Raw genomic sequence first — 110826 nt, forward strand, 5'->3', positions numbered from 1 at the left:
TTTAATCCCCCCTTCGTCTAAGGTTTCCAGACTCTTAACTATAGTGGGTTTGGAGGAAGAAGTTGAAGCAGCAGTGGTGAAAGCAAGTAAGGAGTACATCCCCCGAGGACAGTTGGGGTCGGGGGAGACAGGCAGGGCTGGGGGCACGGTGGTCGGTGGGGAATGTGGAAGAGAGAAATGACGGAGCCACGGGGCAGCGGGTGCAGGCTGGGAAAGTATTCCTAATTGAAAAGAGAGTTGTAGTCTTGTGGGCCACATTTTTCGGAGGGACCCAGTCTACTGGGGGTCTCTTTCTGCATGTGGAAGAAGATGAGGGGCTACCGTGTGTGTTCCTGTACAGGTGAAATCGTAGAGGGGAGTACTGGGGGGCGTTCCCAAGAAGGGAAGCCTGTGGGGGCCTGCGGAGGGGATTTTCCTGGGCAGAGGAGAACTAGGAGCTCTACTGGTGGAGCAGGAGGAAGTGAGTCAAGGGGATTCTATATGATGGGAGAGAAGTTGGGGGGAATGCTTCCTGGTACGTTGAAGAGAGCGTGGGGTTCCAAGTGAGTTGAGGGGGATCTCGAGTTGGGGGAAACTGTGTGCTGAAGACCCTGTGTGATGGTGAAGGGCTACCAGGAGGGGATGTGGAGGCAGTGGGAACTGCTGTGATTGGAGAGGGGCAGGTGGGTGGATGCTGGGCAGAGTGGAGGTACACTGTGCTCCCTGCTATGGGAGCACAGGGCAGAGATTGCAATGCTCCTGAATGGAGGGACATTTGGGGTCTAGAGCAAGCCATTCTTGTGAGTAGAAAATGCCGGGAAACTCATGGAGGAAATTTTTCTTAATGGAGGAGAAAACGACGGGTATGACATGAGTTCGTTTAAGTTGTAGGGGGGAGGGTGGCGGGGGGGAAGATTTGGAAGACTCTTCTAAAGCAAAAGAGAGAGTGGGGGTTTTCCTGGAGTAAAGGCATAGTATGGGGTGGGGGGTGAGTGGCTTGTGGGGAAACAGTGGGGGCTGTGAGAGGAAATGGGTTGGAGATGGGGGGGCCTCTTGCAAACCAGTGGGTCTAACGTTGGGTGCATTAGAATTTCCCAGGGAGCTTTTAAAAACTTAGACGCCCAGGCCACACTGCAGACCAATCATGTCGGACTTTCTCAGGTGGGACTCAAGCATCCGAATTTTTAAGGTCCTCGAGGGATTTCGAGGTGTGCTGGAGGCTGCTGGAGTCAGGAAGGGGGTTTCCAGTGAGAGGAGACTGGCTGAGGGTGGCTGGTTATTCTGAGTTGCACAAACTGTGAGGGTCAGCTGGGATTTTCTTTTTTCTTCTTCTCCTTTAAATGTTTCCTTTTCGGTTGAAGACAGATTGAGAGATTTCTTTTTCCTAAGGAGAGGAAATTGTGGGGGACCATTTGGAGTGATGGAATGACAAAAGTCAGACCGGAGGGGCTTGCGGAGGTTATTGCCAAGGAAGTGGTGCTACTCGGGCTTCTTAAGTTGTGGAGACGTTCAGGGAAAAGTTGGGGAGACAGGGAAGGGTTCTAGCAGGTGGAGACGTGGGGCTTGCAGGGGAAGAGTGGGGAGAACTGGTGGGAACCGAATGGTGATGGGGCGGGGGTCTCTAAGGAAGGAGGAACGAGACAGGGGCTCCTGGGGAGGACGAGAGGTGGGGCTTGGCATCACGGGGGGCAGGTGGCTTCCCATGCGAAGAGGCCCGTGGAGCCCACTGGGGCGGAGCCAACGGGGGCTGGGGGCGAGGCCTGCGAGTGTGAGCGGTGGTGGGGATTCCTCTGAGTGGGGTTAGTGGGATGGTGGGATGACTTTCTTGGGCAGAAGACAAGAGTAGAGAGAGTTTTTTGTTTTTTTGTTTTTTTGTTTTTTTTTTTTTTGAGAAAGGGGAGCAGTGGAGACCCGAGTGGAAGGAAGGAGTTTCTGGAGCTGAGGCAGGGATTTTAGGGGGGGGCGGGGACTGGGGGAGGTACCTGTGCCTTCTCCTCTAATCCGAGATCTCGCTCCTTGCCCTCCACCAGCCGCCGACCATGGCCGCGCTCTGACCCCCTCCCCGGCCGCAGCCTCCTCCTCGCCGCCCCCTCCCCAGCCCCGCCGGCCCCGGGCCCCCCGCTTCTGCCTGCGCTGTGACCTCCCCCAGCCGCCGGCACGGCCCCGCCCCCGCTGCCCCGGTGGTGGCCCACGGCCCCCCGGCTGCCCGTGGTCAAACTGGAGTCACTGAAGCGCTGGAACGAAGAGCGGGGCCTCTGGTGCGAGAAAGGGGTGCAGGTGCTGCTGACGACGGTGGGCGCCTTCGCCGCCTTCGGCCTGATGACCATCGCCATCAGCACCGACTACTGGCTCTACACGCGCGCCCTCATCTGCAACACCACCAACCTCACGGCCGGCGACGACGGGACCCCCCACCGCGGGGGCGGCGGCGCCTCGGAGAAGAAGGACCCCGGCGGCCTCACGCACTCGGGCCTCTGGAGGATCTGCTGCCTGGAAGGTAGGGTGCGGGCGGCCCTCCCTGCAGCCCCCGCCGCTCCCCTCCGAGAGACCCTGAGCCTCCTGGGGTTGCCTCTCCCTGATCCTGGGGCCCCCATGGGCACCCCTCCTCCTCTGCCAGAGGGGCTTCTGGGGCTTCCCACTCGCGCCCCTGACCTCCTCTCCCTTCCTTCCCACTCCTCCCTGCGTCCTGGCACCCTGCGGAATTCCTCTGCCCGGTCCCTCTGCAGCCCCTCTGCCTCTACACTGAACCCGCTTACCCTATCTTCCCGTCGTCCGTGTCTCCTGCCCTGCCCCATCACACCCCTCCCTCTTCCCTCTCTCAAGCACTTGGGCTTCTCCTGTTTCATTTCTTCCACACTCTGCCCTGTGCCTTTTTTTTCTTTTTTTTTTTTTTTTTGACAAGGTCTCACTCTGTCGCCCAGGCTGGAGTACAGTGTACAATCACAGCTCATTGCAGCCTCGACTCCCTGGGCTCAAGCCATCCTCCCACCTCTGCCTCCTGAGTAGCTGGTACCACAGGCATGAGCCACTGTGCCCAGCTAAGTTTTTTCATTATTTGTAGAGATAAGGTCCTCCTTGTTGTTCAGGCTGGTCTCAAGCTCCTGAGCTCAAGAGATCCTCCTGCCTCAACCTCCAAAGTGCTGGGATGACAGGCGTGAGCCTCTGCACCCAGCAGCCTCTTTCTCCCTCTTTCTCCTCAGTTCATCTTGACCCTGCTCCTCCTCTCCACCTGCCCCTTCATTTCCTCTCTCTCGTGCCCCGTGGCATCTTCTCTCTCCCACCATTCCCCCCACGTCATCTGCATTCCCTTGCCTCTCCCGCCCCCACTCATGGCCCAAGTTTCCGGTCTCCATCTCTTTCCCCTTCTCTTTGGCTGCTGCTCCCCTGAAACTTCTGCCTTAACTCGCCCTCACTCATGACCTTCTCTCTTTTCTGCCTTGTGCTTCTCCTCCTGTACATCTTTCCCCATCAGTGCCCCCTCCCACGTCTCTCCCACCAGGATGCCCTCCAGCCTCCCATCCTGGTCCTTTCCTCCTTTTTCCTTTAGTGGTCTCCACTTCCTCTTCCTCCACTCATGCCTTCTTTGACGTCTTCCTGACTCGACGCCTCATGCCTTCACGTTAAGGTTGCTCGCTCCTGCCCCTGTTACCTCCTCAGATCTTTGTCTTGGTTCTTTTCCTCTGTCCTGTTCTCCCTCTCACAGCTTCTCTCCTAGCTCGACTCCCTGGCTCTCGACTCCCCCTACTTCTCCAAGACTCCTGACCTCTGCTGCGCCAACCCCTTCTCTCTCCCACTTTTAGCATCAGTATGTCTTTCCTGAGTATCACGGAGCTGTGGGACTGGGAAGCAGGAGTCCTGGGTGCCAGTCCTGCTGCGTATCTGCCCCGCTGTGTGACCACTGTCTTCCCCCGGTACCCCAGCCTCACAGCCCTTGTCTGCAATGTGAAGGAGTGGAACCAGCCATTCTGATGCCCCCTTCCACCAAAAGATTGAAATCTCTTGCTTCTCTTTTTCATCCTCCTCTATTTCTTCTGCCCCTTCTTCCTCTGTTTTGCTGAGTGCTCACGACAAGCCAGGAACGTTATCTTGTTTAATCCTATGAGGTGGGTACCACCTCCCTTTTGGGGAAGGGTAAACTGAGGCTCAGAGAGGTGAAGTCACTTGCCCAAGGTCACCCAGCTGAGAAAGGGGCAGAGCCAAGCGCAGAACTCGAATCCCTTGGATAGGATGCGCAGATGCGCTCTGTCTAGTGTACAAAGTGTTTAAAACTGAAAGCAAAATCTGAATCCATTGCCAACAGTTAAAAATAGGGAGGCTTCCCATTGTAGTTCTGATTTCCGGCTTCTTCTGAGCTAGCGGAAGATCTGACACAAGCCTGTGTTCTACTCTGACCATGATGGGCCAGATCTGAGCAGCAGCTGGGGGGGGAGTCTCCATTTCCCCACAGTCACCTCCATCCGCCCCATATCACCTCCCATTCCTCCCACGGTTCTCGTGATGTTCTTCTCCTCTCTTGTATAAGTTTGAGTTCATGTCCATTTACCGGTCTGACCAAGTACCAGGCATAGAGCCAAGTGTGAGGGCTCACATCACGAAACCCCTAGGACAGCACGTGGCATCTAGTAAGGATGTCATTCATTCATTCATTCATTCATTCAACATCCCATTTTTATTGAGTTTATGTTATGCGCCAGGCATTGTTCTGGATTCTGAGGCTGCAGCAGTGGAAAACAGACAAAACCTCCTCTCATTGTATATCTCATATTCTAAGGTAGAGACAGATAATGATGGAGGTAAATAAAGTCAACATTTAGGGTGTTAGACAGAACTGAGTGCTAAGGAGGACAAGGAGTTGGGGGCGGGGGATAGGAGGTGTCAGGGATCCCTGTGGGAAGTAGATAAGGAATCTAGGGAAAGCTTCCCCCAGCAGGTGACATTTGAGTGCAGGTCTGAAGGAAGTAAGAGATGGAGGAGAGTGCTTCAGACTGTAGGAACAGCAGGCGCAGAGGCCCTGAGGTGGGAGCGTGGCTGTGTGTTGATCAAACCAGTAAGAGGTCAGCGTGGCCGGGGCAGAGTGAGTGGTGGGGAACGGGGCAGAGTGAGTGGCGGGGAACCGGGCAGAGTGAGTGGTGGGGAATGGGGCAGAGTGAGTGGCGGGGAATGTAGTAGAAGGAGGTGCAGTCGTAGGGATATCAGGGTCCCCATCCCACAGGTTCTGTTTTTTTTTTTAATTATTATTTTATTTATTTACTTTATTTTTTATTTTTTATTTTTTTGAGATGGAGTCTCCCTCTGTCAGCCAGGCTGGAGTGCAGTGGCACAATCTCACTGCAAGCTCCGCCTGCCGGTTTCATGCCATTCTCCTGCCTCAGCCTCCGGAGTAGCTGGGACTACAGGTGCCCACCACCATACCCAGCTAATTTTTTTTGTATTTTTTAGTAGATACAGGGGGTTTCACCATGTTAGCCAAGATGGTCTCGATCTCCTGACCTGATTCGCCCACTTCGGCCTCCCAAAGTGCTGGGATTACAGGCGTGAGCCACCACACCCGGCCTTATTTATTTATTTATTGAAACACAGTCTTGCTTTGTCACCCAAGCTGTAGTGCAGTGGCGTGATCTCGGCTTACTGCAACTTTGGCCTCCTGGGTTCAAGCGATTCTCATACCTCAGACTCCCAAGTAGATGGAATCACAGGTGTGTGCCACCACGCCTGGCTAATTTTTGTATTTTTAGTAGAGATGGGGTTTCACTATGTTGGCCAGGCTGGTCTCGAACTTCTGACCTCAAGTGATTGGTCTGCCTAGGCCTCCCAAAGTGCTGGGATTAGAGATGTGAGCCACCATGTCTATGTCTGGCCAGGTTCTGTTTTTTTTTGTTTTTTTTTTTAAGCAGGGTTTTGCTCTGTCACCCAGGCTGGCATGCAGTGGTAAGACCATAGCTCACTGAAACCTTGAACTCCTGAACCCAAGCCGTCCTCTTGCCTCAGCCTCCCAAATAGCTAGAACTCAGGCACATGCCACCATTTTTTGTAGACACAGGGTCTCACTATATTGCCAAGGCTGGTCTCAAACTCCTGAGCTCAAGCAGTCCTCCTGCCTCAGCTTCCTGATGTGTTGGGATTACAGGTGTGAGCCACTGCACCCAGCCTCACAGCTTCTTATACATCCCAGAAAGCACTTTGCTTTAGATTTGGAGACGGGAGCCGTTGAAGGTTCTTGAGCAGAGGAGTCACGTGAGCTGACTGACATTTCTGCAGTATGGCTCTTGCTGCTGTGTTGACAAATGACCAAAGGGAAGGCGAATGAGACAACAAGAGACTCATCTAGGGTGAGGGCCGTAGCATTTGGGAAGTTGTTTGAATTCTTAGTATATTCTGGAGCTACCGTGGGCAGGAATTGCTGATGGAGCAGTTGTAGGATATGAGAGAAGAGCCAGGGGCGCCTCCAAAGCAGGGTTTTTCCACCGCAGCACGGTTGATATTTTGGGGTGGATAATTCAGTGTGGAGGGGGCCGTCCTGTACGTTGTAGGATGCTGAGCAACAGCCTTGATCTCTCCCACTAGATGCCAGCAGCACCCTTCCCAGTCGTGACAACCAAAATTGTAAATTGTGTCTAAACATTGTCGACTGTCTCCTGGGGGATAAAAATCGCCCTGAGTTGAGAATCACCACTCTAAGGCTTTGGCCTGAGCTCCTGAGAATGGGGAGCCATTCCTAAGATGAAACAGCAGCTGTTTTATTTATTTTCTCTTATCGAATGTATTATGAAGGAGAGGGATAGGGGGCTCAGTTCTGGGCATGTTAAATTTACGATGCCCATTCACAGATAACGTCTGGACAGAGGCCAGCACAGTAAAGGTCCCATAAAGTGCCACACAGGAAAGATTTCAGGCTTTGTGGAACAGTCTCTATCACAACTACTTGTGAAAATGACCGAGACAGTCTATAAGTGAGTGTGGCTGTGTTCCAATGAGACTTCATTTATGGACACTAAAATTTGAATTTCGCCGGGGGCAGTGGCTCACGCCTGTAATCCCAGCACTTTGGGAGGCCGAGGTGGGTGGATCACCTGAGGTCGGGAGTTCGAAACCAGCCTGGCCAACATGGTGAAAACCTGTCTCTACTAAAAATACAAAAATTAGCCAGGCGTGGTGGCATGTGCCTGTAGTCCCAGCTACTTGGTAGGCCAAGGCAGGAGAATCACTTGAACCTGGGAGGCAGAGGTTGCAGTGAGCCGAGATCACGTCACCATACTCCAGCCTGGGCGACAGAGAGAGATTCTGAGAAAAAAAAAAAAAATTTTTTTTTTGAATTCCATGTCATTTTCACATGCCACAAAATCATCTTCTTCTTTGATATTTTCTCAATCATTAAAAACACATAAAACCCGTTCTTAGCTGGATTTGGCCTGTGAGCCGTAGTTTGCTGACCACTGATTTAAGTTGTTAAAGATACGGTATATGAGGCCAGAGACTGGGCTGGAGATATCAGTTTGAGGGGCATCATCATATAGATGAATTAGATGGATGGAGTCACTTAGAGAAGAGACAGCTAGGTGTAGTGGCTCACACCTATAATCCAGCACTTTGGGAGGCCAAGGCAGGAAGATCACTTGAGCCCAGGAGTTCGAGACCAGCCTGGGGAAAATAGCGAGACCTCGTCTCTACAAACAATTTAAAAATTAGCTGAAAGTGCTGGTGTGTGCCTGTGGTCCCAGCTACTCAGGAGACTTAAGTGGGAGGATTGCTTACGCCCAGGAAGTCGAGGCTAAAGTGAGCCGTGATTGTACCACTGCATTCCAGTCTGGGCGACGGCAAGACCTCATCTCAAAAAAAAAAAAAAAAAAAAGAGAAGAGATCAGAACAAATTATAAAATTCCATTAAAGGCTTAAGCCTTCAGCCAGTCCACTATTAAAATGTGAGGGAGATGGTCGGGCATGGTGGCTTACGCCTGTAATCCCAGCACTTTGGGAGGCTGAGACAGGCGGATCACAAGGTCAGGAGTTCAAGACCAGCCTGACCAACATGGGGAAACCCTGTCTCTACTAAAAATACAAAAATTAGCTGGGCTTGGTGGTGTGTACCTGTAATCCCAGCTACTCAGGAGGCTGAGGCAGGAGAAGCCCTTGAACCCGGGTGGTGGAAGTTGCAGTGAGCTGAGATCATGCCACTGCACTCCGGCTTGGGCAACAGAGTGAGACTCCGTCTCAAAAAAAAAAAAAAAAAAAGGGACGGAGATGAGAAGTCAATCAAAGGAGTGGAGAAAGGAGAGGCTACAGGTTTGGGGCAAAACAGGTCCTTGGATGTCCTGGAAGCCAAAGGAAGTTAGTGTTTCAAGGAGAGGAGGAATAAAGGCTGACTCCGTTGTTTTTGTAATTGTCATTCATTTGTCACTGGATGCACACAATAACCCTGCTAAGTAGGTACTTATTTATTTACTTTTATTAATTTTTTTTTGAGACAGATTCTTACTCTGTTGCTCAGGCTAGAGTGCAAAGGCACAATCTCAACCCACTGCAGCCTCCACCTCCCGGGTTCAAGCAATTCTCCCGCCTCAGTCTCCTGAGTAGCTGGGATTACAGGTGCCCATCATCACACCCAGCTAATTTTTGTACTTTTAGTAGAGACGGGGTTTCACCATGTTGACCAGGCTGATCTCGAACTCCGGCCTCAGGTGATCTGCCCGCCTTGGTCTCCCAAAGTGCTGGGATTACAGGTGTGAGCCACTGCGCCCGGCTGGTACTTTTATTATTCCCATTCTGAAAGAAGAAGTGAAGGCTCAGAGAGGTGAAGTGAGTTGCCCAAGGTCACACAGTTAATATGCAGTAGGGTCTGGATTTGTTTTTGTTTCTGATTTGTTTGCTTGCTTTGTTTTTAGAGATGGGGTCTCACCACATTGCCCAGCCTGGTCTAGAACTCCTGGGCTCAAGCAATCCTCTCACCCCCGGCCTCTCAAAGTATTGGGATTACAGGCGTGAGCCACCATGCCTGGCCCAGCATCTGGATTTGAATCCAGGTGTGTCTGGTTTTGTAGGAGAACAAAGCAACAAATCCACTTGCTTTCAGCCCACCAGGGCTGTAGAAACTGGGTCCCCCTTGAGTCACTGCCTCCTGCAGTCCCTGTGCCCTGGGAACTCTTGGGCTCAATCCCCATGTCCCTTTGGAGTATGTCTGAGAGATGCAGTAGACTGTAATGATTAAAACAAGCTCAGAGGCTGCTCTGCTCTCTTTATTCCTTTACTGTCTTTAATAAACTTGATTTCAGCTGGGTGTGGTGGCTTACACCTGTTGTCCCAGCACTTTGTGAAGCCCAGGCAGGTGGACCACCTAAGGCCAGGAGTTCAAGACCAGCCTGGCCAACATGGTGAAACCCCCGTCTCTACTCAATATACAAAAAAGTTAGCCGGGGGTGGTGGCAAGCGCCTGTAACCCCAGCTACTCGGGAGGCTGAGGCATGAGAATTGCTTGAACCTAGGCAGCAGAGGTTGCAGTGAGCCGAGATCGTGACACTGTACTCTAGCCTGGGCGACAGAGCAAGACTCCATCTCAATTGAAAAAACAAACAAACAAACAAATTTGCTTTCACTTTCTCTCTCTCTCTCTTTTTTTTTTGAGATGGAGTCTCTCTCTATCGCCCAACCTGGAGTGCAATGGCATGATCTTGGCTGACTGCAGCCTCCGCCTCCCAGGTTCAAGCGATTCTCCTGCCTCAGCCTCCTGAGTAGCTGGGGTTACAGGTGCCCACAATCATGCCTGGCTAATTTGTGTGTTTTTGGCAGAGACAGGGTTTCACCAGGTTGGCCAGGCTGGTCTCAAACTCCTGACCTCGAATGATCTGCCTGCCTTGGCCCACTTTACTGTTTTTTTTTTTAATTTCTTTTTGAGACCAAGTCTTGTTCTGTTGCCCAGGCTGGAGTGCAGTGGGACGATCTCAGCTCACTGAAACCTCCGCCTCCCAGGTTCAAGCAATTCTCATGCCTCCAGCCTCCTGAGCAGCTGGTACTACAGGCATGTGCCACCACACCCGGTTAATTTTTTGTATTTTTAGTAGAGACGGGGTTTCGCCATGTTGGCCAGGCTGGTCTTGAACTCCTGACCTCAAATGATCTGCCCGCTTCAGCCTCCTAAAGTGCTGGGATGACAGGCATAAGCCACCATGCCCAGCCCATGCCCAACTTTACTCTTAAAGAAAAAGAACAAGAAACAAACTCTGAGAAATAAGACGGATTGGGTTTATCTCCTGTCTGCCACGTCCAGCCTCGTGACCTTGGCTGTATATTTAACCTTGCTGTGCCTCCATTCCATCATCGGGGAAATGAGAATCCTAATAGTCCCTAACTCACAGGGCCAAGGAGGGATTCAATGAGCTAATACAGGAAAAGCATTTCAAAGACTAGCAGGCACAGAGGAAGAACTAGATTATAGCGTTGCATTTTGTTGTTGTTGCTTGGTTGTTCTTCTCACTATTATTAGGAATTCTAATGTGACCAAGCCCTGATCCCCTCCACCCTGATAACCCAGGAATTCTAGCACTTTCCAATAGGAAGCACCTCCCAATAGACCAGTGGCTCATGCCTTGTAATCCCAGTACTTTGGGAGGCCGAGGTGGACAGATCACTTGAGGTCAGGAGTTCGAGTCCAGCCTGGCCTATATGGTGAAACCCTGTCTCTACTAAAACTACAAAAATTAGTCAGGCGTAGTAGTGGGTGCCTGTAGTCCCAGTTACTTGGGAGGCTGAGGCAGGAGAATCACTTGAACCCAGGAGGCAGAGGTTGCAGTGAGCTGAGATGGCGCCATTGCACTATAGCCTGGGCAACAGAGTGAGACTCCATCTCAAATAAATAAATAAATAAATTAATTAATTAATTAAAAAAAAAGAAAGGAAAAAGAAATATAACAAAAGAATGGGCCAGTGGCTCACCCCTGTAATCCCAGCATTTTGGGAGGCCAAGGTGAGAGGATCGCTTGAGTCCAGGAGTTCAAGACCAGCCTGGGTAATATAGGGAGACCCCACCTCCATAAAAAATTAAAAATTAGTTGGGCATGGTGGTACATGCCTCTAGTCCTCACTACTAGGGAGGCTGAGGTAGAAGGATTGCTTGAGTCCAGGAGGTCGAGGCTGCAGTGAGCTGTGATTGTGCCACTGCACTCCAACCTGGGTGATAGAGCAAGACTCTATTAAAAAAAAAAAAAAAAAAGCAAGCAAGAAAGAAATATAACACGGGTGACCATATATAGTTAAAATTTTTAGGCTGGGCACGGTGGCTCACGCCTGTAATCCCAGCACTTTGGGAGGCCGAGGCCGGTGGATCACCTGAGGTCGGGAGTTGGAGACCAGCCTGGCCAACATGGCGAAACCCCATCTCTACTGAAAAAGCAAAATTTAGCCAGGTGTGGTGGTGGGCAACCATAATTCTAGCTACTCGGGAGGCTGAGTCAGGAGAATTGCTTGAACTCGGGAGGTAGAGGTTGCAGTGAGCCGAGATTGTGCCACTGCACTCCAGTCTAAGCAACAGAGCGAAGCCCTGTCAAAAAAAAAAGAAAAGAAAATTAAAATAGCTACATTAAAATAAATAAAAAGGAACAGGTACCCAGCATAGCCAAGACATTATCACTCAAATATGTAATCAACATAAAAATTATTAATGAAATATTATGTATTCTCTCTCTCTCTCTTTTTTCCCCACGCTGAGTCTGAAACCCAGTACATATTTTACCCTCACAGAACCTCTCCATTGCCACATTTCAAGTGTTGGGAGCTGGAGGAGTCTGCATGGGACAGCCCAGATTGTGCCCCCTCCTCAGGGATTTCAGTCACACCCCCAAGTCTTCTCTCAGGACTCAAGAGTCTGGGCCCATAGCCCTATTTATTAGTGCTGACCACACAAAGGCCCTGTGCTAAAACTTTGCCTGACTTATTATCTTATTGAGCTCTCGCCATTTTGCCAGGGGAATGTATTATTAGTAGGAATCTGATGGCCAGAAAGGGGAAGTGACTCAGCCTGGACCACCCAGTATGAGGGGTAGAGCAGGTTGGATCCCAGTTCTCCACGTGTCCGCACTGCAAGAAAGCTGCCTCTTAACCCTCACATGCCCCTGGGAGGAGACTCAGGGCCACGACATCACGACATCATGATCCATGCACAAGAAAAACTCCTAGCTTGATCGGTGGCATTAGGCGTAACTACTGTGTATTCTGTGCCTAGCTTTCTTTTTTTTCAGACGGAGTCTTGCTCTATCCCCCAGGCTGGAGTGACCCGGCGTGATCTCCGTTCACTGCAAACTCCACTGCCTGGGTTCAAGCAATTCTCCTGCCTCAGCCTCCTGAGTAGCTGGGATTACAGGCGCCCATCACCACGCTGGGCCACTTTTTGTATTTTTTAGTAGAGACAGGGTTTCACCATGTTGGCCAGGGTGGTCTTGAACTCCTGACCTCAGGTGATCCACCCACCTCAGCCTGGCAAAGTGCTAGGATTACAGCTGTGAGCCACTGCACCTGGTCTTCTGTGCCTGTCTGTCTTTCTTCTTTCCTTCCCTCCTTCCTTCCTTCCTTCCTTCCTTCCTTCCTTCCTTCCTTCCTTCCTCCTTTCCTTTCCTTTTCTTTTTCTTTCTTTTTTCTTTTTTTGAGACAGAGTTTTGCTCTTGTACAGGCTGGAGTGCAGTGGTGTGATCTCTGCTCATTGCAACCTCCGCCACCTGTGTTCAAGCGATTATCCTGCCTCAGCCTCCCGAGTAGTTGGGATTATAGGCACCTGCCACCATGCCTGGCTAATTTTTGTATTTTTAGTAGAGACGGGGTTTCACCACGTTGGCCACGCTGGTCTCGAACTCCTGACCTCGTGATCCACCCACTTTGGCCTCTCAGCGTGCTGGGATTACAGGCGTGAGCCACCGCGCCCGGCCTTCTGTGTCTAACTTTCATTGAAATCTCGCTGAAGCCCTCTAAAGTCACACTACCGTCCTCAATTTCCCTGTGAGAGAGCAGAGGCCCAGGGATGATCAGGTTGCAAAACCACGCAGCTGGGAAGTGGTGCGTTGGGATGTGTGTCCGGAGAGTTGGATTCTAGAGCCCACGATCAATAACCCCCGTAGCCACCAGACTCTACTGTCTTAAATATGCCGACCTCCCAAACTGAGCTGTGCTGGAAGGAAACTCCTCCCCATCACTCACCCGCAAAGGGACTTTGGGGGAACTTCTTCAACTCCCTATGCCTCCGTTTCCTCATTTGTAAAGCAAGGATGCTGTCGCCGCCTACCTCCGAGGGTTTGTCTGAGGGACTGAGCGAGTTATTAACCACCTGTCAAACGCTTGGAGCAGTACCTGGTGCATGGTTAGTGCTCAGTCAGAGCTAGTTATTATTACTGTCACCACTAACCTGTTCAGCGATTCGGTGTGCCCTATGGTTTACGTGCTCAGTCTCATTTAATCGTCACGAATGTTTTGAGAGAATTACTATGATCCCATTCAAGAAAGGAGGAACCAGGCCGGGCGCGGTGGCTCACACCTGTAATCCCAGCACTTTGGGAAGCTGAAATGGGTGGATCACCTGAGGCCAGGAGTTCGAGACCAGACTGGCCAATATGGTGAAACCCCATCTCTACTAAACATACGAAAATTAGCCAGGTGTGGTGGCAGGTGCCCGTAATCCCAGGTACTTGGGAGGCTGAGGCAGGAGAATCATTTGAACCTGGGAGGGGGAGGTTGCAGTGAGCCGAGATGGTGCCACTGCACTCCAGCCTGAGCAGCAGAGCAAGACTCCATCTCTAAAAAACAAAAAAGGAAAAGTGGGCTGGGCGCGGTGGCTCAAGCCTGTAATCCCAGCACTTTGGGAGGCCGAGACGGGCAGATCACGAGGTCAGGAGATCGAGACCATCCTGGCTAACCCGGTGAAACCCCATCTCTACTAAAAAAATATAAAAAACTAGCCGGGCGAGGTCCCAGCTGCTTGGGAGGCTGAGGCAGGAGAATGGCGTGTACCCGGCAGGCGGAGCTTGCAGTGAGCTGAGATCCGGCCACTGCACTCCATCCAGCCTGGGCGACAGAGCAAGATTCTGTCTCAAAAAAAAGAAAAGAAAAAGAAAGAAAGAAAAAAGGAAAAAAAAGCTGGACAAGGTGGCTGACCCCTGTACTTCTAGCACTTTGGAAGTCCAAGGCAGGAGGATCACCTGAGGTCGGGAGATCGAGACCATCCTGGCTAACACAGTGAAACCCCGTCTCTACCAAAAAATACCAAAATTAGCTGGGCGTGGTGGCACACTCCTGTAATCCCAGCTACTCAGGAGGCTGAGGCAAGAGAATGGCTTGAAACCAGGAGGTGGAAGTTGCAGTGAGCCGAGATCAAGCCATTGCACTCCAACCTGGGCGACAGAATGAGACTCCGTCTCAAAAAAAATAAAAGAAAGAGAGAGAGAGAGAGAGAAGAGAGAGAAAGGGAGGGAGGGAGGGAGGAAGGAAGGAACATTGAGCTTGTCATCTTACCTACCACACCATGGTGGAGGTGCTGGTGGGTAAGAGTTTGTACGTGGGAGTTGTATATTCATTCACTCACTCACTCATTCTTTCATTCATTCATTTTGAAAATTGTAGTAAATGATATATAACATAAATGTACCATTTTCATCATTTGTAAGTATGCATTTCAGTAGTGGCAAGTGCACCCACATTGTTGTGCAACCAATCTCCAGAACTCTTTTCATCTTGCAAAACGGAAACTCAGTACCTGTTAAATAACTCCACTTCCTCCCACCCTCCAGCCCTGGCAACCACCATGATACTTTGTCTCTATGAATTTGATTATTCCAGGTATTTCATATAAGTGGAATAGTACAGTATTTGTCTTTTTGTTACTGGCTTATTTCACTGAGTATAATGTCTTCACGGTTTATCTATGTTTATAGCATGTATCATAATTGGCTTCCTTTTAAAGGCTGAATAATATTCCATTGTATGTATAGAGCACATGTTTCTCCGTTCATCTGTCAACGGGCACTGGGGTGTTTCCACTTTTTGGCTATTGTGAACAATGCTACTATGAACGCGAGTGTATGAATATCTATTTGAGTCCCTGCTTTTAATTCTTTTGGGTCTATCTCCAGTACTGGCATTGCTGGATCATATCATGATTCTATTTTTAGTTTTTGAGGAACCCTGATAGTGTTTTCCATAGCCACTGCACCATTTTACATTTCCACCAGCAGTGCACAAGGGTTCCAGTTTCGCCACATCTTTCACAACAGGTGTTATTTATTTATTTAATTAATTAATGTATTTTTGAGACAGAGTCTCGCTCTGTCACCCAGACTGGAGTGCAGTGGCACGATCTCGGCTCACTGCAACCTCCACCTCCTGGGTTCAAGCGATTCTCCTGCCTCAGCCTCCCAAGTAGCTGGGACTACAGGCATACACCATCATGCCCAGCTAATTTTTGTATTTTTAGCAGAGACAGGGTTTCAACATGTTGACCAGGATGGTCTTGATCTCTTGACCTCGTGGTCCACCCGCCTTGGTCTCCAAAAGTGCTGGGATTACAGACGTGAATTACCGTGCCCAGCCCTTTATTTATTTATTTAGAGATGAAGTCTTGCTCTGTCGCCAGGCTGGAGTGCAGTGGTGTGATCTCGGCTCACTGCAACCTCTGCCTCCCGGGTTCAAGAGATTCTCCTGCCTCAGCCTCCCGAGTAGCTGGGACTATAGGTGCACACCACCATGCCCAGCTAATTTTTGTGTTTTTAGTAGGGACGGGGCTTCACCATGTTGGCCAGGATGGTCTCGATCTTTTGACCTTGTGATCCACCCACCTTGGCCTCCCAAAGTGCTGGGATTACAGGTGTGAGCTACTGCACCCAGCCTATTTTATTTATTTTTAATAGTAGCCATACTAAAGGATATGAGATGGTATCTCATTGTGGTTTTGATTGCATTTCCCCAATGATTAGTGAAATTGAGCATCTTTTCATGTGCTTGTGGACCCATTCAATCATTCTTTTTTTTTTCTTTTTCGAGACTGAGTCTTGCTCTCACCCAGGCTGGAGTGCAATGGCACAATCTCAGCTCGCTGCGACCTCTGCTTCCCAGATTCAAGCAATTCACCTGCCTCAGCCTCCCAAGTAGCTGGGACTACAAGCGTATGCCACCACACCGGCTAACTTTTGTATTTTCAATAGTGATGGAGTTTTACCATGCTGGCCAGGCTGGTCTCAAATTCCTGACCTCAGATGATCCACCCACCTTGGTCTCCCAAATTGCTAGGATTATAGACGTGAGCCACCACACTTGGCCCATTCAATCATTCTTCCATTAAAAATACTTATTAAGCACTCAGTATGCACTAGGCACTGTTCTAGATGCTGGTAATACAGTGTGAACAGCCCAGATGCTCACATACATGATGTGTGTTTGACTTTTGTTGCCACCATCAGCTGTGAAATGATGACCCCTTTCTGTGCCTCAGTTTCCACGTTTGGGTAATGGGTGCCATATATCAGCTGCTATCAACTGAGCACTTAATTGTGTTCAAGGCAAAGTGCTAAATCTCCACCTAGACCCAATCCCTCATATCAGTCCCATGAGGTAGGTCCTGTTCTCTTCATTTTATAGCTGGGGAAACTGAAGCAAGCTGGCCTATGTAACACCAGCAAGGACACAGAATAAGGAAGTGGTGGAGGCCAGCGCAGTGGCTCACACCTGTAGTCCCAGCACTTTTGGAGGCTGAGGCAGGTAGATCACTTGAAATCAGGAGTTCAAGACCAGCCTGGGCAAAATGGGCAACATGGAGAAACTCCGTCTCTACAAAAAATGCAAGAATTACCTGGGCATGGTGGCACAAGCCTGTAGTCCCAGCTACTCAGGAGGCTGAGGCAGGAGGATCACTTGAGTCCAGGAGGCAGAGGTTGCAGTGAGCTGAGATTGTGCCACTGCACTCCAAACTTGGGCAAGAGAGGGAGACCCTGTCTCAAAAAATAAAAAATGAAAAATGAAAAAAATGGAGACACTCCAATACCTAACATTTGGCCACTGCAGGACACAAACCACATGATCTATTTCACAGGACTCTTAGGACCATCAAATGAGTTGGCCCACCTAGGAAGCACCCAACGCACATTAGCTCTTGGCAATATTACTCACTCCCTTATATTAATTCTTTCCAGTTCCTCCTTTGTCCCTATTCTTTCCCCCACTTTCCTTTGCTGGTCATGGTCTGCCTCTGATCTCACCTTCTGCTATGCTTATATTCGTTCATTCATTCATTCGTCCATTCTTCATTCAACCCTCAATTCTTTCACTTTTTTTTTTTCTTTTTCGAGACTGAGTCTTGCTCTCACCCAGGCTGGAGTGCAATGGCACAATCTCAGCTCGCTGCGACCTCTGCTTCCCAGATTCAAGCAATTCACCTGCCTCAGCCTCCCAAGTAGCTGGGACTACAAGCGTATGCCACCACACCCGGCTAACTTTTGTATTTTCAATAGTGATGGAGTTTTACCATGCTGGCCAGGCTGGTCTCAAATTCCTGACCTCAGATGATCCACCCACCTTGGTCTCCCAAATTGCTAGGATTATAGACGTGAGCCACCACACTTGGCCCATTCAATCATTCTTCCATTAAAAATACTTATTAAGCACTCAGTATGCACTAGGCACTGTTCTAGATGCTGGTAATACAGTGTTGAACAGCCCAGATGCTCACATACATGATGTGTGTTTGACTTTTGTTGCCACCATCAGCTGTGAAATGATGACCCCTTTCTGTGCCTCAGTTTCCACGTTTGGGTAATGGGTGCCATATATCAGCTGCTATCAACTGAGCACTTAATTGTGTTCAAGGCAAAGTGCTAAATCTCCACCTAGACCCAATCCCTCATATCAGTCCCATGAGGTAGGTCCTGTTCTCTTCATTTTATAGCTGGGGAAACTGAAGCAAGCTGGCCTATGTAACACCAGCAAGGACACAGAATAAGGAAGTGGTGGAGGCCAGCGCAGTGGCTCACACCTGTAGTCCCAGCACTTTTGGAGGCTGAGGCAGGTAGATCACTTGAAATCAGGAGTTCAAGACCAGCCTGGGCAAAATGGGCAACATGGAGAAACTCCGTCTCTACAAAAAATGCAAGAATTACCTGGGCATGGTGGCACAAGCCTGTAGTCCCAGCTACTCAGGAGGCTGAGGCAGGAGGATCACTTGAGTCCAGGAGGCAGAGGTTGCAGTGAGCTGAGATTGTGCCACTGCACTCCAAACTTGGGCAAGAGAGGGAGACCCTGTCTCAAAAAATAAAAAATGAAAAATGAAAAAAATGGAGACACTCCAATACCTAACATTTGGCCACTGCAGGACACAAACCACATGATCTATTTCACAGGACTCTTAGGACCATCAAATGAGTTGGCCCACCTAGGAAGCACCCAACGCACATTAGCTCTTGGCAATATTACTCACTCCCTTATATTAATTCTTTCCAGTTCCTCCTTTGTCCCTATTCTTTCCCCCACTTTCCTTTGCTGGTCATGGTCTGCCTCTGATCTCACCTTCTGCTATGCTTATATTCGTTCATTCATTCATTCGTCCATTCTTCATTCAACCCTCAATTCTTTCACTTTTTTTTTTTCTTTTGAGACAGAGTCTTACTCTGTCACCCAGGCTGGAGTGTAATGGCACGGCCTTGGCTCACTGCAACCTCCACCTCCTGAGTTCAAGCGATTCTCCTGCCTCAGCCTCCCGAGTAGCTGCGATTACAGGCACCCGCCAACAAGCCCAGCTAATTTTTGTATTTTTAGTAGAGACAGGTTTTCACCATGTTGGCCAGGCTGGTCTTGAACTCCCAATCTCAAGTGATCCACCCCCCCTTGGCCTCCCAAAATGCAAGGATTACAGGTGTGAGTCACCGTGCCTGGCCTCAACCCTCATTTCTTGAGGTCTCCCGTGTTCCAGGCCTAGTGCCAAGAAATGCTGGGATACACAGAGGAATCGGACTCCCATGCCCTATCCCCTCCAGGAACTCCCAGCTTGCCGAGGACGAAGAAGATCATCTATCAACTAATGCATGTCCTGCGGGGCACCTCAGAGCAGGAAACTGACCCAAGTTTGGTGGGAGGAATGAGTGTGCATATGTGTCTGTGTCTAGGGAAAGCTTCCTCAAGAAGGTGCCTCCTGAGCTGCCCGCTGCAGGTAAAGTACTACATCAGCAAAGAATGTGAGCAGAATGTTCCACAGCATGGGCACAGGCCTGCAGAACTGGACAGAACTGCGCAGTTGAGGAAACTACATTATTTATATTTATATTTTTAGTTTTTTCTCCAGCTATGTGCTAGAGGTAGTAAAACATTAGCTGTTCCCAAGGACGAGAAACTAGCTGAGGATGGGCATCTTAGGAGGGGAAGGAGATGAGGATACATGACCCCTAGAGGCATACTCCACCCCTCACACACCTCTGCTTGCTTCAACCACTCCATTTCTCTCCAGAAGGTTCCAGGTTCCCTGCAGAAAGAGATTGGAAGCTCTCTCCCGCTCTCTCCCCTCCACCCCTACAGGACTGGAGACTACAACTCCCATGATCCACTGCGACTGCTCTTCTCACAACTGGACTCCAGACTTCACGGGGTCTCGTGGGAAATGTAGTCCTCACCGGCTTCCGCATCCCTTTCCTTGTTTTTTTTTTTTTTTCCCACGCATTTCCAGACTTTTCAACCAATTGAGAGGTGGGAAGCGCCCTGCTATTATTGAAGCCAACAACACCCTCTTTCTTACAGAGCTGGGAGCAGGAAATCCAGAGTGCTGGAGCAACTTAGCCCAGCTTACAGGGCCAAGGTCCTGTGGCCTTCCAGTGAGTGCTGGATGTTAGACTTTGGGTTTTTTTCTTGCTTTTCTTCTTTTCTTTAACAGGCGGGGAAACGGAGACCACAGAAGTTCAAAGTTTGTCCCATATCACGAGTCGGGCTCAGGAGCCGGGACTTGCTGTCTCCCAAGCTGCCCAGAGAGAGAAGGGATTTGGGGAAGGGCAGGGTCGGTTGTCAGTGGGGTTGCCCCGCCCCCAACCCTGAAGTATCCACCCCCACCACTGCCCTCCCCGCTCCTCCAGGGTTGAAAAGAGGCGTCTGCGTGAAGATCAATCATTTCCCGGAGGACACGGACTACGACCACGACAGCGCGGAGTATCTACTCCGTACGTGGGGGTCCGGGATAGAAGTGGGGAGTGGGTCAAATCGCGGGGTCTGAGGGCGTCGGGGTGGGCGCCGGGAGAAGGCACTTGGATCGACACGCCGAGGTTAGCCTCCCAGCCAATCCGAGTCCAGATAGTGAGATCCTCTGGTCCCCGATTGGCTGAGTGATCTCGCTCCCGCCCCCTCCTCTCACCTTGGGGCGGGCAGAGGGAGGATCCTGAGCGCTCATTGGCCGCCTTGCTCTCTCTGGCCCTCGCGGCGACTCTGCGCCGTGACTGGTTGTGGAATCCTGGGCTGGGATTGGCCACAGCGCAGCAGGGCTATGGGGCAATCTGCGGTGGGGACGGGCCACTCCCTGGAGCCGGTTGGGAAAGCCTGTGTTTCCATTGGTAGCTACCCCGAGAACGCGGCAAATCCTAAATGATGATTGGCTGTGGCCTCAGCCAGGCTCCGAAATCGCAAAATCTGGTTGCCTGGGGTTTTAGGAGTGGGTGGAAAGGAAGGACTGCAGGAAAGAGAGAAGGGGGGCGGAACGGGGCGAGGGGTTGGGGGGGGAAGAGAGATAAGGGGAAGAAGGGAGGGAGGAAAAGAGAAAGATAGATGAAGTCAGGCCTAAAAGGGGGTGGGGAGGGAGGGAGGGAGGAAGGGAGAGGAAGGGAGTGGAGAGAAAAAGAAATCTGGAAGATTGAGGAAGCCAGGCATTAAAGGAGGGGAGAGATCCTGGAAGATAGAGGAGGCCAGGCCAAAAACGGGGCGGGGTGAAGTGGGGAGAGACCTAGGAAGACAGATGAGGTCAGGCAGAAAAAAAAGACGGAGGAGAGACCTAGGAAGATAGGCGAAGCCAGACAGAAAAAATTAGGGGCGGGGGGCTAGGAAGACAGATGAGGCCAGGAGAAAAAGTGGGGGAGAGACCTAGGAAGACAGATGAGGCCAGGCAGAAAAACTGGGGTGTTGGGGGGGGAACCTATGAAGACATATGAGGCCCAGGAGATAAGAGGAGAGAGGGGAGACAGACCCAGAAAGATAGATGAAGCCAGGCAATAAAACAAGGGGGGTGGGGCGGGAGGAGAAGAAGGGAAGAGAAACTCAGAAGTAGATTCAGCCTGGCAGAAAAGGGAGGAGGAGGAGGAGGGAGGAAGGAATGTAGAGAGAGAGAGAAACTCAGATAGATGAAGCGAGGCAGAAAATGGGAGGGGTGTGGAGAGAGGTAGTAAGTGATTTGCGGAATATGGAGAAAGAAATTCGCAGACGAGAGGAAGGGAGGGAAGAGAAAGAGAGAAAGAGAGAGGATCCGTGGAGAAGTTGGGAGAAAAACAGGGAGAGTGATTTCGATAAACAAAGAGGGGGAAAGATATTCCAGGAGAGAGAGAAATAGTCCGAGGAAGAAAGAAAAAGACAAAGAAAAAGAGGGAGAGGGAATCGGACCGAGATATAGAGAAATGTTAAAAACAGGAGAGAGAATGAGGCAACAGTAAAATAAACCAGAACACAGCCGGAGAGGAAGAATCACGTAACTGGTGGGAGGCGCCGCGAGATGGGGGGCCGGGAAGGGGGCGCAGGGGGCCGCGTCTGACCCCCTCGCTCTCCCTCCTTTTCCTTTCCTTCCTCCCCCGCAGGAGTTGTCCGGGCCTCCAGCATCTTCCCCATCCTTAGCGCCATCCTGCTGCTGCTTGGGGGCGTGTGCGTGGCGGCCTCCCGGGTCTACAAGTCCAAGAGAAACATCATTCTGGGCGCAGGGATCCTGTTCGTGGCAGCAGGTGAGAGGCAGAGGGAGGGGGCGACCGGGGCGGCCCACCTGCGCGCGCACGTGTGTGTGTGCGCGCGCGTGTGTGTGAGTGCACGTGCGCGTGTGTGTGTCTGCAAAGCCACCTTGCCCCGAGCACCCCCGGGGGTCCCGAGCCTTCCTAGGCGGTCCCCAAAGCTTCATCGCCACCCGCTGGGTAAGGTGGGTGTAGTCTTCGCGACGCCTTCGGAGGAGTGAAGCGACAGAGACAGGTGTCTAGCGCGTAAGACGCCGGGCGCTTAGGATCCTTAGCCCGCCGTCCTGGAGACGGAAGGGGAGGAGCTGGGGGAGGGGGTGGGATCTTGAGACACAACTGGGCTCTTGAGGATAGAGAGGCGGGGCTGGGCCTTGGAGGGCGGGCCCAGGAGAGGTAGAAAGTGATCTGGGCGCGGATGAGGAGCCTGCTTTGAGGGGCTGGCCTTTGGAGACCTTGGTGGATCCAAGAGGGGGCTGGTCCTGGGAAACCGTCCAGGGCCGGGAAGTGGAAACTAAAGGGGCTGGGCAAGGGAGACTGAATCGGCCCTTGCCGTTACCATTTGGAGAAGGAGAGGCTAGAAAAGACAGGGTGATGCCTGGAAAAGCCAAAGGGGGAGGGGTTATGTCCTTAAGGACACAAAGAGTCAACCTGGCTGATTGAAGCAAGAGGCCGACCAAAGCCAGTCAGTACCTGGGATTGGCCGTCTCAAGAGCTAGGACCTAGAGGAGCAGAGAGCTAGGACAGGAACACTTAAGAGGCACGTAATTAAGGGGTAAGACCCCTTTTCTACCCCGTATGAGTAGCACTGGGAAATTCCAGGGGGCAGAGCTTTTTTGGAGGAGTAGAATACAGAGAAGAGGGAGGGCTTTGCATATTGGAAGAGCAGGGTGTGCTTTGGGGGTGGGTCTAGATCTGCAAAGGGTGGGGCTTGGAGGACCTGAAAATCCGGAGTAGCTGGACCTGGGACCCGGGAGGACCCTGGCCAAGATCCGTACGGGGCGGGGTTTGGTAAGCTGGAGGTGGGGCCTAGAGTAGAAGGCGGGCCCTGCTTTATTAAGGGCAAATTTTTGACCAGCAGGGGAGGGCCTAGAATGGATACTCCGCCAGGAATTATTTGACGAAGAGAGGGTTTAGATAAGTGATAGGCAGGGCCTGGTCACAGCAGGATGACATCATTAACAGAGTTCAAAGGAGCAGAGGGATGGGGCTTGGGAAAAACCCAGGTTTATAACATTAAGGGTGGAGTTAGACTAACCAGGGCAGGGGCTGTAAACTCATCAAAGGTGGGTATTAGACCAGTCAGGGCAGGGCCTGGACTAGCTAGGGGTGGGGCTTAGGCCACCTAGGGGTGGGGCCTGGAGCACTTGGGGTGGAGTTAACCACTAGAGAGATTGGGGTTTAGACCACCAGAGGTGGGACCTTAGCTAGAGGAGTGGGGTTTATGCCATGTGGGGGCAGCCCAGACCATCTGGGAGTGGGTCTTAGACTACGTAGGGCCGAGTTGAGACCAGCCAGGGCTGGATTAGACCAGCAGAGGTGGAGCTTGGGTTATCCTGGGGCAGAACCTGGACCATCCAGGGCCCTGTCTTGTACATTCAGGGCAGGGCCTGGACCACCTGGGGGTGAGGTTTAGACCATCTGAGATGGGACTTGAACCAGCCAGGGCCAGGACCATCTAGGGTGTTGCCTGGACCAGTTGGGGTCCTAGACCACCTGGGGGTGGAGTTTAGCCAGGGCTGGGTTAGACCAGCAGAGGTGGGCCCTGGGCTATCTGGGGGCAGGGCCTGGACCATCCAGGGCCATGTCTGGACCATTCAGGGCAGGGCCTGGCCCACCTTGGGGTGGAGTTTAGACCGTCTGAGGGGGTACTTGAGCCTGCGGGGCCAGGACCACGCATGATGCAGTTGGACCATTGGCGGCCCTACACCACCGGGGGATGGAGTTTGGGTCAGCCGGGACTGGGTTAGACCAGCAGAGATGAGGCCTGGGCTAGCTAGGAGTGGGCCTGAGCCCTCTGGGTTGGAGCTTAGACCAGCAGGGCAGCGCCTAGAGTATCCGGCGGGGAGTTGTGTTCACTTCCGGCAGGACTTGGGTCAGCCAGATCCAGGATGGGGGTCTAGCCCACTCGGGGGTCTAGCCTGGGGGTGGCGCCTAGGCCCGCTGGCGCAGAGGGGCCGGGGCCGGGGACCGGGGAGGGGCCGGGGGTGGCCTCGAGGCTCCCGTCTGACCGTCCCCGCCCAGGCCTGAGCAACATCATCGGCGTGATCGTGTACATCTCGGCCAACGCGGGCGAGCCGGGCCCGAAGCGGGACGAGGAGAAGAAAAACCACTACTCGTACGGCTGGTCCTTCTACTTCGGCGGGCTGTCGTTCATCCTGGCCGAGGTGATCGGCGTGCTGGCCGTCAACATCTACATCGAGCGCAGCCGCGAGGCGCACTGCCAGTCTCGCTCGGACCTGCTCAAGGCCGGCGGGGGCGCGGGCGGCAGTGGCGGGAGCGGCCCCTCGGCCATCCTCCGTCTGCCCAGTTACCGCTTCCGCTACCGCCGCCGCTCCCGCTCTAGCTCCCGCTCCAGCGAGCCGTCGCCGTCGCGGGACGCGTCTCCCGGCGGCCCCGGGGGCCCGGGCTTCGCCTCCACGGACATCTCCATGTACACGCTCAGCCGCGACCCCTCCAAGGGCAGCGTGGCCGCGGGCTGGCGGGGGCCGGCGGCGGCGGCGGCGCCGTGGGGGCGTTCGGCGGCGCGGCCGGGGGCGGCGGCGGAGGAGGCGGCGGCGGGGCAGGCGCCGAGCGGGACCGCGGGGGGGCGTCCGGCTTCCTCACGCTGCACAACGCCTTCCCCAAGGAGGCGGGCGGCGGCGTCACGGTCACAGTCACCGGGCCGCCCGCCGCGCCCGCGCCCGCGCCACCCGCGCCCGCTGCGCCCGCCCCCGGGACCCTGGCCAAGGAGGCCGCCGCCTCCAACACCAACACGCTCAACAGGAAAACCACGCCTGTGTAGGGCGCGGCGGGGAAGCCGAGGGGTGTGTCCGGGGCGCGTGCGCGGGCGCGCGTGCATCGAGGCTGCCGGGGTCCGGGGCGCCCCCGCTTTCCCCTGTGAGCGCGCTGGAGACTGCTGGGCCCGCCCCCCGCCCACCCTCCCCGCCCTCCTCCCCCTCCGAAGCAGGGACCCCGAGGGAGGGGGTAGGGGAGGGAGGGGGGCTGCTGTGAGGGAGCGTCGTGTTTTATTTTTTTGTGGGATCTATGGGGAGGGGGGAGGGCCATGGTGTTTTTTGCAGTTTCGAGATGTTTTCTTTTTCACGTTTTGCTGTGTGCATGGGGTGGCGGGGCGCGGGGAGGGGAGGGAGGGACTCCCAGCCCAGCCTAGCCCAACTCCTGGAGAGGAGCCCATAATACACAAATACATAGTTACACCCACAAACTATATATATGCCCTATATAAAGAGACACAGCTAAGGGACGCAGAAAGGCAGAAAGAAGGGTTGGACGCGGGCATTCATTCATTTTTTTCATTCATTATTCCACAAAGGCTTATTAAGCACCTACTGTGTACCAGGCACGGGTACATAAGAAGGCATTGGAGCAGGGGACACGAACGAGGCACAGAAAGGGCCTCTTCTCTCATTCATTACCGGCAATTTATTTGTGCGCCTTAAAAAGCTACGCATTGTGCTCCGTGCTCAGCGTGCAGGAGGCAGGAAAACAGCCAGGGTTCCCGACATCTCATAGAGTAAACATCTTGTGCATGAGACAGGCATTAATCGATCATGTACATACACAATAAATTACAGTTAGGCTATAGGAGAAATGAGATGCTATGAAATGCTCCATCAAGGGAGCCTAACCCAGTTGTGAGGAAGAGATTTCAGTGGACAGTGAAAGGTTAAGAAGAAGCCAGCAGGGCGGAGCTGGGATGGAGTGTGGCAGGCGGAGCAGCACTTGCAAAGGCTAGGGGGCAGGAAGGAGCTTGCAGCGAGGCCTGAAGGGTAGTGAGGCAGGTGAGCGGGGACCAAGGTGAGGCTGGAGACGCAGACAGGGCCAGATTGTTCAGGGACTCATAGGCCAGGAGTTTAGATTTTATTCTAGGGATGGTGAGGGCTGTGGAATGGGTTTAAGCAGGACCCTAACGTAAATGGTGTACAAAGGGAAGACAGGAACTCGGAGGCAAGAGTAAGAGGTGGAGATATGCTGAAATACAGCATAAAACATGGGCACTGGCCCTTGGAGCTCACACTCTTGTGGGAGGAAGCACATAATTACACAAATACTGAAGCACAGACATGGTGTCTGGTGTGCAGGAGAAGCCCTGGGGCTTACAGACTCATGTGTCTGTCATTCATTCAGCCACTCGCCCGTTGACATTTTTGGCCATCTGCAAAGGTACCAGGAAGTGTTAGGATCCAGATACCCAGGGGTGAAACAGACTCTAGACCTGCTCTCAAGCAGTTTATTGTCATCAAACACTGCCATCCAGGCAGGGCAATCGGTGCTGGAACGGGGACCACAGTGGGTACCGTGGCACACAATGGACAGAGTGACCAACTGCCAGGAGTGGGCAGCACTCGGAGGAGGCTTTCTGGAAAATATGATGCCCATTCTGGGTCTTTTTTTTTTTTTTTTTTTTTGAGAGGGAGTCTGGCTCTGTCGCCCAGGCTGGAGTGCAGTGGCCGGATCTCAGCTCACTGCAAGCTCCGCCTCCCAGGTTCACGCCATTCTCCTGCCTCCGCCTCCCAAGTAGCTGGGACTACAGGCGCCCGCCTCGTCGCCCGGCTAGTTTTTTGTATTATTTAGTAAAGACGGGATTTCACCGTATTAGCCAGGATGGTCTCGATCTCCTGACCTTGTGATCCGCCCGTCTCGGCCTCCCAAAGTGCTGGGATTACAGGCTTGAGCCACCGCGCCTGGCTGTTCCATTCTGGGTCTTGAAGAGATGAGTGGGCATCTGCTGGGTGATGAAGGGCGTAAGAAAGGCTTGTGGGGCCAAAGAACAACTTGGGTAAAAACCAGGGGAAGCGAACAAGCATGATGTATTGGGGTCAGTGCTGATAGTTCTGGGATGCTGATGTACAAGGTGGGGCTGGGAGATGAGGCCGGGAAAGTAGCCACAAGCCAGAGTGTAAAGGTACCAGTGTGGCCGGGTACGGTGGCTCATGCCAAAATCCCAGCACTTTGGGAGGCTGAGGCTGGAGTATCACTTGAGCCCAGGAGTTTGAGACCAGCCTGGGCAACATTGCAAAACTTTGTCTCTACAAAACATAAAAAAAAAAAAAAAAAAAAAAAAAAAAGCCGGGCGTGGTGGAGCACACCTGAGGTCACAGCTACTCAGGAGGCTGAGGGAAGAGGATCACTTGAATCCAAGAGTTCGAGGCTGCCGTGAGCTAGGATCGCGGCACTGCACTCCAGCCTGAGCAACAGAGTGAGACCCTGTCTCAGAACAAAAGAGAAAAAGGTGCCTGAGTTCCAGGCAGAGGGATTGAGGCTTTATTCTAAGGATGGTGAGAGAGGATGATAGTTGAGCTGGGGCAAGGATTGGAGAGTGGAGAGGAGGGGATGAGTTTGAAGTTCACTGAGAAGGCAGAGGGGACAGTGCTCAGTGGGCTTCCCTTCCATAGTTGCTCAGCAAGTATTTCCTGAGGACTCCCCTGAGGCCTTGTGCTGGACGGTGCTGGGAGTGTAGAGGTGATTTTTATCTTGCCCTGCTCTCAAGGGACTCCCAGTCTGGTGGGAAAACAGGAACAGACGCAGCATGAGGAGGGCATGGCAGCAGTGGTGCCATGCTGCCACGGGCTCTGCGTGCCCTTATCTTGAGCATATGGGGCTGCAGAAGGGTACAGATCAGAGCTGAGTGTTCAGAATTTCTCTGGCCTGTGTGGAAGGACCAGGAAGAGAAAGACTGAAGGTCAAGTTCTCTAGGAAGCATTCTGCCAAGGTGGTTTCAGGAAGAGATGCTGGGAAACATAGGAAAAGGAATACAAATTAGTGAGACGGAGAAGTGCTGAGTGAGAGAGAAGGATAGGTGGAGAGAAGAGGGATGCCAGAGCGGGTGTTAAAAGTGACAGATCTGGCCGGGTGCAGTGGCTCCTAATCCCAGCACTTTGGGAGGCTGAGGCAGGCGGATGAGGCAGGCGGATTGAGCTCAGGAGTTCCAGACCAGCCAACATATTGAAATCTTGTCTCCACAAAAATTAGCCGAGTGTAGTGGTGCACGCCTGTAGTCCCGGTTACTCAGGAGGCTGAGGCGAAAGGATCTCGCTTGGGCCTGGGAGGGTGAGACTGCAGTGACCCGTGATGGCACCACTGTACTCCAGCCTGGGCGAAAGAGCAAGACTCTGTCACAAAAAAAAAGAAAAGAAAAAAGAGAGACAGCAAATATTTGCTGGAAGAGGGAGAGAGAATTGGTTAGGAGAGAGTGGGTTCTAGAGTCCGAAGGCCAAACAGAACGAGAGAGAGAGAGAGAGAGAGAGAGAGAGAGAGAGAATGAGTGGTGGGTGGGCACAAGGAAGAGCAAGATGGGGAGGGAGGGGGAGGGAAGGAGAGACCAAAACTAGTAGAGTCACAGACAGAGAAAAAGTCAAAGCCAGGAAGGTGATACAGAGAAGAGAGAAGAGGAGAGAGACTGACAGGTGCACAAATCAGAGAAGTCCCAGAGGTGACAAAAACACGACCATAGAGATGGTGATGGAGATGGAGATGGAGAGGTAAGCCGGAGACAGACTCAGAGATTTGCACAAAAAGCAATGTGGAGACTCAGAAGCAAGCACAGCGTCAAGGGATGCTCCATTTCTGGTGTGTTGTTTTCCCAGTATTCAAGAAATATTTGAGTGCCAACCTGTTCTAGACCCAATCTAGGCCCAGGGGATGTGGTGACAAACAGACGGACAAGGGCTTGCTCTCCTGAAACTCACCGGAGAGATAAACAATAAATAATATCATTTCAGTAACCAAAAAGTGCTTTAAAAATCAAGCAGAAGGCCGGGTGCAGCGGCTCATGCCTGTAATCCCAGCACTTTGGGAGGCTGAGGCTGGTGGATCACTTGAGATCAGGAGTTCAAGACCAGCCTGGTCGACATGGTGAAACTCCATCTCTACTAGAAAATAAATAAATAAATAAATTAGCTGGGTGTGGTGGTGTGCCTGTGGTCCCAGCTACTTGGGAGGCTGAGAAAGAAGAATCACTTGAACCCGGGAGGCAGAGGTTTCCGTAAGCCGAGATCGCGCCACTGCACTCCAGCCTGGGCGACAGTGAGTGGTAACAGAATGACAGAGCAAGGATGACTTTAGATGAGGTACTTGGAGAAGACCTTGTGGCAGAGGTCACAGGGGTGGATTGTGAGAAGGAAAGACAGGTGAGAAAGTCTGGGGTCCAGGCATTCCGCCCACCAGAGGCAGCCCCAGAGCCCGGAAGAGTAGCAGGTCTTTAAGGGGGCCGGTGCGGTGAGCAGATCCAGACAGGACAGAGGCCCAGGGTAGGGGCTGATCAGTTAGGGCCTTGGATGCCTGGAAAGAAATCTGAATTTTATTCTAGAGCTGATGGGAAGTCCTTGGAGGGTGTTGAGCACAGACATGCCATGATCATATTTTTATTTATTTATTTGTATTTATTTTGAAAAAGAGTCTTGCTCTGTCTCAGGCTGGAGTCCAGTGGGCCGATCTCGGCTCACTGCCAACCTCCGCCTCCCGAGTTCAAGTGATTCTCCTGCCTCAGCCTCCTGAGTAGCTGGGATTACAGGCATGTGCCACCACGCCCGGCTAATTTTTTTGTATTTTTAGTAGAGACGGATTTCACCATGTTGGCCAGGCCAATCTCAAATTTCTGGCTTCAAACGATCCACCTGCCTCGGCTTCCCAAAGTGCTGGGATTATAGGCGTGAGCCACTGCGCCCGGCCTCATATTTTTATTGAAACAAGAACAGAAGAATTACATTGCTATGCTGAGCATACGTAGACTTCAGGAGTCAAAGTGGAAGGAAGGAGGTAGCCGGCTGTTGCTTTCCTCTGGTTGAGGCCGCTGGAGGCCTGGACCGAGGGGGAGTTAGTGGGATAGAGGAAGTGGAAGAAGGCAGGGGATTTTGGAGGCAGAGCCTGCAGTGGTGGTGAACTGGATGTCACAGAGGAGGGAAGGAAAAGGAACCAGGAAGAGAGGAACTCTTGGAATTGGGCACGCACACCCTGACGGGTGCCGATGAGGACTGTTACCAGGAACGGGGAGACTGGGATCAGGAAAGCGGCTTTGGGAGGGAGAAACCAAGGCTTCTTTTTTGAATGTGTCAAGATAGAGATGCCTTTGAGAAATCCGAGTTGGGGTATCAAATAGCTGGTTGGATATGTGAGACTGGAGTTTGGGGGAAAGAGAGGCCATGGCTCAAATATGTAAGTTTTGGAAACGTCGACATATAGGGGACATTTAAAGCCACAGGACTGGGTGATGTGGCCTAGCAGATGGGTGGGGACAGAGAAATGACCCTGGCCAGAGCCTTGGGGACATCTACATCTTGAGGAGAAGGGGATGTAGCAAAGCAAGCTTAGGAGTGATCTCGAGGTAGGCTGAAACCAGGAGGGTTACAGAGAGCAAATGCACCTTTGTGTTTCAAGAAGGGAAGGAGACAGCTGGCTGTGTCAAGGGCTGCTGAGAATTGGAGAAGAAGCTAGAAAGCAGAGTGACCATTAGGTTTGATGACATGGACGGGGTTGGTGATCTTGACAAGATGTCAGTTCAGTGCAGTGGTGGGGACAGAAGCCCTGCTGGAGTAGAGGGGAGAGAGAATTTGGGGGGAAGACAGAAGGAATGGGAATTCAGGCAATTTTGTGTGTGTGTGTGTTTGTGTGTGTGTGTAACTGACACAAAGGCCAGGTGAGATGGCTCACGTGTGTAATCCCAGCACTTTGGGAGGCCGAAGTGGGTGGATCACTTGAGATCAGCAGTTCGAGACCACCCTGGTCAATATGGTGAAACCCCGTCTCTACTAAAAATACAGAAATTAGCCAGGTGCGGTGGAGCACGCCTGTAATTCCAGCTACTTGAGAGGCTGAAGCAGGAGAATCGCTTGGGCCTGGGAGGCAGAGGTTACAGTGAGCCAAGATCACACCACTGCACTGTAGCCTGGGTGACAGAGTGAGACTCTGTCTCAAAAAAAGAAAAAGAGGAAAAAAAAAAAATGACCCTGAAAGGAAATAGGGAGACATGCAGATAGGGAGATGGGAGGCAGAAAAATGCACCCTGCAATTAGCTGTCATAGCAGGCAGGAGCAAGAGAGATGGGGAGGCCCAGGGTCAGGAGAAGAAGATGAATTCGGGGGGCAGGGAAGAGGGGATGCTGTCAGCCAGGCTCTGGCAGATTCCCTAGCTAGGGCTGCTCTGCCTGGCTCCTGTCTCTTGCTGCTGTCAGCGCCGGGCACACTCTGGGATTCCCCCTGTAGACCCGGTCAAGACCTAGAGAGCTGAAGGGGAAGAACAGGCTTTCATCATTCATTTTCAGAAATAAACATTCATTCAGTTCTTGGAAATACTTCCTGGCCAGGCATGGTGGCTCATGCCTGTAATCCCAGCACTTTGGGAGGCCAAGACAGGAGGATTGCTTGAGGCTTGGCATTTGAGACCAGCCTAGGCAATATAGTGAGGCCCCATCTCTACAAAAATAAAAAATTAGCTGCAGTGTGGTGGCTCACGCCTGTAGTCCTAGATACTCGGGGGGCTGAGGCGGGAGGATTGCTTGAGCCCAGGAGTTTAAGGTTGCAGTGAGCTATGATTGCACTATTGCACTTCAGGCTGGACTACAGAGCAAGACCCTGTCTCAGAAAAAAAAAAAAGAGGAAGGAAGGAAGAAGGAGTCAAAGAAATAAAGTCAAAGACGAGAAAGTGATACAGAGAAGAGAGAAAAGGAGGAGGAGAGAGACTGACAGGTACACAAATCAGAGAAGTGCCAGAGGTAACAAAACACAATCACAGAGATAGGGAGAGGTAAGCTGGAGAAAGACTCAGATTCGCACAAAAAGCAACATGGAGACTCAGAAGCATACACAGTGTCAAGGAATGATCAATAAAAAGAAAAAAGAAAAAAATATTTCCTGAGGACTTCCAAGTAGCAGGCCCTGCAATCTCAGAGCCACTTCTGTCCCATCTCTGCCCTTGGAGGGGGAACACGTAGTCCAGACAATTAGAGGACAGAGGGGGCTGTGTTCTGATGGGGCCACGCAGGCATTGAGGAAACACAGCAGGCCCCTCCCCTGGCTGGGATGGGGATGTCTGTGTGCCATCATCTCACTCCATCTGCTCATTCCTTTGCTCATTCATTCGAGTCACCTCATGCACATTTTCCAAGGCTGCCTGCGACCTGGCCCTGTGCCGGGTAGAGCTGAGGATGCCAAGGTGAAGGTGAATTCCTCCTGTGCCTGGCCCCGGCCCCAGTCTGCTGGAAGAACCAGACACAATCACATTGCGGGGAAACGCGTGCTCCATCGGAAACGTCCAGAGCAGGGGGTGGGCAGAGAGGCCCAGCGTGCACCAGAGCCTTGCTCAGGTCGGCACCAGGCCTGCCTGGAGCAGCCAACTGTGGGAGAAGGAGTTGGTGAAAGGTGGGCCCCACCTGGGCCATCCACAGAAGGGCTGAGGGGTAGGGGGCGAGGGGTTGAAGATCAGGCCCTGCCGCCATGCCACACGGCTGTCCTCTGTCCCTGCCCCTGGGGGAGCTGAAACTGCATGGAAGGTCCTCCAGGGGTGCCCCGTCTAATAAACTCGATGAAGAGGAGTGCCGCCGTCATTCTGTGTCCCTGACAGCCGGCCCCCGCTGAGGCCTGTGCTTTCTCCAACATGGGAATCAGTCCTTCCATCCTTCAAGACCCAGGGTTCTGGCCCCAGTCTCCTCCCCCAGGCCCAGGAGTCTGGGTCTGCCAACCCCTTGACCAGGAGTCCAGGCTCCCAGCCTCCTCCTCCCTCAGACCCAGGAGTCTAGGCCCCAGCCCCTCCTCCCTCAGACTCATGAATCCAGGCCCCCAGACCCTCCTCCCTCTGACCCAGGAGTCCAGGCCCAGCTCCTCCTCCCTCTGACCCAGGAGCCCAGGCCCCCAACCTCTCCTCCCTCAGATCCAGGCGTCCAGGCCCCCAGCTCCTCCTCCCTCAGACCCAGGCGTCCAGGCCCCAGCCCCTCCACCCTCAGACCCAGGAGCCCAGGCCCCCAACCTCTCCTCCCTCAGACCCAGGAGCCCAGGCCCCCAACCTCTCCTCCCTCAGACCCAGGAGCCCAGGCCCCCAACCTCTCCTCCCTCAGACCCAGGAGCCCAGGCCCCCAACCTCTCCTCCCTCAGACCCAGGCGTCCAGGCCCCCAGCCCCTCCTCCCTCAGACCCAGGAGTCCAGGACCCAGGAGACCAGGTTCCTCTCGTCTCAGATCCAGGATTCTGGGTGCTCAGGCCCCCTTCCTCTACCACTCAGAAGTTAGAGTACCGAGGCTTCTTCTCCCTCAGAGACCCAAGCAAGACTCCTGGCCTCAGTCCCTCCTCCCTGAGACCCGGGGTCCTGCCTCCGCCTCTCCTCCCCCTAACCCCAGTCAGGCTTGCTGCCCCGCCCGTCTCCTGCTGCCCGGGAGATTGGGGAGCTGGGACTGAGCGCCGCTCTTGCCCCTTAGTGAAATGAAAGTCCCATCAGGCTCGTCCCCTTCCTCCCCGGGCGGCTTCCCTCCCCCCTTCCTCGTCCCCTTAAAATACCCGGGATCCCTATGGCAACAGGCGCCGGGCGACAGGTGCGGGTGTTATTTACGGGTCAAGCCAGAAATAGCCCCGCGGGTGGAGGGTAGAGGGTGCAGAGTGGGGGGTGGGCGGGTGAGGACGAGGCTGGGCGCGGGCGGAGGCCAGGCCGGTGGCGGTGGCGGGCACAGTCGGACGCTTCGGAGGCAGCGCGGAGCTGGGGTCGGCGCGGGGCCGAGGCAGGAGAGCGACAGGGGACCCTGCCCGGGAGTCGGGGGTGGGAGCCCCGAGGGGGGGCCCTGGCCTGGAGCTGAGCCTGGCGCGGACCCGACCGGGAAGGCCGTGGGAGCCCGGGGGAGGGAGGCGGACTGATCCCGGAGGGGCGCAGCGTCTCTTTCGGGTCACGGTTGGCCTTTGGACCCTGCGGGGACACAGTCCTGGTTTTCTGAGCCGCGGTGCGGACCACAGCCCCTTAGTGTGAACCCCAGGGGGGACCCCTGGTCCCCTCCGCCCCAGCCCTCGGGGAGGCCCCGCAGCCTCCCTCTCTGGACTCCACTCTTCCAGCCACCGGCCCCTTTCCCAGGCTCAGTAGAGACCTCTAATCTTTTCTGAATGGCAGGGGAGACCCCCATCCCCTTTTCCTGAATTCCAGCAGGACCCAGTCCTCCTCTGAGCTCCAGCCAGGGCTCTGCTCTTCTCCTTCTGTGGATGCCGGGGTCCCACCGCCTCTCTGAGACCCGGAGGGAATTCCCACCTCCCCTTAGGAGCTTCTCGGGACCCCAGGTCTTCCTTTTCCGAATCCCAGAGGGGTCCCCAAGTCCTCTCTTCTCAAACTCTGAGCCCAAGGGTACCCCGGCCACATCTCCAAACAGACAGAGGACTCCAGGTCCTTTCCTGCGTACCCCAAACTCTTAGCCCTACTGGGGTGCTCAGACCTCTCAGGAAAACCAGTTTCCCTTTTGTCAGCCCCCCAGCGGGGACTCCAAAGCAGCCCCTTGCAGCTGCAGGGAGCTTCAGCGGACACCAGTTCTCATTCCTCTGGAGTTCTTGGGGGGGGACCCCGTCCTAGGAACCCAGATTCTATCTCTAAGCCTCGGGGTGGGGGCCTTGCTTTTCCTCTGGGCTCCATCTTCTTTGCCAAGTTCTTGAGGGTAACCTAGACCCTCCTCTGAACCCCAGAGGCTTCCCCAGCCCCGGGGATCTTTTTTTCTGTTCTGAACCCCAGAAGCAATCTCGACTTGCCCATTTGAGGTTCCAGAGAGGACTCCCTCTTTCATACCCAGGGGAAACTGAGTCCCTCACCCCCTTCAAGACCCCAGGCCGCTCCTCGCTTCCGCCCCTCGAGGCCCCTCGTCGGCTCTGCCTCCTCCCTCTTCTCCACCCCACCGGCCATAAGATGATGATGTGGTCCAACTTCTTCCTGCAAGAGGAGAACCGGCGGCGGGAGGCCGCGGGCCGGCGGCGGGCGCACGGGCGGTACAGATCGGGGCTGACGCCTGAGCGCGAGGGGAAGGTGAAGCTGGCGCTGCTGCTGGCCGCCGTGGGCGCCACGCTGGCGGTGCTGTCCGTGGGCACCGAGTTCTGGGTGGAGCTCAACACCTACAAGGCCAACGGCAGCGCCGTGTGCGAAGCGGCCCACCTGGGGCTGTGGAAGGTGTGCACCAAGCGGCTGTGGCAGGCGGACGTGCCCGCGGACAGGGACACCTGCGGCCCCGCGGAGCTGCCCGGAGGTGAGCAGCTGCCGCCCCGAGCCTAGGGCTTGCGTCCCATGGACAGGGAGGGAGAGGGGCCTGTGTCCATGGAGAAAACCCGCCCCAGGGACGAAAGCCTGAGCCCAGAGGAGAGAGCTTGTATCCCGGTAAGCGCCAGTGCCCACATCATCCTCTGCTCTCGGAAACTGCTGAGGGAGATCCCCCAGGCCTAGGTCCCTCACTGGCCTACCCCCAGAGAACCTGTGCCTTAGAGCTTACTTTCCTGCTACAGACTATACCTCCAAGTACAAGACCAGAATGTACCTCCAAGGAGTCTATGCCCCCAGGCTATCCTGTACCCCCAGACCAGACTGTGACCTGAGACCCCCCAGATGAGACTGTACCTCTATTCTACGCCTCTAAAGAGAGCCCATGTCCCCACCTACAGCCTGTGCCCCAAGACCATCCTGTACCCTGACTATCCTATACCCCCAGATCAGCCTGGGTCTCCAGCTACAGTTTCCACCCCCAGACTAACATGCACCCCTAGACCAGTCTATACCCCGAGACCGACCTGCATCCTTACACCAGCCTGTGCCCTCAGATCAGCCTGCACCTCCACACCAGGCTATGATCCCAGATCATTCTGTGACCCCCAAAGCCCCTGACCCCACACAGCCAATGTTCCTAGGCATCGCTGGGTCCCCCCTCACCAGCCTATAGCTCCAGAGAAAGCCTGTGTCCCTAGAAAAACCTTGCCTGTGTCCCCAGACCCAGCCTGTGATTCCAGACACAGCTGGTGTCCTCAAACAGCCTGTGCCCACCCCAGACAGCCTGCACCCTCTGCAAATGCCTGCGCCCTGGAGACAGCCTGTGCCCACTCTGCATTGCCCACAGACAGCCTGTGCCCATGGAGAGACAGCCTGGGTTTCTGGTGTCAGCTTCCTCTTCCCAGCTTGGAGACAGCTTGCACTCCCATCCTATGAGCCCTGGGGAGACAGACGCCCACCCCAAAGCAGGATCTATGCCTGTTCCCCACCTACTGCTTCCACCAAACAAAGCTCTCACCAGATACCTCCCAACACCCAAGGGCAGACCTTGTTCCTTCCCTGCAATGTTCTTCACTTCCTGTCCTCTCGCCTCCAAATACCCAGACTGGACATTTCAGCGTTTCTCATTTTCTCTGAGAGACACTCCCATACTCCCTCCTTTCCCAAATCATGGCTGTTTTATCCCTGGACATGGCAGAGAGTTGTCCCATACCCTCCTGACACGACAGGCCACGACTTGTACTTATACCAGGGGGACATTCTATACCCCTGGGGAACTGGATGAAATCTCGTTCTACCTCCACTGACCCGTGGAAAATACCTGGCGCTCCTCAGAGTCTATTTGGGCTGTCATATATTTGATCACCCATATGAGATCTCCAACACTCTTCAGTCTCCAAAGAAGGTGCTATCATCCCAGTGCCCCTCAAAGAATATGGCCTATTTTTCTGGGCTCCATTTGAGATTTCCCTTGTCCCTTACTTCTCCAGATGTGATACCTTATATGTGTAGAGTGCAAAATAGGATGTCCCAAGCCCTCGATAGGACATTGGGATGCCTGTCTGAGCTACCCACGTGGTGTCCAGATGGGCTACCCTTAATCATTTTATCCCTGGCCCCTCGGGGTCTCATCAAGGATGATCCCAAACTTTTGCAAAATGGGAGGCCCCAGTAATAAGAATGTTAGATGCTGATGTAATGCCTGGTTCTGATCTCAGTGTTTTATGTACATTAACTCATTAAGCATCATAACTAGCCTATGAGTCGTTATTAGCACTTCCATTCTAGGGAAGAGAAAAAGGAGGAGCAAGAAATCTCGGTGGCTCGGTCTATGCACCCACGCTAGTTAGATGGAATTTGAAGCTCGGTTGCCTCTCTTCTCAACAACTGCATTATATCACATCTCACTAGTCCAGCAAGAGATCCCAGAGGTCGTGGAGCAATGGAGGGGGTGACCCATCCCTTCTCACCACACTGTCTGGGGTTCCTCACATCCCTTGCTGTCCCCTCCATTGATCAGAAAGGACGTCAGTCTTCTAACAGGGCCATTAACATCATCTCACAAACCCAACCCCTCAGAGGACATCTCACAATCTTCATTATCTCAGAGAAATATCTCACACTCATCACTGCCCATCACAATCCATCCCCAGCTCCGTTGGCTGCAAGTGCAGAATGTGGGGGCGACCCTTCCCCTGTACTTTTCCAGATGGGATATGTCATAGTTTGGGGTAGTCAAGAGTCAGGATGTTCTAAACTATTCGTAGCCAAAAGAGGATGCCAGGCACCCTACATTGTCCCAGGAGGGCCATCACACTTCCCTTGTGGATGTAGACCACCGTGTTCCCTGCAATGACTGCTTCAAAGAGCACCTGCACCCTTCGCTCAGTGACGTGAAGCATCCTTTACTTTTTTTTTTTTTTTTGAGATGGAGTTTTGCTCTTGTTGCCCTGGCTGGAGTGCAATGGCGCAATCTCAGCTCACTGCAACCTCTGCCTCCCAGGTTCAAGCAATTCTCCTGCCTCCGTCTCCCAAGTAGCTGAGATTACAGACATGCACCACAACATCCGGCTAATTTTTGTATTTTTAGTAGAGACGGGGTTTCACCATGTTGACCAGGCTGGTCTTGAACTCCTGACCTCAGGTGATCCGCCCGCCTCGGCCTCCCAGAGTGCTGGGATTACAGGCGTGAGCCACCACGCCCAGCCCAGCATCCTTTACCTCGTGCTGCTGCATAAGAACTCACACATCCCACTCCTCCTAGCCGGACATCTCACCCCTTCTCCTCCCCTCAGGGTACTTGGGGAGCTCCCACACCACCTCACCTGATGCAGGAATTGATTTCTTGTCCTTTCATATCCTTGTTCAAACTGAAAAGTTCATTTTTTCTCGTTCATGGACTGCCTGGTCCCTCTTCTATGGCCTTTACTCCTGTTATTCTCGACTTCTCTTCTCCCTTTCTGTGCCTCAGTTTCCCCATCTATAGGATAAGAGAATAGGCCAGGCTAGGTGAATTCTGAGGGAATTTCTAGGTCTAAAATGCACTTTAGAAAGTGCTCCCCTCCGTTCCTTTCTTCATTTCTCCTTTCTTCTCTCCCTTTCTTCCTTTTTCTGTCTTTTTTAACTTAAAAGTTCTCTCTTTTTTTTTGAAGATGTAGTCTTGCTCTGTCACCCACGCTGGATTGCAGTGGTGCCATCTCAGCTCACTACAACCTCCGCCTCCCGGGTTCAAGCGATTCTTCTGCCTCAACCTCCTGAGTAGCTGGGATTACAGGTGCACGCCACCATGCCCGGCTAATTTTTGTACTTTTAGTAGAGATGGGGTTTCACCATGTTGACCAGGCTGGTCTCGAACTCCTGACCTCAAGAGATTTCTGCCTGTCTTGGCCTCCCAATGTGTTGGGATTGCAGGCATGAGCCATCACGCCCAGCCCTGTGCTTTGTTTTATATATTTTTTTTCTCATTGTTTTCCAGCTCGTCTCTTTAATGTGTGTGATATACACTCGTGGGTATGTATTTTGACTTGGGAAATATATAGTATTAGTTTATATGTGTGTTTTACATAAATGAGATCATGCTATTGATTTTGTCTGATATTTGGCATTTTTTTTTTTTTAGATGGGATCTCACTCTATCACCCAGACTGGAGTGCAGTGGTACAATCTTGGCTCACTGCAACCTCTGCCTCCCAGGCTGAAGAGATCCTCCTACCTCAGCCTCCCGAGTAGCTGGGATTACAGGTGTGTGCTGCCACACCGAGCCAATTTTTTTTATTTTTGGTACTGACGGGGTTTCACCGTGTTGGCCAGGCTGGTCTCGAACTCCTGAGCTCAAGTGATTCTCCTGCCTCGGCCTCCCAAAGTCCAGGGATTACAGGTGTGAGCCACCTCGCCTGGCCTCAATTTTTGGATTTTTAAATTAAATTATTCGTATTAATTATTATTGTTTATTTGGTCAACACTGTGTTTCTCAAATCTCCCCATCTTGCTTTAGGTTATTCTAGTTCATGGCTATGTGTACTGGAGAGATTTTCACAAGGACTGTCTGTGTCATTTACTTGTCTGTTCCCCTATTCGATGGACACCTGGCTTGATTCTGACTCCATGTTACTTATAAACAGTGCTGCTGTAAACATCTGCATATATGTTCCTGTCTGTTTTTTTTTTTTTTCCTGGAGGTATATCCTGCAATGAGATTGTTGAGACACAGGCTATGAACATTCATTTCATAAAGTACCCCAGAGTGCCTTCCCAAAAGACTAGGGGTACCCGTTCATACACGGTGTTTCCTCTTATCTTTTCAAATGCTTGAAATGACCCTTTCAATGTTGGCCAATCTAATTGACGGAAAGTGGTGGCTCCCTGCTGATTCCAGCTGCCTCTCTCTGATCCCTGGTGAAGTGGGGCATCTCTTCGTGGACTTGTGAGTTACCCAGGCTTCCTCTTCTGTGAATGACTATTCATCCCCTTGGCCCGTTGGTCAATTGGGTTCTCTCTCTCTCTTCTTGCTGATCCGCGGGAGCCCTTTGTGTGCTCTAGGTAGGAATCCTTCCTGAAACAGGAATCCTTTCTGAGTCTGTTAGCCTTCTGCTACTTGCATCTCGGTAGCCTTTGTTGAATTAAGTAATTATTCATATGTAATCCCACTTGACCCTCAAGAAATCCACACGAAGGGCCAGGAAAGAGATTATTATCTCGTTTTAAAGAGGAAGAACTAGAGGCCCAGAGAGGCTAATGGCGCCCTCGGGGCCACAGGTCTGGGGCTCAGAGCCCTGGGTAGGAGTCCCAGCTCCTGGATGGCGCTGTGGTCGCAGGTGGCTTGCACACCTCTGGGAGGCATTTTTCTCCTCTGTGTATCAGGGATACTGATGTCCAAGTTTTAGGCTCCTGTGGGCTGTGTGAAGTGTCCAGCCCTGAGTTTATACAAAGGACCTCACGTCCTCATGTCTTTTTTCTCTCTCCTGCTTCCACAGAAGCAAACTGTACCTATTTTAAATTCTTCACCACGGGGGAGAATGCATGCATCTTTCAGAGAACCACAAAGAAAGGTGAGAACTTTTCACCCCCGGGTGGGTGACAGGTGGGGGAAACGCTGAGTATGCTGGAGGAGGTCTAGATAGAATTATCCCCTCCTCTGCTTTACTGCAGGGCGGGCCTTGTATCTATCATCTGTGGCTGTCTCCTGGGGAGTACTGGTGGGAGAGTTAATAATGGGGACATGGTGCTCTAAAGAATCTAGAGAACTCTTTTTGTGTGTGTGTGTGAGATGATGTCTTGCTCTGTTGCCCAGACTGGAGTGCAGTGGCACAATCTCGGCTCACTGCAACCTCCACCTCCCAGGTTCAAGTGATTCTCCTACCTCAGCCTCCCAAGTAACTGGGACTACAGGCGCACGCCACCACGCCAGGCTAATTTTTGTATTTTTAGTAGAGACGGGGTTTAACCATGTTGACCAGGCTGGTCTCGAACTCCTGACCTCAGGTGATCCCTCTCCTCGGCCTCCCAAAGTCCTGGGATTACAGGTGTGAGCCACTGCACCCGGCCATGCCTAGAGCTCTTATCCCATCTCTGCCTATGTCACATTTTGTGTTACTGTGGGCAAGTCGCAGCCCCTCTCTGTGGGTAGCACTTGGACATCTCACAAACGTGCATGCATCACGTGCTAACCACAGTGCTGGGCACTCCATCTGTAAGATCTCCAGTCCTCGCAGTAGCCCTGCAGGGCAAGGGGCTTTATCATCCATCCTCCAGAAGTCCAGGAACATTCCGCTGTAGCACCTGCCTTTGCCATCGTCTCCCACACACCCCACTACCTCAGCTTCCTCACCTGTAAACCCGTGGTAACCAGATCCTCAGTAATAATTGGTAATTCTCAACTCTTTCGAATCCTGGCCCTCTCCTCCCCTTGCTTGGTGACTTGAGAGAACTAACTGACTCTTTCTGAGTCTTAATTCCTTCAACAGTGTAAGTAAAATGTTGGGCTGGATGATATTCTACTTGAAAATTCTTCTCTTGTCCTGAATCTTACATCTTCCTGGTTCTGGGTTCCTACAGGTGAATCCTCCTCATTCCCTACATCCCATGTTCTCTGCTTCTTTCCTCTCTCCTCCTGGCAGAGGTGAATCTGGCAGCTGCGGTGATAGCAGTGCTGGGCCTGGTAGTCATGGCCTTGGGGTGCCTCTGTATCATCATGGTGCTCACTAAAGGTGCAGAGTTCCTGCTCCGAGTTGGAGCTGTCTGCTTTGGCCTCTCAGGTGAGGGTTCAGAGCCTGGAGGTTGACGACATTGCATGCTGGGAGGATCTCCAGGCACTGTTGCATGCTGGGAGATGGGCTCTCTATGCACTGTTGCATGCTGGGAGATGGGATCTCTATGCACTATGGCATGCTGAGAGTAGGGTCTCCACACACTGTTGCATGCTGGGAGGTGGGATCTCCAAGCCCTGTTGCACGCCTGGAGTTGAGGGGAAGCCCAAGGGCTACAGTAGGTTCAAAGATGGGAGAATCCAACAGCCGGGCTAAGGATTGGCGAGTGTCCAAACATTGTTTTAGATTTGGACCTGGGATCTCCAAGAATTGTTGCATGCTGGGAGATGGGATTTCCAATCACTGTTGCATGCTAGGAGTTGGAGAAAGCTCAAGGACTATAGAAGTCTCAAAAATTGGAGAGTTCTAAGCCCTGTTGTTGGCTGGAAATTGGAAGCTATCCAAATACTTTTTAAGGTTTGGACATGGCGTTCCTAAACACTGTTTCATGCTGAGATGTTTTGAGCGTTATAGCCTGTTGAAAGGTCAGGGAACCCCAGGGGCTGTAGTAGGCTCAAAGGTGGAAGAGTTCCAAATCCTGTTGTTGGCTCAGAATTTGATGGTCTCTAAATGCTCTTTTAGATTTGAGATGTGAGGTCTGCAAGGACTGTTGCATTCTTAGAGCTGAAGGTCTAAATAAAATGCTGCATCTTATGAAATGTAGCCCTCAGTAATGAACAACAATTCAGTTTATTGTACTTCCAGTTCAAATCCTTACAGCAGCTCTATTAGGCAGGGCTTACTATCCCCCATTTTATTTATTTATTTATTTTTGAGACAGAGTCTCCCTCTGTCGCCCAGGCTGGAGTGCAATGGCATGATCTTGGCTCACTGCAACGTCCGCCTGCTGGGTTCAAGTGATTCTTCTGCCTCAGTTTCCCGAGTAGCTGGGATTACAAGCAGGCACCACCACACCTGGCTAATTTTTGTATTTTTCAGTAGAGACGGGGTTTCGCCATATCAGCCAGGCTGGTCTCGAACTCCTGACCTCAAGTGATCTGCCCATCTTGGCCTCCCAAAGTGCTGGGATTATAGGCATGAGCCACCACACCCAGCCTCCCCCATTTTATAGATGGGGAAATTGAGGCTCAGAGAAGTCAGATGAATTACTCATGGCCACACAATCAATGATGGCATGATGGCAGAGGTGGCATTTTAAACTTGGTTTTCTTTCTTTCTTTTTTGAGATGGTCTCACTCTGTTGCCCAGGCTGGAGTGCAGTGGCATGATTTCAGCTCACTGCAACCTCTGCCTCTAGGTTCTGGCCCAAGTTGTGCCCTGAATCACTGTGTGACCTTAGAAGGTTCATTTTATTTTCTGGGCCTTGGTTTTCTTATTGGATCAAATGTTTTCTTTCTTTCTTTCTTCTTTTTTTTTTTTTTTTTTTTTTTTGAGACAGTTTCGCTCTTGTGCCCAGGCTGGAGTGCAGTGGTGCAATCTCAGCTCACTGCAACCTCCACCCCTCAGGTTCAAGCGATTCTCCTGCCTCAACCTCCCAAGTAGCTAGGATTACAGGTGTGTGCCACCACGCCTGGCTAATTTTTGTATTTTTAGTAGAGATGGGGTTTCACCATGTTGGCCAAGCTGGTCTCGAACTCCTGACCTCAAGTGATCTGCCCGCCTCAGCCTCCCAAAATGCTGGGATTACAGGTGTGAGCCACCACGCCCGGCTAAGACTTTCATAAAACACTTTTATGTCAGCACCTTCCCGTGCACCCCCACGGGTAATGTAGGTGTGAGTTTGATCATAACACCAGCACCAAATTCCTACCAAGCTATGAATTCCATGAAAACAGGCATCATCTTTATCTTTTTCATCGTTCAGTCCTCAGGGAGTTAGAGATGGCCTCTCTGGGGAGGTGACACTGACGATGTCAAAGGATGGACAGACAAGCTGGGAGAGTTTGCTGTATTGTAGATCTTGAAAGAGAGCTAGTGTGACAGGAGTGTGGAGAGAGATAGGGAGACTGGTGCAAAAGGTGTCACTGCATTAATGTGAGATAAATGTCACTGGCCCTGTGACATTAACAGGGAATCAAAAAGGTCTAGATTGGAGTCCCAACTTCTTAACAGCTGTGTCATTGGGGCAAACCTTTTTCTATCTCTGAGCTTAAATGTCCTTATAGCCACGAACTCACTCATCCAGGTATCTGTTGATATTGTGTCCATCCTATCCATCCATCCATTTATCCTTCCATTGATGGATCAGTTTCCTCCCTGTCTCCCCTTCCTTCCTCTCTCTCTCTTTCCCTCTCTCTCTCTCTTCTTTTTTTTTTGTTTGTTTTTTGTTTTTGAGACTGGGTCTCGCTCTCTCATCCAGGCTGGGGTGCAGTGGCACGATCTCATCTCACTGCAACCTCAGCCTCCAGGGCTCAGGTGATTGTCTTCCTACCTTTCAGCCTCCTGAGTAGCTGGGAATACAGGCACATGCTGCCATGCCTGGCTAATTTTTTTTTTTTTTTGTAGAGATAGGGTTTCACTGTGTTGCCCAGGCTGGTCTCCAACTCGTGAGCTCAAGTGATCCGCCCGCCTCAGCCTCTCAAAAGTGCTGGGATTATAGGTGTGAGCCACCACGCCCGGCCCCTCTCTCTTTTCTTTCTTTTCCACCCACTTTCCCTTCCTGTCTCCCTTCAGTCATCTATTTCTCCATTTTTTTTTACTTGTCCATTCATTTAACAAGTATTTCTTTAATATCCAGTGAGTCCTAGATGCTGTGCTAGGAGCCGCTGAGGATGCAATGATGAATAAGATAAAGATGATGTTTGGGCCGGGCGTGGTAGATCACTCCTGTAATCCCAGCACTCTGGGAGGCTGAGGCGGGCGTATCACGAGGTCAGGAGATCAAGACTATCCTGGCTAACAGGTGGAACTCTGTCTCTACTAAAAATACAGAAAAATTTAGCCGGGCATGGTGGTGAGTGCCTGTAGTCCCAGCTGCTCGGGAGGCTGAGGCAGGAGAACGGCAGGAACCCGGAAGACGGAGCTTGCAGTGAGCCGAGATCGCACCACTGCACTCCAGCCTGGGTGTCAGAGTGAGACTCCGTCTCAAAAAACAAAACAAAACAAAAGATGATGTTTGTTCTCATGGAATTTGTAGCTTGGTAGGAATTCGGTGCTGGCGTTATTATTGGACTCACACCTGCATTACTCCTGGGGGTGCACAGGAAGCTGTGGATATAAAAGTGTTTTATGAAAGTCTTGGGCACAAAAGTGTTCTGCAAATTGTACCACCAACTGAAAGTGAAGGAGGATTTGATGTGGTAATGACTGTGGTTAGATTGGGTGTCAGGGACTGGGGTGGGTTGAGATTTTGAGGTCTCCCTAGATAAAGGGACATGTTCAGGTTGTCTTATTTCTTTGATATATATATATATATCAGCTGTTGTTCTATGTTTTAGAGGTATGAGACAGAGAAGTCTGCGGCCCTCGTGGATTTATAGTGCAGTGGGAGAAACAGAAATGAGAGAAAGAGACATTGCTCATATAAATCAATATATATTCATAACTACCAACTGTGATGAATGCTATAGATAAAAAGTACAGAGTATGAGAAAAATGTACAACAAGAGACCCACTGTAGATTTAGGTGGCAGTGGTTAGTGAAGGCGTCCCTTCAAAACATGTAATTCATACAGAGATGTGAAGAATAAGGACGTCTAAGGCAGCAGGCTCAGGGAGGGGGAAGCGGAAAATTACTCCAAGCAGTATAAAGGTCTTCAAGCCTGAACAAATCTGGTGCATTGAAAGTCCTGCTCCAAGCTGCGAGAGTGTAGGAGGAGCAGCTTGAGAGGAGGCTGGAGAAGCCGCAGGAGCCAGACCCGTGTGCCTCTTTATTTAATGTATTTTTTATTTTTGAGACAGAGTTGTGCTCTGTTGCCCAGGCTGGAGTGCAGCAGTATGATCTCGGCTCACTGCAACCTCGGTCTCCTGGGTTCCAGCAATTCTCTTGCCTCAGCCTCTGGAGTAGCTGGGATTACAGGCGTCCACTGCCACACCCGGCTAATCTTTGTATTTTTAGTAGAGACAGGGTTTCCCCATGTTGGCCAGGCTGGTCTCAAACTCCTGACCTCAGGTGATCCGACCACCTCGGCCTCCCAAAGTGCTGGTATTGCAGGCGTGAGCCACCGTGCCTGGCCATCCACCAGCAAATTCTATTGGCACTGCCTCCAAAACATATTTTGAATGCAAACTCATACCTCCATTTCACTGTGACACTAACCCAAGCCATGGCTATATGCCCCCGAGATAATTTCTATGGCCTCCTCATTGTTCTGTATGCTTCTCCTTTTAATCTCCTCAAGCCCATTCTCCACGGAGCAGCTAGAGTGATACTTCTACTTTTTAATTTTTAATTTTTTAAAGACAGGGTCTGGCTCTGTCGCCCAGGCTGAAGTACAGTGGCACAATCACAGCTCACTGCAGCCTCAACCTCCTGGGCTCAAGCAATCCTCCCACCTCAGTCTCCCGAGTAGCTGGGACCACAGGCGCACACACCACGCTGGGTTAATTTTTTAACATTATTTGTAGGAGACAAGGTCTCACTACGTTGCCCAGACTGATCTTGAATTCCTGGGCTCAAGCAATCCTCTCCCTTCAGCATCCCAAAGTGTTGGGATGACAGGCGTAAGCCAAATGATAGTTTTTTCTTTCTTTCTTTCTTTCGATGGAGTTTTGCTCTTGTTGCCCAGGCTGGAGTGCAGTGGCACGATCTGGGCTCACCGCAACCTCTGACTCCCAGGTTCAAGCGATTCTCCTGCCTCAGCCTCCTGAGTAGCTGGGATTACAGGCGTGCGCCACCATGCCTGGTTAGTTTTCTATGTCTAGTAGAAACGGGGTTTCTCCATGTTGGCCAGGCTGTTCTTGAACTCCCGACCTCAGGTGATCTGCCCACCTCGGCCCCCCAAAGTGCTGGGATTACAGGTGTGAGCCACCACGCCCGGCCTCCAAGTGATACTTTTGTATCAGAAGTCAGATCATGGATCCTCCCCAGAATAAAAGCCACCTAAATTCCTACTACCAGAATAACACGGTGGCAAGGCCTCGTGTGGGCTGACTCCTGGCGCCCTGTGACTCCATCTCCTGCCGTCTGCTCTCCCTGCTCCGGCCACGCCGGCCTCTGCTGTTCCCCAGACGCTCTAAGTTCATTCCTCCCTCAGTGTGTTTTGCCCGGCTGCCTCCTCAGCCTGGAACATTCTTCCGCCGGCGCTTCAAATGTCTCATTTCCTCATATTATTTAAGTCTCTGGTCCAATATCACCATCTCAGAGAGAACAGCACTGACCATCGTGTCTAAAGGGGACTCATTGGGTATCCAAGAAAATGTTAAAAATAATAATAGTAATAATAAAAGAGCTGGGTGCAGTGGCTCACGCCTGTAATCCCAGCATTTTGGGAGGCCGAGGCAGGTGGATCTCAAGGTTAGGAGTTTGAGACCAGGCTGGCCAACTTGGTGAAACCCCGACTCTACTAAAAATACGAAAATTAGCCGGGGATGGTGGCGGGTGTCTGCAGTCACAGCTACGCAGGAGTCTGAGGCAGGAGAATCGCTTGAACCCAGGAAGCGGAGGTTGCAGTGAGCCAGTTCTCGCCACTGCACTCCAGCCTGGGCAACAGAGCGAGACTGTGTCTCAAAATAAATAAATAAATAAATAAATAAATAAATAAATAAATAAAATAATAATAAAAGATAAAGAGGGCGTGTAAGAGAAACTGGGTGTGGTGGCTCACACCTGTAATCTCAGCACTTTGGGAGGCCAAGGTGGGCGATGTCTTGAGCCCAGGAGTTTGAGACCAGCCTGGGCAACATAGTGAAACCCCATCTCTATCAAAAATACAAAAACTAGCTAGTCTCATAACCTGATTTCAAAAAAACAATAGATAAAAATTTAAAAATAAAATAAACTGGCCAGGTGCAGCAGCTCACGCCTGTAATCCCAGCACTTTGGGAGGCCGAGGTGGGCAGATCATAAGGTCAGGAGTTCGAGACCAGCCTGGCCAACATGGTAAAACCACATCTTTACTAAAATATAAAAAAATTAGCCGGGCATGGTGGTACGTGCCTGTAGTCCCAGCTACTCGGGAGGCTGAGGCAGGGAAATTGCTTGAACCTAAGAGGTGGTGATTGCAGTGAGCCAAGATCACGCCATTGCACTCCAGCCTGGGCGACAGAGTGAGACTCCATCTTAAAATAAAATTAAATTAAATTAAAAACTAGTCGCGGTAGCTGTAATCCCAGAACTTTGGGAGCCGAGGCTGATAGATCACTTAAGACCAGGAGTTCAAGACCAGCCTGACCAACATGGTAAAACCCTGTCTCTACTCAAAATACAAAAATTAGCCGGGCGTGGTGGCACGAGCCTGTAGTCCCAGCTACTTGGGAGGCTGAGGCAGGAGAATCTCTTGAACCCGGGAGACAGAGGCTGCAGTGAGCCGAGATTGCACCATTGCACTCCAGCCTGGATGACAGAGTGAGATTCCGTCTCAAAACAAAACCAAAAGCAGTAAACAAACAAACAGAAAATAAACCACCAGAGTGGGGCTGGGGTGCAGGGAGGAAGCAGGGTCAGGAACTGGGGTTGGGGCAGGACTCCAGGGTCTGGAGAGAAGGCGACTGGGATCCATGACTCATGCGTGACTCTCAGACGGTCCTGCATGACCCGGCCCCTGCCTGCCTCTGCAATTCCATTAACACCTCTCTCCCCCACCCCAACTCTCCTTGCTCCGACCACACTCAGCTTTTCTCTTTTCTCCAAACACTGTGCTGCGTCCTACACAGGGCCTTCGCGTCAACCCCTCCTTCTGCTCAAAACAGCCGTTATTTCGTTTTGAGCATGACTGACTTCTTTTCATGCTTCAGGTCCCGGCTCAAATGGCTTTTCTCGACATCATCCAACGTCCCTGCTCCACCCCTGGGTGCCACTCTCTCTGTTTCTATTTCCTTCCTCTCCTGCATCACCCTCTGAGATTATCTTGTCTCCTCATTTGTTTATTTTGGACATTGCAACCTGGCAGCCTGCAAGCCCTCAACGGCAGGGGATGTGCTTTGTTTGCCAGGCAGTGTGTAAAGATTTCTCAGAGTTGACGTTTAAAGGTTGGAAGAATTCCCATAAAAATAATAATCATTTAAGCAATTATAGGCCTGGTGCGGTGGTTCACCCTGGTAATCCCAGCACTATGGGAGGCCAAGGTGAGTGGATCACTTGAGGTCAGGAGTTCTAGACCAGCCTGGCCAACATGGTGAAACCATGACTGCTAAAAATACAAAAATTGCCGGGTGCGGTGGCTCACGCCTGTAATCCCAGCACTTTGGGAGGCCGAGGCAGGTGGATCACAAGGTCAGGAGTTCGAGACCAGCCTGACCAACATGGTGAAACCCCCGTCTCTACTAAAAACACAAAAATTAGCCAAGCGTGGTGGCGTGTGCCTGTAATCCCAGCTACTCAGAAGGCTGAGGCACAAGAATCACTTGAATCAGGCAGGTAGAGGTTGCAGTGAGCCGAGATCACGTCACTGCACTCTAGGCTGGGCGACAGAGCGAGACTCCATCTCAAAAAAAAAAAAAAAAAAAAATTAGCCAGGCGTAGTGGAGCATGCCTGTAGTCCCAGGCACTCAGGAGGCTGAGGCATGAGAATCGCTTGAACCTGGGAGGCGGCAGCTGCAGTGAGCTGAGATCATGCTGTTGAAGGGCTGCAGCTGGCTTCTGCCATCATTTCCACCGTACTTTCTGCCCTGTGTGCTTACACTTTCTCATGCCCCCTGCGGGCATTTGAGTTTTGCAAACTTTGGTTTATTTGCTTGCTGTCTATCTCCAAGTAATATATAAGCTCCACAAAGGTAGGGTCTTTCTCTATCATGTTCTTTTTCACTCTTTTTTTTTTTAAAAAAAATCAGCCTGCAATCCCACCTACTCGGGAGACTGAGGCGGGAGAATTGCTTGAAACTGGAAGGGGGAGGCTGCAGTGAGCCGAGATTGCCACTGCACTCCAGCCTGGGTGTAAGAGCGAAACTGCATCTCAAAAAAAAAAAAAAAAAAAAATGCATTGCAATATGACTTTATCTTTATTTTGTGACCCCTCCCCCTCTATTACTCCTTGTTTTTTTGAGGTGGAGTCTCACTCTGTTGCCCAGACTGCAGTGCAATGGAGCGATCTCTCAGCTCACTGCAACCTCTGCCTCCAGGGTTCCAGCGACTCTCCTGCCTCAGCCTCCCAAGTAGCTGGTATTACAGGTATGTGCCACCATGCCTGGCTAATTTTTGTATTTTTAGTAGAGACAGGGTTTCACCATGTTGGCCAAGCTGGTCTCGAACTCCTGACCTCATGTGATCCGCCTGCCTCGGCCTCCTGAAGTGCTGAGATTACAGGCGTGAGCCACCATGCCCAATCTATTTTTCAAATTAATGGTTTATGTTATTAGTATTATTTGAGAAAAGGTCTCACTCTGTCCCTCAGGCTGTAGTGCAGTGGTGAGATCTTGGCTCACTGCAACCTCCATCTCCCAGGTTCAAGCAATGCTCCCGCCTCAGCCTCCTGAGCAGCTGGGACCACAGGCATGTGCCACCACACCCTATTTTTTTTTTTTTTTTTTTTGAGATGGAGTTTTGCTCTTGTTGCCCAGGCTGGAGTGCAATGGCATGATCTGGGCTCACGGCAACCTCCGCCTCCCGGGTTCAAGCAATTCTCCTGCCTCAGCCTCCCGAGTAGCTGGGATTACAGTCATGCACCACCACACCTGGCTAATTTTGTATTTTTAGTAGAGACGGGGTTTCTCCATGTTGGTCAGGCTGATCTTGAACTCCTGACCTCAGGTGATCCGCCCACCTCGGCCTCCCAAAGTGCTGGGATTATAGGCATGAGTCACTGTGCCCGGCTCAATTTTTGTATTTTTAGAAGAGATGGGATTTCACCTTGTTGGCCAGGCCAGTCTCAAACTCCTGGCCTCAAGTGATCCAACCGCTTTGGTCTCCCAGAGTGCTGGGATTATAGGCGTGCCTGGCCCCTAATGGAGTGTTAATTTGAATTTTGTGTTTTCGGATTCCTGTATTTGCTTTAAGAAAAAAAAATTGTGGGAAAATGTGCTAAACATAAAATGTATAATTTTAACCATTTCCCCCTTTTATTTTTAATTTTTATTTATTTATATATTTTTTAAGAATTGGGGTCTTGCTCTGTTGTCCAGGCTGCAGTGTGGTGGTGTGATCACAGTTCACTGCAACCTCAACCTCCTGGGCTCAAGCAATCCTCCCACCTCAGCCTCCTGAGTAGCTGGGACTACAGGCACACACCACCACACCCAGGGCACTGTGGCCAGGGTTCACATTGGCCAAGTTATGTTCATCCGCACCAAGCTGCAGAACAAGGAGCATGTGATGGAGGCCCTGTGCAGGGCCAAGTTCAAGCTCCCCAGCCGCCAGAAGATCCACATCTCAAAGAAGTGGGGCTTCACCAAGTTCAATGCCAATGAATTTGAAGACATGGTGGCTGAGAAGCGGCTCATCCCAGATGGGTCAAGTACGTTCCCAATCGTGTGTGGCGCTCTGGACAAGTGGCAGGCCCTGCACTCATGAGGGCTTCCACTGTGCTGCCCCCTCTTAATACTCACCAATAAATTATACTTCCTGTCCACCTAAAAAAATAAAATAAATAAAATAAATAAAAATTATTTTTTTGTAGAGATGGAGTCTTGCTATGTTGCCCAGGCTGGTCTCAAACTGCTGGCCTCAGGCAATGCTCCCTCCTCGGCCTCCCAAAGTGCTGGGATTACATGTGTGAGCCACAGCATCCAGCCTCCCCTTTTATTTTTAGTTGACAGGTAGTACTTGTACATATCTGTGTGAAACAGAAGGATGGTTTGATGCATGTGAACAATGCACAGTGATCAAATCAGGGTAATTAGCTCATCCCTCACTTCAAACTTGATCATTTCTCCATGTTGTGACCATTTCAAAATCCTCTCCTCTAGCTTTTTGAAAATACACAGCCAGGTGTGGTGGCTCTCGCCTGTAATCTCAGCACTTTGGGAGGCCGAGGTGGGTGGACTGCTTGAGGTCAGGAGTTCAAGACTAGCCTGGTCAACGTGGTGAAACCCCGTCTCTACTAAATATATATATATATATATGTGTGTGTGTATATATGTGTATATATATATGTGTGTGTATACACACACACACACACACACACATTAGCCTGGCATGGTAGCACACGTCTGTAATCCCAGCTACTTGGGAGACTGAGGCAAGAGAATCGGGAGGCGGAATTTGCAATGAGCTGAGATTGCACCACTGCACTCCAGCCTGGGCAACAGAGCAAGACTCCGTCTCAAAAAAAAAAAAAAAATCTAATGAACCATATTCACCCTACAGTGCTGCGAACACCAGAATGCCTTTCTCCCATCTAGCTGTGATTCTATATCCGCCTTTTAATCATTTTCCAGCATACAGTTCTGTGGCATCAATTCCGTTCACGTTGTTATGCAACCATCACCCCCATCCACCTTCAGAACGATTTTCATCTTCCCCGGCTGAAATTCTATACCCGTTAAACACCAACTCCCCTTTTTCCTCTTCCCTCTGGCCCTTGGCAACCACCCGTCTACTTTCTGTCTCTACGACTTTGTGTCTTTTTTTTTTCTTCTTTATCTCCAGCTTCCCAAATGCTGCCTGCTATGTAGTAGGTGTTTAGTAAGTATTTGTTGAGTGCGTGTGTGGGAAGGTGCCAGGGTTGGCGGGAGGGCTGGGAGAGGATGGCGGAGATGTTCAGGCACAGCTGGGGTCCCGGGGGCCTGATGGCGCGCTGTCCTCTCTCCCGCAGGCCTGCTGCTCTTGGTGAGTCTGGAGGTGTTCCGGCATTCCGTGAGGGCCCTGCTGCAGGGAGTCAGCCCGGAGCCTCCCCCGGCCCCACGCCTCACCTATGAGTACTCCTGGTCCTTGGGCTGCGGCCTGGGGGCCGGCCTCATCCTGCTGTTGGGGGCCGGCTGCTTTCTGCTGCTCACACTGCCTTCCTGGCCCTGGGGGTCCTTCTGTCCCAAGCGAGGGCACCGGGCCACCTAGAGCCACGCCTGAGACTTCTCTAAGCAACCACCAAGCCCTTTGACCTTCTCCATTGTACCCCCAAGATCTTTTTGCCCCATCTCCTGGAGAAACTGTGTTCTCCCTGCGCGGGGGCCCATGTTTTTTTACACGCCTGCCTCCTGTCCCCTTACCCTTTCTCTGTTAATACGCTTCTCTCGGTGGCTGTATGTGGTTTGCTTGGGGTTGGGACGGGAAGAGGCTCTTTGCAAACGAGGGTCCCCAGGGAAGACTGGCGGGGACCTGATGGGGTAGCTGGGGTGTGGGGTGGGGGGATGAGGTCAGGGGTCTTGGATGGGAATTGGGGGCCCCTTCATTTCCCAGATGTGGATCTATTCACTTGCCGGGAGAGACTTTTTACAACTCATCTGCAGCTCAGGGTGGGGGTGGGGGGAGATGGGGAAGGGTCTGACCTGGCTGTGATCTGATTTGGGAATAAAGGTTTGGAAATTTAACAACTTTGGTTTGGAGTCTATTTGTGACATGATTGTGCATTAGGGGGTAAAGAAAAGAGACCCCATATACCCTCCAGAAACATGCCACTTATGAGCCCAGAAGTCACGTGGAAATGAACCCATATACAATGGTGGAGAGTGTGGCAAGCACAATATATTTTTTATTTTTATTTTTATTTTGAGACGGAGTCTTGCTGTGTCTCCCAGTTTGGAGTGTAGTGGCACAATCTTGGCTCACCGAAACCTCTGCCTCCTGGGTTCAAGTGATTCTCCTGCCTCAGCCTCCAAAGTAGCTGAGATTACAGGCACGAGCCACCATGCCCAACTAACTTTTGTATTTCTTTTTTTTTTTTTTTGAAGAGACAGAGTTTTACCATGTTAACCAGGCTGGTCTTGAACTCTTGATCTCAAGTGATCCACCCGCCTCAGCCTCCCAAAGTGCTGGAATTACAGGTGTGAGTCATCGCACCCCGCCCAGCTTTCCCCTTTACACATGACTCCTGTTATACTTGATTAGGATTCACCCCAGTGATCTCATTTTAACTTGATGACGTCTGTAACGACCCGATCTCCAAATGAGGTCACATTCTGAGGTACTGGAGGTTGGGGCCAACACACACACACACATATATATATATTTTGTGGGGGAGAACATTCAACCTTTAACAATGCATATATTTAAATTATGTTTTCTGGTCAGGTGTGGTGGCTCACGCCTGTAATCCCAGCACTTTGGGAAATGCCTGTTCTAATTTAGGTCCATGGGCACAGGCCCTAGGGTAGAGCCCTCACCAGAGACCCAGCCCTTCTCTACCCAGCAGTCCTCTGCCCCCCTCCCCTATCAAAATGCTTTTTCTGCATCTATTGAGATGATCATGTGATTTTATTTTCATTTGTTATTTTACAGTCTCACTCTGTTGCCCAGGCTGGAGTACAGCCGTACGATCTCGGCTCACTGCAACCTCCGCCTCCCGAGTTCAAGCAATTCTTGTGCCTCAGCCTCCCCAGTACTTGGGATTACAGGTGTGCGCCACCAGATCCAGCTAATAGTTGTATTTTTAGTAGAGATGGGGTGTCACCATGTTGGCCAGGCTGGTCTTGAACGCCTGACCTCAAGTGATCCACCCACCTCGGCCTCCCAAAAGTGCTGGGGTTACAGGCGTGAGCCACCGCACCTGGCTGACTGTGCGATTTTTGTTTCTAATTCTGTATTCCTCCATTCAACAAGTAGAAGTGTCCTGCAGTGCCTGGCCTCCTGGGAGCCAGGCTGGTGTGAAACCCCAGCTCCCCGACTTACAGCTGGAGCAATAGCTTCACCTCTTTCTGTCTTGGTTTCTTCATCCCTAAAGACAGTGCATGAGCTCAACCCTGCACCTGCTCCCAGGAGTCACCATCGGGAGTAAACGCCATCATAAGCCCTGCAAAGCTCCCAAGAGACCGCCTGGCATGTGGTCACAGCTTGATCTGCTTTTGCTGTCATTTTTCATCAAGTGGCACTTAGAGAGTAAACAGGGACCCCTGACGAGCTGACAGTCTGCTGCTGGAAACAGATACTAATCACATCACTGAAGTAACGAGCGTGCAATTATAAACCGAGGTAAGCGCCAGGAGACAAGATAGTCCGCAATTTTTTTTTGTTGTTGTTGTTTGACTTTGTGCCCAGCCAGGTCAGGGAAACCTCAAGACATGTCTGCCGTGGGGGTGGTGGGGATGGCTGGTCTTGGGGGAATGGCTCTTTTCTTTCTTCCCTCCTTCCCTCCCTCTCTCCCTCCCTCCCTCTCCCTCTTTCTTTCTTCCTTGAGATGGAGTCTCACTCGGTCCCCCAGGCTGGAGTGCAATGGCACAATCACGGCTCACTGCAGCCTCGATTTCCCAGGTTCAAGTGTTTCTCGTGCCTCAGCCCCCAAAATACCTGGGACCACCGGCACACACAGCCACACTCGGCTAACTTTTTGTATTTTTTGTAGAGATGGGGATCTCCCAATGTTGCCCAGGTTGGTCTTGAACTTCTGGTCTCAAGCAATCCACTCACCCTGGCCTCCCAAAATGCTGGGATTACAGGCATGAGCTACCATACCTGGCCACTCTTCATTAAAAAAAAAATAAATAAATAGAGACGGGGTCTCACTGTGTTGCCCAAGCTGGTTTCAAACACCAGGGCTCATATGATCCTCCTGCCTCGGGTTCCCAGGTGCATGAACCACCGCACCTGGCAGGAATGGCTCTTTGTCCAGTGCGGTCTTCGTTCTCAAAACTCTTACCTGGGGTCAGGGCAGGGAAGGTTCAAAGTCAGAGACTCAAAAGAAAAGGGAGCTGGCAATTTTCCCCTAAACCCTCCCTGACCACACTCCGAGTGGTCCCCCCACAGCCAGTTCCGGCTTCAGTTCTGGGTGGGGAGAGACCGGAGAGAGGAGAAGGCAGAGATATAACATAGACTTATCAGAAGTGGGAGAAGGAAGTACAGACCCTGCAAAGACAGATGACTGGAATCACATCATCCTATGAAACAATGGATTGTTGGGGCTCAGAAAACAATACTCCCGAAATAAGTATGACGTTTGTCAGGTGGAGTATTTGAACTAAAGGAGATTAGAAGGTCTCAGAGGAGGCCGGGCATGGTGGCTGACGCCCGTAATCCCAGCACTTTGGGAGGCCAAGGAGGGTGGATCACATGAGGTCTGGAGTTCAAGACCAGCCTGGCCATCGTCTCTACAAAAAATACAAAAAACTAGCTGGGTATGGTGGTATGTGCCTGTAATCCCAGTTGCTTGGGAGGTTGAGGCAGGAGAATCACTTGAACCCAGGACGTGGAGTTTGCAGTGAGCCAAGATCATGCCACTGCACTCCAGCCTGGGTGACAGAATGAGACCCTGTCTCAAAAAAAAAAAAAAAAAAAAAATTAGCTGCTGCTTATTCTGATGCACAGTGCTAAGTATGAGTGTTCAAACAGCAAGCTATTTTAATTAAATTAATTAACTTTTTTGAGACAGGGTCTCACTCTTTCACCCAGGCTGGAGTGCAGTGGCATGATCTCGTCTCACTGCAAACTCCACCTCCCGGGTTCAAGTGATTCTCTTGCCTCAGCCTCCTGAGTAACTGGGATTACAGGCACCTACCACCACACCAGGCTAATTTTAAATTTTTTTATAGAGATGAAATTATGCCCAAGCTGGTCTTGAACTCCCGAGCTCAAGCGATCTACCCACCTCCTAGACCTCCCAAAATGCTGCAATTACAGACATGAGCCACCACATCCAGCCTGTTTTAATTTTATAACCTCTCATGACATCTCTCCTTCCTCAATTTGTCTTCTGAGGGTTCTGACTTTAGCCAGAATTGGAAAGAGGCCCAATGCTTCATGAAGGTTGACAGCTGGAGAAGTGGTAGAAGGTTGCCTGGCAACAGTGGTGTTAGGGCAGACAGGAGCAAGTCCCTGGGTGGTTTCCTAGCAGAAGGAATGTGGGCAGGGCTGAGCCCAGGAGGCAAGATAGGAGATGACAAGGGTGCCCAGATTGTCGGCTTCTGAGGAATTTCTCATCCCTGCTCCCCAGAGCCTCTGGACACAGCCCATCTCTCTCTCTCTCTCTTTCTCTCTCTCTCTTTTTCTCCCCTCCCTTCTGCTTCTCATCTTTTCCTCCTCTTTTTTCTTTTTTAGTTTTCCCTCTCATCCTTCCCTCCTCCTTCTTTTACTTCTCATTCTTCCTTTTCTTCTTCCTCTTCCTCCTTCTCCTATTACTGTTACTACTGATAATAACAACAGCTAACATTTGTTAAACGCCTCATCTGAGAGATTTTCTTGTGGAGTGATTAAAAATTTCTGACACTAGGCAAAGTGCGGTGGCTCACGCTGTAATCCCAGCACTTTGGGAGGCCGAGGTAGGCGGATCACTTGAGCTCTGTAGTTCAGGATCAGCCTGGGTAGTTCAGGATCAGCCTGGGTAGTTCAGGATCAGCCTGGGCAACATGGTGAAAGCCAGTTCCCTAAAAAAAAAAAAATTAACTAGGCATGGTGGTGCATGCCTGTGGTCTCAGCTACTTGGGAGGCTGAGGTGGGAGGATCACTTGAGCCCAGAAGGTCAAGGCTGCAGTGAGCTGTGATTGCAGTCCAGCCTGGGAGACGGAGTGAGACCCTGTCTCAAAAAAAAAAAAAAAAAAAAAAAGAAAAAGAAAAAAGCCAGGCGAGGTGGCTCACACCTGTAATCCCAGCACTTTGGGAGGCCAAGGTAGGCAGATCACAAGGTCAGGAGATCGAGACCATCCTGGCTAACATGGTGAAACTCCGTCTCTACTAAAAAAAAGTACAAAAAATTAGCCGGGCATGGTGGTGGGCGCCTGTAGTCCCAGCTGCTCGGGAGGCTGAGGCAGGAGAATGGCGTGAAGCCAGGAGGCGGAGGTTGCAGTGAGCTGAGATCATGCCCCTGCACTCCAGCCAGGGAAACAGTGCAAGACTCCATCTCAAAAAATTTTTTTTCTTTTCTAATACTAGATAGTGAGTGGCAATGCTTACACAACATTGTGGATGTATTTATGTACTTAGTATCAGCAAGTATTGTACATTTTAAAAATAGTTAGAATGGTAAAATTTTGCTTTATGTAATGATAAAATTTTACCACAGTAAAAATAAAGTCTAGGCATGGGTAAAGAATAGTTTAGGGCCACTACAAAATGAAGAGAAGTCAGCATGAGGAGGTTCTGAAATGGGTATCACTCTCTGATAAGAAGATTGAAGGAGGCCAGGTGCAGTGGCTCACGCCTGTAGCCCCAGTACTTTGGGAAGCTGAAGTGAGTGGATCACGAGGTCAGGAGTTCAAGACCAGCCTGGCTAATATGGTGAAACCCCATCTCTACTAAAAATACAAAAATTAGCTGGGCATGTTGGCAGGTGCCTGTAAGTTCAGCTACTTGGGAGGCTGAGGCAGGAGAATCGCTTGAACCTGGGAGGCAGAGCGAGATTGCACCACTGCACTCCAGCCTGGGTAACAGAGAGAGACCCCGTCTTCAAAAACAAAACAAGGAAGATAGAAGGGGAGAAGGGAGTTGTTGAGCTGTTGCCTCATCCTTGAGCATTGTCTGGACAGGACAAGATGAGTGGAGCTGCCCCGGGTCATGGGTGACCAGGAGGCAACAGGCCAGACATGGAAGACACGAGTGGTAAAACAGAAAGCGCTTGGCTCTTAACAACATGCTCGAGTTTTTGCACGAAATCTTCCTGTTACACAAGGTAACTAAATAACTTTTTTGTTTAGGTAATCAGTTCTTCAAAACTGAGCCCATCTTGATAAGTTACTCCACCAAGGGGTGGAGTGCAGTAAAGAACTGACGCTTGTGGTTATAGATGAAGCAATGTCTTTGAGAAAGGCCCTTCTTTGCCACAGTCACTTTTTTCTTTTTCTTTTGAGACAGAGTCTCGCTCTGTCGCCCAGGCTGGAGCGCAGTGGCGTGATCTCAGCTCACTGCAACCTCTGCCTCCCTGGTTCAAGCGATTCTCCTGCCTCAGCCTCCTGAGAAGCTGTGATCACAGGCACCCACCACCATGCCCAGCTAATTTTTGTATTTTTAGTAGAGATGGGATTTCGCCATGTTGGCCAGGCTGGTCTTGAACTCCTGATCTCAGGTGATCTGCCTGCCTTGGCCTCCCAAAGTGCTGGGATTACAGGCCTATATAAGTCATTTTAACTGGGGGAGAGGATAGATATTTCATTGCAGTTTAGCCAGGCATCGTGGTGCACACCTGTAGTCCCGGCTACTCGGGAGGCTGAGGTGGGAGGATGACTTGAGCCTGGAGGCTGCAGTGAGCCATGATTGCACCCTTGCCTTCCAGTCTGGGCAACAGACCCTGCCTCAGAAAAATAAAATAAAATAAAAATTAAACTAAAATAGGGTTGCCAGATTCAATGCAGGGTGCCCAGTTGATTTCAAAACTCGGATGAACAATGAATAAACTGTTTAAGTCTAAGTACGGTCCCCAAACTGCATGAGATATACTTATATTCAATTTTTTGTTTGTTTGTTTATCTAAAACTTTACATTTAACTGGGCATCCTGTATTTTAATTTCCCAAGTCTAGCAATTCTATTTTAAAAGAATCCCTCTGTCTGCTACGTTGAGAGCAGATGGTCAAGGCGGGAAATGAAGGTAGAAGCTGGGAGATGGTTTAGGACGCTATTGTGATCGTCTAGGTGAAAAACAATGAGTCAGACCACAGGGTGCCGGCGAGCCTGAGGACCCACCCCGTTCCCAGCCCCGCCCCTCCTGCCACCCTTAACTGATGTGACACAATCCTTGTGAGGTCTGTGGACCGAGCAGGGGAACTGCACAGAATCTGACAATATCAACCTAAAAATTATTCACTGCCTACTCATTTGCCGTGTTACTCATTTGCCGTGCAAGGACAAACAAGAGTGTTGAAATGTGAGGCTTGCAAAGCCACAAGATAGGGAGGGCTTAATCCCTTATCAGTGTTACGAAGGCATTTTCCACCTTGCCCTTCCTTTTCCATTTGGATAAAAATTCAAACTTTTAGGCCAGGTGCGGTGGCTCACCCCTGTAATCCCAGCACTTTGGGAGGCCAAGGAGAGTGGATCACTTGGGAGTTCAAGACTAGCCTGGGCAAAATGGTGAAACCCCGTCTCTACAAAAGTAAAATAAAATTAAAATTAAAATTAAAATTAGCAGGCCGGGTGTGGTGGCTCACGCCTGTAATCCCAGCACTTTGGGAGGCTGAGGTGGGCGAATCACGAGGTCAGGAGATCAAGACCATCCTGGCTAACACAGTGAAACCCCATCTCTACTAAAAATACAAAAAATTAGCCAGGCGTGGTGGCGGGCGCCTGTGGTCCCGGCTACTCGGGAGGCTGAGGCAGGAGAATGGCGTGAACCTAGGAAGCGGAGCTTGCAGTGAGCCGAGATCGTGCCACTGCGCTCCAGCCTGGGTGAGAGGGAGACTCCGTCTCAAAAAAAATAAAATAAAATAAAATAAAATAAAATAAAATAAGCTGGGCTTGGTGGTGCATGCCTATAGTCCCAACTATTCAGGAGGCTGAAGTGAGAGGGTCACTCAAGCCCAGGAGGTTGAGGCTGCAATAAGTAAGCTGAGATCTCTCCACTGCACTACTCACCAGGCAACAGAGAGAGACCCTGTCTCAAAAATAAATACACAGATAGGCCGGGGACAGTGATTCATGCCTGTAATCCCAGAACTTTGGGAGGCCGAGGCGGGCAATCACCTGAGGTCAGGAGTTCAAGACCAGCCTGGTCAACATGGCGAAACCCTGTCTCTACTAAAAATACAAAAATTAGCTGGGCATGGCATTCGGTGCCTGTAGTCCCAGCTACTCAGGAGGCTGAGGCAGGAGAATTGCTTAAACCCGGGAGGCAGAGGTTTCAGTGAGCTGAGATCGTGCCACTGCATTCCAGCCTGGGTGACAGAGTGACACTCCGTCTCAAAACAAACAAACAAACAAACAAAAATACATATCTCTTCAAGACCCTGCTTGGAATTCTTTTGGGTATCTCCCCAGAAATGGAATTGCTGGATCCCACGGTAATTCTATTTTATGAGTTAGAACTTGGCCTGAATTTTTTGTGGTGTCAGCTATAGACTCACAGTGAGGGAAGCCCAGGAGGGGATGGGCCTTAAGAGGACGACGCTGAAACAGAGAGGCTTTAATTAATAAGGATGTGCTGTGTTCTTGAATATTCCTAAGTGAGTAGATTGTAAGTGTTCTTACACACACACAAAAATGATAAATGTGAGGCAATGCATACGTGAATTAGCTCAATTTAGCCTTTTCACAACGTATACTATTTCCACACATCACGTTGTACACCATAAATACATACAATTTTTATTTTCCCATTAAAAATAAATCAGTAATGCTTAAACAAATTAAATTTCATATTGTGGCGGGGGGAGCGGGGGGAACAGTGCATGATGTTGCAATGAACTGCATTTCATTTCCTGAAGCGTCAGCAAAAGACCAGCCGTGGGGTAGAAGACCAGAGAGGAGGGAGCGTGGCCTCCCTAGCTCCCCCACTTCTTTCTCAAGCTGCAGACTGATCTAGGGTCTCTGGAACTGGGCTAAGGGGCCCCCGTGTCTGCAGCCTCTCTGGGGGGCTTCATGGACTCGAGCAAAAGGCTTGAGGCTGGAAACGAGGGTATGAGTCTGCGGAGAGGTAGGGTGAGGTTGCGTTTCTGCAAGGAAATAATAATTGTCGTGCTTGACTGATGTACTAGGCACCAGGCTGAAGGCCAAGGCAGCTGGCGAGGCTGGGAGATAAATTAACTTCCCCTCTTGCTGCCCCGCCTTTGGCTGGAAACAGTCATGAGCCGCCACCTAGCGGCGAAAATGACAGCGGCAACTTGGACCTAGAGCTGGGGCCACAGCTCTAGGACAATTGCCCTCTGTCAAAGCGGCTTCTCTGTTCTGGTTACCTACTGACTTATAGCTAGTCACCCCAAACTTAGTGGCAAAAAACAACTGCTATTTATAGTTTCCTTCTTCCTTTCTTTTTTTTTTTTTTGAGGCAGAGTCTTGCTTTGTCTTTCAGGCTCAAGCGGGATTCTCCTGCCTCAGCCTCCTGGCTAGCTGGGATTACAGGTACGCGCCACCATGCCCAGCTGATTTTTGTATTTTTGGTAGAGATGGGGTTTCACCGTGTTGGCCAGACTGGTCTCGAACTCCTGACCTCAGGTGACCCACCTGCCTTGGCCTCCCAAAGTGCTGGGATTACAGGCGTGAGCCACCATGCCTGATTATAGTTTATTTATATTTGTAGATTCTAGCAGTCAGGAATTTGGACAGAGTACAGCAGGAGTGGTTTTATCTGCAGCCTCAGCTGGGAAGACTGGAATGGAGGGTGCTTGAATTATCTGGAAGATCTGGGAGCTTCTTCATTCACATGTTCGGTGTCTGGGCCGGATGACTCCAAGGCTGTGCGCAGCTGGAGGAAAGCTGACCGATTGCCCACACATGGCCTCTCTGTGTGACCTGGGCTCACAGCATGGTGGTCTCAGGACAGGCAGGCTTCCTGCATTATGTTTGGTTCAGCAAAGAAGGCAGAAGGCGAATCACCTTTTATGATCTAGACTCGTAAGTTGCCTCTAGGCTGGAGTGCAGTGGTGTGCTTATAGCTCACTGCAGCCTTGACCTCCTGGACTCAAGAGATCCTCCTGCCCCCACCTCCCAAATAGTTGGGACTATAGGCACATGCCACCATGCCCAGATGATTTTTATTTTTACTTTTAATGTAGAGACGGTGTCTATTCTGACTCTATCAGTCGAAGCAGTCAGGGACTCAGCAATATTTGGGAGGAAGGAGCTATGGACTGCACCTGGAGAAGGGAGAATGTCAGCCGGGTGCGGTGGCTCACGCCTGTAATCCCAGCTCTTTCGGAGGCCGAGGCAGGTGGATTACCTGAGGTCAGGAGTTTGAGACCAGCCTGGCTAACATGGTGAAACTCTGTTTCTACTAAAAATACAAAAATAAAAATAAAAAATAAAAAAAAGTAGCCGGGCGTGGTGGTGCGTACCTGTAATCTCAGCTACTCTGGAAGCTGAGTCAGAAGAATCGCCTAAACCTGGGAGGCAGAGGTTGCAGTGAACCGAGATCGCACCATTGTGCTCCAGCTTGGACGACAAGAGCAAAACTCTATTTCAAAAATAATAATAAATAAGGGAGAATGTCTAACAACTTGCAACCACCTTTTAAAACTGGATGTTCTCCCTAAGGATTTGAATATAAAGCTTTGTCAGTTGCTTGGTGTGGTGAAGCAATGAGAGTGTTTTTTTGGGGGAAGGACGTGTCAGATAGATCAAGAATTTATAACAAGCATCAGAAATGTACTTCTCAGAAAAGCCAGCCTGGGCAACATAGCGAGATTCCCATCTCTACCAAAAAAAAAAAAAAAAATTAGCCCAGCGTGGTGGTGCACACATGTGGCCCCAGCTACTCGGGAGGCTGAGGCAGGAGGGTTGCTTGAGCCTGGGAGGTTAAGGCTGCAGTGAGCTATGATTGCGCCACTGCACTCTAGTCTGGGTGACAGTGCAAGACCCTGTCTCAAAAAATAAAAAGAAAGAAAATAAACATACTAAAAAAGATAAGGACACATGTTAGCAATGTGAAACAAGAACAATTATCTATAAAGCAAGGGGCTTATGGCAATAAAAAGTATAAAAATATATGATGGTAAAAAATATATAACAGTATCCTCTGATAGAATAGGCAGTAGGATGGGTGCCGTGGCTCACGCCTGTAATCCCAGCACTTTGAGAGGCTGAGGTGGGACGATCACTTGAGACCAGGAATTTGAGACCAGTCTGGGCAACATAGTGAGACTGTGTCTCTTAAAAAAAAAAAAAAAAAAAAAAGGTCAGTAGAATTGATACAGCTGAAGAAAAACAAACAAGTAAGAAGATGTGGTGGAGGAACTTTTCCAGGAAGCTGATAGAATTATATTAATATCAGAAAGAATAGGAGAAAAGCCATCGTAAGATACAAGGGACAGCTGTTGCTTAAAATCCAAACTCTTCTCTGCTAAGAGAATCCTGATTTTTGTTTTTGTTTTTGTTTCTTGAGATGCAGTCTTGCTCTGTCGCCCAGGCTGGAGTGCAGTGGTACAATCTTGACTCATTGCAACCTTCACCTCCCAGATTCAAACGATTCTCCTGCCTCAGTCTCCCAAGTACCTGGGATTATAGGCACTCGCAACCACACCCAGGTAATTTTTGAATTTTTAGTAGAGACGAGGTTTCACCATATTGGTCAGGCTGGTCTCAAACTTCTGACCTTGTGATTCGCCCACCTTAGCCTCCCAATGTGCTGAGATTACCGGCATGACCCACCACGCCTGGCCAAGAACCCTGATTTTGTGCAGGTGTCAACTGGCCACCCTTGTTCCTCGGAGACTTGGCCCTTTTCTAGTTTCAGGTATGAATCTTGATTAGTCTAAGGCTTAGTGACGTGCTGGTTCTGAAAGTGTGGTCCCTGAATCAGCAGCATCAGCATTACCCAGGAGCTCGTCAGAAAGGCAAATTCTTGAGCCCCACCCACTCCAGCCCCTGCTGAATCAGAAACTCCGAGGGTGAGCTTTTCCTTTTTCCTCCTCTCCAACCTATGGTTTGACAAGTCCTCCAGGTGATTCTGATGCACGCTAAAGTTTAAACACTGTTCGCCCAGTTAGGGAACCTCACACCCAGTGCTAGTGATGACTTATGGAAGGGGCTGGATGCAAGTGTATTTCTTGAGATGTGAGTGGAAATCTCATGGGAGGCTTCCTCATGTTAGAAAGGGACGCCTTGGAAAGGCTATGCCCATCGTCTGCTTTTTATCTCATCCTTTCCAAAAAATTAACTTTTTATTTATTTATTTTTTTGAGATGAAGTCTTGCTGTGTTGCCCAGGCTGGAGTGCAGTGGCGCGATCTTGGCTCACTGCAACCTCCACCTCCTGGGTTCCAGCAATTCTTCTGCCTCAACCTCCGGAGTAGCTGGGACTGCAGGCACCTGCTACTATACCCAGGTAATTTTTGTATTTTCAGTAGAGACAAGGCTTCACCATTTTGGCCAGGCTGGTCTCAAACCCCTGACCTCAAGTGATCTGCCCACCTGTGCCTCCCAAAGTGCTGGGATTACAGGAAAAAGCCACCTCACCTGGCTTAACTTTTTATTTTAAAACAGTGCTGGAGGCCAGGTGTGGCGGCTCATGCCTATAATCCCAGCTCTTTGGGAGTCTGAGGCAGAAGGATCACTTGAGCCCAGGTGTTCAAGACCAACCTAGGCAACATGGCAAAAATCCCATCTCTCTCTTTTTTTTTTTTTTTGAGATGGAGTCTGGCTCTGTCTCCCAGGCTGGAGTGCAGTGGCCGGATCTCAGCTCACTGCAAGCTCCGCCTCCCGGGTTTACGCCATTCTCCTGCCTCAGCCTCCCGAGTAGCTGGGACTACAGGCGCCTGCCACCTCGCCCGGCTAGCTTTTTGTATTTTTAGTAGAGACGGGGTTTCACCATGTTAACCAGGATGGTCTCGAGCTCCTGACCTCGTGATCCGCCCGTCTCGGCCTCCCAAAGTGCTGGGATTACAGGCTTGAGCCACCGTGCCCGGCCACGCAAAATCCCATCTCTACAAAAAATTTTTTAAAAATTAGCATTCGCCTGTACATCCAGCTCCTTTGGAAGCTGAGGCGGGAGGATCACTTGAGCGTGGGAGGTCAAGGCTGCAGTGAGACACCATGCTGGAATACAGGCATGAGACACCACTCCAGGTCTGAGAGTTCTCTTTTTTTTTTTTTTTTTTTTTTTTTTTGAGACGGAGTCTTGCTCTTTCGCCCGGGCTGGAGTGCAGTGGCCGGATCTCAGCTCACTGCAAGCTCCGCCTCCCGGGTTTTTACGCCATTCTCCTGCCTCAGCCTCCCGAGTAGCTGGGACTACAGGCGCCTGCCACCTCGCCCGGCTAGTTTTTTGTATTTTTAGTAGAGACGGGGTTTCACCATGTTAACCAGGATGGTCTCGAGCTCCTGACCTCGTGATCCGCCCGTCTCGGCCTCCCAAGTGCTGGGATTACAGGCTTGAGCCACCGTGCCCGGCCACGCAAAATCCCATCTCTACAAAAAATTTTTTAAAAATTAGCATTCGCCTGTACATCCAGCTCCTTTGGAAGCTGAGGCGGGAGGATCACTTGAGCGTGGGAGGTCAAGGCTGCAGTGAGACACCATGCTGGGAATACAGGCATGAGACACCACTCCAGGTCTGAGAGTTCTCTTTTTTTTTTTTTTTTTTTTTTTTGAGACGGAGTCTTGCTCTTTCGCCCGGGCTGGAGTGCAGTGGCCGGATCTCAGCTCACTGCAAGCTCCGCCTCCCGGGTTTTTACGCCATTCTCCTGCCTCAGCCTCCCGAGTAGCTGGGACTACAGGCGCCCGCCACCTCGCCCGGCTAGTTTTTTGTATTTTTTTAGTAGAGACAGGGTTTCACCGTGTTAGCCAGGATGGTCTCGATCTCCTGACCTCGTGATCCGCCCGTCTCGGCCTCCCAAAGTGCTGGGATTACAGGCTTGAGCCACCGCGCCCGGCCTTTTTTTTTAGACAGTCTCCCTCTTTCGCCCAAGCTGGAGTGAAGTGGCGTGATCTCGGCTCACTGCAACCTCCGCCCCACAGATTCAAGTGATTCTCCTGCCTCAGCCTCCTGAGCAGCTAGGCTTATAGGCGCCCGCCACCAAGCCTGGCTAATTTTTATATTTTAGAGATGCAATTTTGCCACGTTGGCCAGGCTGGCCTCAAACTCAAACTCCTGACCTCAAGTGATCCGCCTACCTCTGCCTCCCAAAGTCCTGGGATTACAGGCGTGAGCCACCGCGCCCCGACGGTTCTGTTTTTGTAATCAGCTCACAGGTTCATTTTTCTGGGTAAGTATCATCTTACACTTCCCTGTTTTCGATTCGTTTGTGGAAACTTTCTTTGTGGAGGGAACTTCAAGTTCCTGGATGTTAATGTTTCTCTGCTAGAAGTTTAGGGCAACTTGATTTCATTAGACAGGTTGGAATTAGGACGGGAGAGAGAGAGAGAGAGAGAGAGAGAGAAAGCTGCAAGAGAGATTCAACCCAACCCTGCCCTTGGGACAGCAACGTCCAGGATGTGCTCAGAGAAGGTGGAGGTGCCACGCCCCCGGCCGCCTCTCCTGCCACCTTGGTGTGCTGCTCCTACCATCCAGTTTGACCAAGTCGACTCTAGTAACCAGCCACCCTCAGGATACAGCTAGAACTGGGGCACCCTTCTAGAGCAAGACATGTTATGTTCATCTTTCCACCTTAGTCTTCCTGAAAAGGTAGTTTTTGAGTGGCAGAAGTAAAACACAAGAATAGGATGATAAAAAGTATTGGAATGAAACTCTCTTTCCGTATACATTGGTATTTGTTCTGGGCCGGGTGCAGTGGCTCATACCTGTAATCCCAGCACTTTGGGAGGCTGAGGTGGGTGGATCATCTGAGGTCAGGAGTTTGACACCAGCCTGGCCAACATAGTGAAACCCAGTATCTACTAAAAATACAAAAATTAGCCAGGCATGGTGGCAGGTGCCTGTAATCCCAGATACTCGGAGGTTGAGGCACAACAATTGTTTGAACCCGGGAGGCAGAGGTTGCAGTGAGCCGAGATTGTGCCCCTGCACTCCAGCCTGGGCGACAGAGTGAGATTGTCTCCAAACAAAAAACAAACCAACAAAAAAACCCAGGAGCTCGAGATATTTGGTCTGAACACACTAATTAGAGTGAAGTATGAAGATCTGAATGTTCCTATGAAGTCTGTTAAATTTGCCCCTTGAATATTCCTATATATATATATATATATTATATTTTTTTTTTTTTTTTTTTTTTGGAAGGAGTCTCGCTCTGTCACCCAAGCTGGAGTGCACTGGCCAGATCTCAGCTCACTGCAAGCTCCGCCTCCCGGGTTCACGCCATTCTCCTGCCTCAGCCTCCCGAGTAGCTGGGACTACAGGCGCCCGCCACCTCGCCCGGCTAGTTTTTTGTATTTTTTAGTAGAGACGGGGTTTCACCATGTTAGCCAGGATGGTCTCGATCTCCTGACCTTGTGATCCGCCCGCCTCCGCCTCCCAAAGTGCTGGGATTACAGGCTTGAGCCACCGCGCCCGGCTGAATATTCCTATATTGTCATCACTTTTATTCACTTTTAGCTCCAAAACTTTCTCTCACTGTCTCTCTCTCTCTCTCTTTTTTTTTTTGGAGGAGGAGAATCCAGGAGTGATTACACAATGCTGAGCACTCACATTGGGGTGCATCTTTTTTTTTTTTTTTTTGAGGTGGAGTCTTGCTCTGTTGCCCAGGCTGGAGTGCAGTGGTGCGATCACGACTCACTGCAAACTCCGCCTCCCAGGTTCACGCCATTCTCCTGCCTCAGCCTCCTGAGTAGCTGGGACTACAGGTGCCACCACCACGCCCGGCTAATTTTTTTTGTATTTTTACAAATAGGAGTTTGAGAACAGCCTAGCCAAGATGGTGAAACCCCATCTCTACTAAAAATACAAAAATTAGCTGAGTGTGGTGGCAGGCACCTGTAATCCCAGCTACTTGGGAATCTGAGGCAGGAGAATCGCTTGAACCTGGGAAGTGGAGGTTGCAGTGAGCTGAGATCATGCCACTACACTCTAGCCTGGGAGACAGAGCAAGACTCTGTCTCAAAAAAAAAAACAAAAAAAAACCAAAAAAAGGGGCGTGGTGGCTCACGCCTGTAATCCCAGCACTTTGGGAGCCCAAGGCGGGCGGATCACCTGAGATCAGGAGTTTGAAACTAGCCTGGCCAACATGGTGAAACACCGTCTCTACTTAAAATACAAAATTAGCCAGGCGTGGTGGCGGGCGCCTGTAATCCCAGCTACTTGGGAGGCTGAGGCAGAAGAATGGCTTGAACCTGGGAGCCCGAGGTTGCGGTGAGCTGAGATTGCACCATTGCATTCCAGCCTGGGCAACAAGAGCGAAATTGTGTCTCAAAAAAAAAAAAAAGTGGGAGGCAAACATTGGATACACACAGATACAAAGATAAGAATAACAGACACGGAGGACCACTAGAGGGGGTAGCAAGGGAGTTGGGGGGCAGGAGCTAAAAACTACCTGTAGGATACTATGTTTATTACCTGGGTGCCAGGATCCATAGAAGCTTAAAGCCTCAGCATCACACAAAATACCTATGTAACAAATCTGCACATGTACCCTTGAATCTCAATTAAAAAAAAAAAAGGCCGGGCGCGGTGGCTCAAGCCTGTAATCCCAGCACTTTGGGAGGCCAAGACGGGCGGATCACAAGGTCAGGAGATCGAGACCATCCTGGCTAATACGGTGAAACCCCGTCTCTACTAAAGAATACAAAAAACTAGCCGGGCGAGGTGGCGGGCGCCTGTAGTCCCAGCTACTCGGGAGGCGGAGGCAGGAGAATGGCGTGAACCTGGGAGGCGGAGCTTGCAGTGAGCTGAGATCCGGCCACCGCACTCCAGCCTGGGCGACAGAGCCAGACTCCGTCTCAAAAAAAAAAAAAAAAAAAGAGGCTGGGCATGGTGGCACATGCCTATAATCCCAGCAATTTGGGAGGCTAAGGTGGGAGTGTCACTTGAGCCCAAGAGTTCAAGACCAGCCTGGGCAACATGGCAAGACCCCATCTATACAAAAAATACAAAAATTAGCCAGGCATGGTAGTGCACACCTATAGTCCCAGCTCCTTGGGAGGCCGAGGCGGGAGGATTGCTTGAGCCCAAGAGGTAAAGTTTGCAGTGAGCTATGATTGTGCCACTGCATTCCAGCCTGGGTGACAGAGAATGATCCTGTCTCAAATAAAATAAAAATGTCATCCTCTGTGTCTTGGTGTGTGGGACAAGAGAGGGAATCCAGTTGAAACTTTTTTAATTTTAATTTTAATTTTTGTGTTTTGTTTTGCTTTGTTTTGTTTTGTTTTGTTTTGAGATGGAGTCACTCTGTCGCCCAGGATGGAGTGGTACAATCTCAGATCACTGCAAACTTCGTTTCCTGGGTTCAAGTGATTCTCCTGCCTCAGCCTCCCAAGTAGCTGGGACTACAGGTGCGTGCCACAACACCCAGCTAGTTTTTTATATTTTTAGTAGAGACGGGGTTTCACCATGTTGGCCCGGATGGTCTCCAACTCCTGACCTCAGGTGATCTGCCTGCCTTGACCTCCTAAAGTGCTGGGATTACAGGCATGAGCCACCACACTCGACCTGAAGCCTTTGGATGTAGTTTTGAGTTTGAGGTAAGCTCTCTGACATTTTCTTGTAGTGGATAGAAACTGGTTCCCATGCACAAAACAGTTCCATTCCCAAATCCACAGTTCTAGGTGCCTACCTTCTGTTCCCCTCCCCCAAAAAAACTTTAACTGTGGTGCAAGCAATGAAAGGGATACAGAAAAGATGCAACTGTTTCCATGTCTTGTCCTAAGGCAACGAACCAACCCCTGCAAAATAACTGAAATAAAGTGACCTTTTGTGGAATAAATAGTATGCTGGCTACACACATCATCTATCAGTATCCAGCGTATTTTATTAGACAGGGTATTAGTCCGTTCTCACACTGCTGTGAAGAAATACCCAAGACCGGGTGATTTATAAAGAAAAGAGATTTCATGGATTCACAGTTCCGCATGGCTGGGGAGGCCTCAGGAAACTTACAAGCATGGTGGAAGGCACCTCTTCACAGGGCAGCAGGAGAGAGAATGAGTGCCAGCAGGAGACATGCCAGACGCTTATAAAACCATCAGATCTCGTGAGAACTCACTCAATATGAGAACAGCATGGGGGAAACTGACCCCATAATCCAATTACCTCCACCTGGTCCTTGACACGTGGGAATTATGGAGATTACAATTCAAGGTGAGATTTTGGTGGGGACACAGAGCCAAATCCTATCAGACAGTTACTGTGTTCATGTAATAGCACATTCACACAATTCAAAGAAGAATGGAAATTACCCAAGTTTCCAACCATTGTCAGTGTTTTGGTGAATGTGAAATGTGATCTTTTTTTTTTTTTTTTTTTTTTTGAGATGGAGTTTCGTTCTTGTTGCCCAGGCTGGAGTGCAGTGGTGCGATCTCGACTTACCAAAACCTCCACCTCCCGGATTCAAGCGATTCTCCTGCCTCAGCCTCCCGAGTAGCTGGGATTAGAGGCATGCACCACCACACCTGGCTAATTTTGTATAATTTTGCATTTTTAGTAGAGACAGGGTTTCTCCATGTTGGTCAGGTTGGTCTCCAACTCCTGACCTCAGGTGATCTGCCTGCCTCGGCCTCCCAAAATGCTGGGATTACAGGCATGAGCCACTGGGTCTGGCTGATCTTACATTTTCTTGAGCACTTATTCACAAGCTTTTTTTTTTTTTTTTAATGAAAATGAATTCCTACCATCCATTCTCCTTCCAAACTGCTTGTACACAGTGTTCCCAAGGTTTTTGCACATGTATATAACAGAACGTCGAAGTAGACTCATTGCAATCTCAGTTTCCGTTCAGACCCAAAGATTACAGATGCCAGCGAGGTCAGATCTCACAGTAGGCCCATTTCTGCAGGACTCAGGAGAAGATGCTGAAAACCTAATTTCCCCCACACCCTTGGCCTCTTGTCCACCTGAAGGTAGGAGTGTTGAAATTAGAAGATTTTTTTTTCCATAGGTTATTGAGATACAGGTGGTGTTTGGTTGCATGAGTAAGTTCTTTAGTGTGAGATTTTGGTGCACCCATCACCCAAGCAGTATACACTGCACCCTATTTGTAGTCTTTTATCCCTCGCCCCCCTTCCACCTTTTACCCCAAGTCCCCAAAGTCCATTGTATCATTCTTATGCCTTTGCGTCCTCATAGTTTAGCTCCCACTTATCAGTGAGAACATACGATGTTTGGTTTTCCATTCCTGAGTTACTTCACTTAGAATAATAGTCTCCAGAGATTAGAAGAGTTTTTGTTTTGTTTTGTTTCTGTGTGTTTCTTTACATAAGCTGTTGGTGTGCTGTGAGTCCCATCCTCTGGCCACCACAGGTGTGTGATGGAGGATGACAGTCTCTTCAACTGGACGATTCAGAGTAGTTATATGGGGTGAGGGGCGGGCCCAGAGAGAAATAGGGTCTGATATGGTTTGGCTTTGTGTCCCCACCCAAATCTCATCTTGAATTGTAATCCCCAGGTGTTGGGGGAGGAACCTGGTGGGAGGTGATTGGATCATGGAGGTGGCGTCCACCATGCTGTTCTTGTGATAGCAGGTGTGTTCTCAGGAGATCTGATGGTTTTATAAGTGTTTGGCAAGCTCCTACTTTGCTTCCTCTTCTGTCTCTCCTGTTGCCTTGTGAAGAAGATATTTGCTTCTCCTTCCCTTTCTGCCATGATTGTAAGTTTCCTGAGGCCTCCCCAGCCATGCAGAACTGTGAGTCAATTAAACCTCTTTTTTTGTTTTTTGTTTTTTTTGTTTTGTTTTTTGAGACTGAGCCTCACTGTCATGCAGGCTGGAGTGCAGTGGTGCAATCTCAGTTCACTGCAACCTCCACCTCCCGGGTTCAAGCCTCAGCCTACTGAGTAGCTGGGACAACAGGCATGCACCAACACTGGGCTAATTTTGTATTTTTAGTAGAGATGGAGTTTCACCATGTTGACCAGGCTAGTCTCGAACTCCTGACCTCAAGAGATCCGCCCACCTCAGCCTCCCAAAGTGCTCAGATTACAGGCGCAAGCCACCACACTCGGCCTCGGATATTTATAGCAGTGTGAGAAGGGACTAACACAGGGTCTTTCCTCATTGGCAAGAGAGTGTGGGAGGGGAGAGAGGGGAGAGAAGGGAGAGAAGGGAGAGAGGGGACAGAGAGAGGGTGGGAGGGAAGAGAGGGGAGAGAGGATAGAGAGGGGAAAGAAGGGAGAGAGGAGAGAGAGAGAGAGGGTGGGACCGAAGAGAGAGGAGAGAGGGGAGAGAGGAGAGAGAGGGAGAGAAGGGAGAGAGAGAAGAGAGGGGAGTGGGGGAGAGAGAGGGAGAGAGGGTAGTGGGGGAGAGAGAGAGAGGGAGAGAGAAGGAGGGAAAGAGAGGGAGGGAGAGATGGAGAGAGAGAGGGGAGAGACAGGGAGAGAGAGAGGGAGAGAGAGGGAGAGAGGGAGAGACAGGGAGAGAGAGAGGGAGAGAGAGGGAGAGACAGGGAGAGAGACAGGAAGAGAGAGGGACAGAGAGGGGAGAGAGGGACAGAGAGAGGGAGGGAGGGAGAGAGAGGGAGAGAGAGGGAGGGGGACAGAATGAATGTACCAGGAGCTGTCTTTTATCCTTTGCAGGAGCGCCACCTGGAGGTAGGAGGTGAAGTCTGCAGAGAGAAGCTGGAAATGCACTGATGGATCCCCAAGGATTCAGTAATGTGACCAAGCAGAGGAGCTGCGTTTACAGGCATCAGGGGAACTGCAGGTGAGAGATCTGCAGCCTGGCAAGAGCGTGGGGGAAGCGGGAGAAGCTCCACATGGGGAGATAAAGGAAAAGCTGACCACGCTCCCTCCACGTTGCAGGCAACCTGCCAAAAGGATTTTAATTACTGAGCTGACACTATATTTTTTTCTTGTATGTGACTTTTTTAAGAAGCAGCTGGAAGTCTTTATGACCTAAGATGACTATAAAAATTATGAGAAGGCCAGGCGCGGTGGCTCACGCCTATAATCCCAGCACTTTGGGAGGCCAAGGTGGGCGGATCACTTAAGGTCAGGAGTTCAAGACCAGCCTGGCCAACATGACAAAACCCTGTCTCTACTAAAAATACAAAAATTAGCTGGGTGTGGTAGCACATGCCTGTAATCCCAGCTGCTCGGGAGACTGAGGCAGGAGAATCTCTTGAACCTGGGAGGCAGAGGTTGCAGTGAGCCATGACTGCACCACTGCACTGCAGCCTGGGCGACAGAGCAAGACTGTCTCAAAAAAAAAAAAATAAAAAGAAAAGAGGAGAAAAAAGAAAATTTATGAGACTTGCTTTAGATGTCACCCAAGGGCACAGGTAAAGAATTAGATCTAGGAGTTGGGTATGACAGGGCAATGGGGGAAAAGAAAAACATTGTTTACTGAAATCAAGGGAATAATCACACCTACATCTTTACAACTCATGTGCTTACAACTAGGGCAACCAAATTGTTCTGGTTCGCCCAGGATTTTCTCTGGTTTAGCCCTGAAATGTCTGTGTCCTGGGAAATTCCTCATTTCTATTTCAAACCCGAAAGTCCCACATCCTAAGACACATGCACACACGCCCCTGCACACACCAATCCTGGTAAAGCAGAGACAGTTGGTCATACTATCTGCAACAACCCTATTCGAGATCTGTGTCTCCACGATGAGGAAAGGCACGGGAGTTCTGGAGATTTTAGCATGTGTTCCCAAGGTCATCCAACCTGCCCTTATATCCAACACTGAAAGCAGACAACCCTCCTCTTCCCACGATTCTAAGCCTCTTCCCCCAGCATGTCCCAGGTGGAAGATGAAAGTTAAGAAAATGAAACTGGCCAAAACTTGCTACTGCATTTGTGATTTTAGAAAGTAAAGGATCAGACAGTATTCACATTATCAATGCAAAAAGAAAGTGAGACTGAACGGATTGTTTACCTTAACATGATCACGTTAAACTTGTATAGGGCTTAAATATAATGCTGCTTAAAAGCTCAAGTTTATGGGGGGCAGTTTTGGTGGAAGAAACTCAGGCCGTCCCTCTGGTGGTCCTTACGGATCTGGCAGTGGAAGTGGTGGATACGGTAACAGAAGGTTTCTATTTATTTATTTGTTTGTTTATTTATTTATTTTTTATTTTTTTATTATTATACTTTAAGATCTAGGGTACATGTGCATAACGTGCAGGTTTGTTACTTATGTATACTTGTGCCATGTTTGTGTGCTGCACCCATCAACTCGTCAGCACCCATCAACTCGTCATTTACATCAGGTATAACTCCCAATGCAATCCCTCCCCCCTCCCCAGAATAAACAGAAGGTTCTAAAAACAACAGAAAAGGGCTACGGTTCTTAGCAGGAGAGACAGGGAGGAGTTGTGAGGAAAGCTGCAGGTTACTTGGAGACAGTCGTCCCAAATGTATTAGAGGAGCTGTAAAAATCTGCCACAGAAGGAACGATGATCCATAGTCAGAAAAGTTACTGCTGCTGAAGCAGGAAACCCTTCTTGTTCAGGACTGTCATAGCCACAGTTTGCAAAAAGTGCAGCTGTTGATTAATGTGATGTAGTGTCAATTAGATGTACATCCCTGAGTTCTTAAAAACAAACAAACAAACAAACAAACAAACAAACAAACCAAAACTCATCCAGGCACAGTGGCTCATGCCTGTAATCCCAGCGCTTTGGGAGGCCGAGGGGGGCAGATCACCTGAGGCCAGGAGTTGGAGCCTGGCTAACATGGTGAAACCCTGTCTCTACTAAAAATACAAAAATTAGTCGGGCGTGGTGGTGAGCACCTGAAATCCCAGCTAGCTACTCAGGAGGCTGAGGCAGGAGAATTGCTTGAACCCAGGAGGTGGAGGTTTCAGTGAGCTGAGATCGTGCCACTGCACTCCGGCATGGATGACAAGAGTGAAACTCCATCTCAAAAAATAAATTAAATAAATAAATATTTAGCCGGGCGTGGTGGCAGGCACCTGTAATCCCAGCTACTCGGGAAGCTGAGGCAGGAGAATCACTTGAGCGCAGGAGGCGGAGGTTGCAGTGACCTGAGATGGTGCCACTGAACTCCAGCCTGGGCAACAGAGCAAGACTCTGTCTCAAAAAAACAAAAGCAAAAGCAAAAAAAGGCTCAAGTTTAGGAATGAACTGTTCATATCAGGTACTCTTTCAAAATAATGACCGTTTTTTGTACCAACTATTGTGCTCACGTGATTGGTTGAACAATGCTTCCAAAGAGTTTGAAACAGCAAGGCAAAGAAACCTATGTCCATAACAGAAAAAAGTATTAAATGTATAGCACTAGAATTTTTTTTTTTTTTGGAGACAGGGTCTCACTCTGTCACCCAGGCTGGAGTGCAGTGAGTGGTGCACTGATGGCTCACTGCAGCCTCCACCTCCTGGGCACCAGCGATCCTCCTGCCTCAGCCTCTAGAGTAGCCCAGACTACAAGCGTGCACCACCACGGCCCGGCTAATTTTTGTATTTTTAGTAGAGACAGGGTTTTGCCATTTTCTCCAGGCTGGTCTCGAACTCCTAGGCTCAAGCAATCTACCTGCCTCAGTCTCCCAAAATGCTGGGATTACAGGCATGAACCACTGCGCCTGGTATGGTACTAGAAAAAATCTTTTTTTTTTTTTAACTTATAAGTTCAGGGGTACATGTGCAGGTTTGTTACACAGGTAAACGTGTGTCATGGGGGTTTGTTGTACAGATTTTTTTTTTTTTTCTAGTGTACTTACTACTTCCTGATATACAGATTATTTTATCGCCCAAGTATTAAGCCTAGTACCCACTAGTTATTTTTCCCGATCCTCTCTCCTCTACCACCCTCCACCCTCTGACAGGCCCCAGTGTATGTGAAAAATTTTTATAGTCTTCTAGAAAGTAAACTAGGTAGCCTTTGGAACATAGGGTATTATATAGAGAAGCTGTAGAAAATATATTGCTTTGAATTTTTTTTTTTTTTTTTACAAATGATCACTATTATGTTTATTTTTTTTATTTTTATTTTTTTGAGACAGAGTCTCGCTCTGTCACCCACCCAGGCTGGAGTGCATTGGTGCGATCTCAGGTCACTGCAACCTCTGCCTCCTGGGTTCACGCCATTCTCCTGCCTCAGCCTCCCGAGCAGCTGGGACTACAGGTGCCCGCCACCACGCCTGGCTTTTTTTTTTTTTCTTGTATTTTTAGTAGAGACGGGGTTTCACCGTGTTAGCCAGGATGGTCTCGATCTCCTGACCTCGTGATCCACCTGCCTCGGCCTCCCAAAGTGCTGGGATTACAGGCGTGAGCCACCGCGCCCGGCCTCACTATTATGTTTAAAATATGTTTACCGCCTGCAGTAGTGTGCTAGGGAAGCCGTAACAAAATACCCCCCACGGGGGGACTTATGGTACAAAAATGGATTTTCTCACAGTTCTGCAGGCTGGAAATCCAAAGTGGAGGTGCCAGTAGAGTCAGTTTCTCCTGAGGCCTCTCTGCTTTGTATGCAGATGGCCACCTTCTTGCTGTGTCTCCACGTGGTCTTTCCTCTGGATGTACACATCTTAGTGTCTCTTTTTGTTTGTTTGTTTTGAGATGGAATCTTGCTCTGTTGCCCAGGCTGGAGTGCAATGGCATGATCTCAGCTCACTGCAGCCAACGCCTCCTGGGTTCAAGCGATTCTCCTGCCTCAGCCTCTGGAGTAGCCAGGATTACAGGCGCCTGCCACCACGCCCGGTTAATTTTTGTATTTTTAGTAGAGATGGGGCTTGGCCGTGTTGGCCAGGCTGGTCTCGAATTCCTGACCTCAGGCGATCCGCCCACCTGGGCTTCCCAAAGTGCTGAGATTACAGGCGTGAGCCACCGCATGTAGCCCCTAGTGTCTTTTTTATGTTCAAATCTCCTTTTTTCACAAGGGCCTCTTGTCTCCAAATACAGTCACATTCTGAGTTACTGCGAGTTAGGATTCAGCACATGAATTTTAAGATGTAATTCAGCCCATAATTAAGCCCTGTCCTCGTCAGACTGATGATCTGTGCTTTCTCTGAACTAACGGAGATTTATATATTCCTTTTGGACAGCAAGGAACTCAGGTTCTCCGTGGCTCCTTTATGAAGTTGTTCCTGCTGGTACATGACCCTCAGTTAGTTTCCTGAAGTCACTTACAAAGCCACCTCCACATGTGTTGAGCCTCTTCAGTTTACTTTCAAATCCCGGGCCTGTGCTGCATGGCTGTGCTTCCCACAGATTCACGTTAGATCTTTTCTTTTTTTTTTTTTTTTTTTTTTTGAGACGGAGTCTCGCTCTGTCACCCTAACTGGAGTGCAATGAGGGATCTCGGCTCACTGCAAGCTCTGCCTCCCAGGTTCATGCCATTCTCCTGCCTCAGCCTCCTGAGTAGCTGGGACTACAGGTGCCCGCCACCATGCCTGGCTAATTTTTTGTATTTGTAGTAGAGACAGGGTTTCACCGTGTTAGCAAGGATGGTCTCAATCCCCTGACCTCGTGATCCACCTGCCTCGGCCTCCCAAAGTGCTGGGATGACAGGAATGAGCCACCGCACCCGGCCACATGTTAAATCTTAACACCCAATGTGATCATAGAGGTTGGGCCTTTGGTGATGGCAGCAGCCACTCCAGATGGCTTGCCGCTGCCATGACGCCAACTGCCACAGGGAGACCCGGCTGGGACTATACACTCAATGGAGCCGCAGGGAGTCCTGCCCCTTCCGAGTTGGGGCAGGAGCTCCCAGGGTGCTGCTTCAGCTGGTCCAAACCCCAGCTGTGGATCTGAGCTTCCCTGTGCTCTTGGGGCTCTGGAAGCAGCCAGAAGCCCTACCCTCCTGGGTGCAGCTGCAGCCACCCAAATCGCGACTCATTCTCCATGGGAGCCCAGGCCTCCTGCTCCATGGAGCAGGCACAAGCTCCACCCGCTGGTAGCTGCAACTGCCCAAACCACGTCTTCAGACTCAGGCATCCCTGCACTCTTAGGGGCCTGGGAAGGCTCGTGAAGGCTGGGAAGTTCTTCCTCCTGCTGCCTGGCTTCTATCTGTTGTTTGGTGACTGCTCCTATCTCAAAGAAGTTAGGGCCTGAGCCTGGGCACCGTTAATGGCAACAGGAGGCAGACAGGTTCCTGGGCAGAAGGGGGTGGGTTCCCAATAAGGCCCCACCTTCAGGCCAGGGAGGGCCTGAAGGCTGGGGGCCGGGCTGCCGGTTCCAGTTCCACAGACCCGCCTTTTCTTGTGGTGCTTTTTCTGGGACCACCTATGGCTGCCCATAGCTATTTAGGAGGTGAGGCAGGAGAATCGCTTGAACCCGGGAGGTGGAGGTTGCGGTGAGCCAAGATCTTACCATCGCGCTCCAGCCTGGGCAACAAGAGCGAAACTCCATCTCAAAAAAAAGAAAAAAAATCCAAAACAGGGAAAAAAGAGTAAAGCAGCCCAAGGGAAAAAGACAGATAACATTCAAGAAATAGCAGTTATATAGAGCAGGGTTACCCGTCCCTGGCCTGTTAGGAACCAGGCTGCACAGCAGGAGGTGAGTGGGGGGTGAGTGAGCGAAGCTTCCTCTGTATTTACAGCCACTCCCCATTGCTCACATTACCACCTGAGCTCTGCCTCCTGTCGGATCAGTGGCGGCATTAGATTCTCATAGGAGCGTGAACCCTACTGTGAACTGCACATGCAAGGGATCTAGCTTGTGCACTCCTTATGAGACTCTGATGCCTGATGACCTGAGATGGAACAGTTTTATCCCTAAAACATCCACGCACCCCTCCACATCTTCCACAAAATCAGCCCCTGGAGCCAAAAAGGTTGGAGACCGCGGATCTAGAGCATCAAAATAACAACCAAAAATAGTAAACAGTGTATTATGGCTTCAATATACTGAAAGGAAAGAACTTCCCAACCTAGAATGTTGTACTCGTTGAAAATAACAAATATTATATGTGAATGAACTAAAGGATCAGGTTAGAAGAAAACGTTTGGTTGGGCCAGGCGCGGTGGCTCAAGCCTGTAATCCCAGCACTTTGGGAGGCCGAGACGGGCGGATCACGAGGTCAGCAGATCGAGACCATCCTGGCTAACCTGGTGAAACCCTGTCTCTACTAAAAAATACAAAAAACTAGCCGGGTGAGGTGGTGGGCGCCTGTAGTCCCAGCTACTTGGGAGGCTGAGGCAGGAGAATGGCGTAAACCCAGGAGGCAGAGCTTGCAGTGAGCTGAGATCCGGTCACTGCACTCCAGCCTGGGCGACAGAGTGAGACTCCATCTCAAAAAAAAAAAAGGAAAAAGAAAACGTTTGGTTGAACTAAAAAAATTAATGTTTTGTTTCCAAGAGACACAAAGGTGTGGAAAGGTTGAAAGTAAATGAATAGGCTGGGCGTGGTGGCTTACGCTTGTAATCCCAGCACTTTGGGAGGCTGAGGCAGGTGGATCGCTTGAGGTCAGGAGTTCGAGACCAGCCTCGCCAACATGATGAAACCCCATCTCTACTAAAAATACAAAAATTAGCTGGGCATGATGGTGCATGCCTGTAATCCCAGCTACTCAGGAGACTGAGACAGGAGAATTGCTTGAACCTGGAAGGCAGAGGTTGCAGTGAGCTGAGATCATGCCACTGTACTCCAGCCTGGGCAACAGAGTGAGACTCTATCTCAAAAAAAAAAAAAAAACAAAAAAAAAGAAAGAAAATGAACACAGAAAAGATACGTAATGCAAACACTAACCAAAAGAAAACAATCACATATCAAGACTTACTCTTGTCGACAAGAAGAATCAAACTCTATAAAATATTTAAAGAGATTTATTCTGAGTCAAATATGATAATGACCGTGCCCCGTGACACAGCGCTCAGGAGGTCCTAAGAACATGTACCCAAGGTGGTCGGGGGGCATCTTGGTTTTATACATTTTAGGGAGGCATGAGACATCAATCAAACACATTTGAGAAATACATTGGTTTGGTCCAGAAAGCCTGGACAATTTGAAGGAGGCAGGGGCTTCCAGGCTTTAGGTAAATTAAAACATTGTCTGGTTGACAATTGGTTGAGTTTGTCTAAAGACCTGGGATTAATAGACAGGAAATAGTCAAGTTAAGATAAAAGACTGTGGAGATCAAGGTTCTGTTGAAGTCTTATAGTGGCTGCCCTTAGAGACAATAGATGACAAATGTTTCCCACTCAGACCTTCAAAAGGTGCTAGAGTCTCAGTTACTCTCCTCAGGATTGGGAGGTCCTGGAAGAAAAAGATCTAGCTAGGTTAACAGAGATCCTTTACATATGCAAATGTTCCCCCCAACAAAGGACAGCTTTGTAGGGTCGTTTAAAAATATGGCAAAGAAACATGTTTTGGGGTAAAATATTTTTATTTTCTTCTTCGTTAGGTAATGTTATGCCAGAGTCAGATTGGAAAGTACGTCACGATATATAGGGCTAAATAAAACCTATCTGATGAGAATTTATGGTTTGTAGGGCATGAGTCCCCAGACCCCTTAGAGAAGAATCTGGGCAAGATTTAAAATAATAATAATAATCAGAGCTGAGTCCTCACTGTGGTAATTCAATGAGTGTGACTACCAGCATAGATGTCCATAAAGGATATCCATTAGGGTCACCCATTTTAATAGTGTTTGCCAGGACTCTTCAATCAAAACAAAATCCATTCTCAGAATAGCTTAGAATCAAAGGAGGACTTTTTGGGTTTTTTTTTTTTTGGTTCAAGAATGATTGAGCAAGAACACTGCAGGGAGTGAAGGAATACTGAGCTTTGGAAGCAATTAGAACCAAGAAAACAAAAGCTGAAAGCCCTGTTACTCACTCCCGCTTCCCGGATGCTCCCTGAATCATCTTTGTGTTTCTCCCTAAAGACTGGCTTCCTCCACATGGCAGGACAGATGGTCACCAAGAACTCCCAAGCTTTAAAAAGAATGAGTCTCGGTGGCAAGAAAACAGAGAGACGCTCCTCCCCCACCTTGCTACTCCCCATGTGGCTTCCACACGGCAACCTGGGGCTGTGTAGTGAGGGGAGGGGAGCAAAGAGGTTTGCATTAGTCCGTTTTCACACCGCTGATAAAGACATACCTGAGACTGGATAATTTATTATTTATTTTATTTATTTATGTATTTACTTTTTGCGACGGAGTCTGGCTCGGTTGCCCAGGCTGGAGTACAGTGGCCGGATCTCGGCTCACTGCAAGCTCCGCCTCCCGGGTTCACGCCATTCTCCTGCCTCAGCCTCCCGAGTAGCTGGGACTACAGGCGCCCGCCACCTCGCCTGGCTAGTTTTTTGCATTTTTAGTAGAGACGGGGTTTCACCGTGTTAGCCAGGATGGTCTTGATCTCCTGACCTTGTGATCTGCCTGCCTCGGCCTCCCAAAGTGCTGGGATTACAGGCGTGAGCCACCGCGCCCAGCCGATAATTTATTTTTTTTAAAAAAAGAGGTATAATGGACTCACAGTTCCACATGGCTGGGGAGGCCTCACAATCATGGCGGAAGGTGAAAGGCACATCTTATATGGTGGCAGACGAGAGAGAAATGAGAGAGCCAAGCGCAAGGGGAAACCCCTTAGAAACACATCAGCCCTCCTGAGACTTGTTCACTACGGCGAGAATAGCATGGGGGAATCTGTGGGCGGAGGCTTGCCCAGGTGCGGAGGCAGAAGACTGAAGGTACAAACTGTTTCAGTATAATAAAGAAAATAGAGGCCGGGCGCGGTGGCTCAAGCCTGTAATCCCAGCACTTTGGGAGGCCGAGACGGGCGGATCACGAGGTCAGGAGATCGAGACCCTCCTGGCTAACACGGTGAAACCCCGTCTCTACTAAAAACTACAAAAACTAGCCGGGCGAGGTGGCGGGAGCCTGTAGTCCCAGCTACTCCGGAGGCTGAGGCAGGAGAATGGCGGAAACCCGGGAGGCGGAGCTTGCAGTGAGCTGAGATCCGGCCACTGCACTCCAGCCTGGGCGACAGCGAGACTCCGTCTCAAAAAAAAAAAAAAAGAAAGAAAATACAATAAGAGTAGTCATAATACAAATTAGATATAGAGGTGATCGTGGACATTATCAATCATTATTATAAACATTATTAATCATTAGTTTTAATATTAGTCTTTGTTGCATTACTAATATAACCTAGGAATAACGGGTGGGTAGAGGGTCAGGTGCGGAAGGGACATTGTGAGAAGTGACCTAGAAGGCAAGAGGTGAGCCTTCTGTCACGCCCGCATAAGGGCCGCTTGAGGGCTGCTTGGTCAAGCAATACCGCCAGTGTCTGGGAAAGCACCTGTTACTTAGCAGACTGCGAAAGGGAGCCTCCTTTCCTTGGAGGAGTCAGGACACGCTCTGCTCCACCAGCTTCTTGTGGAAGGCTGGCTATGATCCAGGCCTGCCCGCAGTCATCCAGAGGCCTAAATCCCTCCCTGTGGTGCTGTGCTTCAATGGGCACGCTCCTTGTCCACTTTCATGTTCCTCCCGTACTCCTGGTTCCTCTTTGAAGTTCGTACTAGATAGCGGTAGAAGAAATAGTGAGAGTCTTAAAGTCTTTGATCTTTCTTATAAGTGCATAGAAGAAAATAGTGACTTTTGCTGCCTGCTGTCTCTGCCTCGGCTACCTATAAGGGTAGGGCCCCCTGTCCCATGATCACGTGATTTGCTTCACCTTATCAATCACCTGGACAACTCACCCTCCTGACCCTGTCCCCTTGTCTTGTATGCAGTAAATATCAACACGTCTAGCCGTTCAGGGCCACTACCAGTCTCCGCGTCTTGGTGGTAGTGGTCCCCACGGCCCAGCTGCTTTCTCTTTATTTCTTTGTCTTGTGTCTTTATTTATTTTTTTTTTTTTTGAGACGGAGTCTCACTCTGTCGCCCAGGCTGGAGTGCAGTGGCCGGATCTCAGCTCACTGCAAGCTCCGCCTCCCGGGTTCCCGCCATTCTCCTGCCTCAGCCTCCCCAGTAGCTGGGACTACAGGCGCCGCCACCTCGCCTGGCTAGTTTTTTGTATTTTTTAGTAGAGACGGGGTTTCACCGTGTTAGCCAGGATGGTCTCGATCTCCTCACCTCGTGATCCACCCGCCTCAGCCTCCCAAAGTGCTGGGATTACAGGCTTGAGCCACCACGCCCGGCCTGTGTCTTTATTTCTTACAATCTCTCCTCTCCGCACATGGGGAGAACACCTGCAAAGCCCCTTAGGGCTGGACCCTACAGGAATCCGCCCCCATGATTGAATTATCTCCCACTGGGTCCATCCCACAACACATGGGAATTATGGGAGCTACCATTGAAGATGAGATTTGGGTGGGGACGCAGACACAAGCCTTATCAAGGTTGTTCCTTCAGATGCAATATTCCTGGGAACTTCTGGTTAGGACAAGATACAAGCAGAGACAGTTTCATGGGTATTGTAAATTCAATGTTTGTGTCCCGACAAAATTCAGCTGTTGGCACTTAACCCCAAAGTGATGGTATTTGTAATACGGGAGCTAAAAAGAAATGATTAGGCAGACAGTGAGGGTAAGAGAGTCCTCAGTAAGGTTTCCTATGAATAAAGAGCAGTCCCCAAATCATTTCTTTTCTAACAGAAAGCAGCCAGAAACATCAAGGTGCAGGCCTAGACAAGCAAGCTAAAAGCTTGCATAGGTAAATGCTGGCAGCTGTGCCAATAGAAAAGGGATGCCTGGAGGCCGGGTATATTCAACATGGAGGTTCCCTCTTCCCTTTTGTTTGTCCCCACATGTGCAGTAAAAAAGCAGGTATAGTGGCCCCAGCCAGGCAGAGACCCCACCTACGTAATAAAAGATTAGGGTGGGATAGCCAGCTTCTTGGTGGGCTATGCAAATGTCACACCTGGTCCGACTCATCTCTCAGGCCCTATGTAAATCAGACACCACCTGCTCAAGCTTGTCTATTAAACCCCATGCATTTCACCACGAAACCAGGCGTCCCACTCGGGAGCCCCTCTCTATCTACACAAGAGAGAGCTATTCTCTTTTCTCTTTCGTTTATTAAGCCTTCACTTTTTTTAAATTTTATTTTTGAGCAGGAGTCTCACTCTGTCATTCAGGCTGGAACTCCTGACCTCAGTTGATCCTCCCTGCCTCGACCTCCCAAATTGCGGAGATTACAGGCGTGAGCCACGGCGCCCTGCCCAGTCTCTTTCACTACGTGAGGACACAGCAAGAAGGTGCCAGCGATGAACCAGGAAAAAAGCCCTCAGCAGACTGAATCTACCAGTGCTTTGGTCTTGGACTTCCAGCCTTCAGAACGGTGAGAAATAACTCTGTGTTGTCTGGAAGCTGCCTGGTCTTTGGTACGTTGATAGCAGCCTGGATGGACTAAGACACTCCCTCCTCCCTCTCATGCCCTGGACCCTCATCAGGGCCAGAAGTGGTTGGGGTGATGGCCCAAGCAGACTTGTAAAAGCACTGGCCTCGCACAAGGGTTGGAACACTACAGCCCATAGCTTGTTTTTGAAAACAAAATTTTTGTTTTTAAAACAACTTTCTGGGCTGGGCGCAGTGGCTCATGCCTGTAATCCCAGCTCTTTGGGAGGCTGAGGTGGGTGGATCACTTGAGGTCAGGAGCTCGAGACCAGCCTGGCCAACATGGTGAAACCCCATCTCTACTAAAAATACAAAAAAAATTAGCTGGGCATGGTGGTAGACGCCTGTAATCCCAGCTACTTGGAAGGCTGAGACAGAATCATTTGAACCTGCCGGGGGAGGTTGCAGCGAGCTGAGATCACGCCACCGCACTCTGGCACCTGGGTGACAGAGCAAGACTCCATCTAAAAAAAAAAAAAAAACTTTCTATAGATACATAATATTTATGCATATTTATGACATACATGTGACAGTTTGATACATGCACAGAATGTATAATACTCAAATCAGGGTATTTAGGATATTCTGCTACCTCAACCATTTATCTTTTTTTTTCCTTTCGAGACAGAGTCTCTGTCGCCCAGGTTGGAGTGCAGTGGTGTGATTTTGGCTCACTGCAACCTCCGCCTCCTGGGTTCAAGTGATTCTTCTGTCTCAGTCTCCCAAGTAGCTGGGATTATGGGCATGCACCACCACACCCAGCTAATTTTTGTATTTTTAGTAGAGACGGGGTTTCATCGTGTTGGCCAGGCTGGTCTTAAACTCCTGACCTCAGGTGATCCACCCGTCTTGGCCTCCCAAAGTGTTGGGATTACAGGAGTGAGCCACTGCACCTGGCTCATTTATCATTTGTGTTGGGAAAGTTTCAAATCTTCTCTTCTAGCTATTTTGAAATATACAATGTACTGTTGTTAACTATAGTCACCCTTCTGTGCTGTTGAACACTTGAACTTGTTCCTTCTGTTTAACTGTGTTTGTGCCCGTTAACTAACCCACCCCTTCTAGCCTGTGATAACTCTCTCTCTTTACCTTCATAAGAGCCACTTTTTTAGCTCCCACATGAATGAAAACATGAGGTTGTAAATAAAGTTTTATTCGAACACCGCCACATCTACTTGTTTACATATCAACGATGGCTGCTTTCATGGTACAACAGCAGAATGGGGTAGTCTTAGCAGAGATCCTACAGCCCACAAAGCTGGAAATGTTACTCTCTGGTCCTTTTGTTTTCTGCCCTCTGGTCTAGGAGTTTGCAGGTCTGGGCGTGTTTGTTTTTTGAGATGGATCTCACTCTGTTGCCCAGGTTGGAGTGCAATGGTGTCATCTCGGCTCACTGCAACCTCTGCCTCCTGGGTTCAAGCGATTCTCTTGCCTCAGCCTCCCAAGTAGCTGGGATTACAGGCGCCCACCACCATGTCCTGCTAATTTTGTATTTTTAGTAGAGATGGGATTTCACTGTGTTGGTCAGGCTGGTCATGAACTCTGATCTCAGATGATCCACCCGCCTCGGCCTCCCAAAGTGCTGGGATGACAAGCATGAGCCTGACCATTTTCTTTTTCGCTTGTTGTGCTTCCAGGAGATGCTCCATAATTCTTACATTCTTTGCTGGATAGCTGATCAATAATTATGTATTATTTCCTTGAATTGTTCCAGGAGAAAATGTGGGGTAGAAAGAGTATGGTGGGGTTCTTGGGCATGAATAATCCATAAATAAATCAGATTTCTTTTTAAGATGAGAAACTTAATTTTATTGATACGGATGAGGAGCAAGGGACACAGAGTCATCCGCATCTCCACATTTCTGATAACCTTGGCCAGCACAATCCCCCCTCCTTTAGTGGCCCGGGCTGTCTTCTTGCTACACTTTCACTGCCGCATATTCATGAGATCCTGGGGGCTCGTGGGTGGTGTCAGAAGCTGCCTCAGACAGGGCATTGATGTTTAGCTCAGCATACGTCACTCCTTGGGGGCCTGCCATCTTTGGAGAAAATAGATGAATATTAGAACTGAGTGGTCCATATGGCAGCCACTAGCTACACGTGGCTATTGACATTTAAATTAATTACAATTAAATTAAATTCAAAATCCAGGTCCTCGGTCACACCAGATGCATTTCTTTTTCTTTTCTGTTTTTATAACCCTTTATGTGTGTGACATCAATGGATCTGCGTAATACTTTTATTTTTTTATTTTTATTTTTATTTATTTATTTATTTGAGACAGAATCTCCCTCTGTTGCCCAGGCTGGAGTGCAGTGCCGTGATCTCGGCTCACTGTAACCTCCGCCTCCCAGGTTCAAGTCATTTTCCTGGCTCGGAATCCCAAGTAGCTGGGATTACAGGCGCCTGCCACCACGCCCAGCTAATTTTTAGTATCTTTTGTAGAGACGAGGTTTCACTGTGTTAGCCAGGGTGGTCTCAATCTCCCGACCTTGTGATCTGCCTGCCTCGGCCTCCCAAAGTGCTGGGATTACAGGCGTGAGCCCGTGCATACACCTTTTAAATGGAGATTTTGGTTCCTCTTTGGGGAGTTGTCTAAGACCACACGGGTGGTAAATAGTAGACGTTTCCGTATGGGCTTAACCAGGAGGCAGACACGACCAGCCCATTGTGGTGAGGGAGCTCTTGTGGAACTCCTAAGCGTGGGGACTCACCGAGACAGATACCCTTTCCATCCTGGATAAATCTGCCTCTGAGTGAGAGAGGAAAAAAAGAAAATCAGTTTTCAGCTGTAGGAGTCAGAACTTAGTCTTTCTATCCGGTGATTCCCTTCCATTTTCCCTGTCCCTTACCAGCAGCCTCCTGCTCCGAACGTTTGGAATGGCTGATTCTGAGAGAGAGAGACACATGAAAGGATGGGATGTGAAGATTTCTGGGAGAGGGTGAGGGCAGTGGAGGGGAGAGGAGGGGAATGGAGGGAGGTCACAGAATGGGCTGGGGTGGGGGCTCAGGGTGCCAATCCTGAATGTGCGAATGGGTTCCCTGGAGAATGACATGGGAATTAAGGGGAGCATGAGCTATGCCAAGTACCTACCTTTTGGTGGATTCTTCAGGCGACGAACCTACAAAAAATGCAGGAGGAATTTACCTACCGAGAAAATCCTTCACTCCCCCTCTCTCCCTTTGCGTTCTCTGAGCTCACCGTGCTGGCTGCATCTGTAGATGATGAAGACTGAGAGGAAGAGAAGAAGGATGGAGATGCAGCTGAAGATGGCAACAAAGATGGTTCTGGTGTCTGGAAGGGGAAGAGCAGGTCAGGGAATCAGCCTGGCTCCTGAAATCCACCGATAGGGGTGAGCAGAAAAGCTCAGAGGAGCCAGACAGACGGCCTGGCTTCCAAGCCTGGATCTCCCACCTTGGAGTTGGAACTTCCTATTGCTTTGGGGAATTCCCTTAATCTTCTCCAAGCTTCTGTTTCCCCATCTGTAAAGTGAGGATAGCAGCAGTACCTATTTTATTGGCTGGTGGGTCAGTACCTATAGAGAGGACTGGAATACTGCTTGGCGCATAGGAAATTCCCAGGGAATGTTTGGTGCATAGCAATGATATTGATCATTTATTGTGAGCCAGTGCTTTATATACGTGTGTGTGTGTGTATATATATATATATATATATATATTTTTTTTTTTTTTTTTTTTTTTTTTTTTGAGACGGAACCTCGCTCTGTCATCAAGGCTGGAGTGTGATCTTGGCTCACTGCAACCTCCACCTCTCTGGTTCAAACAATTCTCCTGATTCAGCCTCCTGAGTAGCTGGGATTACAGGTGTGCACCATCATGCCCAGCTAATTTTTGTATTTTTAGTGGAGACGGGGTTTCACTACATTGGCCAGGCTGGTTTCAAACTCCTGACTTCAAGTGATCCTCCCATCTTGGCCTCCCAAAGTGCTGGGATTACAGGTGTGAGCCACCACGTCTGTCTGTGTAATCACTGTCTGAAATGCACTGATGGGGTGAGCAGAAATGCTAAGAGGAGCCAGACAGACAGCCTGGCTTCCAAGCCTGGATCTCCCACCTTGGAGCTGGACATTTCAACCAATAGACTTTGAGTAAAGCAGATGACCCACTGTCATATGGGTGGGCTTCATCCAATCAGTTGAAGGCTTTAAGAGAAAAGACTGAGGTACCCCAAGGTGGAAGGAATTCTGCCTCCAGATTCAAGCTGCAATATCAAGTCTCCCCTGGATCTCCTGCCTGCCCTGCACGTTTCAGACTTACCAGCCCCCGACAATCACATGAACCAATCCATTAAAATAAATCTCTCTCTATATCTATATCTATATCTACACACACACACACACACACACGTGTATGTGGGTTTTTTTGTTTATTTGTTTGTTTTTTGAGACAAAGTTTCACTCTTGTCATCCAGGCTGGAGTGCAATAGCGCAATCTTGGCTTACTGCAAGCTCCGCCTCCTGGGTTCAAGCAATTCTCCTGCCTCAGCCTCCTGAGTAGCTGGGATTACAGGTACCCACCACCACGCCCAACTGATTTTTGTATTTTTAGTAGAGACGGGGTTTCACCCTGTTCACCAGGCTGATCTTGAACTCCTGACCTCAGGTAATCCACCCACGTCGGCCTCCCAAAGTGCTAGGATTACAGGCGTGAGCCACCACACCCAGCTTATATATATATATATGTTCTATTGGTTCTGTTTTTCTGGAAAACCCTGGCTAACACAGACATGATCTCAACTCTTAACTTCAAACACATTTCTTTTTCTTTTTTTTTTAAAGAGACAGAGTGTCACTCTGTTGCCCAGGCTGGAGTGCACTGGCGCAATCATACTCGAATTCCTGGGCTCACGTGGTCCTCCTCAGTCAGCCTCCAGGGTAGCTGGGAGTACAGATCACCACGCCCAGCCAACTTCAAACACACTTCAATGAGCTCGTTGACGCCAGGTAACGAACAGCAGTGACATGGGCACGGAAGGTGTTTGGAGTAGGGAGGGGTGGGGCTCTCTGAAGGAGACATGATTCTCCGAGACACCAGAACGACAGGGATCTGTAGATGATAGATCTACATCTATCAATTTTATCTACTATATCTAGTTATCTATCATCTAGCTAATCATCTGTATCTATCTACCTACTTACCTATCATCTGTCTATCTAATCCATCTATCATATCTAGCTACCTATCTACCTGTCATCTATGTATCTATCTTATCTATCATGTCTAGTTATCTATTTATCTACCTACTTACCTATCATCTGTCTATCATATCTAATTATCTATTTATCCCCCTTCCTGAAATAAGGCTCTTTCTGAGCTAATCATCAGGGAGCAGCAAAAGGAGTGGAGAGTTTGGAACAAGACATACTTGAGTTCTAGTACTAGGTCTCCCATCTCCCGACTTTGTAAATGTTCCCTTCCCTTTCTGGAATACATTATTTTTTGGTTAAATATAAGGAGGGGGCAGAGAGCCAATAATACCTAACTTGAAGAGTTAGGTAATGATGAAAAATCCTGGCTTTAAAGCACTCAGTCTAGAAACTGACTCATTGTGTAGGATAATGGGATTGTAGGTATAATGATGATTTTTTTTCACCCAATATTCCACCCACGCCCATCTCTCTCTGTAACAGATTCTGTCAATGTTCCTCAACCCATGTTCCCCAGATCCCTTTCCCATTTTTATGCATTCTAGATCGTGGCTTCTTTCCCTTTCCAAAGTGAACATTTGCATCTCTTCTTTGGGGGACTGCCTGGGAAAGCTCCAAATGCCTTGGAATTTACATGCCCGGAACAAACTGCCACTGACTGCTGTGAAGACCCCAGCTCCCTAGCCTCCGGTCTTTGACCTTCCCTGTCTCCACTGCTTTTCTGCAGGATTGAGCCAAAGATACCATCTGAGGGACACGATATCCCACCCTTGTTTAATCTCTTTTCCTCCCGGCCCTTCTTCCCCACTCCCTAAAATGTCATTTTCATGCTGGGCATGGCGGCTCAGGCCTGTAATCTCAGCACTGTGGGAGGCTGAGGTGGGCAGATCACCTAAGGTCGGGAGTTCAAGACCAGCCTGACCAACACGGAGAAACCCCATCTCTACTAAAAATACAAAATTAGCCAGGTGTGGTGGTGCACGCCTGTAATCCCAGCTACTCGGGAGGCTGAGGCAGGAGAATCACTTGAATCTGCACGCCTGTAATCCCAGCTACTCGGGAGGCGGAGGTTGCAGTGAGCCAAGATCACGCCACTGTACTCCAGCCTGGGCAACAAGAGCAAAATTATCTCTCAAAAATAAATAAATAATGAATAAAATAAAATAAAATGTCACTTTCACACTAATGCTTTCTAAGAGCCTGCTTCTGGTGGACCTGAATCAGAGAACCCCTCAAAAGCAACAATTCTTTTTTTTTTTTTTTGAGACAGAGTCTCACTCCGTTACCCTGGCTGGAGTGCAGGGGCGCAATCTTGGCTTTGCAATCTCTGCCTCCGGGGTTCAAGCAATTCTCCTGCCTCAACCTCCCAAGGAGCTGGGATTACAGGTGCCTGCCACCACACTCTGATAATTTTTTATATTTCTAGTAGAGATGAGGTTTCAACATGTTAGCCGGGCTGGTCTCGAACTCCTGAGCTCAAGTGATTGCCCACCTTGGCCTCCCAAAGTGCTGGGATTACAGGCATGAGCCACCATGCCTGGCCATAAGCAACAATTCTATCAGTGCATTTCCAAGGACTGATGAAAACAGGGCAGGAAGAGCTGCTCCTGGACTCTTCAGTATCCCCAGATGGAAGCAGAGAAACAGCAGCCTTGCCTCATCCTTTCTGTTCTCCCCGTTTCCAGCCTACAGTATCTTTCACGCAGCAATTCACTAGAAATGAGAAGTACATTATTGCAAAATTCTCATCTTCCCATGACCCCCATAATCAGCTGGACTGGGTTCACCCTGAGATGTCCACATATCCTGGCCAAATTTCACATCAGTATTTACAAATTGCCAGAATAAATTATAAGTTGCTATGCTACTAGAATCAGACTGAGCAACAAAATACAGCCTGACACGGGCACAAATGGAGCCACAGGCACCAGGAAGAAAGTCGAGTCTTGTGTGATAAAATTCGTCTTCATTCTCTACATAGCAATTGAATATAGGGTCCTTTTCTGGTGTGTTTGAGGCGTGTAAATACAGGCTGGGGACATTATACCTGTGCTTAAAGGTATTTTACTTTTATTTATTGAGACAGGGTCTCACTCTGTCACTCAGGCTGGAGTGCTGTGGCACAATCACAGTTCACTGAAGCCTCAGCCTCCTGGGCTCAAACGATCTTCCTGCCTCAGCCTCCCAAGTAGCTGGGACTAAAGGCACACACTACCATGCCTGGCTAATTTTTGTATTTTTTGTAGAGATGGGATCTCACTAGGTTGCCCAGGCTGGTCTTGAACCCCTGGGCTCAAGTGATCCTCCTGCCTCATCTTCCCAAAGTCCTGGGATTACAGACGTGAACCACTGCACCCGGCAAAGATATTTTATTCTGTTTTGAATTGTGATGATACAAATTTGAACTCACATAAAATTTAAGAAATTATATAGGCTGGGCGCGGTGGCTCAAGCCTGTAATCCCAGCACTTTGGGAGGCCGAGACGGGCGGATCACGAGGTCAGGAGATCGAGACCATCCTGGCTAACACAGTGAAACCCCGTCTCTACTAAAAAATACAAAAAACTAGCCGGGCGACGAGGCAGGCGCCTGTAGTCCCAGCTACTCGGGAGGCTGAGACAGGAGAATGGCGTGAACCCGGGAGGCGGAGCTTGCAGTGAGCTGAGAGCCAGCCACTGCACTCCAGCCTGGGCGGCAGAGCAAGACTCCGTCTCAAAAAAAAAAAAAAAAAAAAAGAAAGAAATTATATAATACCCACTGGGATGGCTATAATTTAAAAAAAGAAAAGTAAGTGTTGACAAGGATGTGGAGATATTGGAACCCACATAGATTACTGGAAGGAATATAACATGATACAGCCATAATGGAAAATGATTTGGCAGTTCCTCAAAAAGTTGAACATCACAGTCACCATATGTCCTAGCAAATCCACTTCTAGGTACATACCCAAGATAATTTACAGCAGGGAGGCAAACAGATACTCCTACCACAGTGTTCAAGCACCATTATTCACTTTAGCCAAGAAGTGCAGACAACACAAATGTCCATCAAAAGAAGAATGGGGCCAGGCACAGGAGCTCAAGTCTGTAATCCCAGCACTTTGGGAAGCCGAGGCAGGTGGATCACTTGAGGTCAGGAGTTTGAGACCAGCCTGCCAACATGGTGAAACCCCCTCTCTACTAAAAATACAAAAATTAGCTGGGCATGGTGGCGGGCGCCTGTAGTTTCAGCTACTCCGGAGGTTGAGGCAGAAGAATCACTTGAATCTGGGAGGCGGAGGTTGCAGTGAGCTGAGATCGTGCCACTGCACTCCAGCCTGGGCGACAGAGCAAGACTCCGTCTCAAAAAAAAAAAAAAAAAAAAAAGGAATGGATAAGTCAAATGTGGTCTGTCCATACAGTATGATGCTTTTCACCATGACAAGAAATGAAACATTGGGCCGGGCGCGGTGGCTCAAGCCTGTAATCCCAGCACTTTGGGAGCCGAGACGGGTGGATCACGAGGTCAGGAGATCGAGACCATCCTGGCTAACATGGTGAAACCCCGTCTCTACTAAAAAATACAAAAAACTAGCCGGGCGAGGCGGTGGGCGCCTGTAGTCCCGGCTACTCGGGAGGCTGAGGCAGGAGAATGGCGTAAACCCGGGAGGCGGAGCTTGCAGTGAGCTGAGATCTGGCCACTGCACTCCCGTCTGGGCGACAGAGCGAGACTCCGCCTCAAAAAAAAAAAAAAAGAAAAGAAATGAAACATTGATACATGCTGTAGTATGGATAAACTTTGAAAACATCATGCTAAACTGAAAGGAGCTAGTCACAAAGGACCACATAGTATATGAATCCACTTACACAAAATGTCCAGAATAGACGAAACCATAGACACAAAGAAGCATATGAATGGTTGGCAGGGCCTGGTGGGAGAGTGGGAAATGAGAAGTGACTGCTTAATGGGTACAAGATTTTCTTTCAGGGTGATGAGAATGGTCTGGAATTATGTAGTGGTGATGGTTATACTACCTTGTGAATATACGAAATGCCAGTGAATTGTACACTTTACAAGGGTGAATTTTTGGCATGCGAATTATATATCAATAAAAAAAGAAAGAAAATAAATGACACAAGAGCTCAAAATAGCAGTTTCTCTTCCTCCTCCCCCTCACACCTCACTAGATCTCCCACCTCATTTCTGATACTTCTGTGTTCCTCTCTCCCGTTAGATTTCATATCTTTCTTAGAAAACGTTCCTGATGTGAATTGTGTTCACAGTCCTAGGGTAGCAGTCATTTCCCAAGCCTACTATCATGGAATAAAAACATTTCAAATAGTTATCTTGCAAGAACACTTTGGAGGATACCTTTTCAAAAACCGATTATACCAGCACAGACTGCTAGCAACAACTTTCAGCAACTTTGGCTCTTCAGAGTAGGTTGCAGGAAGATTATGACTTGCTGAAAGGAAGGATGATTAAGCATCTAGATGCCAATTTATATTCTGAATTTGGCCCTTAAAGTCTGGATGAGCTTCTGTTTCAGCCTAATGCTGCCAAAAGCTCTTTTTTTAATTTTTTTTTTTTTTTTTTGAGACAGAGTCTCACTCGGCTCACTGCAACCTCTACCTCCCAGGTGCAAGCAATTCTCCTGCTTCAGTCACTTGAGTAGCTGGGAATACAGGTGCCCACCACAATGCCTGGCAAATTTTTGTACTTTTAGTAGAGACAGGGTTTCACCATGTTGGCCAGGCTGGTCTCGAACTCCTGACCTCAGGTGATCTGCCCACCTCGGCCTCCCAAAGTGCTGGGATTACAGGCGTGAGCCACCTCGCCTGGGGAGCTCTAATTTTTATGAGAACCTCTGAGGACAGAATCTTAGTCAATTGTTGATGAATAAGCAACATTAGGGGAACAAATTCAATATTCACCTATTGTTGAGAATTTCAGAGTTATAACAAACTCTTGATTATACATATTCCTGAAGTACCTACTCTGCGTAGGTCCTGGTCCTACTCTCCAAACGGGTCATCCAAAAATTCACCCCCATTACTCCCCAAATCCCACCCTAGTTTTTCATCATGTAATATGGCAAACGACGCACTCTGTGCTGTTTTACACGCCAACTTCTTCAGAAACCAGAAGTACTTTAGAGGTTATCTCCCCTCATGCCCCACCCCCAAAAACACAGCAGTTTCCCCAATAACATTGAGAAAATGGGCATTAAAGTTCTTGTAGGCCGGGTACGGTGGCTCACACCTGTAATCCCAACATTTTGAGAGGCCAAGGCAGGGGAATTGCTTGAGGTCAGGAGTTTGATACCAGCTTGGCCAACATGGTAAAACTCCATCTCTACTAAAAAAAAAAAAAAAAAAGGCCAGGCGCAGTGGCTCAAGCCTGTAATCCCAGCACTTTGGGAGGCCGAGACGGGCGGATCACGAGGTCAGGAGATCGAGACCATCCTGGCTAACATGGTGAAACCCCGTCTCTACTAAAAATACAAAAACTAGCCGGGCGAGGTGGTGGGCGCCTGTAGTCCCAGCTACTCGGGAGGCTGAGGCAGGAGAATGGCGGAAACCCGGGAGGCGGAGCTTGGAGCTTGCAGTGAGCTGAGATCTGGCCACTGCACTCCAGTCCGGGCGACAGAGCGAGACTCCGCCTCAAAAAAAAAAAAAAAAAAAAGAGCTGAGTTTAGTGGTGGGTGCCTGTAATCCCAGTTATTCAGGAGGAATAGCTCTACTAAAAATACAAACATTAGCTGGGCATGGTGGCGTGTGCCTGTAGTCCCAGCTACTACGGAGGCTGAGGCAGGAGAATCGCTTGAACCCGGGATACGAAGGTTGCAGTGAGCTGAGACTGCACCAGTGCACTCCAGCCTGGGTGACAGAGCGAGTCTCCATCTCAGTAAATAAATAAATAAATAAATAAATAAATAAATAATAAAAATAAAGTTCTCCTGTGCACTTTAAGCAAAGGTGATCCCACGTCTTATGAAGCAGATCTAATTGGAAAAAACATCTCCTTTCCAATTATCTTACCTGTTTTCATTGAGGGAGCTTCAAGTTCATCGTGTTTATCTAGAAAATAGGAAGGAAGAAAAGGAATTATGCTAATCCTTGGGGGCAGGAGTCCTCTCGTCCTACTTATAGACTTCCTGTCTTCTTTGGGAAGCAGAAAAGAGAATGGCTTCTCCATTCCCTAGATGCTTCCTGGGTCCTCAGAGCATGGACAGAGCCTCAGATTACTCTTCCTAATACTCATGGAGTTTGCTAGTATTTATGAATGACACTGCTAACGCCCCCTCCAGTATGATTCCTTGCCAGTCGTCTTTATCTTGACAAAGAACACCATTCACCCAAATTCTTTCTTTTTTTTTTTTTTTTTTGAGTCTTGCACTGTTACCCAGGCTGGAGTGCAGTGGCATGATCTCAGCCCACTGCAACCTCCACCTCCTGGGTTTAAGGGAGTCTCCTGCCTCAGCCTTCCAAGTAGCTGGGATTATAGGCACCTGCCACCACACCCTGCTAATTTTTGTATTTTTAGTAGAGATGGGGTTTCACCATGTTGGCCAGGCTGGTCTCAAACTCCTGGCCTCAAGTGATCAACCTGCCTTGGCCACTCAAAATGCTGGGATTCCAGGCATGAGCCACTGCACTCGGCCTATATTTCTATCTCCCCAGTGGCACCATTTAGTCTAAGTTAAAATATCACCTACTCAGCCAGGTGCGGTGGCTCAGGCCTATAATCCCAGCACTTTGGGAGGCCGAGGCAGGCAGATCACGAGATCAAGAGATTGAGACCATCCTGGATAACATGGTAAAACCCTGTCTCTACTAAAAATATAAAAATTAGCCAGGCGTGGTGGCGGGCGCCTTTAGTCCCAGCTACTTGGGAGGCTAAGGCAGGAGAATGGCGTGAACCCGGGAGGCCGAGCTTGCAATGAGCTGAGATCGCACCAGTGCACTCCAGCCTGGGCGACAGAGTGAGACTCCGTCTCAAAAAAAAAAAAAAAAAAAAAAAAAAGAAAGTTAAAATTTCCAGTTTTTTTTTTTTTTGAGACGGAGTCTCGCTCTGTCGCCCAGGCTGGAGTGCAGTGGCGCGATCTCGGCTCACTGCAAGCTCCGCCTCCCGGGTTCACGCCATTCTCCTGCCTCAGCCTCCTAAGTAGCTGGGACTACAGGCGCCTGCCACCACGCCGGGGAGTTTTTTGTATTTTTAGTAGAGACGGAGTTTCACCATGTTAGCCAGGACGGTCTCGATCTTCTGACCTCGTAATCCACCTGCCTCGGCCTCCCAAAGTGCTGGGATTACAGGCGTGAACCACCACGCCCAGCCCTAAATTTCCAGTTCTAAGATGAAGAAGTTCAGGTGCACAGCATGGTGGCAATGGATGTGCTAATTAATCTGACTGTGATCATCGTTACATAATGTACAGGTGGATCAAATCATCAGCTTGTATACCTTGAATATATACAATCTTCATTTGTCAATTTGATATTTTTAAATTTAAAAAGTCATATTGCCTGAAATGCACCAACTCTTACCACATCTAATCCCTTATTTTCCAAAAGCAGCCAGAGGCCGGGCATGATGGCATGTGCCCATAATCTCAGCTGCTTGGGAGGCTGAGGTAGGAGGATTACCTGGGCCTGGGAGGTCAAGGCTGCAGTGAGCTGTGATCGCACCACTGCACTCCAACCTAGGCAACAGAGTGAGACTCTGTCTCAGAAAAAAAAAAAAAAAAGCAGCCAGTGACCCTTCAAGCATATAAATAAAATCATGCCATTCTCCAGCTCAACTTCATCAGTGGGTTCCTGTTTTTTCAAAGCAGACTCTAGGACCAGTTCAAACACCCACAAGACCCTAGATGCTCTAGGCCCTGCCTTCTATCCACACCTTTTATTCTGCTGTTCTTTTCTCTGTCCTCCTTTCTGTGTCTCAGTCATTCCAGGAACACTCACACTTCTGGGACTTTGCTTTTGCTGCCCTCTCTCCCTGAAGGGCTCTTCTCCAGACATCGATGTGGTTGGGTCATTCTCATATTTCATGCCTGTGACAGATAGAGCTTAAGGGGGCACTCAGGAGACTCAAGAGCCCTGCTTTCTGGTGTTCATGCCTTTGTCTAATCCCCTCACCTTGAGTGTGGAGACCTGTGACTTGCTTCTCACCGATAGATATGGCAAAGGTGATGGGATGTTGTGCTCTTGATTATGCTACATTACATAAAACTGTTTGCTAGGGCATTTGCTCTCTCTCTCTCTCTCCTCTCTCTCTCAATCTCTCTTCTTGTAAGTGCTGCAGAATCAGTCTAGCATGAATCCTACAGCTGCAAAGAACCAGATATTGCTAGCAATCACAGGAGTGGAGAAATGGACCCTTCCCCAATCAAGCCTCCAGATGAGAACCCAGCCCTGTTTGACACCTTGATTGCATCCTTATGAGAACCAAAGCAGAGGACTCGGCTAAGCTGTGCCTGGACTCCTGACCCACATCAACTGTGAGATAATAAATAGGTGTTTCAGGCTGCTAAATTAGTGATAATTTGTTATGCAGCCATAGATCACTAATACAATGCCTCTCACAGTTATTCTCCATCTATAATGTGTTTTTTAATTACTCTGATATCTTTCTGTTATTTATTTCTTTCTTCCAAAGAAAAATGTGAGCTCCTGTTGGCCAGAGACCTGGTCTGTCTCAGTTCCTACAATATACTCAGGATCTACCAAAGTATCTGAATTTGTAGGCTGAATGGGCAGCTATTTTTGTGCCAGGTATTTTGCATTAGTTTTTTTTGTAATACAAGCATTTATATGCCCATTTTGTAATAAGTAAAAAGTAGTATAATCAAGCGATTTGCAAAGCAGCAAACAGATTGTATATGGAAGGCTGACCTGGAAAATCAACCACTTTAAATTGATACTATAACCTGTCTTGTGATGTAATGGTATAGCTGCGATAGAGATGAAGAAATCGGGAAATAGTAGATGATCTGCCAGAGAACATAATTGGGAAATGGCAAATAATTGCCAGGCTTTTAGGGCTAAAGTGTGGGTACGAAAATTCTTAAGACTACAAAAAAAAGTTATTGGGAATACAATTTGAAATCAACATCAAAGTGATGAGCACCTTGTTGGAGCATCACTGATCAAGAGCCTCAGAAAGAGGGTAAATCAGAGGTGAAACATTAAGTACTCAGTTACTCATCATGCCCCAAGCCCAGGCTAAGTCATTGGTGTGGACCCATGGCTACTTCTGCACTACACTGATGACTATGGAGGTCTCTCCAGGGATTTCCCATGATATAACTAGATTGACCTACTGGCAGCAACTGTAGTCAATTGAGAGGTATTGTTGAGTGACTAATAAATGAATAGATGGATGGATGGATGGATGCATGCATGGATGGATATATGGGTAGGTGGGTAGGGGGTGAGTGAATGGGTGAAAGGGTGAATGGGTGGATGAGTGGGTGGACGAATGAATGGAAGAGTTGGTGGTTGGATGGATTAATGGATAGATGAATGGATGAATGGATGGATGGGTGGGAGGGTGAATGGATGGACAAAGGGGTGAATGAGTGGATGGATGGAAGGGTGGGTGGAAAGTTGGATTGGGTGGGTATGTGAATGGATGAAGGTGTGGGAGGATGGAAGGATGGATGGCTGGATGGAAGGATAGATGGATGGATGGATGGATGGATGGATGGATGGATTGATGGATACATGGATGAGTGGATGGATGGGTGAATGAGTGGGTGGGAGGGTGGATGGGTTGGTAGGTGGGTAGATGGGTGGATGGGTTGATAGATAGGTAGGTGGATTGATAGACGGATGGGTGGGTAGATAAATGGGTAGATGAAAGTGATGCAAAATTATTCTTTATCCCTCTTCCTTAGGATCTCAAGTCACTTATGTTACAATCCTCCCATGTGCATCTTCTCACTGTGGTCCTCATCATTTCTTTTTTCAGTTACCTGCACCATGCCTGCCATATTTTCCCAGACAATGGTATCTCTTAGCCCCATCCTCCATTATTTGCCATTCCTGCATCCCTCATAGAGCACTGGACACTCTTTCTGGCTTTTCTTCTCTGGCATAAAGAAATATAAATGTTCATTTATGTCTGAACAGCAACTGTGAAGCTTGTTGTCTTTGTGACATCGGGGAGGTCACCTAGTCTCTATAAGCAAAATTAGTAATACAACCACCCTCATAGGAAGTGAAGACTGAATGAGTTAGTGGAGGCAAGTTAACTGTCGTGGAGACAGGAACATAGAAAATGCTGGATATATGTCAAATGCCAGTGTTATAACTCTATGCTCACCTGTCACCCAGATCTCCAACTTGTTGCTGGGGAAGGAGGCCAAGTGTGATGAGTCACTCAGGTAATACACACAACTGTAGTTTCCACTGCCATTACTTGTCACATTCCAGAGCATGAAATCTGTCTGTTTTTTTCTTACTTGCCTGACTTGTAATGGTTCTGGGATCCCCATTTTCAGCAGAGCAATTACAATACATTCAGTTCCATTGTATGGAGTAAGACATCAAAGTGTCCTGAGACCTGGAGTCATCCCAGGGTCTACATTGACTGAGAGCAAAGGTTCTGGGAGTGACCCTGAAGAGAACAAGGCAATGGAGGTAAGGAGAAGGGCTAGGACTTTTCCATTTTCTTTTTTCTTTTTTTTTTTTTTTTTTTTTTTTTTGAGACGGAGTCTCGCTCTGTCGCCCAGGCTGGAGTGCAGTGGCGCAATCTCGGCTCACTGCAAGCTCCACCTCCTGGGTTCATTCCATTCTCCTGCCTAAGCCTCCCTAGTAGCTGGGACTACAGGCGCCCGCCACCACACCCAGCTAATTTTTTATATATTTTTAATAGAGGCGGGGTTTCACCGTGTTAGCCAGGATGGTCTCGATCTCCTGACCTTGTGATCTGCCCGCCTCGGCCTCCCAAAGTGCTGGGATTACAGGTGTGAGCCACTGTGTCGGGCCCGCTTTTCCATTTTCTACTGCACTTAGGGACTATCTCATCCATCTCTCTGTATTAACCACCATGTCTTTCATTTTCTGCATTTGATGCTTTGACATCTTGGGGCCTTGCTGCCCTTGGTGGGACCACCCCTCCCAGGGTTAGTTAATTTCTAGAGCCAGTAAACCACTTGTCCTCAATATGTCCCTCAAATGCAAGCCAATAGATCCAGAGCCCTCACTCCCAACCACCTTCATTATGAGGCTTTCCCACTCAAGGTGAATGTTGTGCTCTCCTAATCACCCCAGGTCCAAGAACTAGACAACCAGGGACAGTCTCTATACCCCAAAGCCAATTCTCTTTTTTTTTTCTTTTTCTTTTCTTTTCTTTTTTCTTTCTTTCTTTCTTTTTTTTTTTTTTTTTTGAGACAGGTTCTCATTCTATCACCCAGGCTTGAGTGCAGTGGCACGATCTGGGCTCACCACAGCCTCTGCCTCCTGGGTTCAAGCAATTATCGTGCCTCAGTCTCCCAAGTAACTGAAAGCACAAGTGCACACCACCACACCCAGGTAATTATTGTATTTTTGTAGAGATGGAGTTTCGCCATGTTACCCAGGCTGATGTCAAACTCCTGACCTCAGGTGATCCACCCTCCTTGGCCTCCCAAAGTGCTAGGATTACAGGCATGAACCACCACACCTGGCCAACTCTAGTCTTGTTCTCCCCACAAAATACAATCAAAGTTCTGGCCCACAGTTCTTCCTCCTCCCTCTGCCCCTGATTGACCCTGGTGCTTCCCCCATACCCCCACCCCCATAATATAGCCTTCCCCCTCCTCTTGGGAACTGTAACAGATCATCTTTTCCATGGCAATCATCACTTGGTTTGTCAGTCTTACCGTACCCCAATTTTCTAATAACTGACCATATTCTACACCACCCTCCCACATCCACATCACTGGGAACCTCTCTGAATCCCTGATGAGAATCTTGTCCCACGTTCGGGTTCCCATTTCCTCACTGAAGGTGTCGCATCTATCCTTTTTTTTTTTTGAGATGGAGTCTTGCTCTTTCATCCAGGCTGGAATATAGTGGCACAATCTCAGCTCATTACAACCTCTGCCTCCCGGGTTCAAGTGATTCTCCTCCTGCCTCAGCCTCCCTAGTAGCTGGGATTACAGGTGCCCGCCACCACACCCAGCTAATTTTTGTATTTTTAGTAGAGTTGAGGTTTCACCATGTTGGCCAGACTGGTCTTGAACTCCTGACCTCAAGTGATCCGCCCACCTCTGCCTCCCAAAGTGCTGGGATTACAGGCGTGAGCCACCGCACCATGCCCGGCCTGCATCTATCTTTTTGTCTCCTGGGTTCCTTCTTCCCCAGCCACGTCCCACAACAGGAAAAGAAATACGTGCATCAGGCAGGCTTTGGTGACTCACGCCTGTAATCCCAGCACTCTGGGAGGCCAAGGCAGGAGAATCACCTGAGCTCAGGAGTTCAAGACCAGCCTGGGCAACATAGATCCTGTCTCAACAAATAATTTAAAAATTAGCCAGGTGTGGTGGTACCTGCCTGTAGTCCCAGCTACCTGGGAGGCTGATGTGGGAAAATTGCTTGAGCCTGGGAGGTCGAGGCTGCAGTGAATTGTGTTCATGCCACTGCACTCCTGCCTGGGCGACAGAGCGAGATTCTGTCAAAAAAAAAAAAAAAAAAAAACAAAAAGCAGCCAAGTGTAGTGGCTTACTCCCGTAATCCCAGCACTTCGGGAGGCTGAGGTGGGCAGATCACTCGAGGTCAGCAGTTCGAGATCAGCCTGACCAACATGGTAAAACTCTGTCTCTACTAAAATACAAAAATTAGCCCGGTGTGGTTGTGCACCCCTGTAGTTTCAGCTACTCAGGAGGCTGAGGCAGGTGAATTACATGAACCCAGGAGGTGGAGATTGCAATGAGCTGAGATCATGCCACTGCACTCCAGCCTAGGCAACAGAGCAAGACTGCCTCTCAAAAAACAAAAACAAAAACAAAACAAACCGCCAGGCACGGTGATTCACGTTTGTAATTCCAGCCCTTTGGGAGGCCAAGGCAGATGGATCACCTGAGATCAGGAGTTTGAGATCAACCTCACCAATATAGTACAACCGCACCTTTATTAAAAACACAAAAGTTAGGCCAGGCGCGGTGGCTCACACCTGTAATCCCAGCACTTTGGGAGGCCGAGGCAGGTGGATCATGAGGTCAGGAGATGGAGACCATCCTGGCTAACACAGTGAAACCCCATCTCTACTAAAAACACAAAAATTAGCCAGGCGTGGTGGCAGGAGCCTGTAGTCCCAGATACTCGGGAGGCTGGGGAGGAAGAATTGCTTGAACCCAGGAGGCAGAGGTTGCAGTGAGCCGAGATTGTGCCACTGCACTCCAGCCTGGGCAACAGAGCAAGACCCCGTCTTAAAAAAAAAAAAAGCAAAGCAAAACCGAAGAAATGTGTGCATCAAGGAGCACATCTGAGGCTACCCTTCTCACCTGTGATCACCAGCTGCAAGTGTTCACTGCTTTCTGACCACTCATGGGAGGCTGTTGTCTTGTAGGCACAAAAGTAGCTCCCAGCATCCTTAAGCTTCAGGTCCGTGAAGAGGAATTCAGCTTCGTTTTCTGTCGAGATTTGTTCCTGCTTGTACCCAGAGTCATTCACCTTGTACAGCACGAGTGTCACATTCTGGAAAGGAGCCTGACACTTCAGGGTCACATTGCTCTGGGCTTCAACCACCGAGCTGGGCCAGGCGTGGAGGAAGGGCTTGGGCAGTTTCTCTGGAAAGAATTCAGAGTTAATTTGAGTCTAGAATTCAGACGATTAAAGGAAAAGGTCATGAAGTGTGGGATGCAGGAATAAATAAAGTTTAAGTGGGAGAAAACTCACCATTCTTTTTCTCATCTTCATAGCCCAGACACAGTCCTGGAAGAGAAATCTCAATGAGAGGAAAATTATGTGCTTGTCTTGAGTACAAATCCAGCAGAGAACAATGACTAGCTCATTATAGGTCTAATATATATATGTATTCTGTATATATGTATTATACATAATACATATATTAAGTATATGTACACATATTACATATAATACATATATAAATATAATACATCTATTAAATGTATGTATTACATGTATGTATATATTTTTGGCAGATATATCCCCAGACTTACCTCTTACTTTTGTTCTATTGTTTGTCATTCAGAAGCTACATGTATGTAGAAAATTCCAGGCCGGGCGCGATGGCTCAAGCCTGTAATCCTAGCACTTTGGGAGGCCAAGACGGGTGGATCGCGAGGTCAGGAGATCGAGACCATCCTGGCTAACGCGGCGAAACCCCGTCTCTACTAAAAAATACAAAAAACTAGCCAGGCAAGTTGGCGGGCGCTTGTAGTCCCAGCTACTTGGGAGGCTGAGACAGGAGAATGGCGTAAACCCGGGAGGCGGAGCTTGCAGTGAGCTGAGATCCGGCCACTGCACTCCAGCCTGGGCGGCAGAGTGAGACTCCGTCTCAAAAAAAAAAAAAAAAATTCCAGCAACTTCTTTTTTTTTTTTTTCTTTTTGAGATGTAGTCTTGCTCTGTTGCCCAGGCTGGAGTGCAATGGCACAATCTCAGTTCACAGCAACCTCCACCTCCCAGGTTCAAGTGATTCTCCTGCCTTAGCCTCCCAAGTAGCTGGGACTACAGGCGCCCACCACCACGCCTGGCTAATTTTTGTATTTTTAGTAAAGACAAGAAGCTCACACCATATTGGCCAGGCTGGTCTTGAACTCCTGGCCTCAGGTGATCCGCCTGCCTCGGCCTCCCAAAGTGCTGGGATTACAGGCATGAGCTACCGCACCCGGCCTGATGTATTGAATTGCTTTCACGAGTAATCATTCTTTCACCATCTAGAAATTGTTCAACATTCACCTATGCTTTTTTCTTGTATTTTCTGTGATTGCAGTATTTTGTTTGCTTTGTTTCGTTTTGAGACAGAGTCTCGCTCTGTCACCCAGGCTGGAGTGTAGTGGTGTAATCTCAGCTCACTGCAACCTCCTACACCCGCTGGGTTCAAGTGATTCTCGTACCTCAGTCTCCAGAGTAGCTGGGACTACAGGTGTACACCACCATGCCCAGCTAATTGTTGTTGTTGTTGTTGTAGAGATGGGGTTTCGCCATGTTGCCCAGGCGGGTCTCAAACTTCTGACCTCAAGTGATCTGTCTGCCTCGGCCTCCCAAAGTGCTGAGATTACAGGCATGAGCCACCGTGCCCGACCTGATTGCAGTTTTTACCCTTGCCACTTAAATAATGCAAACGTCATTTTCCCGTGGAAAGGGGAGGGTTTTCTTGCTCAATTCCAGTAGAGAGAATCTGCTCCCCCTTCCCCGTGTCTTCTGGTTCCAAATACTCCCCTCACTTTAGCTTTGGTTTCCACTTACATCATCCCCTCCCTCTTCTGTGTTCTATTCTCTGTATTTTGAGGGAGCGTCATAAACTTGCGTGGAAAATGGGACGTCAGTCATGGGGCTTGTTGCAGGGTGAAGTTAGGTAGAATTTAGGTAGAATTTCTCTAGAGCCACGAGTGTCTCAAGACATTGGTTCCTTGTTGACGCAGGTACCGATGCAGAACGTGACCCCACACCAAGCTTCACCGCAAAGGAATGAGGTGGAGGCCTCACGGTGGACCCAGGCTGCGTTGGCAGTGAGATTGGCTGGGATTGGCAGGTAGGAAACAGCCTCTGGATGGCAGGGCATCCCAGGACTCAGGCTCTCTTTTGAGACCCTCCCCAAATCCCGCTTTTAGACTCATGTCATCTCATCTCTGCTATCCATCCATCGTCTGTTCAAACAGTGATTCCTATATTCTTTTTCTTTTTGAGACAGGGTCTCACTCTGTGGCCCAGGCTGGAGTGCAGTCACAGCTCGCTGCAGCCTCGACCTCCTGGGCTCAAGTGATCTGCCTGTCTCAGCCTCCCAAATAACTGGGACTACAGGCACGTGCCACCAGGCCTGGCGAATTTTTAAATTTTTTTTTTTTTTTTTGTAGAGATGAGGACTCACTGTGTTGCCCAGGCTGGTCTCGAACACCTGAGCTCAAGCGATTCTCCCACCTCGGCCTCCCAACATGCTGGGATTACAGGCATGAGCTACCTGCACCCAGCCCAATTCCCATATTCTTTTTCTTTTTTTGACATGGAATCTCCCTCTGTCACCCATACTGGAGTGCTGTGGTGCTCTCTCAGCTCACTGTAACCTCTGCCTCTCAGGTTCCAGCGATTTTCCTGCCTCAGCCTCCCGAGTAGCTGGGATTACAGGCACCTTCCACCATGCCCAGCTGATTTTTTGTATTTTTAGTAGAGACGGGGCTTCACCATGTTGGCCAGGCTGGCCTCAAACCCTGACCTCGAGAGATCTGCCCACCTGGGCCTCCCAAAGTCCTGAGATTACAAGCGTGAGCCACCACACCCAGCTGATTTGCATTTCTTGAAAAGAGTTCAAGTTGTAACTCCCAGGACCTCTGAATGTGACCTTATTTGGAAATACCATTATCTGATCTTTGCAGAGGTAATTAGTTAAGCTAAGATGAGGTCATACTGGAGTAGGCTGGGCATCTGGTCCAATATAACTTACGAGAAGAGGAAAAGAGAGACACGCAGAAAGAAGGTGGCTATGCAAAGACAGAGACAGAGAAGCCAGGCTGCAATCACAATGCTTTGGGAGGCCGAGATAGGAGAACTGCTTGAGCTCACGACTTGGAGACTAGCCTGGGCACTATAGAGAGACCCCATCTCTGCAAAAAAAAAAAAAAAAAATTATTTTAATTAGCCCAATGTGGTGGTGTGCACCTGTAGTTGTAACTGCTCAGAAGGCTAACGGGGAGGATTGCTTGAGCCCAGGAGCGGAAGGCTAGCCTGGGCAATATAGCAAGACCCCATCTCTAAAAAAGAAATTATTTTACTTAGCCCAAGATGGTTGTGCACACTTGTAGTTCTAGCTACTCAGAAGGCTAGTGGGGAGGATTGCTCGAGCCCAGGAATTGGAGACTAGCCTGGGCAATCTAGCAAGACCCCATCTCTAAAACAGAAATTACTTTAATTAGTCCAACATGGTGGTGTGCACCCGTAGTTCTAGTGGTTCAGAAGGCTGCGGGGAGGATTGCTTGAGCTCAGGAGGTTGAGGCTGCAGTGAGCTATGGTGGTACCACTGCACTCCGGCCTGGGTGACTGAGTGAGACCCTGTCTAAAACAAACCAAAAAAAAAATACAGAGCCAGCAATTTGAGTGATGCATCTACAAGTTAAAGAAGGCCAAGAGGCTGGGCATGGTGGCTCAAGCCTGTAATCTCAACACTTTGGGAGGCCGAGACGGGCGGATCACGAGGTCAGGAGATCGAGACCATCCTGGCTAACACGGTGAAACCCCGTCTCTACTAAAAAATACAAAAAACTAGCCAGGCGAGGTGGCGGGCGCCTGTAGTCCCAGCTACTCGGGAGGCTGAGGCAGGAGAATGGCGTAAACCCGGGAGGCGGAGCTTGCAGTGAGCTGAGATCCGGCCACTGTACTCCAGCCTGGGCGACAGAGCGAGACTCTATCTCAAAAAAAAAAAAAAAGAAGGCCAAGAGGCTGGGCATGGTGGCTCAAGCCTGTAATCTCAACACTTTGGGAGGCTGGGCGGGGGGCGGGAGGGGTGGATCACCTGAGGTCAGGAGTTCTAGACCAGCCTGGCCAACAGGGTGAAACCCTGTCTCTACTGAAAATACAAAAATTAGCCAGGCATGGTGGTCCGCGCCTGTAATCCAGGCTACTCAGGAGGCTAAGCCAGGAGAATTGCTTGAACCTGGGAGGTGGAGGTTGCAGTGAGCCAAGATCATGACACTGCACTCTAGCCTGGGTGACAGAGAGAGACTCTGCCTCAAAAAAAAAAAAAAAAAAAAAAAAAGAATGCCAAGATTGTCAGCCATCCCTAGAAGAGGGGCATTAAAACAGATTCTCCCTCATAGCCTCAGAAGGAATCAACATTGCCAGCACCTTGGTTTCAGACTTCTCATCTCCCCAACTGCGAGAGTGCATTTTAATTGCTTTAAGCCACCAGGCTTGTAGCACTTTGGTATGGCAGCCACTGGGGGATGAGGTCAGCCTCCTGGTTGCCCAGCTTACTGTGCTCAGAAGCTGGAGGTTTGGGTATGAGCCCGATGGTCATCTGTAAGGCACAAATAGCCAGGTGCAGTGGCTCACGCCTGTAATCCCAACACTTTAGGAGGTTGAAGTGGGTGGATCACCTGAGGTCAGGAGTTTGAGACCAGCCTGGCCAACATGGTGAAACCCCGTCTCTACTAAAAATACAAAAAATTAGCCAGGTGTGGTGATGCGCACCTGTAATCCCAGCTTCTCAGGAGGATGAGGCGGGAGAATCGCTTGAACCTAGGAGGTGGAGGTTGCAGTGAACCGAGATCACACCACGGCACTCCAGCCTGGGAGACAAAGCAAGACTGTGTTTAAAAAAAAAAAAAACCTCATATAAGGTGCAAATGTGTGTAGGAGAGGAGCATTACCCCACAGGGAAGGGCTGCACCCAGAAAAGGGGGAAGGAACTGAGGCAGATGAAGCGCATTGATGTCCACCACACCCCCCGTGCACCAGGGAGGAACTGGGGCCTTAGGGAGGTGGAGCTGTGCTGGGTCAAGCCTAGAGCTCCTAGATAGTGAAGCCGACATCGTAACCCAGGTCTTCCTTTTCACAGTCTGAGCTCTGTCTGAATACATCAGGTTCAATTTGAGGATGTTTAAAATCAGCCTAAGAATCGTGCTGGTCAGAAAATTATCTTCTTGGAGCCAGGTGTGGTGGCTTATGCCTATAATCCCAGCACTTTGGGAGGCTGAGGCGGGCGGATCACCTGAGTTCAGGGGCTTGAGAGCAGCCTGACCAACATGGTGAAACCCTGTCTCTACTTAAAATACAAAAGTTAGCCGGGTGTGGTGGCATGCACCTGTAGTGCCAGCTACTCGGGAGGCTGAGGCAGGAGAATGGCTTGAACCTGGGAGGCGGAGGTTGCAGTGAGCCGAGATCATGCCATTGCACTCCAGCCTAGGCCATAGAAGACAGAGAGAGAGAGAGAGAGAAAATAAATTGTCTTCTTGCCCACAGCCTTGCACCCTGTAGATGCTTACGCCCAGCCCTCCTCTATTCCGACGGAGGATGCATGGCAATACTGCGGTATTTAGCGGGTGCAGACTCGGAGACCCCACCGAAGTTCTGCATTTCCCAGCGGAGTAAGCAGAGGCCTCCCCGTGTCTCTGCAGCGCGGCCTCCTCATCGCTTGCAAGCGGGCGGCAGAACTCATGCAGGGGACGCCCACAGCCCAGACCCACCCACCGCAGGTGTGCAACGCGTGGAAGTCATTACTTCCACACACCGCGTTTCCACCCGGACTTCCACTCCCCCATGAGTTTTTCGCACCAGCCCAAGCCCGTTCATCCCAGTCCTGGAGACTCACCGAGGCAAAGCAGGCAGAGGACTTCTGGGGTCATAGCGTCCCTTCTGCCAGAACCAAGGCCCCGCCTTCGGTTTTACCACTTCAAAGGCGGAGCGGGACTGGGGCGGCCGCAGCTCTCCGGCTGCCCGGTTCCTCCCCAGGGTGTGCAGATGGAGGAGGTTTTGCCCTGACGCTCTGGTTCTCTGCCCCACTCTTGCAGTTTCCTTCTCAAACCGACTCAGGAAACAAGAAGCCGACGATGGCAACTTCTTCCTCATGAATCCTGTGCGCGGCCCCACCCGCCTGAGCTCTGTCCCACCTTATCTGAAGTTCTGCCAAGACTTTTCTGCAAACGTAATGTTTTATTTTAAAGCATTCATACCTATGGCTTCCTGTGTACCCACTAGCCAGCTCCCCACAATGTTAATCTCTTTCTCTCTCTTTTTTTTTTTTTTCTGAGACAGAGGCTCGATCTGTCGCCCAGGCTGGAGTGCAGTGGCCGGATCTCAGCTCACTGCAAGCTCCGCCTCCCGGGTTCACACCATTCTCCTGCCTCAGCCTCCCGAGTAGCTGGGACTACAGGCGCCGCCACCACGTCCGGCTAGTTTTTTGTATTTTTAGTAGAGACGGGGTTTCACCGTGTTAGCCACGATGGTCTCGATCTCCTGACCTCGTGATCCACCCGCCTCGGCCTCCCAAAGTGCTGGGATTATAGGCGTGAGCCACCGCGCCCGGCCAGTAGTGGCTTTTTTTCTTGTTTCACAATAATTGGGTCTTCAACAGGTGTTCAGTGGGAAAGGAAGTATTAGCAATGTCGAGTTATGTGTTCCTATAATGGACAAGATAGTCTCACATGGTGAAGAACTATTGCACTTTAAACATGATTTGTGGTCAGGCGCAGTGGCGCATGCCTGTAATCCCAGCACTTTGGGAGTCTGAGGCAGGTGGATCACTTGAGGCCAGGAGGTCGAGACCAGCCTGGCCAATGTGGTGAAACCCCATCTCTACTAAAAATAAAAAAAAATTGGCCGGATGGTGGCAGGTGCCTGTAGTTGCAGCTACTCAGGAGGCTGAGGCAGGAGAATCACTTGAACCCAGGAGGCGGAGGTTGCAATGAGCCGAGATTGTGCCACTGTACTCCAGCCTGGGCGACAGAGCGAGAGTCTGTCTCAAAACAAACAAACAAACAAAAAATACCATTTGTGCCCATGTGGAGAAACGTGTGAAGTCCTCATGGTAGAGTCTGATGTTTAAAGAACCCCATATGGATTGAATGCACAGCAAGGGCAGATACAGTTCACAAGGCTGCACTGGGTAATTGCAATTTGCTAAGAAGGTGGATCCTAAACAGAAAGGTCCATAAGCTAGATTGAGATAATCACATCACAATTAGTGAAATTTCTTCCTTGGTACACAATTAATTACTTCGTTAGTAGGAAAGTTCCCAGAAGGTGGATCTTAAACAGAAAGGTTAATTAGCTACATTGTGATAATCATGTCACAATTAGTGAAATTTCTTCCTTGGTACACAATAAATTATTTAGTAGGAGGGTTCCCCACTTGTAGGTTTATGGGGGTATAATTGACAAATCAAAATGGAGTATATGAAAACATCACGTTG

General features: G+C 49.7%; 4 protein-coding genes and 1 pseudogene across 9 annotated transcripts; 4 read left to right on the top strand and 1 right to left on the bottom strand.

Moving 5' to 3' along the window:
- The first annotated feature begins 504 nt into the window (after positions 1-504).
- CACNG8 (calcium voltage-gated channel auxiliary subunit gamma 8) lies at positions 505-24970 on the top strand. Its single transcript, XM_033223592.1, is given in 6 exon segments — positions 505-514; positions 2129-2476; positions 20049-20132; positions 21747-21887; positions 24132-24578; positions 24581-24970. Coding segments are annotated over 6 exon segments (1341 nt in total). The 3' UTR covers positions 24892-24970.
- Positions 24971-31958: 6988 nt separating this feature from the next.
- Positions 31959-32690, top strand: LOC117091713 (annotated as a pseudogene).
- A 1015-nt stretch (positions 32691-33705) lies between these two features.
- Positions 33706-53133, top strand: CACNG6 (calcium voltage-gated channel auxiliary subunit gamma 6). Of its 2 annotated transcripts, XM_033224410.1 has the most exons (4): positions 33706-35297; positions 40282-40356; positions 41425-41562; positions 52422-53133. In XM_033224410.1, the coding sequence occupies exons 1-4, from the start codon at positions 34964-34966 to the stop codon at positions 52658-52660; spliced, it is 786 nt and encodes a 261-aa protein (XP_033080301.1). In that variant the 5' UTR covers positions 33706-34963; the 3' UTR covers positions 52661-53133. The 2 variants fall into 2 exon arrangements, with proteins under 2 accessions (XP_033080301.1, XP_033080302.1); XM_033224411.1 differs by lacking the exon at positions 41425-41562.
- LOC117091715 (60S ribosomal protein L10-like) lies at positions 50872-51205 on the top strand. The gene has a single exon (XM_033224412.1). It carries the CDS (start codon positions 50942-50944, stop codon positions 51176-51178), a length of 237 nt encoding a protein of 78 aa, XP_033080303.1. The 5' UTR covers positions 50872-50941; the 3' UTR covers positions 51179-51205.
- A 33256-nt stretch (positions 53134-86389) lies between the features above and the next one.
- Positions 86390-109613, bottom strand: VSTM1 (V-set and transmembrane domain containing 1). 5 transcript variants are annotated; one of them, XM_033224417.1, is made up of 10 exons: positions 109227-109594; positions 103639-103674; positions 103245-103529; positions 95797-95835; positions 87811-87903; positions 87703-87730; positions 87461-87498; positions 87323-87360; positions 86736-86809; positions 86394-86647 (listed from the first exon to the last, which is right to left on the bottom strand). In XM_033224417.1, the coding sequence occupies exons 1-9, from the start codon at positions 109258-109260 to the stop codon at positions 86768-86770; spliced, it is 633 nt and encodes a 210-aa protein (XP_033080308.1). In that variant the 5' UTR covers positions 109261-109594; the 3' UTR covers positions 86394-86647; positions 86736-86767. The 5 variants fall into 5 exon arrangements, with proteins under 5 accessions (XP_033080304.1, XP_033080305.1, XP_033080306.1 ...); XM_033224413.1 differs by lacking the exon at positions 86736-86809 and having other exon boundaries at positions 86390-86647; positions 109227-109587; XM_033224414.1 differs by lacking the exon at positions 86736-86809 and having other exon boundaries at positions 86390-86640; positions 87319-87360; positions 109227-109563.
- Positions 109614-110826: the final 1213 nt, after the last annotated feature.

This window comes from Trachypithecus francoisi, unplaced genomic scaffold (genome assembly GCF_009764315.1).
Source record: "Trachypithecus francoisi isolate TF-2019V2 unplaced genomic scaffold, Tfra_2.0 Lachesis_group12, whole genome shotgun sequence".
NCBI lineage: Eukaryota > Metazoa > Chordata > Mammalia > Primates > Cercopithecidae > Trachypithecus > Trachypithecus francoisi.

Coding starts and splice junctions, on each gene's coding strand:
- VSTM1 (XM_033224413.1), bottom strand. CDS start 109,260: ATGACCCCAGAAGTCCTCTGCCTGCTTTGCCTCG. Junction 103,530..103,638: donor TGAAGATGAGAAAAAGAATG/GTGAGTTTTCTC, acceptor AATTCTTTCCAG/AGAAACTGCCCAAGCCCTTC. Junction 87,361..87,460: donor TTCGGAGCAGGAGGCTGCTG/GTAAGGGACAGG, acceptor TCTCTCACTCAG/AGGCAGATTTATCCAGGATG.
- CACNG6 (XM_033224410.1), top strand. CDS start 34,964: ATGATGATGTGGTCCAACTTCTTCCTGCAAGAGGAGAACCGGCGGCGG. Junction 35,298..40,281: donor CCCCGCGGAGCTGCCCGGAG/GTGAGCAGCTGC, acceptor CTGCTTCCACAG/AAGCAAACTGTACCTATTTT. Junction 40,357..41,424: donor TCAGAGAACCACAAAGAAAG/GTGAGAACTTTT, acceptor TCCTCCTGGCAG/AGGTGAATCTGGCAGCTGCG.
- LOC117091715 (XM_033224412.1), top strand. CDS start 50,942: ATGTTCATCCGCACCAAGCTGCAGAACAAGGAGCATGTGATGGAGGCC.